Below are 134,514 nucleotides of genomic sequence, written 5' to 3' on the forward strand. Positions count from 1 at the left end.
CTTTTGGAAAGTGCCTTCAAAAATTCCAACATCTGAATCACTTAGGCTGATCTGAGAGATTTGGCAAATCTTGAAAGGGTGAAGTTCTGTGGAATCCACAAATAGTTTCTAGAGATAGCTCTATGTTTCTTGAAGTCTGGGCTTTCATCCCTCATTGTTTATTCAATTGAGCTGATTCTTCCTGTTCTTAATTGGTATTTTAAAAAATAGCTGTGGATTTTGTCATCCTTTTGCTAAGCGATGTAGACATTAAATTCTATTCTGCGATGATTACGATCAATGACATGTAGAGGCTGCCATATTTCTTTGGATGTATCTCCAAAATTAATCTGGCTTCTCACGTCAAGTCTCTTGTTTTCTCATCTGGGAGTTCAATGAAAGCAGTATCGATGTAATAATATGAATGTATGTAATCAATGAAATCATAGATCTAGTCCCTATCCTTCCTAATGAGTCATTTCAATAAATACCTTTACTGCAAACAAATTGCATCCTCTGGCTCACTATCAAAAAGTAAACACATTAGTGGGGACTCATGAGCTATAGTTTTAGGAGAATGGACCCACAGAGTACTCTGAATGTGGGGTAATAGTCTCTTTGGAGGCACAGTAAGTTTGAGTAGAAGTTGGAATATCCATTTGTGCCTCCAAGGGGACAATTATCCCCACATTAAGGATACTCTGTGGGCACCTACAGATCATAGATTTAGAAATAAAGTGGACCTTACAGGTCATCCAGTTCAATACCTCCATTTTACAGTTGAGGGAACTGAGGCCCCATAGGGGTTAAGTGACTAGCCCAAGGCTATCCAGGCAGAACCAGGATTTGAACTCAGGTTTTCTGACTCCTCTTTTCACTGCATCATGTTGCCTGTCAAAAGTGAGGCAGAAAACATGACAGCAATGGCTGGTCCCCCAAATCTTTAAACCTTCATGCCAGGATATGCTAGCTACTTAAGACCAAGGTTTTAGGGCACAGTGGGGGTTCTCACCTTACCCCTAAGCAATGAACTCTACTGGGGACTCAGCACCCCTGCCAAAATTCTCTACCTATGGGTGGACGGGAAGCCTAGGACTGGGGCACAGTGGCCTAGAACTGAAGGGGCCCCCAGAATAGTAGCATTCTGGAGGCTGACCATGGGTGAGCCTCTGTTGTCTGTTTCCACCGGGGAAATGTAGATTCTCGCCCTGCTCACATCAGGGCTGGGAAGAGGGCACGAGATCAACAACGGGTAGACCATCGATACTCATCCTCTCTCTTCTGGCACAAGACTTGCCCAACAACTGGAGAAGTCTAAGGAAGGTTGGGGATCCATGATCCGTCCCCTGCTGCATGTATCCAGTATCCAGTCATGGCAGACTCTCCTTCTGCTACCCTAACCGATTGGAGTGAATCCATTGTGCTGGTCTTGCCCTTTGTTGCCTCTGAGTTGAACTTTGCTTTCTTCTGAATAAAGGATGTATTTTGTGGCAGTTATATCTCCCAAATACACAGTAATTTTAAACATTGCTTCAGGACCCCCACGGAGAACTTTGTGTACCAACCTGTTCTTAACAATCCCCACCCAGGTCTGGGCCACAGTTCAGAAAACTAGTCTAACCCCTTCAGTTTTACCAATGAAGAACCAATATTACAATATATCCAGATGATGAGATTATGTACATAAAGCACTTCAAAAACCTATAAAAAGCTATTGTTAGCCTTTTGGGCTTTGGGATATTAATAACAAAAAAATCACTAAATTTGGATTGACTTGAACAAGGCAGAAACAACTCTCCTGCTTTTTTCATAAACTCTAGTGTTGGTCATGCTAAATGCTTGTGGAAATTGAATTCCACTGGCTGAGCTTCATCTCCCCTACACTCACCTCTTGGGTTTGTCCTGGATGGCAGCACAGTGAGTCCGGCCAATCCCCACCCCCCACCTCCAAACCCATTTTAAAAGAAAAGCACAGGAGAAAAGTCAGGCCAAACACACAGGACCCAAGGCGAGCCTTCCCTGTAGCAGAAGTGAATCATGTTTAAATAAAAAGATGAACACCAGATTAACCAAAAAGGAGTTTCTGAAGCATAATTAATCCAGCCAATCAGTTTTAAAACCACATATAAAAAGCTCCTGCAATCTGTTTTATGTAAAATAATAATTACTTTTCTAGATGTCCAATACTAAAAATAACCATAATGTACGATTTTTTTTGAGGGTGGGGAGACTTGGAGTTTGGGAAGAAGATTTTATTATTTAACTTCAAAAAATTCTGAATACTTTCTATATATCAAAAACACAAAAAGATGAGTTTATGTGAAACTCTGAATTTCCATTTCATGATGCTTCCTTATAGTAAATCACATGTTACTTTCAAAACTGTCCGACTTGGTTCAAGACTCTACAAGGATCCCAGAAGATCCCCACCACGCCTCAGGAAGATTTTAGGAGTACTCCACAAAGGGGAGAAAATGATTCTAGCAACCAGGAGCTGTGAATTATCTCCCTTGCTACATGGGGTTGAAATTTGAGCCCACTTGTATGTATTCGTGAGTGTGCCATCCGTTGTGGAGGACATTTGTATTAAAAATTCCTGTTGCTTAGTCAATTAGTTGTGTCTGACTCTTTGTGACCCCATTCGGGGTTTGCTTGGCAAAGATGCTGGAGTGGTTGGCCATTTCCTTCTCCAGCTTATTTTACAGACGAGGAAACTGAGGTAAACAGGGTTAAGTGGCTTGCCCAGGGTGACACAGCTGGTAAGTGTCCGAGTCTGAATTTGAAGTTGGGTCCTCCTGACTACAGGGCCAGCAATTCTATCCACTGCCCTTCTAAATATTCTTACTATGGTACTTAAGTAAATACTTCCTTCCAAAAGCTAAAAACAAAAAACCCAACTGTCTTGCTTGTCTGTGCTTGTTTTCCTCTGTGCGTTTAAAAAAATGCTCTGAAGGCCTTCTTTTTTTGCATCACTACTGCCAGCATCACTACTACTTCTCTCCTCCTCCCCGCCAACAATAAATCATACAAAGTAAGGTAGTAAGATTGTCATAACCACTGCGGAGTAATGGAGAGAGGGTTGGATTCGGAGTCTGGAACCCTTGGATTTGAATGCTGCCTAAGAGACCTGCTAGCTGCATGATGCTGGGCAATTTGCTTTAACCCCTCTGAGCTTCCCTTTCCTCATCTGTAAAATGGGATAGGATCTACCTCATGATCATTGTGAAGATCCAATAAGATAACATATGCAGAAGTGTTTTATAAACCTTAATGTGAGTTAATACTATCCTGTGACAAAATAGGCCTGAGTCTCAGCCAGGCTATTTAGAAAGCTGAGGACTTGGGTCCTTCCAAAAGGAATGAATCCTCATAAGAGGCAATCAACTAATATTTATTGTGTGACTAATATCCATCAAACTATGGTAGGCTGTGCTCAGCTAGAGTGGTACACAGGATAGTTCAATTTTCAAAGTCACGTTCAGTCGTTTTCAGTCATTTCCTATTTTTTGTGATCCCATTTGGGGTTTTCCTTGAAAAGATACTGGACTGGTTTGCCATTTCCTTCTCCCGCTCATTTTACAGATGAGGAAACTGAGGCAAACACAGTTAAGTGACTTGCCCAGGGTCACAAAGCCAGTAAGCATCTGAGGCTGGATTTGAATTCAGGTCTTCCTGACTCCAGGCCTGGTGCTCTATTCACTATGATCATAACTATGAAGTGAGTTAAATAGATGAGTTTCTGAATGAATTGAGTTTTGACAGTTAAGGGCAAACTTTCACATAAGCATATTTTAATTTTTTTTTTCAATCACTCCACCAACTTGGCCAAATGTAACCTCCTGAAACTTGGATGCCCATAAGTTTGCAGCAGGATCATAATCACTTCCCCCATTTTTAAGATAAATAGCAGAACTCACTAGTGTTAGTGTCTCTGAGGGCTTTCTTAAAACCAAAAAAAAACTAGCTCCAACATGGAAGAGTGCTCAGGGCTCATCTATAAAGTGGAGATTATCTTTGGAGAAATTGCTGTAGCCTAGATGAATATCTCATGCACTAGAGGAACCTTATGTTTAAATGAAATTACATCCCTTATAAATGTTAAATTTGCTTCTTCTCCCATCCTTTTGAAAGAACCTACATCAATTTAAGTTTCTTAATCGTGAGGTGGGGGTGAGGGAGGGCTAGTGGGGACATTAGCAGATGGCTTTTACTAGAAATACAAGGGAGATATTAATATAGCGTGGCTGGTAATGGTAGACTCTGCTGTGTACTTAGGCAGAGGCCCAGGGTAAAGTGCCTGCCAGTTTACACAGATATGAATCATGAATCTGCAGAAGCAACCTAAGAGGCTTCAATGTCCTGAACAGAGGGAATGAAAAAGCAGCTAGAGAATCAGACTTTCAAAGTGACCCTTGCTGACCAAAGAACGAACAGTGACGTGGTAATTCACAAGAGAAATAAAAGGCAGGAGCAAGTGTTAAGGGGTGTGCTGGAAGTGAACACAACTCGGGGCCCAAGGGAAAACCACTGCTGCCTTCTTTTAGCTGTACGAACTGGGATGGAGGAACGGGGCCCAGGCTAGACTGCTTCTGTAGTGGAAACAGGCATGACACAAGGAAAGACAAGGAAGAATGCCTTCCTCAAAGCAGATCCACACATTTTAACATTAAAGAGAGCTCAAACTGAGGGCAAATCATATGAAAATTCACATTTGCAGGGACACAAAATAGCCAGAGAATCACAAAATCCCGGGATCAAATGAAGAATGAAGCTCTTCTCTTTAACCTTCTTAAAACCAGAAAGCTAGCTCAGATATGAAAGAGTGCTCAGGGCTCATCTATTAAGTGGAGATTACCTTTGGAGAAAAGAAGAGTATCTCACCCAGTAAAGCAGAGACAAAACAAAGACAAAACATACGGGAATTACAAGAGGGGGAGGGAGGAGGAATCCAAACGCCAGTGAGCCACACAATACAGTGATCCAGAATGTAACCGAAAGTTCTAACAACTAAACATCCTAAAAGCAGGAAGAAACACTAAATCTGATGTAGACTAGGTGGGAGGGAAGATAACACAAAACCATATTGTAATCCACAGAAATGGCTCCAGTTGGAAGCCTGGAATTAACAAGAGATTACTAGTTTAACGTGGAGCTTAACACTATGCACATTTTACCTCGAAGGAAGAAACAATCCTCAAAGCACGGACTGTATTTTTCTTTGCATTACTGCATGCAATAGCGTGAGGCCTGAATTCCTTCTAGGTCATAAGATTGTCGACTGAGCACCAGCAAGGACCTGAGAGGTCACCAAGTCAAACCTCCTCATTTTGCAGATGAGCAAATGAGCTCAGAGTCCTTAGGTAATTTGCTCAGGGCTGGTTGGTGTGCAGACTAATCGTTTCAGCAAGGTTACTAGATTTGCAGATCAAGGCAATGCAGTAACTAGTTTACCTACATGTCACCTTTTTGTTGTTTTACTGAAGTCAACTAGCACCAGACTATATCAAGGCACATGACATTTGGCATCTTAGGTCCCCTTCCTTTCTCTCTCCACAAGGGGTGGGGAATAGATTTAGATTTTAGCAAACTACTTGAAAAAGTTTCTCATGATACCCTTAGGGATTCTAAATAAAAAGATGTCAGCTAGATAATCCTCCAGTTAGGTGGATCTGGAATTGTTTGAATGGTCACACTCAAAGAACAGTGATTTATGGTTTTGTGTCAACCTGAATACTTCTGGTAGTTCCCCAGGCATCTGTGTTTGGCCCTCTGTCATTTAACTTTTTCATCAAAGATGTAAAGGCATAGGTGTCTTGCTTATCAGATTTGCAGATGAGAGAAAGTTAGGAGGCATAGCTAATACATAGGATTATCCTGTTAAAAACCAAATAGATTTCAACTGGCAAAAATATGTTGGGGCAAATCAAGAGGAAGTTTATTAATAGGGATAAAAATTAACTGGGGTTCAAAAAACCCAAATTCATTGGCATCAGATGGAGAAATGGCTAAATAGGAGGTTATCTGAAAAAAAGTTGCGGGATTTTGGTGGGCAGTGAGTTCTCTGATTTCAAGAAGGGGCTTAGGAGTGAACCATACTAAGAAGTCATCACTTCTTTCCCAATTTCATCCCTTTACTCACTGCTTTCCTCCCACAAACCTGCCTACCTCCAAAGGGGCAACTTTGAAAAAAAGAAAGCTCCATTGGCTGTTTTCCAGCCAGTTTTTGCCCCCCAGATTCTCCAGTCTCAACCTTCCTATTGTAGCACCTACCTCCTCAGATCACCTATGCCCACATCAACCTCCACATCTGAGATCTGTTGGTTGTGAAAATATAGTCAGGAATGCCTTCTACTTGGGGTTCTTCAATGACTTAAGATAACCGTTGCTCTCTTTGACCTCTTAACTAAACACTATGCAGGCAGAGACAAACATTTCTTGGGTTCTCTGGGTTGTTTCCCAAATGGATTCATCTCACCCATTTTCTTCTCCCCAATCTTCTTCAAATCCACATTGACGTATATTAAGAACAGGCCATTAATCAGCACTGAAATACATATACCTGAGATTCCCAACAAGTAGCTATAAATCTGCCAGGACCTTTGGAAACTATACTGAAAAACAAAATATCCACCCAAAACCCAAGCTACCTACAGAATACCCTACCTCTTTTATCGATGATTCAATGCTTTTTCAGTAGTGGAAATAACCCTGAATTTGGAAAACCAGGGTTCAAATCCCAATTCTGCAGTTTGCTACCTTTGTGGTCCAAGGCAAATACCTACCTTTCTGGAGCTCAATTTCCTCATCTCTAAAATGGTAGGGGTTGGGGAGGGAGATTTCCACAGTCACTTCATCTATTTTTAGATCTGTGAATTTAAAGTATCAATTTCCTCCACACATGAAGATGCAGCCCATTACCTACTTAACTTGGGACTAGGTTCACAAATCTCTCAGAAGAGTAGAAAATCTGCACGATCATGAAAGCGGACTTGGAAAAATGGATGACACCAAGCTTTTAATCAAAGGAAGCAATGACAGGTTTATTTAAAATTTCCAGTAGAGAAGACCCACTAGTTTTGGAATAAAAGTACTCAAAGTACTACAGCTTAAGTGAATATAAAAGATTAGCAGAAAAAAAATAAAACCAAACATAGTACAAAAAAACCTTGAAAATAAAAATAATTTTAAAGTTTGAAAGGAATTCAAAAAAGGGGTGTTCTTTTAAATCCTCCAAACATTTAAACAGTGACTAGGTTTGGCAAAATAATGCACTTACAGATTAAAGCCAACTTGTTAACGTAAAGTATGTAAAAATGCTCCGTCAATCCAAGTTCATCGTACAATATTTTGAAGGAGAGTCCATCTCCTGACTCTGGTAATTGATTTTTTTTTCAAAGATACATGGATTACTCAGTTGCGTAACTGCTTATTTAGGGGGTGATGCAAAAAAAAGGTTTAAAAGTAGGATAAAGTTACTATAAAAATTAAATGAAATGCACAGTAAAAGTTCAGATATCAGTCTGTTTCTTTAAACTAAGAAACTGGGTTTACAGTATGGTCTACATTTTCAGTTGCCACATTCCCCTCCCCCCCACCTCCCCCCACCCCAAATACTCCTAAAATCCTCTAGTCTAATCAGTTCTAAACTTCCAAATACACTGTACATACACATTTAGCAGAGAGCATTTGCTAACATTATTGTGACAGCAGTGTGGTCAGCCCACAAATTTTAGAAAGACTATTACACATTATATCATCAAGATTAACCTTTACTTTAAAAAAAACAAACAAACAAAAAAAAGAACAACCCAGGAACTCTTACTAAACAAATAGTTTTTAAAAATATTGTGAAAAGCCCATAAAAAAGGAAGACTCTCATCATGGGCTCCCAACCGGATAAAAAACACACTTCAGAGAGACTAACAGCTTAATGCTAAACACCTGCCAAACGATGCCCTTGAAAGTGCCAAATACAAAAGGATCTCTTAGGAACACTTGTCCCTTGGACGAATTGTCCCTCATTTGGCCGTTTCTTCTTGAGCGATACACAAAACCCCGCTGAAAGATCTGCATCCAGTCGACTTTACAAGAGAATGTTGCAATGTAAACGAAATGAGTTCTTGATACCGACAGCATGTTACGACGGTTTTAGTTTTTGAATCCAACAGTTGGTCACAGAGGTCAAGTATTACCAAGGCTCCTTCTCAGCCTGTTGTCAGTTTGTAAATGTGTCTGACTCATACATCCTTCAAGTACATGCAAGGCTCAAGAGTTCCAAAAGAGGCAGAATCCTGGGGATGAGGGGTAGGGTGGTGGGAGGGAGGGAGGGGGCATTTATGACACAGATGAAATGGGATTATGAGGTGAGCCCATCTGAGTAAGAACTTTATCCAACCACTGTAGAGGGCCATGCAGATGGATCTCGATCCAGCAGGGAGTGCTGGTTACATCCTGCCGGTGGTATTCTGCTCCCCAACCCTGGAAACAAAACACAGCACACATCAATGACTACTCAGTTACGCGGACACCATCAGATCTGCTGAAGAGAAAACAGGACACACAATCAGGTGTCGAATACTGTGAATATAAGTAGAAAGCATGTTATTTTAGTGCTTGACTTTATTACAAAAAGCAGAGAAAGGACACACTAATTACTTTTGATCAGAATAGAACAGATTTAGAATGACGAGGGTCTTTGAGGTTAAGCCAGTTCAACCCACTCGTTTTAAAGAAGGGGAAACTGAGGCCCAGAGATCTTTAAGTGACTTGCCCAGGGTCATGTAGGCACAAATAAGCAGAGGTGGTAATATGAACACAGGTCCTTGGAGTCCAAAGGCACTGCTCTTCCCATTACACTGAGATGCCTCTACTTAAGAGCTGACTTCAGATCTTGCTTCTAACACTTGTACATTTGTGGACAGAGAAGCCTCTCTGCCCCTCCCCGCCCCCATTTCCTTGAGTGTAAAATGGGGATACTTGCACTGTCTCATAGGAAGTAGTGAGAGAAGTGTTACAGAAGAGTGAGTCATTTTAGATCATAAGCTCTCCTTATGAAGCATCCTTTATGCAAAGGCTGCTACTCACCTCCAGAGGGTCAACGGACTTAAAATGAGACTCAAGTTCCTGAACTCGGTCAATGTGGGAATTTGTTTTGCTTGACAATGCATATTTGTTATGAGGGTTTTTTTTGAGGGGGAGGTGTTTATTTTTTTGGCGGGAGGAATAAATGCTTAATAATTAGAAAAATAAGAAAACTTAAATTTAAAAAGAATACAAATTCCTCTAGCAAAATGTAAACTCCTTGAGGATAGAAACTTTAAAAAAATTCTATCTTTGAATCCCCAATACCTAGCAAGAGTGCCTGAAACATACGAGTGGCACACAATTATTGAACTGATTTACACAACAGAAAGCAAAACAAAATATCATCTTAAAAGCTATTTACATGTTATTAACTTCTCTGCAAAAGTTCTATTTGGTCCAGAAGGCTAGGAGAGGACAGGACCCTTGGAATCCCAAAGATTTATTCTAGTAGGTGTCATCTACACTGGAGATGCTCTAAGAACAATCCTAGTGATGAGCTCTAGGCCCATCTCTGGAAGAGCAATCTATCTCAACACAAGAGGCTTACTTCCAAAAAACTAGTGCCCAAGGAATTTAATTTCTTTGGGTACAGTACCTTATGAAAACAGTCTAGTAAGGCCTACAATCTGCATTAGTAGGGACCTTCAAGTGATGGTTTCATGGATATTCTGAAATATTAAGATTAATGAGGAAAGGAAAAGAAATGAAATGCTGAGATGGGTGGGCACTATAAAAGAGAGGCTTTGGGAAAGACCAATCCCTCAATTGGGAAAGATGAACCATTCTAATTTAGAAAGACAAAGTATCTTTATAAAGAAAAGTACATTTCCCACCCACATCCAGAAAAAGAAATATGGAGTCTGAATGCAGAGCAAAGCCAACTATTTTCATTTTTTGTTCTGTTTTGTTTTATGTTTTTCTTTCTCATGGTTTTTCCCATTCATTCTGGTTCTTCTGTATGACATGACTAATGTGAAAATATTTAATAGGAATGTGTATGTAGAGCCTATATCAGATTGCATGCCATCTTGGGGAAGCGGAAGAGAAGAGGGGAGAAAAAATTTAAAACTTATGGAAGTGAATGTTGAAAACTAAATACAAATTAACTTACTTAAAAAAAAAGAAAAAAGCGCATTTCTAGTGAAGCAAAATAAAGCAAGCCACCAAGTTCTGGTCTTGTACTAAATATGTTGATTATGCAGGTGTTCTAGCAGAATGCTTTTATATAAAAGCAGCATCAGCACCAGCACTGGGGCCTTCTCTAATACTGCATCTTGGTTCCTAGAGAAGTGACACAGTTCTTAAAGTCAGCTTAACGGTGGAGCACAAACTTGCTTGGGTCCTGCCCAATCTGGAAAGCCCTAGCTATTCTGCAATTGCTCATCATCGGGTTGGTCAGTTTGAGAAATTTTTTAGCCCCAGCAACCCTCGCCATGGGAGAGTGGGCTGTATGGAAGAATACTTGACCTTAAGACACAATAAAGTAAAACATTACTTCAAATTACAATTTAAATAATTTATATAAATGTTTTTATGTATTTTATATAGTATATTTATATAATGTACACAAATTTAAATTATTACAATAAAGTAAGTTACGACTTTAATACCTAATACCTACACTCTTTTTTTAATGACAATAATGAATAGAGATATTTTATCTCTCCCAATACTATCCATGAAGACTCCTAAAGAATAGCAACTCTGGAGTTAAAAAGTGTCCAAATTCATGCTCCCTTGTTCCCTCTAATAACAGTGTGAAATAGTACAAGGATTATCTCATTTTACATATGAAGACAGCCTAGTATCTGTGAGCTAATCAAATTAAATGCTCTGGCTACAGGTGAGGTGGTTGGTCAGGACACCTTAATCAACTAATTCCACCACCACCCTTAGCCCCATTGATAAAACCGATACTGGGTTATGGGGTCACTGAATTTAGGTTTGGGTCAAAAGCCACTCCACTGGCAAGCACCTCTAAGTCCATGCGATGAAGACCGAGGGTACCAAGGGATAGAAACTCTTAAGGCTAGCTACCATGGTGTTGCTCCTCCAAAAGGCTAGGGGAAACTGAAAAACCAAGCATCTCTTCTTCTCTTAGGGCTGTGACACTCCATACACTTTGGGCAACTCCCACTGAGGCTGAAGCCAGGAGGCAGGCTGGGGGTGGGAAGGGATGGTAATAGTGACTGGGTGTCCTGAACCATTTGAGCTTCCAAAAGGCCGATGCTGAGCACTTGGGCACAGGAGTGAAAGGAAGCAAGGGGACACCCCAGGAACCACCTGGAATAGGTAATTAAAACAGTAAGTCAGTCAACAAGCACTGAGCATGCTTACTAAGTACCATGGAACTATGCTGAGCAAAGGAGATAAAAAGAAAGACCAAAAAAATACTGTTCTTACCCTCAAGGAACAAGTCTACACGTAAATAATTATGTGCATATAGAGGTATACACAGAATAAAACAAAGGTAATATCTCAGTGGGAAAAGGAATGGAGGAGAGAAAGGGAAAGGTCTCCTGCAAAAGGCAGGATCTGAACTGAGGTTCAAAGGAAGCCAGGCAAACTACGAGGAGGTCAAGGGGCAGAGCATTTCAGGCATGGAGACAGCCAGTGTGAAGGCCCGGAGAGGGGAGGCAGAGAGTTGTCTTGGAGCAACTACAAGTAGGCTGCTGGGGCTCCAGACTGTGGTAAGTGTGTGTGTGGACATGTGTGAGAGGGAGAGCTGAGATAGAGAGGGCTGTATCAGTCCCTTGCACCATTGCTGGGGGCCTCCAGACCCACCATTAAAGGTCTAACAAGCATGTGTTCAACATGATTAGCTAAACTGGGGAGCTACCAGATAGTCTGCCTGTCACTCCCTGCTCCACTTGGGCAGCTGAGCTCATGGCCTCATGCCAGTCCCATGTCTCTTCTCCCCAGAAACTAAAGGCACCTTTCCTACCTCTTGCCTCAGGTACAGAAATGCCTAGTCAGAGACCTGTCTGGAAGAATGGTGTCAAGCCCATAAGCACTACATGCTCTCTCTCTGTATATGTAAGCACCGTGCACTATATACTCTGAGAAACATGCCCTACATACTATGAGCGCTATGTGCAATGATTTAGTTTTTTAAGGTAAAAAAGTCCTAGTATTCATCAGTACTTCTTAAAGCACACAGCAGGAAGATTTTCAGACAATAAAATGTAGGAAAAGAAGTGTTTTTCTGAGTTTGGGGCAGGAAGGCAGAAAATTGAAAAATAGAATCTGGGGACTACAAGAGAGCAATCACTTTAAACTAATGGTATAAGCCAGTCAGTTAGATCCATTCCAATTCACAGACTAAATGGTGTATAATACTATCAAAAAACTCTATTTTGTGTAATATACCCATAATTAACACTGCAAACTAATTTTCTGAATAATCTCTGTATTTTTACTATATTATTCCACCTATTAAGCAATTCCAAAAATTACATCTGACTGGAAAAATCAACATTCATAAGGAAAGCTAAAATAAGGAACATGTTTTCTCAAAACTACTATAGGTTCCACATGGTTTACCATCCACCAGGGTTACCAGGCAACTCAAATCCTTTACCTCCACTGTATCTTCTTGGGGCCTTGCTGGAGCATATATACAAAAGGGAATCTGTCCTTCTAGACAGAAATGAAAGAAGGGAGCTTTGGCTAGTGGGGATGGGGAACTGCTGGTGACTTCTCACTTGCTTTTGGTTTAAAAAAAAAACCACAACCATCAAAAAACCTTCAATAATTCTTCCCTGTTATTCAGTCATATTTGAATCTTCATGACCCCATATGGGGTTTTCTTGGCAATGATACTGGAGTAGTTTGTCATTTCCTACCCCAGTGAATTAAGGCAAACAGAGGTTAAGTGACTTGCCCAGGGTCTCACAGCTAGTATCTAAGGCAGCATTTGAACTCGAGTCTTCCTGACTCCAGGCACTCCAGCACTCTACTGAGCCACCTAGCTGCCTTTCAAGTTTTCCCTAGGCATATTCAAAATGAAGCACAATTTTATTTTTTCACCAATAAACAGTCAAGGGTCCCGTAACAACTGACATAGGAATGTCCCACAGAATGAAAGGCTCAGGTTTTGCCAAAAGACCTATTTGTCACCAACCTCATGAGTTCCTGACTTTTAACTCCCTCACGTTAAGTATACCCTCTAATCTTATTCTCTACCAACAGCCTTGTTCTTCCATCCACCCCTCAATTGCCGTTCCTTATCACAGACAGTGAGACTGTCATATGGTTCTATAGGATCCAATCAAAGGCTAGAATAGAGATGAAAGATCCCTAAATTAATATTCTCAAGGTTTTTCCCCCTCATCTTGGAGGCAGTGGGGTACAGGGGAAGAGGAAAAGATTTGGAGTCTGAGAACCTGGGTTCACATCTAATCCCTATCAATTACTACCTGTCTGATAATAGGCAAGTCACTCAATCCTTCTCTCTGGGCCTTAGCTAAGTCATCTCTTAAATGGGAGTGGGGGTAAGCATATCTTGCTTCTTCTAAAAGACACCCTCCAGCTCTAAATGTATGACCTTATGACCTACATACCCACACATAGCTCTTTGTCCCAACAGTTCCAGTTCACTAGCTCCTTTCACCCTGGCTGGCTATTTCAGCAGCAACGACTTAATGATCAGCTCCTGTAGAACAATGCTTCTCAAGCAGGCTTGCAAAGAGGCTGCCAAAATCTCCAGGAGAAGCCCTGCTCGATTATCTACTAGAGATGCCAGAGAAACTGATTGCACTACCTCATGACCATGCCTTGAAATCACAGCTTTCTAGGATTCTCACAGCCTTAGAAAGAAAAGTAGCCCAGCCTCCCCATGAAGGAGATTACCACCACCACCCTGTTACTAAATTGGCAAAAATTAATGTCAGGGTGATGGTCTTTGAAGGGGTTCTTCAAGTGGATTTCAGGTAGTCTCAAAAGGTACAACACATCAATCTATATGGTTTAGATTTCTCAAAGTTCCTGTTCCACGGCAGATAAGCAAGCATCAGGTGATATGTTAGGTTAAGTTCTGCTGAGGCGTTTCCTCTTACTTCCCTCTTTTTTGTTTTTAGCTACAAGTGATAGTTCCCTGTGTAGTGGGAGATGGAGAGGGCAAGCATGTTTTTGGAAATAAAAGTTATATTAAAAAAAAGTATCAACAAAAAAATCTGAAATGCAAAACAAGTTTATACGTTGCTGCTATCTTGAATCTGTTAAAGCACCAAAATAAACATTTTTTAAAAGTGCCATCTACAAAAAGCCTACTTCAGTCAAGTTCTTTCCTGATTGATGAAGAGATTATGGTATCAACATGGCCAGAGAGGAACTGGACAATGAACTTGGAGTCACAAGAGCCGGATTTCCAGCCCTGTGTGAGACACCCCCCCTTAGGCGAGTCACTTAAACTCTATGAGCCTCAGTTACTTCATCTGTAAAATGGGGATTATCATGACAAGCACGGGGTTCTAGTGAGAAAGGACTGTGTCAGCTTTGAAGAGATGGAAATAAATGTGAGTAATTATTATTATTATTACGACCAAAATATCTGTTTCCAAAAGAAGGGAGGAAAACTGCCCTGTTAATTTTTTTAACATGTGGTGATTAGCTACTCTTCACTATATCAATATTCAATAGGGCCTCCTTGGTCGGTCATCCCATTAGATGTTTAGCACATGGGGAATGGCTGAACAAGTTGTGGTATATGAATGTAATAGAATACTATTGCACTCTATGAAATGGGGAAGATACGGACTTCATAACAACCTGGAAAGACCTACATGATATGATGCTGCATGAGCACAGCAGAACCAGGAGAATGTCATACACAACCACAGACATTCCGTGATGACTAACTTTGATAGACTTGGCTGTCCTCAGCAATACAAGGCTCAAAGGTAACTCCAAAGGACTCATGATGGAAAAAGCGAGCTACACCCAGAGAAAGAACTGTGGAGTCTGAATGCAGACTGAGGCAAACTATTTGCTCTCTCTTTTTTTCTCTCCTTTTTTGGTTTTGTTTCTTCTCTCTCACGATTCATTCCATCGGTCATAATTCTTCTTTGCAACTTGACTACTGTGTAAATAAATTTATGCGAAGGTTTATATAGAATCTATATCAGACTGCATGCCGTCTTGGGTGGGGGGAGGTGGGAGGGGAAGAAAATGTGAAACTCAAGAACATGTAGAACTAAGTGCTGTAAACTAAAAATAAAAAATCTTATTAAAAAATAAAAATAAAAAGATGTTTAACACAGAAGAAAGTTGTCACCAAAGTCCTTGGCCCTGTCAAATGGTTCAACATCAGAAACTGGTGTGATTTTATCAGCAGAAATGACATTAAAGAAAAGCCATTATCCATCTGCTTTACCCCTCCACCCGAAGGACCATGAGACCCCTTCCAGGTAATCTGCAGCTGAAACCTTCCACATGTCTTGGCCTCCAGTAGAGCAAGTTCCTTGGGAGCAGAGGCTGTCTTACTTTTCTAGTTATATTGCCCAGCATTTAGAATGATACTTTGCATAGAACACAGCACTTAATAAATGCTTTCCCCCCATTCATTTCATTCATTCATAAAAAAAAAATACTTAAATTTATGCTAGAAAATCCAGTGTTGCTTGGTTAAATATTCAATGTCAAAAACAAAAACAAAATGACATGGTTTTTGGTTTGCAATTCTTTTTTTTTTTGCATACCCAAAAGTACCAATTCAGGGTAATAAAGTTATATCTTTCCAAACTGAGTATTCAGAACAATATCCTTGGAGAAATCACAGGATTTTAGAGCTGAAATGGGAGGTCATGTAAAAACTCATCTACGGCAAGAACACTGGATTTCAAGATTCTGCTCCTCATTCCTTGCAGCCACCCTGCCATTCCCTGCCCCGTCCCCACCCCCAATTGCTAAGCTTCTGTTTCCATATCTGCATAATTAAAGGGTAGTGGCTAGGGGATCTGTACAGACACTTCTAGATCTAAATCTTACCCAAAAGCCTATGAGAAAAAAATCACCTCTTTTCCAAGGCCAGAGATGTAAAGTGATTTGCCCAAGATAACAGGAGCAGCTGATTTGCATCCGGAGGGATTTTCCAAGTGGGGATCTACCCACACTGATAAAAATAACTGGTTGGGATAAAAATGTCTTAAAAGCATTGAATTTTTGTATAAAATTTTACATGAACTGCTGAGCCAAAACAGTACTCAACACTCATCAGAAACAAATCCGTAGGGTCTACATTGCCACATTGGTCACCCCTGAAAACAAGAGTGCACTCCTACAATGAGATCTCTTGGAAAGGAAAATTATGCCCATGTGCATGCAGAAACTGAAAAATAACATAGTGAAGTTTGACGTGAATCAGTCCGAGAAAGACTGGCACAAGTAGAAACCTACTAAATCAATCAGCTTCTTTAAATTCTCGAGAAGGGAACCACAAATGTATAACATATTAACAAACTGCTCAAGTAGCCAGAGAACAAGAAAAAAACAAAAATAAAAAATATACCCTCTGCTTCACTTGAGAAAAGGCTTCCTTACTGGCAGGGTAATTAACAAATAGTTCTTCAAATCATCCTCAGAAATAAATACCATTCAGAACAGGTTTAACAACAAGTGGGGTAAAGCTTCTGAAGACAGGACATAAAAGGCTATGGGCTGGGCCCCACCCAGGTGTATAATTAGGCAGGGAGGTTTCCCAAAGTAACCGAGGGCAGGCCACCTTCTTCAATTTTCTTGATGCATCTGCCTCCCAGGGAATTAATTCAGGGATAAGAAGTCATTTTGCCTCCAATCTGCCACCAAATCCTGTAGAAACCTCAACTAGTATTTAAATACCCATTTAAAAAACTGCCCTTGGAATCAAGAAAATGTGGGTTGAAGTTCCTGTCTCTGACATACACTAACCTATGACCAAGGCAAGTCACAACTGTTCAGTGCCCCCAGGCAACTCTTTAAAAGTGCATCTTACAGACTGGCCTGCAACAGGAGTTCCCACATGGGCAGTGCCCCACACCAATAAAATCCCAGGTTCAGACACCAAAGAAAATTCAATGGCTTCTTCTAACTTTTCCTGATGTCACAAATAGAAACAACAGAAATAAATTACTGCATAAGCCTTTTCCACCTCAACTTCATGGCAGAGGGCATAAAACATATTACAATTTTAAAGATAAGGGGACTGTGGGCCATGCTAATAGTTATTAAAAGTCACTGAGCTAAAAAAAGAAGCCTGGATGTAAGAGGAAGAGAAGAAGATGAAGGAGAAGGAGAACGAGACAGAGAAGAAACAAAAACCAAAAACAAATCAGTCATTTACTTATTCCTGAAAAACAACATGCAAGTATTACCTTTAAATAAGTACTAGAAAACAAATATGGAAGAAACAAGAAAACAAGGAAGGAGGTCCTAAAGAATGAATGCCATGATTACACATTCTGACCCAAACATAGGCTCAGCAAGGTGCATCAGCCACTCCATCCCAGCAGAGGATGGAGTTTATTATGCCTCCCTGTTCTCAATACTTTTCATATGATAGGAATGCTTTAAGATGGAAGAGATTTCCATCATTTACATCTCTGAAAACTACCTCCATAAAGTCAAACTTGTTTGAGAAACTGTTATAGATTTTGACCTTAAAAATAAACCTTTTCAATTACGAAGAGGGACAACTCAAAAGTTGTTTTGTTTATTTTTAAGTGTCCTACACCATGGGAAGAATTAGATTTCTATGAAATAGCTGGAAATTGCTGGGGGCTGAAGACTATCTCTGGATATGGAGACAGATTGATAAATAGATAGATGGGCATATATATTTGAATATTATGTGTGTATTTATAAATGCTTATATATAAATTCATACTTACATGTAACATTTATTTTTGTTTATGTGTATATTTACATGCATATCCAGAGATAATCTTAGGTTCCCAGCAGAGAGAGAGTGAGTGAGTGAGTGTGAGTGTGAGTGTGAGTGTGTGTGTGTGTGTGTGTGTGTGTGTTTTGGGGGAGGAAAACAACATGTGATTTAACTGGGGTAGGAGAACTTCTATGTAAATATGCTGTCTCTACACATCTGAAACATCTCTATTTTTTTTTAATAAAATGCTGCCCAGGATAGCAGAGAGCATGTGCTAGGGCCAGGAATAGAATCCAGGTCTTCCTGACTCCTAAGGCCAAGAAGAAGAAAGGCTAGGAAAGAAGAGTCATAGAAAACTCATGATACTTTTAAAGGAAAATTCTTCCTGGAGCTCCAAGGCCCCCCTTCCTCTCCCAACCAGCCCATTTCTAAAGGGACTTTCACCGGGGAAGCTGCCAGGAGGGGGCTGCCCACCTTCACGAAGCTCATCCGGATCGTGCACATCTTTGTGAGCTCGTAGACTGTCTCGAAGCCGTGGTTGACTGACTGGGCCAACAGTTGGGCAAACTCCTGGTTATTGAAAATCTTGAGGCTGCAGCCACTGGGGATCTTGCACACGGTGGTGGGGTGAAAACCGTGGTGGTAGTTGCAGTTGCGGCTCTGAACAAAGATGCTACTGTCACTCAGGCACTCTGCGTACACTTCCCCTCCGACGTAATACAGGTGAACACCTGAGAGAGAAGCGAGAATCAGTAGAGAAAGAACTGGGGGAATGGAGAGCAAATACGCTGTGCAGACGAGGTTTGGGGCAGGGGGAAATCACCTAAAAGGGAAACAAAAAGGTGAGTGCATGCCAGAGAAAAGATAATGAAAATGCACTTGTCCTCTCTTCACATACATCAGCAGGAGGTCAGGGGTTCTATGGAAGCAGAATTGCACAGACTCTGCTGTGGAAAATCTCTTTTCCTTCTTATTATCTTTAACAGGAAGAAGGGAAAGGAATAAGCATTGATATAGCCCCCACTATGTGCCAGGCACTGTGCCAGGCATTTTTCACAACTCCTTTCTCATTGGATTCTCACAACAATCCCAGGAGGTGGGTGCTATTATTATCTGCATTTTATGGTTGAGGAAACTGAGGAAAACAGAAGCTATGACTTGCCCAGAGCCAAACAACTAGTGTCAGAGGCCAGATGTGAACTCAGATCTTCCTAGTCCAGGACCAAAACTAACCACTGCACCACCAGCTGCCTCCTTAGACAAGAGAGGACTCAACTTCTGCAAGGGAGTGGAGTTTGGGGGAGAAACAGAGAAAGGAGCAGTATCCAGAAAGAACTGGGACCAAAAAGTAGAAAGCATCAACAGAAACTTTTTTCTCAAGGAAGCAGTGAAGCAGTTAAGAGACTTTTAATTCTTTTTTGGCTGAAAAACAGCAGCTCACACTTTCTTCCAAACTTGATATAATAATAAAATAATAATAGTAATGCTATTTATATAGCACTTTAATGTTTGCAAGGTCCTCACAAAAGACACATGCTGCTATTAACCTCACTTTACAGAAAGGAAACTGAGGCAGGCTGAGGTTAAATGACTTGCCCAGGGTCACACAGCTAGTAAAGGTTTGAGGTCTTGCTGATTTCACTGCTCTATCTATTGTGCCATCTAGCTGACCTTGCAGTTATTGTCCAGTCATTTTAGTTGTGTTCAACTCTTGGTGACCCCATTTGGGGTTTTCTTGGTAAAGATATTGGAGTGATTTGCCATTTTCTTCTCCAGCTCATTTTACAGATGAGTAAACTGAGGCAAACAGGGTTAAGTGACTTGTCCAGGGTCACACAGCTGGTAAGTGTCCGAGCCCAGGTTTGAATTCAGGAAGATAAGTCTTTCTGACTTTAGGCCTGGCACCACCTAGCTGCCCCCCAAAAAGGATAATTTTTCCAAAATAGGCATCATTGATGTCAAACTAAAGGTCTTTAGGGGTATCATTAAAGTAACAAATATATGTGTGTGTGTATACATATATATATATACACACACACATACACACATATATGTACATATGTGTGTATGTGTGTGTGTATTATATATATATATATCTATATCTATGATGCCTGCAAGCACACTATCTGGTGTTGGAAAAGTTGATGCAAAGCTTATTAGCTATGGAAACAAACTCCAATCCCAGCATGGCTGCAACACCCTGTTAGAAAATGTTACATGGCCATGTTCTTCTTCGTATTTAATGCAAACACAAGAGCATTCCTAGTCAACAAGTGCTCATTTTTAAGGGACATCTCATATATTCTGTCCCTCCACTGACCACAATGACTGAGGTGACATTCGGTAGCCCTTGGCTGGCGGCTCTTCTGTGTGAGTGCTGGAAATCGAGGTATTATTTGGGAGAGAGAGAGAAAAGTTGAGAAACCAGAGAGGCACAGGTGAAGGAAGTGCTGATGAATGAAAGCCACACAGATGCTGGGTCAGGAAAAGCTTTTCTGACCTAGGGGGAAAAATGATTCACGCTGGATGAAAACCGATCTCCCCGAGCCCACCACCTGCTTCACACACCTTCCTGTGAGAGCTCTGGTCCCAGCAGCGTTAGGAAATTGATCTAACTCTGCTTTGAAAGTAAGCAATTCAATTGTTTTTAGAAGGAGAAAAGAAAAAAAAAAGGCAGGGAAACACTTAGCGAGATCTGACCCCACACCTGTGTCATGATGAATTAAAGGAGATTAATTTAAATAGGCTGCCCTGTGAATAGTCCTCAAGCCAGGGTATGTGTAAATAGGTCATACCTTGTAGTTAACCAGAATATGGCTGAGTACAAGCAAAGATCCTTATCCCATGGAAGTATCACTGAGTGTATAATGTATAAGGTCAGGTGGACCTATAGAAATATTCACATGCCCATTTTCTGCAAACTGCTAGAGAGTTGTAAAGGTAGGAGACCACTTCTGGGCCTAAGAAAAGACTAGAAAATGGATCGCACTTTTAAAGGTTATTACTGTTGACCCGTCTTTCCAAGGGGACTTAATTGAGGTCCTTTCACTAAGCCTCCAAAGTTACCTAGTTCTCGACCCCATATGGGAACTCGACCCACAGTTTAAGAATCACTGGAAGGGGCATGGGCATAAAAAGTTTAAGATGCCCTAATCCTAATCCAACCCCTTCAGTTGCACAGATGAGAATCCCACTGAGCAAACACCAGACCCATCACTGAATGACACCCAGGGGCTTCCGTGGGGCACACTATTGGTATGGTGCAAATGGAGGTTACACAGCATCCCTGGTCTGAGCTCCAAAATCCCTTACAATATGGATGAAACCAAAACCTCATCTGGAATGTGGGGAAACATCTGCAGCTCACACCTAATGTGCCAAAACTGAACACTTTGGGATGTGTTGTAAGCAACGGATTTGATGACCACAAGGTGTGCTACCTCACTCCAAACTCTGGAATATGACAGAACAGAAACAGATCTATTTCAGTGAAGGGTAGGAACTGGGGAGGGAACAGGTTGCTGTTGTAAGTCTAAAGAGGTTTCATCAATTTAAAAAATTGAGACTTAAAATAAAAAGGACAAAAAGGAGATTCACTTTGAAAGAGTCTTAAGGATTCTAGCAAACATTTTGTTTAAGTAACAGACATTATTTTTAAAATCTGTTGAAACCCTCTCCTTAGATTGCTGCCACAAGGAACATGGTTATGATAAGCTCACCATGTTATCTATCTACTCTGTTCCAATTTTTTGGAAGCTGATATATACGGCTACTACAACATGAATTCAAATGACATTCTGGAAAAACTAAGTAGTTGTGAATGAGCCAATTGCCACCCACCCTTCCCCTCACACGTAGGGGCTCACTGGTTTGTATTAGGAGGGAGTGACTACAACTATGAGGGTCCTCAATCCACTCAATTCTCTCTACTTATAAAGACTGGCAGTCCCCTTGCTTGACAGATAAGGAACTGAGGTTCAATGAGGTCAAGTAATTTCCCCAGGGGACAGCTATTAAGTACCAGAGCTGGGGTTTGAACTCCTGCTTGCCAGACTCTACAAGTCAGCAGTTTTCCAATGCACCATGCAATTCTACTTGGTCATAATCTTGGAGAGTTACCAGGGGTCTAAGAGGTTTAATAGGTCTTAGAGAAGCATCTAAACCCCAGGTGTGCATCACTTCAAGGCCTGCTCTTTATCCACAAGGCCACATGATATTTCCATTTGGAATCAGACCTGGGTTCAAATCCCATCCAACTCGTTTATTATCTTTCTGAGTTTGAGCAAATCACCAGACCCCTTACAGTCTCAATTTCCTCAACCATAAAACGAGGAGACTCTAAATGGCTTCTAAATTGCATGTAACCAAGCTCCCATGGGGCAACTAGGTGATGCAGTGAATACAGTGCTGGGCCTGGAGTCAAGACTCACCTTCCTGAGTTCAAATCTGGCCTTAGACTCTTACTAACTGTGTGATCTTGGGCAAGTCGCTTAACCCTGCTTGCCTCAGTTTCCTCATCTGGAAAATGAGCTGGAGGAATAAAAAAAGCAAACCACTCTGGTATCTCTGCTGAGAAAACCCCAAATGGGGTCACAAAGAGTGAGAAATGCCTGAAACACAACTCAACAACAAAACCTCCAACTGGAGGTTAGAAAAACTCCTGGGATGAGATCCAAGATCCCTTAAAAGGTGAATGAAATGAAAGCATTAAGAAACAAGGGATTTGGTCCATACCTGTGATTTCATGAGTGTGGGAAAGGCTCACCAGGGAGTCTTCTGGTGCTGAAAATCCCCCCACTGATACAGAATAATAAATCATCTGTAATTCCGAGGCAGTGCGGTGAAGTGGATAGAAGGTAGCTTTGGAGTTGGAGAGACCGGTTCAAGCCTCTGACAAATACTGACTGGGTCACTATGGGCGAATCACAAATTCTTGGTGCCTTGGATAACCTCTCTATTTCGCTAGTTACTTTTCAATAAATGTGAGCCATGTAAATTGGTCCAGAGGAGCTTGGCTAGCCAGATGTGTGTGAATTGTAACCACATTCGGCCACAGGCACAAGCTACAATGAGCTCCAGACTCATTCTCTCTATGATTAGGAGAAAGAGGTAGGAATAGGTCAGTGGAGAAGCTGTATTCCTAGGTGGGGAATGTGAGAGGCTGATAAGGAAAGAGAAGAGCCATGGAAAAACATTTTTTTAAGAATGGATTATTTTGTCCCAATTTATAAAAGAGCTAAACTTCTGCATACAGCCAACACAGGGAAGCCATTATTGAAGTTAATTAAAATTAATGTTGTTATGACAGTTAGCAGACCATAAAAATAAATGATTTAGAAAGCAAAGGACTTCCTGGTAACACACACATTCCTTAAAAAAAATTACAAACCACTATAAACCAGGTGAACCTGTGTTGATATTCGCTGAAACCTCTCACCACAAGAATGGCAGGAGTGACCAAGTCAGCTCTGGAATAGAGGAGGCAAGGGAGAAAGACATTCAAGAAAGAAGATGGCGCGCGCGCACACACACACACGCACACACACACACACTCGAGCATACACACCTTTGCCAATGTGCCGTCTAGTGTTTTCAATGGTGGAATTCCGGTTAACGTTGGAGAGCAGCCCAAGGCAGAACCGGTTCTTGTTGTTGGAAGGATCAGTGAAACCATCCACCAACACACTTGTGGAGGAGGCATGGAATGCTTCGCCCACGCGGTTGTTGAGCTCGTAGTAGACAATAGAGCACCAGTGTTTGGGCTCCTCGTAAGCAACTGCCTGCACATCTGCGAAGACAAAAAGGTTACGGTCAACCCCAGCTGGAATGAATGAGTGTCTGCTGCTTCCAACCTTGAGTCATGATCCTGCAGTGACATTCTAGATAAGCGACTGGTAACGAGTTTTATGACATCCAAAGTCAGTCATTCTCATTCCAAGGATCACAGAAGCCTACAGGTACAGCTGGAAGGGGCCTCAAAGACAGTATCTAGTCTAAACCCTTCTTTTTACAGATAAGGAAACAGAGGCTGAAAAGGTGAAGTGACTTGCCCAAGGTGATACAGGTAGTTAAGCAGATGAGCTGGGATACAAACCCAAGTCCCAGATCTAAATCTAGAGGTTCCCTCCTCCCACAATTTCCAGTCAATATCTAACAGTTGCAGATTAAAACTCCCTAATATAATTTAAGAAAAAAAATTAGCAAACCAAAACAGTGGCCAGGCATCCAAGTCACCATATTTACAGTACACCATCTGGATACTATATAATATATAGAATCCAAGATGGCCCCTGTTTAGAACCTGGCTTTACTATCTACATGAATTCAACAAGTGTCAAAAGAAGAAAAAAACCTCAAAAAACAAAAAAACCAAGTAAGCAGGAAAAGAACTTTGATGGACACTCAGGCCAGGAAACATGCCAGGAAATGCCAGTGTAAAAAGGATTAGGTTCCATAGAGCCTTAGTATTCCTAGGCTTCCACAAAGCCATTTAAAACAACTTTTTAATTATTGGTAAGCAGTTACTCTACTTCTAAAGTTGCCAACGAAGTCTCAAGGCCACGGCTTTGCCCCAATTCTCAAACTCAGGAAGAAATCTTGCCAGCTGGCCATTCTTCCAGAATGAATCATATCTGTCTCCCACAGATGTCACGCGGACTTCCTTACATTTGCTTTAAGTCATGCAGAGCAGGTGCGTTTTGTCTCTCCATTCCCAGAATGGGCCAACAATGGAAATTACCCAACTTCACTGACAGGATGCAGCTTGTTAAGTCAAGTCTCTTAAGACCAACAAATCTCTGTACTGAACAGGCTCCTGAACATTTGCAACTAAAAGGTTTTTTAAGAAAAGTCTCTATGTAGTAAGATTTCTTTTACCACTAACTACAGAGATTCCAGGAGTACAAAACCCTCTATCCAATATGCCAACATACAGTGACCTGGGGTTTATAAAGCCTTATCTATGTAATAGAAAGAAAGAGAAAGAGAGAAAGAAAGGAAGGAAGGAAGAAAGAAAAGACAGACCTTAGGATGGAGTTGAAGGGTGGGGGTAGTAAGCTTGTTGACTTCGTGTCAACAGAGAAACCACAAATCATAAAATGCTTTCAATGACAGTATTTGGGAAAAACAGAAAACAAAATGACAATATAAGAAGAAAATAGAAAATAATATTCAATGTGTTTTTGGTGGCTCACAAAGATATTTGAAAACAAAAAAGGAAACTTTTTTTCTCTCCTAATGTCCACTCAAGACAAAGAACCAAGAGGACAAGTGGGAAGAGAAGCAGACGTGGAGTCAGAAGACTCCAGTTCAAATTTTGGCTCTGTTACACCCTACCCATGTGAGCTTAGGTGAGGTTCATCACCTCTCTTGGCCTCGGTCTTCTCATCTGTAAAATGAGCAGAGGTGCTGAGACAAGCTCTCAGGTTACTTCCAGCTTTAAATCCAGAATTTATGTGGAATGATTACTAAAAGGAAACTGAACTCTGAGAAAAAGAAAAGGCAGTTCTTAAATTTAAGATAAATACTTCCCTGCTCCCAACACAGAGGTACAGAACTATCAGGCCAGACTGTTGTAGACATTATCAGACATTTGTTTTTCTTTTACAGTGGAGGCTTTAATCTAGGTGGGAGCTATTAGGAAATGTAAGAATTTCCAGAAATAATTGATTTTTAAGGCTATCAATAGGACATATATGTAATATGTATACATAATCATTTAAATAATATACATAATCATTTAAAATATACACATACGTATGTATATGTCCTATAATAGGTACATATGTGTATGTTCTATGTATGTATGTACATATGTGTATGTTCTATTGCTAGCCTGAAAATCAATTATATAGAATACATAATTTTTCTATAGTTATATATTAAAATATAATTTATCCATATATTTGGAAATGAAGTTAATATAAAAACAAAATACATGAATTTAAAAAAAATCCTAGGTTTTACTAAAATTTGCATTTATATAGCATGTCAAGGTTTTCAAAACATTTCAAGTATATTATTTTATTTGATTCTCACAACCCTTTGAAGTAAATGCTTTTATGGTGCCCACTTTATAGATATTTGCAGTTTTTAAAACTAAGAGCTACAATAAGACATAGATACTGATGAATGTGGGAAGGAAAACTCCTGAGTTACAAGGATCAACCCACAACTGAGAAACGCTACTTACAGGACAAATTCACTTCCTGAATTCAGTCTTCTTAGGCTTATCCAGGACGTAAGCAGGGCACTAAACAAGAGTAAAGCCCGCCAAGGTCACTTGGATCCATGCTTATTTATGCCCCGTCTATCTGTCCCCTCTCCTCTTGCTGCTTTTCCACTATTTCAATGCACCTCAAGGGTGTGTGTTAGGAAGAAGCTAATTTCTTCTTTTCTTTTTTCTTTTTTTTCCTAAGTGACTTTTTATTTTTTTTTTATTTTTAGTTTACAACACTCGGTTCTACATAATTTTGAGTTTCAGATTTTCTTCCTTCCCTAACCCCCTCCCTCCCCAAGATGGCATGGAATCCCATATATCTTCCATGTATAACTTTGCATTGAATTAGTTTACACACTACTCAAGTTGTGAAAAAGAATTATGACCAAAGGAATGAATTATGAGAAAGAAGAAATAGAACCAAAAAAAACCAACCCAAAAACAAAAACAAAAGAGAAAAAAAATGGAAAAAAAGAGGCAAGCATAAAGCGTGCCTCAATCTGCATTCAGACTCCACAGTTCTTTCTGTGGATGTAGATAGCACTCTCCATTGTGAGTCCTTTGGAGTTGTCTTTGCACCTTGTGTTGCTGAGAAGATCAAAGTCTGTCAGGGTTAGTCCTCACAGAATCCATATATCTGTGGTTGTGTATAATGCTAGAGGTTAATTTTTTCACTTCTTTATTCTGTGGTTTGTGGCCTTTTCATGTTTGAGAAATCTATGCTGGAGATGATACACAAGCCACAGGATGGGTGCCCAGAGGAAGACGCACAAAATCTCCCTCGGACTGCAAAACCCTGTGTGGTAAACGCTTGTGTCAGAAAGGAGACCGAGCCAGTCCTTTGAGAGCTGGAGAAGCATCTGGAAATACAACATCTAGATTCCACAGCGACATCAGCAGGGGTCTGGAAACAACTCCCACAAGAAGAAAGGTGCAAAGCCCAATTTTTATTGCTTTTTGCATTTCTAAAAGAGGGCCAAAGTATAAGCCCTTTGAGTCTGTCAACACTTTTACAGATTTGAAGATATCAACAACTGTGTGATAACCAAGCTTCCTATCAATAAGAAAGTGACTAGGGAATTCTGGCCAAGTCCAAAAGGTCCACTTTCTTAATGAGAATAGTTAACATTTAATACAACACATCCTCAAATGCGAATAAAACAGCACCTACCTCCTGAGGTTGTTGTAAGGATCAAATGAGCCAACAAAGGCACACAGAGGTTAAGTGACTTATCCAGGGTCACATGGCTAGTAAGGGTCTCTTAATTTTAATTAAAAACAAAACTAGCAATGTAAATGTTGTACAATGCATGCCTAGGAATCAAATGGCATTTTACTTCAATTTGCAACCACTACATTCAAATTGAATTAGCTATGCTTTGTGCCAATTGCACCAGAAAAATCTCTTCAATGAGATGCTATTTTGGGACGAGAGCGTATCCAACATGGCTACCATGGTTACTGATAATCACCTGCCAATCAGATACCCTTGGAATCTTCCAAGGTCATTTGTCCCAATCTTGCACCCTCTCAGGCCTTTGCAACTTGGCATCTCAGACTGGCAAGAACACAGTTCTTGCATCAGATGGCTCCAAACACTCCCACTCTCCTACCCCTGAGAACTTCCCAGAGCCAGTCCTGAGGCCAGAGTATGGTAACAATGCAGAGATGTGCTGGCAGTGATTTTAATTGGTTCGCCAGCAGCTACTGTCTGCGGCCAGGGATACCATTCAAGTCAGAGGATCACAGATTTAGGGATAGAAAGGTCCTTACAGGTGATCTAGCACACCCTCCTCATTTTACCTACGTGAAAACAACGGAGACCCAGAAAGGAAAAACTGCGTGCCCCAGGTCACACAGATACAATGTGGCCAAGTCAGGATACATACCCAGGTGCGACTAACTAGATTCCCTCTACTGCATTATGCTGCTTCTCTCAGGAAGAACTTGAATGAGCCATAGGAGAAGGACAAAGGAACTTTTCAGAAGGCCCAATCTCATTCAGTTCCAATTTTGTAATTTCTGACCAAGCTACAAGGTCCACATTACTATCTCCATCCCATGCTCTGCATTCCTTCACCCTTATTTCAGGTGATGCATATGCTTTCCCTGTTCTAATTCTAAATTGGTAAGTGTTAAATGGTGGGGCAGAATTAAAATCAATTTTGTGCTAGTTAAAATTAAAATTTATCGTTGTCATTCAGTCATTTTAGAAGTGTCTGATTCTTAGTGACCCCATTTGGGGTTTTCTTGGCAAAGATACCAGAGCGGTTTGCCATTTCTTTCTCCTGCTCATTTTCCAGATAAGGAAACTGAGGCAAACAGGGTTAAGTGACTTGCTCAGGGTCATACAGCTAGAAAGTGTCTGAGGCCAAATTTGAACTCAGGAACATCAGTCTTCCTTACTCCAGGCCTTACATTTATTCACTGCATTACTCAGCTGCCCCATCAGCCACCGTCTCAGCCTTCAAGTTGCCATGAAGGTGCGGATCTGGATTGGGTAAGAATTTCCTCCCTGGGGAGTTTCCCCTATCAATGAATTTAGAAGTCTAGCATATTTGTAAAGGGATCAGCATAGTGCCTGGCACATGGTAGACAGTTAATAAATGTCTCTTCACTTCTCCTCTCCTATCCTTGTCATTTCTGGATCCCTCTCTCTTCTTCCCTACAAAGAAGCCTTCCCTTTCAACAAGGATTTACAAAAGGAAAAAAAGAAAAAGGCAAAAAAAGATTTAGCAAAACTAAAACCAACCAAAACACTGTTCACATCAGGCAATAGAAGCAATATTCCACACCTTTGGTATGATTTCCATTGGTCTGATTTTTACCAATGTTCAACATTGCTTATAACAGCATTAAAAAGCAAAAAAAAAAAAAAAAAGTAAAAAGGAACATTAACATTTATACTTGATAAACTCAGGCCCAAGGAAACCAATTAGTGACCATTCATTTTACCTCCTCTGTTTATTTCTGGAGGCATAGGAGGAGCCATCATGTTTGTATCCATCGGCTGCGAGCCATCCTGGGTCATGGGGTCTTCAGGAGGAAGGTAAGCAGGAGGAGGAGTATCCGCTGAAAGGTTGGAAAAAAAAATCACAACTTTATCCCTTCAAGCCAGATTAAATAAACACACACACACACACACACACACACACACACACACACACACACACACACACACACACACCCCTCTTAGCCTTGACATATTTGGTAGATGAAGCAAGTTTCCATATTCACCAAGAGAAGTAATGAGTGCGAGGCAAACAGGGGTTGGTTCCAGGGTATAGGCATTTTGGGTGAGAGGTGTGCTTCCCATCCAGGGATCACTTTCCCCAAGGACCAGTCATTACTGTTGCCCTCCTTCACCTTCTCCTCTAAATGCTTGGCACTCCGACAGACAGGAGAACTTGTCTCCTGATGTAACCTTATTCTCGGTCAGACTACCCTATCTGTCATCCCTCTCTCTCCACGTCCCAAATTTGCCAGAGGCACAAGATTTCCTAGTTACAGCTGTCTCTCCACTCCCCCGACCCCAACAAGACATACATAGAAGTCATGGGTCTTTATACAAAATGACTGTTTATAAGTTAGATACAGTTTCAGAAAGTAATTGCCACAATGCCTTCCTACACTCAGTCAGGATGTACAAAGAGGTAGGCTGCTATTTGCCAAATCCTTCAGTTTCAAAACGACTCATGCAGCACCTATTGCACACACCAATGCATGCCAATTTCAAAAAACTGCCTGCTTTTCCCATTTTAAAAGCATATAGGAAAATGGCTTGAGAGAAGCCCCTTGTGATCTTAGGTTAAGAAGCTTCAGAGCATTTGTTTTATTCAACATGCCCACGCTCAAAGAATTGCTGCATTCACCTCCACTACAATCTAGCAAATGAGTGATTTGTAGCAAAGCAATTGCTGGGTTATCAGTACTTCCTCCTCCCCACCCATTCTGGGAACCCTGAGATTTCAAACTATCAGCACAGCTTAACAGTGGAAGAATTCGTTAGCCCCAGCAATCCTAGCTTGGGTCCTTAAGGGTACTTTCCAAAAAAGCAGCTAGCCAATTTACAGATCAAAAAGCATGATGATATGCTTTTAGCCATGAAAACTGTTAATATTCATTTGCCTTACATAAAAAAGGAACTTCCTCCCATATAAATCTTATCCCACCCTGAAGAGTAGGGGAGAAGGAGGAAAAGACACAAATATTAAGTCCTTACTATGTGTTCAGTGCTTTACAAATATTGTCTCATTTGAGCCACACGACAGCCCCAAGAGGCAGAGGCTACTGTGATCTCTATTTTACAGATGAGGAAACTGAGGCAGACGGCAGTTGAGTGAGTTGCATAGGGTCACACAGCTTCTAAGTGTCTGAGGCTGAATTTGAACTCAGGACTTCTTGACTCCAGTTCCAGTGTGCTCTATCCACTGTGCCACCTAACTGCCTCCAAACAACTTTCGCAGGATATTCTGAGCTACTATAGACCTTGTAAGGCCAACCAGACCAAGCCCTTCACTCTACAGACAGAGTACATGGCAGTGCTGGGATCTCAACCAAGGCCCTTGACTTCAGGTCTGGTGTTCTATCCACTGCACCGTCTTCATCCAGTCACCCCGGCTAAATGTCCTTAGGGATCAAGTATTAACTAGGGCAGCAGCTAGGTAGACAGCACCATAGTGTACTATGTACCATAGTGCATACAGCTTCCTGGAGTCAAGGAGACTCATCTTCCTGAGCTTAAATCTGGCCTCAGACACTTACTAGCTGCGTAACCCTGGGCAAGTCACTTTACCCTGCTTGCCTCAGTTTCCTCATCTGTAAAATGAATTGGAGAAAGAAATGGCAAACCACTCCAGTATGACTGAAAATGCCTGAACAACAACATTAACGAGGCCAGGTGTTGCCCTTGATCGCTTAAGGCATCTGTGAGTTTCAAGCTATCAATACTTTCTTCTCTATGTCTAGGGATTCCCATGACAGAGGAGATAGTCCCATAAAATAGAAAGTTCAATGGCTGGGAGTTAGAAAGACCTGGGTTCTAGTCCTACCTTTTATATACTAAGTAAATAGAGCCTAACGTTTGCCCTGCCTACCTTATTTTGCTGAAATAATGTGCTTCCCAATTCACTTCCCCGTAAGTCCTACAGGGCAGACTATCTCCTCTTTTGCTTTTGTATCTTCGAATCCAGTGTCCAGCATATAATACTTAATGGTTATTGAATGAACGAATAGGAAAACCAGAAGGTGTAGGCCCATTACAAATATAAAGACTCATTCTACTCCAAGTACATCTTGGCTCTGGCCTCTCGTCCCACAGGGGCTAATAGAGGGTGCCTGCCTAGAGAGTTTTCAAGGGAATGACTCAATGGCCCGAGTCAGGGCTGTGGGGCCTCCTCTGGATGCCTTTTTCACCCTCTCTCCAATTCCTTTTAATTCAATTTTTCTACCACAGCTGCATTGCTGACTGCTTCACCTCTGGCCAGGAATGCAGACAAACAACCTCCTCCGAGACCAAATTCGGTGAACTTCTACAAACCAGCTGGTGGGAATGAATGGAGAGGATTCTCTCACAGGGGACAGAAGAGCATACACAGAACCGAGGTGCTGCAATCTGTGGTGATTCATATGGGTGATGGTTTCAAGATCCAGGCCAAAGCTAAGAAGCTTGTAACACTGGTACCGGGTTAATGGTTTGTGTCGATCAGGGTGGCAGAGTGGAGAGGGATCAGCATTCAGAGGACCTGGGTTCAAATCATGTCTCAGCTGGGGTATCTAATTATATTGTACAAGCGATCTGACCTCTCTAGGTCTTAGTTCTCTCATCTGTAAAATGGGACAGCTAGTTTAGATAAATCCTTGAAGTTCCTCCTGATTTTTGAAAATCTCAGCGAAAAAGAATATTAGCTACCTCCTCACAGAGCAGCGATGGACTAAATACGGAAAACGAGAATACATTTTTGGACGTGGTCAATATAAGACTTAGTTTTACTTGAGTATGTTCATTTGTTATAAGGTTTTGTTTTTCTACTTTTGAGGGAATAAACAATGTAGCAGACAGAGCACCAGGCATGGTGTCAGGAAGACCTGAGTTCAAATCTGGACTCAGATACTTTCTAGTTGCATGACTCAGTTTCCTCATCTGTAAAATGGGCTAGAGTAGGAAATGACAAACCACTCCAATATCTCTCCCAAGAAAACCCCAAATGGGATCATGAAACATCAGACACAACTGAACAAACAAAAGCAACAGGTAGTAGGTGAGTGTGTTAATTTTAAAATGTTTTAAGTAGAATCAAGAAAAAAAAAACTATAGTCTTACCAATTCTGAACAGGAACATGCTTTTCCCCCTTGACACTTCATCTCTCTGTTCCTTTCCCTTCTTGATGATCCTATCCCAGGCACTCAGTAACAATGGCTCACCCCAATAGTGGAATACACTCAGCTTCTTCAGATCCCAGGATATTAATTATTCAACACCATCCATTCTTCTTCTTAGAAAACTAGCTCTGCCCCCACTGGGCACCCAACCCTTAAACTGATCATTACGTTACCCACTTTCCCTCCTCTCCATGTGTCTGGGAAGACACAGCCTTGAGACAAAGGCAAAGGAAGAGAACCACCTCAAAAACCTCAATGGACTATTTTTAGGGCACAGTCAACATGGAGCTGAATTTAAGTGGAGAGGGAGATGTGAGAAAGGGAGAGGGGGGAAGGGAAATAGAAAGGGGAAGAAAAAGAGAAAGAAAGGAGGAAAGAGAAAGAGAGGGGGAGGAGAGACAGAGAAAGGAAGAGATGGGGAGGGGAGGGGGGGAGAGAGGGAGGGAAGAAGAGAGAGACAGAGAGAGAGAGAGAGAGAAAGAATCTCTTTCAGTGACTAAAAATACATTCTTGCCCATAGTCCTTCCAAGAAAGGAAAATATTTATTGATGTCAAGTCTATTTGGTATATCTGTTTGTTCAGTTGGCCTTCTTGGGATCTAACAGCTACACATGGAGCCTTGATCCCCACCCTGCGTTAGCTGCCTCTGTAACTTAAGGGGAAAAGGTGAGGATTTAATTCTTCTCTCTGACTTGATAGCACTAAGCAAGACTTGGGCAGGGGAAGAGGGCAATGATAATTCTGTTGTCTCTAGGACTTAAACAAGTGGATGCTTTCCAGGACCTCTGTTGCAATTGTTTCGTAGCTCTAGTATATTTGTTTCTTGTGATTACATCACCATTCAAATAAATTTAATCAAATGGGGGTGGTATGAACTCTAGGGAAATATTTTTCTTTTGTGGAATAGTAACCGGAGGCTGAACTCACAACTGGGTATCTTTCCTGTGTTCAGAAGATGTGGAAGGGGATTATGTTTTTCATAATAGCAAATGTGTATAAAACATTTATGAAACACACACACACACACACACACACACACACACACACACACACCCATACACCCTCTCCCACACAAAGACCAAAGGCTGCAACAACTACACCACTCCCAGAAGGATGCAGCTGTTAGTAAAACCTTTTAAGATTGAAGTAGGGTGGGGGGTTGGGGGTGGAGAGAGGAAATCTCCTTTAAGCATCTGTGCCTGATGTAGAAATTGGACCATGTAACAGACCACTAGTCATCCACTTGCTTGGCTGTGATGCTGCTTTTTGTCAAAATTTGTGTTTCAAGATTACGATTTTGGGGAATAGCACTGGCCACCAGCCAGAGAAATAACAAGGGCTTTACAAGGGTTCAAAATCACAACCCGTCACTAGAGCTAGCTGACTCAGCTCCTGGACACCCGAGAAAAAGAGAAAGCTGACCTGACTTCACCCCCCCCATAAGGAAGGAAGGAAAAAAGGGGAAAGAGAGAGAAGGGGGGGAGGAGAGGGAGAGAGACAGAGAAAAACAGAGAGAGAGAGAGAAGAGGAAGAGAGAAAGGGGGGGGAGGAGATGGCAAGAGGAGAGGGGAGGGGAAGAAAGGAGAAGGGAAAGGGAGAGAGGAAGAGGGAGGGAGAACAAATTGAATTGTATAGCACAGAACCTCCATGGCCCTCAGTCACCCAGAGGCATCACTTACCTGGCATCTGAAAAGGACTTCCTGGATCTGAACTGGTGGGAGAGTGCGGATAGGTGCTGCTGCTGCTTCCCGGAGAGTTTGGATAGCTGCTGCTGGGCGAGTGAGGGAAAGGGTGGCTGTTGGGTTGTTGGAAAGAGTCCGGGAAGGTGGCATTGAGTGGCATGTGAGGCTCATTTTGTCCCAAGTTACGGAACTGAGCTAACAGGCTGTGCTGAGGGTTATATTCACTGTGTCTTGGAACCAACACAGGTGGAAGGACTGGATGGGGAGGAAAAAGAAACAAAAGTGCAATCAGTGATGCTCTGAATTAGATCTTAGCAAGGCCTAAACAAGCTATACATTAATAAAAATACAGAACATGAGCTATAAATAAATAAAATCAGCTTCAATCTACTAATATTTAGTAAACACCTTCTATGGGCAAAAGCACTCTGCTAAGTGTCTGCCCTCTATGAGTTTCTAATCTAGTAGCCCTTTGTAAGACATGTATACAAGGAATAAGCCAGAAAAACAAAGTATTGTTGGAACTGTGGGGAAGGGAGAAGATGGGGATGGCGGATTGGAGGAAAGGCAGAGGAGAGGGAGGGGGAAAGGGAGAGATGGAGACAGGCAGAGAGAATGAGAAAGGGGGAAAGAAACACCTCATTCTCAGCTTAGAATAGGGTATAGGGAAGGTTTAATATCAGATGTCCAAGAAAAAGGTAATACTTAAGATGCAAGCTTTAAAGACTGCATAGTCACCATGGCTAAAATTTACTTGGTGCTTTTAAGTTTTACAAAGTGCTTCATGTAAATCATCTCTTTTTCCCCCCACCAGTCTGGTCACCTAACTATTATTCTAATGACCTAGTCACCTAAGTAGTCTTAATCTAATCCTAATGTAATCTAGTCACCCAAATAGTATTCGCCCCAATTTACAGAGAGGAAAATAGGCTCAAAGAGTTAAATGACTTGCCCAAGATCACAAAGCAAGTAAGGAAGCACAGGTCTTGGAGGACCTGGGTTCAAATCCTGTCTCTGAAGCTTGATCTTGTGGGATCTTGGGCAAATCACTTCACCTCCTTGGCATCAGTTTCCTTATCCATAAAATCAGAAAGTTGGACTAGATGGTCTCTGAATTCCTTTCCGGTGCTAGATCCAGGAAACCTTTTAATTACATGAAAAAGAATATGAATCCAGGTCTCCCGACTCCCAGGTGTGGTGCCCTTCCTACCCTGCTGGGCTAGAGAAAGGGCTGGGGATTGTAGGCGTAGGAAGCATAGCCAGAAGGAAGAAAAGCAGTTAGGGAAAAGTGAATGCAATTTGTCCAAAGTCCATGAAGAAGAGGAAAAGATTAGAAAGGCAGGCTGGATCCTGATTGTAGAAGGCCTTGAACACCAAATTAAGCAGTCTGGCCTTTGTTTTGTGAACAAAAGGGAAACGTGGAAAAGTTGCCTATTTGTTTTCTTTTTACCCAGGTGGGCTGCCAAGAAGAGCTATTTGCTGCAAAGATGGACATAGCAATGGTGAACAGGCTGGAGCAGGGAGGGAAGAGTATCCAGGTGTGGGATGATGGGGGCCTGAATTAGGATTGTGGGAATGCAAAGGAGGGGGAAATGCAAGGTGTGTTCTGGGTAGATAGAGTCAAAGTGACTTTGGTTACTGATGGATGAGAAAGGGAGCGGGGGTGGACTCAGAGATAACTCCACAGCATGGTTCATCATCACCTCCACCTCCTCTTACCCACTCACCCCAGGCCCTCGTCATCTGGCTTCCTTCCTGACCGCTCTCCTTTAATTGTTCTCTCCGAGATCACTAACAACCTTCTAATGACCTCATCTCGGAGCCTCTTCTCAGGCCCTGGCCCACTCAGCCTCTGGGCAGCATGTCGTGCCGGGCCATGTCCTTTCTATCTTGAGACTTGGCTCCCTTTACTCCTTCCGCTCCTCCTCAATCTCCTCTAACTTCCCAACCATCTCTTCCTGGTCTCTTACTGTGGATCCCTTTCCTGCAGCTTGCTCCTTTATGTATACCTTCTATCTTCAGTCCTCTCCTCCTTTCTCTTAGTACTTTCTCCCTTGGTGGCTGCCCCTTCTCCCAAGGCTTAAAACTCTATTGGAATGCATTTAAAAATCTCATTCAGCACCCAACAGTCTACTGAACTCCAGACCTATGTTTCTAAATGCCTAGAGGACATCTCTACTTGAATGCACTGCCAGCACCTAAAACTCATCCTAAGAAAGAGCTCTTTGGGGGAGGGGGCAGGGGCAGAATATGATTTTTTCCTCCCTCTGCCTTCCCTTCTTCCAGTTCTATAATGACACCAAGGGACTCATTTAGGAAACTAAGTTGCCCAGGGGATAGCGTTAGGCAAAGCTAATAGGTCAGATTCTAGTGTGGATAAGGTAGACATGCTTCTTCCCAAGATGGCAGAGGGGTGTGTGTGTGTGTGTGTGTGTGTGTGTGTGTGTGTGTGTGTGGAGGGAGAGGGAGAAACAGGGAAAGAGAGGAGAGAAAGAAGAAAGAAGGGCATGGACTGGGAAGGGGGAGGGAGATCTCCCATGATGAGTTTGAAATACTTCTTAGTAATCATTCCCATCACTTGACTGGGCCAAAGACACAAAGACAAAGCAAGAGTCACAGAGTTGGCTCTAACCCTTTTACCTGTTTGACCTTGGGCTAACAAGCTACTTCATTAAAAATGTGGGCCTCCCTTAGACGACCTCAAAGGTCCCTTCCTTGGGTAAAGGCAAGGCTCAGGCAGAATGAGAAATGACTGATGTATAAATAAAAGGCATAAATAACACTTATTTTAAGGAAGAAAAAACATGAGAAAAGTCCCTTTGCTTATATCACCTCCAATACAAATTTTCTATGTCCATTATTATTTTGAAATACTGATAAATGCTAGCTAATGCAACTTCCCTTTCACTCAGTTTCCTCATCTTTAAAAATACACATTGTTTTCAATCTCGAATTCCCTTAGAGGAAAAAGTAGAGTAAGAATTTCCATAAAATGACTTCTGAAAGGTCCTTTGGAAAGTACCAGTCTTCATCTTCAAACCTTAGTAATATTTCATGTGCCTTCAAAGCACTGTAGCCAGAATCAATCAACAACCATTTGCTCACAAGGAGCTCACATTCAAGAAAATTCCACAGATGAGAAAAAGAAACCTCCTGCAACATTGAAAGGTGGCCTGTCCTCAATACCCATACAATTTTTCTGAAGACTCAATATCACTGCTATCCAACATCTATCACCATGTTATCTGGCAAGAAAGGGTCAAAATGATGACAAGCTTCATTTTGGATAGAAAAAAGTGCCCAAAACACCCCACTCTTTTCCCACCCATATCTTATTTTTACACAATGACCCACATGACATCACAGGAAGTTGGGAAATTTATAGCTTCAAAAATAAGTTGAAAGAGACTACTTTAAATTATCCTTTACGAAACAAAATATTGCTAAAAGATTCCATTCCCCTCCCTTTCTCTACCACCTCCCCTACTCCCTCAGAAGTCATTCAGGTTAGATCTGGGGAGACAGCCTTCCATATATAAAGATTTGTGATTTACTATAGCCACATCCCTTTCCAATCTGTAAAAGAGATTTCTCTAAATGCATTCTTGTGGAAGAAGTTCCTGTTGACAACAGATCTGGAGCCCTAGAACTACAGACCCAAATAGATGGCTCAATCTCTGCTTCTGCTTTTCTGCAATTTCCAAAAACAAAGCATAGGGAAGACGGAAGACAAGTAACAACAGCGAGCATTTCTATGTCATTCTCAAGTTTGCAAAGCACTTTGCTCAAGTGATGGATGAATGAAAAAAGCATTTATTAAGCACTTACTGTGTGTCAAGCACTAGGTTGAATGCTGGGGGAAAAGCAAACAGAAATGCCCCCCAGCTATAATAAGAGGCCCACACATATAGGAGAGTGTTGACTAGGGTAGGGAGTTTGGGTCTGGGAAATCACAGGGATGGTGAATGGAACAAGAGATTAACACACCCTTTCCTACAGCAATGGCAGCGCTGAATTGATTCCAGTTCTCAGACTAACCTCAAAACTGTGCTAAGTTAATGCAGGTATTCTTATCCCTACTTTACCCATAGGAAGCAGAGTACCAAGTCCAGCACTGTACCCACTATAGCAGACTGCCTCTCCAAATTAGAGAGCAGGCAGTCCTTAATTAATGGACAAAACAATAAGTACAAATTCATTCTATGAGGAAAAAATATAAATAGGTAATAGGCTAGGTGATTATACATATATAAATATATAAACATATGTATCTATGAACATGGGTGTATAACATGTATATTACATATAAACATATATGTATATAAACATGTATGTACATTCTATATAAAAAATGTGTTTACGTATATATGCAGAGTGAGTACTGCTAGACTTAGGAAGAGCTGAGTTAAAATTCTTCCTCAGACACCTATTTGGCTCTATAACCCTAGGCAAGTCACTCAACTTCCTTTAGACTTAGTTTCCTCATCTTTAAAATGGGGGTGCAAATAGCACCTAATTTTCATAGAGCTGTTTGAGGATCAAATAAGATATGTAAAGTTCTCTGCAAGAGATCAAAGAAAAGGGGGAAAACCTATCTGTACAAAAATATTTATAACAGCTCTTTTTGTGGTAGCAAAGAATTGGAAGTTCGGGGGATGTCCATCAACTGGGAAATGGCTGAACAAGTTGTTGTATGTGATTGTGATGGAATATTACTGTGCTGTAAGAAATGATGGCAAGATGGTTTCAGAAAAACCAGGGAAGACTTACGTGAACTAATGCAAAGTGAAATGAGCAGAACCAGTTGAATGTTGTACATAGCAACAGCAAATAACATACCATAAGGATGATCAACTGTGAAAGACCTAGTTACTCTAATCAGACAGTAATCCAATACAATTCCAAAGGACCCATGATGAAAAATGCTATCCACTTCCAAAGAACTCTGAGTGCAGATTGAAGTATATTTTTTAACATAATTGGGAAATATCTAACAAAATAAGTAAAAATATTTTTTTAAAAAAATTAAGTGCTTTGCAAACCTCAAAGTGCTACCTAAATGCTAATTATTGCTAGCTATTATTCCTCAACACCATCACAAAGGAGTTTGCTTAGGAATAAATACTCACGTATATAAAATTTTTAGGGAAAACAACATGTTGGATAACCTAATCCAGATTATATCTGTATTGTAAAATACTTGAGTCCTACTCTGATGCTTTATCCTAGCCTGGAGATGCTGCATGCTGCCCTTGGGTGCTTGATGGCCATTCCTATGTGGCCTGCGGATTGAGAACGGCTCTCTGACCTTGGGCTACACTGATGGAGGTCTAGCCTAAGCAAGTTTGGAGTCATCACCAAAAGGTCTTTTGTTTGGGCCCACAGTGGAGTACTCTTCTTTGCCTTCAGGAGTCACAGCACACTACAGGGAATGCATATGTATGAAAACATGTCCTCTTCCCAGTTAGTACAGAGACAAGGACATTCTCTGAGGGCACCACTATATTACAACTGAGTAAAACAAAGCATTAAAAGATTTTAAAACACTGAGATAAAAATATATTTAAAAAACATCAAGTCTAGGTACTTCTGTCATTTTTATCCTTAGTAGAATGAGTGGTTGGGATGAAATGCCAGAGACAGTTAGGTAGAGCAGGTTGGACCTGGAGTCAAGAAGACTCGAGTTCAAATTTGACCTGAACACTTACTAGCTGTGTGACCCTAGGCAAGTCACTCAACCTGTTTGCCTCAGTTTCCTCAATTGTAAAATGGGGAGAATCACAGCACCTACTGGCTAGGTGGGCTGTTGAGGATCAAATGAAGTATTTAGGAAGCACTCAGCACATAGTAGATGCTTAATAAATGCTCTCCCTCATCTCCCCCAAAATGATCTCCAAGGGCTCTTTTAGCTGAAATATTCTATGATTAAGTGTTGCAAAGGGAGGAGAATGATCACTCAAGACAAAAGCTAGGCCTGTAACTAGGTACAACCAAGGCAAAGGGGGTACAAAAAATATTAAGTTCTTCCTGATTAAATCTACTCAGGGGTCCCTCTAAGATAATGAAGCCCAGACCCATCTTAGACACTGTTACTGGTTACTGGAGATTTCTTCCTCTTCCTTTTCAAACCTCTAGCCCCACCTCTCTTATTTCGACCACAGGGTCATTAGGATATGCATTATGGATTTTCAGAGAAAGGGAAAACATAACAAAAAAAAATCTGTTTTACACTAATATCTTTGAAATCCTCCTACTGCTGCCCACCTTAAGAAGAGATTAGCTCTACAGCTTCTTGCACCCCCTTCTTCCTTCCATATTCTTGAGTTGTTCTGTCTTTTAACCCCACCACCTGGTACAAAAAGCAGCTTCATAAATGTTTGCTAAAATTACATTACACTGGACGATGCAATCAAAACAGCTGCCTTTTTAGGCTTGACCAAAAGCTAAGCCTGCGTGACTGAGAAGGAATACGGCTGCTATTTTTCAGGTTTCAGATTGGAGCCATTTTTTATTTCACGGCCAAACCAGAGAACTGGGTGATACAATGTTCCTGGGTCTGTGATCTCTGCCGTCACCACCTTTAGCTGCTTAGGGCTACTCCAAGACTGAATTCCAAAGGATGGTCACTGTTCTCTGTATCTTTTCAGACTCCCCTTCCAGCTGGTTCGAACTGGAAATATTTCCCTTGAAAGCAAAACCCAATAGCCCAGCAACTGAATAATTCATTTCACTCTTTCAAACTTCTTTAACCCCAAATCCTGCCAAGTCTGTGAACCAGAGGCCACTTAAAAATCAGGCCGAGTTTGGAGCTGTCATTTTCTGTGTTCTCTGCTTTCGGGCTGTCTGCTCCAACTTGTCCTAGGAGAAGAGCTTCGGACTGGCCCTTGTCTCTATTTCCTATCTCTCAGAGCTTGCCTCTAACTTTCAGGTTAAAACAAAAACCAACAGCCCTTCCCTTCTCTAGTCAACTGGGAAACCAAACCATGAGCAAGGCAAGAGTCCCAGGGGTTCTAGGAAATACTTGAGTCTGCAATTCTAGTCTGTTTTTACTCTGCTGCCAAAACACAGAGGAGTAAAAAATAACTGGATAGAACTGAAAAAATAGGGGTGAGTTCTGGAAAGAATTTCAGCCTGCATTCTATATGGAGGAGGGAAGGAGTATTTCACACAAACCCCACCCCAGGTTTAGAAAATGCAGCTTGAAGTGTATGCTCAGCACATCGCTACTGCCTGCACAACTGTGCCTGGTAACCAGGTGAGATGCCTAGCCAAATCAATGCCTGGCTTTGCTGGGTCACGTGCCCCTGGGAAGGGAGCTGCTCTGCTCCCTCTCTCCCAAGAGATTCCTCTTCTCCAGCAAGGAAACAGGCAAGGTCATGCCCAGAACCATGCCTTCCACATCCTTACCCAGCTTCTGGGTAGACAGACAATGATTAGAACAAAACCTGGAGATGTAAAGTTTGGTATCATGAAGAAAAGAGGGAGCAGGGACTACCTGAGCTAGGCACGGAGCCAGATGTATAGTACGGCCCTTGTTTACTGACTGACTTCTCAGAACAGTCTATTGGAAAGTAGGGTAGATCTGACAGCAAAAGCGTGGGGGTTCTGACAGCAACAACACAGGATCACAGACTGACGGAGGGAAGCGGCCTTAGATCTCATCTGGTAAAATATGAGGGAGATTTGGAATCAGAGGCAGCTGGGGGCGCAGCATAAAGGACTGGACATGGAGTGAGGAAGACCTGAGCTCAAATATGGCCCCAGATACTTACTAGCTTGTGTGATCTTGCACGAGTCATTTAATTTCTCTGCCTCAGTTTCCTCATCTATAAAATGGGATAATAATAGCCCCTACCTCCCAGGATTGCCTCGAAGAGCAAACGAGATAAAATTGTAAAGCTCTTAGCATACTCTTGCTGTTCAGCCATTTGAGTCATGTCAGATATTTCAGGACCCCATTTGGGGTTTTTTCTTGGCAAAGGTAACTGGAGTGGTTTGCCATTTCCTTCTCCAGTTCATTTTACAGATGAAGAAAATGAGATAAACAGCGTTAAGTGACTTGCCTAGGGTCACACAGCTAGTCAATGTCTGAGGCTGAATTTGAACTCAGGCCTTTCTGATTCCAGTCAAGGTGCTCTATCCACTGCACCGCCTTAGCATAGGTACCTGGACAGACAGTAGGAGCTATGTAAATGCTTGTTCCGCCCCTCACCTGTACAATGGAGATAATTATAGGTAGGTATCTCCCAGGGTTTTTGTATATGTCAAATGAGATAATAATTGCAAAGCACTTTCGCACAGTGCCTGGTATACAATAGGAGCTATATAAATGCTCGTTCCCTCGCTCACCTGCCAAATGAGATAATATTTATAAAATGCTTTATGGACCTTAAAGTGCTATAGAAATGACAGCTACTTTTCATCTCGGTTATGCTGTTTATTATTTCTATGACTCTGAACATGTCACTTAACCTCTCCCAGCCTCAGTTTTTTACTCCGCAAAAATGAGGGATGTGGTCTAGATGACCAGAAGATCCTTTCAGATCTAAATCTATGATGTAACTTGGGCCCAGAAAGGATAAGAGACTTGCTCCAAGGTCACAAAAAGTAGTACCAAGCAAAAGAACATGGATTTGAAATGTAATTTGGACTTTAAATCTAGAGCTGTACCCCACTGGTCCACGCTGCCCATGTGAGCTTGGACAGACCATCTTGCCCCTCTCGGAGCCTTGGTTTCAGGATCTGTAATATGAAGGTGGTGAACCAAATAACCTCTAAGATCCTTTCCAGATTTAAATCTATGCTCCCATGATCCCAGCCTGGCCTCATCTTGCTGTCTTGCATGACTCTGGAACACCCGCAAGGGTGTGTGGAAAAAATATAAACTCAGCACTGAACCCCGATGCTCACACTCTGGCAATGGGGTGGTGCCATGGTGGCTCCCACAACACTGGCAAGAGCAGAAGCAAGAAGCCTTTTAAAACTTACTAGCTCCGTGACCCTGTAAAATGGGATACAAACAGCACCTTTCTCACAGGGCTGTTGTGAGGATGTAATAAGATAAATAAGTAGAGTGGAATTGGAAAGAATCCTACTAACCTGCCCTCCCTCAACAAGATGAATCTACACATGTAAACCGAAAAAGGCAGCATCTTATATAACTCATTTTAAACAGTAATAGGAATGACTGTAACAAAAAAAATCATATCAATAAAAGAAAGAAAAATTATAGTGTTGATCAAATGGTAGAAGGCAAATAGTAAGAAAGCTAAATTCATGCTAACAATCTGAGGGTCAGAAATTAAAAGCAAACAAGTATTAAAAGCTGTAAGGGAGTAGGGTGACACCCACATGTTCCCTAGCTTTCCCAAGGTTAGGGCAACACAAGGAAGACCTTCAGATATTTGGGGGAACCTCCTGGGCCGGGGAGAATTACAGAAGGATGTAGGTAAGTCACACAACATGAGCTGTGATCTGCACTGCTACCAGTAATACACCAATAAGATCGCAGCTCCACTAAACCTCTGAATGGAGCAAGATTGGGAGCAAAGCAGGAAGGACATTTCTCTTTCTTTCTTATTTTGTTCTGCATCTTAAATCCAGAAAAGCAAAAAATAATGCAAACATAGGCTAGAAAGGGACTTCAGGGGCCACCTGGCCCCCAGCCTCATTTTACAGATGAAGAAACAGAACCAAAGAGAGGACAAGTGTAAGGGGACATAGGGAAAAAGTGAAAAGGGGATGATCTGAATCCAGGCCCCCTGATTCCAGAGTCAGAGATTTCCAAGCACATATGGAAATCGATAGTCAGAAAAGAAAAGTAATAATTTTCTGTGAAGAGAAGCTTGGAACTGGTACTTGGGAGTAAATGTACTGGTTATGGGGATGAGGACAAGAAAGCATAATCACAGAGATGAAAAAAAGACCTTATAAAAATTCAGAAATTATATCCTTTTTCAGAGGTAAAGCAGGAAATACTCAGTGATTTTACAAAAATAGTGGAACTGCACACCAAGAAGTTACCTATCAATATACACAGTAACTACAACAATGCGAATGGAAAGAATCACCCAATACATAGACACAGACACACATACACACACCTAAAATGTTCAAAATTACAATGTAACAAGCATGGCTATAAAGAAGAGATACGAGAAGACAGCAGCACCCCCGACTCTGCTCTGCAGATGTTAGCAGTCTAAGAGTGCAGAAGATAACACATATTTTCAGATATTTTTTGATGTATTGATCAGTTTTGCTAATTATTTCTCTTTTTGTCTTTAAAAATATTATCTGTTATATAGGAAGGCAAATTTTCAACGATTAAGACATTAATAAAAAGTTATTTTTTAACTAAGAAATGGTCTTAGAAAGTTTGAATTGACTCATTTCTTACAAGGGAGGGCTTTGATGGGGGGTGGTGATGGGAGAGTGAGAGCTCCAGTAAGAAGAGAGAACTTCAATGAACCACGTAAAACTACAAAGAGTGAAGAAGGAAGATCAGACAGGGGCACAAACAACAGAGGCAGTGTTTGTCCTACCATGTCAACACTGATAAATACTTTTTAAAAAAGCTTAACATGGTAGGTTGATACATGAACAATCAAACAAACCAAAGCAATCCACTGACCACACGAATGCCTCGTTCTCCATGTGATTTCTGCCCCCTCTCTGCTGAGAGGCTAAAAGCACAGAATGCGGTTTTCAATGATTGAACTGAGTTACTATTCCTGGAGTCCTTATCTGATGATTATAAATTCATCAATATGGACTATATGTGATAAAAAAAGATAGAATAATCAAATCGTTTAATAATGCCTACATTTTCACCCAAGATTTTAGTATTTATTCCCAAGATCATGGAAACATCATGATGTTTCCCAACATCAGGGGACTATATGTACTCAAAGTCTCATACTACTCTTTCACCACCTGCTAAGGGGAAGGCAGTCCTCACTGGAAATCCTAAAAAATTAATGGACCCTCCATGTCAGGCGTTCTCAAAATAGGACCCAAAACTTTGCCCCCCCCAATATTTTGATAATTGTATTTTAATGCATTTTGTATTTTGGTTTCTTTTTTAAAAAATAATATTTTATTTCCCCCACAATTACATATTAAAACAATTTTTAGACACTAACAAGTTTTGAGTTTCAAATTCTATCTCTCCCTCCCTCTGTCCTTACTCTCCCCCTTCCCTGAGACAGCAAGCAATCCAATATAGCTTATACATATGCAATCATGTCAAACATTTTCATTTTAGTTTGGCTCCTTTTAAAATTCTATTTTATTTTATGTATTTAAAAACATTATTGAAAGGGATCCATAGAACTCAGGACTGCCAAAGGGGTTCACATGGTTGTTGGTTAGTTGTTTCTCAGTCATGTCTGACCCTTCATGACCCCATTTTGGGGTTTTCTTGGCAGAAATACCAGAGTGGCTTGCCATTTCCTTATCCAGCTCATTTTACAGATGAGGAAACTAAGGCAAGCAGGGTGAAGTGACTTGCACTCAGGAAGATGAATCTTACCTGGCTCCAGGTGGCCCAGCACTCAGTGCCACCTAGCTTCCCAAGGAGGCGAGGGGAGTCTAACTCACACACAAAAAAATTTAAGAGCCCCTGAAGTTAAAAAAAAAAAAGTACCACATATTCCAAACTTGGCCCTCAAAGGTACTGAAGATAAGAAATCTCCGACCACCGCTGGGCCAATTAGTGAAGAAGCACAGGCCCTTCTCCTGAATGAGGTCAGTCTGCATGGGCCCAAAAGGAAGTCAGACTCCTGATGAGAATTTGAGTAAAAACCACAGGTGAGAACATACAAAGCCAACTCTTAACCCACACTCCAAGAACCTTGACTCACTGAGATGAGTCAGGCTGCTTCTGGTAGAACTGCCTTAAGAATTAGGTGTTTCTCTAGGACACACACTGCCCAGTATAAGACAATGACACAGATTTTTCCAAATCTATCTTCATTGTGAGTATCCAGTGAAACTCGGGGGTGGAGGTGGGGCTAGCAGGAAGAGATGAGAAGGTAAAGGAAAAAAACACTGAATTGGGAGTCAAGTGCCACGGGGTTTAGTTCTAATACTGCCAGTGATTAGTTATGTTATCTTGGGCAAGCCCTTCAACCTTCAACCCCCTCTGGTTTCAGTTTCCTTCTCATATAAATATTATCAAATGAGATAATAGTGCAGTGCCTGGCACATAGCAGATGCTTACCAAAGGTTTATTCCCTTCTCTATTAAGTCAGAGGGGCAGAATAGATAAGCAACAGGAGGACCTTATGGCTCTGACATTCAACAATTCTAACAGAATACAATGAGAAGAGCATTTGTTCCAGAGTCAATAGGTTCAAATCCCATTTCTGACACTACTTGTGTGACCTTAGGCAAGTCATTTAACTGCCCTGGGCCTCAGTTTCCCCATCTGTAACATGAAGAAGGTTAGCTCTAAGAGCTCACAATGACTCTATGGATCCCCAAAGGTAGGACCACCAGTGGAGATTACTTTGAGCTGATGCTCACGAGGAATGTTCTCCTTCTCATCCTACTTGGTAGGGTGAATTTAGATTTCAAGAAGCCAGGGGGATGATGAGATAACACGTCCTTATTCTCCACGTGGGGACTTTAACTGTATCACCAAGATTGACAGCACTGAGATTTATTCCTGACAAAACATCTGATGTTTCTAAACAGCTGTTCTTTTCCCCCATTCAAGAGCCAGCTGGCCGAAGGTTACACATTTCAACAGTATTTTACCCACAGCTGCTACTCAACTTTTTACCATTTTATTTAAATAGCACTGTCAGGAACATCCCCTGAGAAAGCTTCTAAGATGAGCAGGGAGGATACTGTCTTCGGTTGAAACCTGCAGGAGCTGCTATTGAGACCCAAGAATAAAACAGAGGAAGCATAATTGGAGGCAAAACAAATTTAAGCAGAAGAGTATAAAGCAATTCTCGTCATTAATCCTGCATAAAAAGCTTCCCAAAGCTACTGGCACCCCAATTTTGAAAGCTGTGACATATTCATCCCTAAGTTTTACTTTGCATACATTGGCCAAACCATCTCCTCCTAGGATCACCCCAAAACACAGTATCCTGGAAGACGGCTCAGGACAAATTGTGGCTCATGACAAAATCATTTCTGGGCTTCCTAATTCTCAAGCAAAGGCTGAATGTACAACTTCTAAAAAATATATTCATATTTGGGAATGACATGGCATCGCCATAAACTTTATCTCCCTTTGTAAGAATGATCAATACTCTAAATTTTTATTTGGTTCATAGCTCTAGGGTGGGAAGCTCAATCCACAGATTTTTACAAGTGAGAAAACTGCAGACACTCCCCTCCTGGATCCAAGCAGCTTTGTACCCATTCAGAATAGGATTCAAATCAGATACCTGACAGTTCAAAGCTTAGGTGGTGACCTAGTCACTGGCTCCCCCGTTATTACAAGGAGGATACTGAGGTCCAGAGAGATTAAGTGATTTGCCCAAAGTCACACAGTCAATGATTAGCAGAGCAGATACTGGAATCCACGGCTCCAAATTCCCAGGCTAGTGGCTTTCCACTACACAAAACACTGACTATGCTTTCAGCGAAATAAGTCACTGAAGGAGCACCCTCAAAATAGTGAGCCTATTCTTTATGGAACAGTCCTAAAGGTCTCAGAAAGCGGGAGATCTTCCAAGAGGGCTACAGGGAAGAGGCAGCTGTTGAACTGAAAGAGCCCGGGCTGACAGAAAAGGGAGTACTGGGGAAAGCTGCAATGGAACCTTGCAAACTCCTCCTCCTTGAGGCTGTATCTTTGTCATCCCAACTCTCACATCCTGCCCACAAAACTACCTAGTACTTTCATGTCATCCCAAGGCTGTCCAAAGTACCTCACCCAGGTACAGGCTTGCCCTTCCAAATCTCCCCTGCTTCCTTCTTCTCAATCCTTTGCAGAAAAGAGACAGAGGATATAGATTTGAACCCTAGCTCGAGATCTTCATGTGGTCACCTAGAGCAGGCCACTTCACTCATCTGGGCCCGGTTCCTTCTCTGAAGAGTGACCTCTGATCTCTTCCAGTTTACATCCCAAGATCCAGGGAGGAAAACAGGTTTAACTAGGTAGAATAAATCACACAAAGATGTAAAAAAGGCTGGCGGGGAAGAGGAGGAATACTGTTTTAAAGAGGGTAAGATGCTATTTGAAATTACCTTCCAAACGATAGAATATGCACAGAAACATTTTGGGGGCAAGAGGACCCTTCAGATACTCTGATTATTTTAGATAATCTCCTCCTCTCTCTCCAGTATTAAAAAGATAGCCACAAACTAACCCATCCCTCCTCTGCATGCCACAGACACATCTCACAATGCTTAGGAAAAACCAGTCTTATGGACAGAGTATGAGATTCCCACATAGGTGTGTGACACTGGCCAAGTCACTGCATCAGGCAGTTCATCTGTAAGATGCCATCTAAAGTCCCCTTCCAGCTCTAAAGAGATATAGTTCTCACACTAAAAAGACCCTGCAATATGCTTTTCCAAGTTTCATTGGTTGTCTTCAAGTCTTCCTGACATTTGAATTGGCCAAGGTGGTTTTACTTTAAAACCAGTCAGGAAATACCAGAAATACCCACTTCCTTTCCTGCCTACTAGTATAATTCTTAACCTGAAGGAAAGAAGTCATGTAAGAAAAAAAAAACAAACCAAGATAAAGCTAAAGAGGCTCCATGCACGCATGCATGCACACACACACACACACACACACACACACACACACAGAGGCACGCACACACACGAAGGATGTTTTGATTCTTCCTTAGGACTGCTACAGTGGAATTACAATGAATGTAGTAAAAGATTAGCTTCCCCATGAACAAAAGCAATTCAGCTTCTGGTATCTGCTACCACTCTGGAAGAGCAGATTAGTATCTGCTTAATCCTGAATCTCATTACATGTTAGCAGTGATCCTGGAGAAGAGACTATTAAGTAAGCTGAACATTCAACTGGATGTTCAACAGAGTGGACGCTATGATATATCACAGTGAGCACAACCTAACCACAGACAGACAAACACTACACCAAAGCAATGCCCATTGGGCTGCAACTGCAAATGCCATTCTTTTATCCAGGGAAAATGAGTAGGATGGCTCCTATTGAACCATTCCAGTAATAAGAGGGGAAAAAACCCCTAACATGTATAAAGGTCCTACCTTCAACTTTTTGATCTCACGACAATATCTTGGAAGAGCAGTGCCATAAGCAAAATATTTAAATAGAAGATGCACATATTCTAAAGTGTTTTGCACTGCATTTACCAAAAAATGGAACTAATGAAAAGGAATATACTTTATCAGGTTAGCTAAGAATACTTCTAATGCTCTTCAGTAACATTCATGTCCCTTAGCCTAAAAGCTACTAGCTAATATTTATCCTCTCTTCTAGGAAATGACTAATTCCACAGCTACAAAGGGGAACTAATGTCTTCCGGAGATATTCATAATCTCAAATTGAATTTCAGGGATACTGATGTGAATCAGATCCTCTCCCACCTTTCCAAGATGGCGAGCTACCAAATGGTCGGACGTTTTGTAAAACCACATTTTCAGTCATCAGTTTCCATACTCAGTTTAGATGAAATTTGATTTCTATTTCAGACTCAATAAATTCCAGTGATTCCCCGGTTACATCCAGGATTAAATGCAAAAACCCATTTCATGTTCAAAGCCTTCATAACCTGCCTCCCCCAACATTTCTAGTCTTCTTACACCTTACACCCCACACCCTGACGTGAGATCCAATGACACTACTCACACAAGACACTCCATCTCCTGACTTAGAGCATTTTCATTGGCTGTTTCCCATACTTGGAATGTTCTCCTTCCTCATCTCTGCCCCTGGGCTTGAGCTTGTTTCAATTCCCAACTAAAAGATCACCTTTTACAGGGATTCCTTCCCTCATCTCCTTAACTCTAGTGCCTTCCTTCTGATGAGTATTTCCAATTTATCCTGTAAAGAGCATGTTGGTGCATTGTTACTTACATGTTTTCTCCCCCACTGGACTGTGAGTTCCTCGAGAGCAGACATTGTCTTTTTCCTTTTTTTTGCATACCTAGTGCTTAGCACGGTGCCTGGTACATAGTAGGCACTTGATGTTTACTACAATTCATAGACCAAAATAATGTCTGTAAGGAAACATGATGTAGCAGAAAAAGAAGTGGATGGTCTTAGAAGATCTGACTTTTGGTCTTGGCTCTAACAGGAACATATGACCTAAAACATATCACTTTGCTTCTCTCAGGGTAAGGCTCCTGACATTTAAAAGGGAGGGTTAGACTAGCTGACTTCTAAGGTACCTTTCCAGCTTCAAATCAATGATGCTACGTTTCTTCCAACTCTGACAAGCATGATTCCGTGCCTCCTTTTTTAAAAAACAATGACCACAATGACTACAATGATGAAGTATAAAGAACAGAACTTAATGATTACAACTAGAGAATGCCATCAAGAAGTGGTTTTGGAATGGATTTCTAAGCTATCCAATGGTTCAAAGCATTAGAGAAATGTGTGAGCAACTATAAATTTAATATATTTAAAGCGAATGCCACCTGCCTTGAAGAGAATTTATAAAAAAGAGTCTGGTGCCCTCAAATTCAGATACAAAACATTCAGCCTACTGTGCTCAAAAGCCTCCAAGAATTTTTGAATGCAGTAAGTGAAGGAAAAAGTCAGGATGACACCAGAGACTTCTTACTGGGTTTGAAGACTTTTCCCAGCACTCCCAAACTGCCATATCCCAAGAAGAGGAAGCTAGAACGCAATACATTTTGATAATCACTGACCAAAACTCTCTTACATCAATCTCATAGTGATAAGATAGTCATTGAAATACATGATCTGGTAAGTCCTTAGCCTTCCACTACCACTTGGCATCACAGAGAGAGAGAGCCCTGGGTTATCAAAGGCTCTGCCAGTACAGCACAAGCCCTGGCAAGTCCTACTAAGGTGGAAAGGTTTCAACTAAGAGCCTAGCGACTCTATGTCTGTCATGGGAAGACAAGCCTAGTGAAATTCAGAAAAGCTGACTCCTCCCCACAGGGCTGGGTCCAATTGGAAGTGATCCCTCTATAAAATGAACCTTGACTAGGTGGCCTCTGAGGCCCCTTGTGGCTCTAGATGAATGGTCTCTCACCAGGCACAGGTGATACAGTGGAAAGAACAGCTATCTCAGGAGTCATGGGTTTAATTCTTTTACTGTGTGACCTCAGCTTAGACAATTAGTATTATTATTGATAATAATAATAATAACTATGCCATTTTTAATCTCCACCTTACAGACAAGGAAACTGAGGTAGAGAGAGGTCAGGTGACTTGTCCAAGGTTACCCATGGAGTAAGGGGAAAAGAGAGAACTCAAGATCACATAGCTAAGTAAATATCTGAGGTTGGATTTGAACTTGGCTCTTTCTGACTGCGGGTGCAGATTGTTGTCACCTAGCTGTTCTGAACATTAGCTACCTGATCTATAAAATGAGGGAGAGGCTGGACTAGGTGACCTCTGACATCCCTATAGCTATAAAATCTATGGTACCGGTTCACTTGCTGAAACTGTGAGTGACACAGATATTTCTGCACAGAACCTTAGATGTCCATGGACACATCAACATAGCCTGGTGTAAGAAGCATGAAACAGATCTGAAGATCTGGCTCTGTCATTAATTCAATACTTTGCTCGTGGTAGGTGCTTAATCTATAGTTGCTGAATGAATGACTCACTTCACCTCTATTGATGTCATTTTCTCCATTAATAAAAAATGTGGGGCTGAGATGTTTCAATGTCTCTTCCTCAAAAGTATTTTCCAAAAATTTATCACTTTAACTTCTCAATTCCACTCCCATCCATCTTCCACACAGTTGTAAAATGGATATTCCTAAAGAATACTTCAGAGGTTCCTGACTGGCTCTAGAAAGAAATGAAAAACTTTGGTATTTCAAGCCCCGCATAACCTAGCTTCCAGACTGCTACCACATGGCTCCCTATCATGCTAGACATTCAAGCCAAACTGGTCCCTGTACATGCCATTCTATCCATTGCCCTGGTGCATGCCTTGGCACAGGCGAGCACCCTGTAGGCCAGAATGCCCTCTCACCTCTGCCTCCTGGGATGCCTGGCTCCATTCAAGGCTCAGCTCATGGGCTCCCCTCCTACATTAATGATCCCCGGCTGCTAGTATTCACTCTCTCCTCACAACGATTTTGCATGCACATTTGTATTTACTTATCTGTGACATGCTATTTCCTCTCGTTAAATATAAACTCCCTGAAGGCAAGGACTAATACCTGTATTCTCTCCCAACTCCTGGCATGGTGGATGACTAACACACCTCAGGCACTTAAAACAATTTTTCTAGAGTATTACCTTTTAAAGATTTTACCAAGATATCAAATCCATTTAATGCACAAATGGTCCTAAGGTAAAATGACACCCAAATGGTTTCAGTTCTTACGTTTGGCTAACAAACAAGTAAATATGTTGATTTGTGTGGATTTTAGTTCAATTAAAAACACTCTATAAGCTAACCGCTGTAATTGAAGAGAAGCATCAAGTGTTCTATAGAAAGAGACCTTAAGAGAGCCCCTGATCCAAGCAACCCATTTTAGAACTGAGGAAACCTAGCCCCAAAGAAAAGTAACTCACTCATGAATGGTGCCTTTTTATTACTGTACCCTACTTTGCACATTGTAGGGACTTACTAGGAACAAAGATTCAAAGCGGGAAGGGACCACAGAAATTATCTCATCCAATCTTCTCAGTCTGGCACACAGATTTTGGGTGACTTATCCAGTGTCATGAGAAGCTAGGTTAGTTAGTGCAGCGAATAGAGAGCCAGGCTTGGAGTCAGGAAGACTCATTTTCCTGAATTCAATCTGGCCTCATACACCTCCTAGCTGTGTGACCCTGGGCAAGTCACTTAACCCTGTTTGTTGCAATTTCCTCACCTGTAAAATGAGCTGGAGAAGGAAATGGCAAACCACTGCAATATCTTTGCCAAGAAAACCCCAAACAGGATCCCAAAGAGTCAGACACGACTGAACGACATCCAAGGTCATAAAGGTAGTAAATGGCAATGAAAGGATTTGAATCCAGATCCTTTTACTATGAATCCAGTATTCCCTTGCCTCATTTTACCACATTTTCTTCTTCTTTCAATAAATAATCATTGAATTCAGTTGAGCTGTAACTAGAATTCAGTGTCTTTTTCTACTCTCCTGGCTCTCAGTCCATTGGCTCCTGACAAGGTATCACCCACATACTAAGTATACAAGCTAACCTGGCTGTAACATCCAAGGCTCACAGAACTACAGAATTTCAAGCTTCAGGGGCTTAACACAGCCTTTCCAGACGATTTAATTTTCAAAGGCCTTGTGAAGAATGCCAAGAATTAAGACCAAATGGCGAGAGATTTCCATCAGACTATTGTTTAAAGCAATAGATAGCAACTGAATTGACTTTTCAAATAGTAAAGGGCTAAACAGGTTGTTTTTCCTTCCCACTACCAAATCCCCTTTACTGAAGGAGGACATAATGGGGGTGAGGGTTTTAGCCATAAAATTCAAGCCCTGCCTGATAAGACATTAGGTTTAACCTTCCTGCACATTCTGTAATACTATCTGTAAGATCACAGATTTAAGGACTTTGGAAGTCACCTATTCTAGCTTCCTCATTTTATAGATAAAGAAATCGAGGGTCAGAGAGGCCCTAAAGTGATTACCTAAGATCACAGATAGCAAGCAGCAAAGATGGCACTGATGACCAGAGCCATGTAGCCAAACTAGCCTGCTTGTTGCTTTTCGTACATTTCAACATTACAGTTTACAAAACACTTTCCTCACAAAAAACCCAGAGAGCTTGAGAATGAAAGTTTTATTATCCTCATTTTACAAATAAGGAAATTAAGGTTCCCAATAGGCTGGTCTTAACCCCAATCCCTACACTTTAACCTTTTTTGGAGCCCCAACCAGCCTTCAGAAGGTTCTACCCAGAAGTGATTACTTTTTTTTTTAGATTACCATAGGATATAGAAGGAGGTTTATTCTAATTTGAGAATCAAACAATATAAATTTGACACTTGTGTGCTACTGTACATTGATGATCAAAGAGTTCAACTTATACAATGATGTATTTTAAAATAAAGTGATGTATAGTAAAATTTAAATCCACTTCCTTTGCTAGATTTGCCAGTGGTATCTTCTGTCCTCCCTAGTAATGAATGTGTCCCAGTGCTAAGAAAACCCACCCACTCTCTGAAAAGCTGGGATTTCTCCTCACTGCAACCTGCGGGTAAATGCCAATTCATCACAGCCTGGTGTCAGAAAGCAGTTCTACAACTTTCAAGAGACGAAAAGAACTGAAATATGAAGAATCTCAGATCTGTATCATAAATCGCCGGTTTGTCTGATGCTTCCTGAATCCCCCACCCCCTCTTTTTATTCTGAGATCCATGCCCCCCCCCAAAAACACACACACACACACACACACACACACACACTCTCTCTCTCTCTCTCTCTCTCTCCCGGAGAAGAGTTGAGAAAATGCCTTCCACCTTTGAAAAGACTGTGGGGCTTCTAAGTACGGAATTTTAAACATAATTTTGGACACATTTCATGTGTTGGTGAGGAAATAGACTGCCAACTAAGTAGGCTGCACAGTTAGTGTCAGAGTTGTGGCTTGGACTCAGATTTTCTAACCCTAAAATTAGTGCGATGGCTACTGTGCCTATAAGCTTGTTATGTTATAGATTTAAGACAGTTGTAGATCTTTCTATATCTTTTTGGCATATTCCATTTTCTATTTTATGTTTATATCTCTTCATTTCTACAACTATCTCATCTCTGTCCCTTTTCCTATCAATCAATACTTTGTAATAAAAATTGTAACAATAAAAGGGAAAAATGGCAGTTCGATAGAACCTACCAATGCACCAACTATCAGAGATGGAATTCAAACCCAATCCTCTGTCCTTAAAGCCCATGCTGCTTTTACAGTGCTACATAAGGACTCCTCTACCTTTCCCAGGTGCTCCCAACTCCTGGATACAGATTTTTGTCCTGGAGTTGGGTTATTCTTTAGGAATTTAGGAGGCAGTACCAGACTAAAGAGGTCCTGCTCCTCCTTTACAGAAACATTGGCAAATATAATGGAGCTGTTCTGTGCAGTAACTTACCTAACATTCATATTAACCGTGATGTAGTTCACAAATGAACAATGTTTAGCAGCAGTCTGGAATTCTATGCTCTTTTCCTGGAAACTTGGCCTAGGAAAAGGCTTAAGTTACACCTCCCTTAATGAAGCCAAGACTGCCCTATAACCTAGTCAGCTACCAGTGGTTGTCAAAGGGAGTGGATGCCCCATGAGTTTGGAAAGTCTCTGCCCCGACTGCAGTTACTGCCTGCTCTTGGCTACAGAGGCCCAGAGGCACTTCTCTGCTACAAGTCCTGGGGAAGAAAACAAAGAGGGTGGGGGAGGGGAAGAGGAAGGGAGAGAATCCCAAGGTCTGAGTAATGGGTTTGAAGGCCATACTGTCTGGGAATCCTTTGTTGTAAAATCAAAAGTTTAGTATGCTATGATTCCTTCCAGCAAATGCCTTCAGTTTAAAAAGTCTGAGAACCTTTATCTAGTCTCACCAATACCTTAACAAGAAGAATCCTGTCTGCAACCTACACCCAAAATGGTAACTCAGCCTTCACTTTGAATACTTACAGCAAAGAGGCCACAGTAGCTCCCATAGTATTCCACTCTTAGATAGTTACAACTGATCATTTTTCTTGACATTAAGCCTAAATCTGATCCTTTGCAACCTATACCCATTTCTTCTACTTCTGTCCTCTGGGACCAAATAATTAGCCTGAAGAACAGAAAAATGGGAAGGTGGCTGGGGGGACCATCTTCAAGCCCAAACTCTTTTTGGCATAACTGCTTTTCAAATGCTTTAAGACAGTCATACTACCTTTTCCCCCACTTCTCTTTCGCAAACCAAATACACACAGTTCTTTCAACTGATTCTTACACTAAAAGGACAAAAAGACCCTTTACCATCCTAATCACCATCCTCTGGATTCTATCTAGTTTTTTAAGATCCTCCCTAAAATGAGGTGCTCAGGAACTGAACACAATATTTGTAGATGTACCCTGACCAGAACATAGCACAGTGAGATTATCATCTCCATGTTCCTTGTCATCTCGGTGTGGTGTAAGATTGCATTCATCTTTTTTGTTGTAGTTGTTACATCACCCATTAGGTCAAACTGAACTTGCAGTACAGTAAAAAAAAGCCCTCGATCTTTCATGAAACTGTTATCTAGCCATGCCTCCCCTTGATAAAACAGTTTTAACTTTGGAAGACAGATGGAGCTGAAATGAGCATTAGGCAGCAAGGATTTTGACAGAAGGTAACAACACAGAAGGAGGGGTCACTTTGTCTCTACGCCATTCCTCCCCACTTCTGCCAAGGAAAAATTACCCTCAGACAGCCACCACAAGGTGCTATCACTATGGCACTACCTTTTCCCCAATCCTATTTAGATGGTGATCTGTGTTCATAAGTAAACAGGCTACCCATTCTCCTAGAATAACTGTATAGCAACTGAATGATCCTGTATGTGTCAACTTCCTTTATCCCCACAAATGAATGCTTGTACCGCTAGAAATCTTACATAGGATTCTGAATATGGGGGTGATTTCCTTGGTCCTTTCTGGCCCACCCCCATCAATGCAAGTGGAACATTAAGTGGGCTATAAGGAAGTAGCCTCTCCTCCTTACTTGTCCTTTGGGTCCTATTCTTTACATAAAATGACTGAAAAACGTGGTTAGCAAAAACTGTTTTGTGAAGTTACTTGACCATAAAAGCTTCCCAAAACATCACACTGTGATCATAGCATGGTGCTTTGCAAATTACAAGGACTTAACAAAGCCAGGATACCTTCACTTTCTTCACTTCTTTTATAAAAGATCTACCTCTCTGAGTGTTATTAATGGTCTGGGGGTAGGCATGGACTCTTGCTTCTTCTTTTCTCCACCCACCTCTTTGGGAAATGCAGAATTCACACCACATGCTGCTGCCTATATATAAATCTCACTAAAAACTATACAAAGTTAAATTTAGAAACCAGAAAAACACTTAAGTTAGAGGTCCTGGTATCACAGTGACAACTGGCATTTTCTCTTCATCCTTCTCCTTCAAGGGTGACAGAGTTATGTAACAGGTGACCCAGTTTTCAGTTTCTAATTGTGTGATATATTGAAGGGAGGCAAGAAGAGTAAGAATTCCAAATATCAAAAAGTTATTTGCTGTTTTTGTGCAATTTTTAAAAAGGAATAACAATAAAAGGGAATGATCATTTCAATATCTTCAGCATCATTAGTCTTCTACGGAATACACTTGGGGGAGTATGCGCCTATACATACAGACCAAATAAGAAGGGTTCACCTACCAGGGCTTTCTACTCGTTTGTAGTGGTATGGATTGATGCAGACCTCCTTCTGCTTGGAGCCAAAGGGAAACTCACAGCATTCCAGCGGTTTCAGTTCATGGTGGCTCTGAAGGTCTGGCCAGCGCCACACGCGACAATAAATGACATGTGGCAGTCCCTTGCGGTGGGAGACCTGCAGCCTGCCATCTAGTGATCGCGGAATGGTGACACAGTTGCTGGGCTGCCCTGGACAGCTCAGAGCCTTTTCTAATTCCTCCATTGCACCCTTCTTTTTCTTCAGTTTTTTGACCAGAGCATCGACAGCCTTCTCTGCCCATTTTTCTTCTTCATCCCCCTGTTTCCAACCCAGAAGCCTTTTCACAGCTGGGCTGGTAAAGGAGAATAAACTTGTTACGTTCATAATGGAGTGCTTTAAGGATCCCAGATATGTTGGGAAATCAAGTCCTGGAATGTCCAGAAAGCAAGTCCTGGGAAGGACCAAAGAAGATGTTGGACTCTATTCAGATGAGGTTTCTGAAGTCCTGAAAGGTGGAAACTAACATTCCCAGTGCCAAAGAAAATCAAGATAGACTTCTACCCAAATCCAGGACCTAGAAGAGAAAAGAGGAAAGGGGGAACAGGTTTTTAAAATGTACTTTGGTGATATTCCCACAGATATCCAAATACAGAAGTCAGGCTGATTAAATGAGGATCACAGAGCAAAGAACCAATTTTTGGAGAATATTCAGGTGCTACTTTTTATTAAATTTTACATTTCAACTATTTAGAATTATGAGAAGGCATTAAAACCTCTGCTGTCACTACCATTTAATCCAAAGAGAACAAAATCTGATAAGTATTATATATGCCAAGCTATTCACAGCAGCAATTTTTGTGGTAACAAACAAAAAACTGGAAACAAAGCAGATGAGCAGTGATTACGGAACGGCTAAGCATTTTAAGGACAACTCTGATTGACTAAGTCATTTAGACAATTATAAGTACCCAAATTAACTACAAAGGACCATTTGCATCCAAAGAAAGAACTGATAAGCAGATGTATGTATAGAATGGCTTTACATACATACATACACACACATATTTATATATACACACATATTTGTGTTTAATAGTAGCCATCTCGAGGGTGGGGGAAGAAAAAGTTACATAATTTTAAGACACATTTAAAAGGAATAGCAACTTGTACATAATAGGTTTACAGTGTCGTGCGCAATCATCTTCTCTGCCCCCCCCATTCTACTATATTATGGAAATGCTTGTTTTACTTCTTAAGTTCAGAATAAAAGTTTTAAAAAAGGAATCCCTAAGGAAATGAATGCTACAGAATACTACTGGGCAAGACAAATGAAGAATTCAGAGAAACATAAGAAGCCATATACAAACTGATGCAGTGAAGTAAACAGAACAAGGCGTACAACATGCTATTTTAATATAAATAAAAAAAACTAGCAAAAGGCAACTGAACTCAATTTAAATACTGTTTCCAGATGACCAATGATCAAACAACTCATTTCTCCCATTAAGGAAGTGGGACACACAGAGGCACTCAATGTTACATACAATGTCAGTTGTGAACAACTGCTTTGCTTACTACAGGAGAAGGTTCAATGGGAGTGGGGGTTAAATGCCTGGGAAATGACTTATTTTTTAAAAATTATTGTTATTCTGAGCTAATGCAAAATAAAATGAATGATGTATATATAGAAAGAAAACAAAAAAATTGTAAATAAAATAGTAGCTCTATATTATGTATAGTCTGTTTTTTATTTAAGTTCAACCTTCATCTTTCAAAGCTGGAAATTATTATAGTGTAAAAATAAAAAAGAATCAACAAAACTAAGGTAAAAAAACAAGTGTCTTTCCCACCAATCTTCTGTCTGTTGTGGGAGTACTAAAGAAATCAGTATGTACAAAGTCTGAAAGGAGACAAGCCTCATTTGTTAACATCACAAAATAACAGCAGTGGTCATCTCTCCAAACTGACGGGCCCTACACTTTTCATTACTGTTATCCTTTTCCCCTGCTCTCCATTTTAATTATTCTCAACACTGCCACCACACCATGTCTACTAGTAGTAATAACACTTCACATTAATAGACTACTTTAAGGTTCACACATTTTGATGCCTTATCTACAGTTAACTCCTTTGCTACCATCTGCCCAATGCATTTGTTATCCACATGCTGCTCCCATCCCAAGATTCTGGTGGTTATAAATCATTTCTACCTGAATAGGATATGACACTCAGTCAAAATAGCCTGGATTCAAATCATGAATTTTCACCGAACCTAGGAACTTCTCATGAACCTGGCTTCAAAGGCTCAAAGGGGCTTTATCCAAGTTTATCATAACCTTTTTGGGATAGATTTTGGCATTGCCATTTTAGAACTGGGGAAGACACCAAAGAAGTTAACTGATTGCCCAACATCATCTATTTTTGTGTTGAGTTATTTCAGTTATGTCCAACTCTTCATGACCCCATTTTGGGTTTTCTTGGCAAAGATAGTGGAGCGGTTTACCATTTCCTTCTCCAGCTCATTTTAAAGATCAGGAATTGAGGCAAACAGGGTAAAGTGACTTGCCCAGGGTCATGCAGCTAGTAAGTGTCTGGGGCCAGATTTGAACTTAGGAAGATGAGGCTTCCTAACTCCAGGCCTGGCATCCTATCCACTGTGATACTAGCTTTCCCAAGGTCACCTTGTTATACTTGGTGATAATTTCTCCAGCCAGTAATAAATTTGACTTTTATCCTTTGCATAGAGAACAACAAGGAAGCCAGATGACACCCAAATGGGTAATTTAGTTACAAATTAGATAGGAAATAATTATTTTCCTGTTCCAAATGTCTCATCTCCTTCTCCATCCTCCCTTCAAAGACACAATACTTTGTTTTACACCTCTCTAATGCAGCATTTATGATGATCAATGTCTTCCCTCATCCTCCACTTGTAGTAGACTAAAAACTCTATTAGTTTAGGGATCTGGTTATATCTAAACAAATATATCTTACAACAAACATGAATATTATTGCAATACAGAATGGGGAGTATGAGGAATTCAAAGATACATGAGAAGACCTGTACGAACTGATGCAAAGTCAAGAAAGCTTAACCAGGAGAAAAATGCGTACAATGAAACAAAACCATACTAAATTAAAATAATACTAAGACGCAGCTCAACAAAAGTTAATAGAATGCAGCAGACAATCTTCATCAGGAGAACAAAGGATGAAAAATCCTCTTCAGAAGTCTTAAATTAGGGTCCGTGGACTTTTTTTGCTTAATATTTTGATAAGTATATTTCAACATAATGGTTTCCTTTGTAGTATTTTATTCCATGTATTTAAAACCATGATTCAGAAAAGGAGTCCATAGCCTCCGCCAGCCTGTCCAAGGGATCCAAGACACAAAAAAGGTGATGAAGCCCTACTGTGGGTAGAGGAGAAAGACCAAGCATGGCACGTGACATATTCTGGCTGCTGGCAACCTAACTGGTTGGGTTTCCTTAGGTGTTTTTTTTTCTGTTACAAGAGAAGGTTCAAGTGAGAGATGGAGGGTATTGGAGATGACCGTGTTGTAGAAAACAAAAGACACCAGTAAGACTTCAAAAAAATTAAAATTAACTTTGTACCAGAAAGAAAGGGGATACTGAATTTAAAGTGGGGACTTATTAAGCGTTTGCTGAACTGAAGACAAGTTTTAGGCCCCTATTTCAACTGTGAAAAATAACAGGAACATTTTGCTAATGCTAAGTCCAATTAAGCAGTTACCTATTACATGACAAATATAATAAATCTTAACAACCACACCACTCATCACTGTACTGCACATTTGGAATACCAACTTTATTGCCACACAACAGCTGGTGTGATCCCAGAATATTCTTACAAGTGCGAAAATAAACTGTCTGAATGTAACCAATAGAAAGAGCCTGAAACTATTCTACTCCTGACCCACCCCCCCCCAATATACCCCAGGGGTTCTTAACCTTTTTTGTGTCATGGACTTCTTTGACAATCTGATGAAATCTACAGACCCCCTTCTCAGAATAATTGGTTTTAAATGTTTAAAAATAAAATACATAGGATTACAAAGACGACCAATTATTTTAAAATACAATTAGCAAAATATTAGTAATAAAAACAAGTTCACAGACCTAAAATTAAGAACCCTTTACCTACACCAAGAAAGCCACATTAAGCAGCAGGAGTTGGAATTAAATTCCAACGCTGAATTAAAAAGCATTAGTCCTCAAGAAAGGAAGCTAGTTAAACAAAAAAACCTAATAATAATAATAATAATGCTTACAATAATGATGATGAGGAAGAGAAGGAATGCTAAGGGAGATGAAGCTTTTTACTTATAAGTTTTATTAATAATGAACATCAATTTCGATCAACTAAACTCACTTAGTAACTTTATATTTTATTCATTTCAATACAAATTAGCATAATTTTTTAGCCGCAATTATATAAGGCAGCGGTAATATAGTGGAAGGAATACTGAATTTGATGCCAGAGGCCCTGGGTTCAAGTCATCTGCCATTTGTTATCTGTGTGGTCTTGAGTCACTTTACTTCTCTAGGTCTCAGTTTTCTCATCTGCAAAATGAGGCGGATGGATTTAAGTGAACTCTAAGGTCTCTGCCAGCTCCAGATCTATGGCTGTATGACCCTATAACCTTTTAAGTCTGTTGGAGGGTTCTTTGTCACTTCATTATATTTTATCTATTTATTAATCTATTACTTTTTCTCCTCCATCTCTCCATTTTTCTGTTTCTACCCCCTTTCTATTCTGCTTTATTTCATAAAGGTTTTTCCTTCTGTATCCCTCATCCTTGTAAGTCTTCATGGCACGATAGTATTTCATTCCATTAACGTACCAAAATTTGTCCCATCCCCCTGCTGCTGAATATTTAAGTTGCTTTCTGTTGGGTTTTAATTACATATACTATGAAAATCTTTTGAGTAGATAACTAGTTCTTTCTTAGTTTTTAACACCTCGGGGTACACTCCCCTAGATGGAAGCATTTATTGGCTAAGAGAAAGCTTTTTAGATGAGGCAGGGCCCAAGCAAACTATTCTATATTCCTCTTCCCTCACCTCCCACTGCTTCAATTACTTCCATGACCAAACAGAAAATCCTCTATTGGCTTTTAAAGCCTTTCCCGATTTGGCCCCCTTGTGCCTTTCCAGTTTTCTTATACTTTGCTACTGGTCCAAGTATTTGACAATCCAGTAACACTGTATTTCCTCAGACAAGACACTCCATATCCTCACTCTGGGTGATTTCACTGGCTGTCCTCCATTCCTGGAATGCCCTCCCTCCTCATCTCCCCCTCTTGGCTTCCTTTGAATCTTAGCTAAAATCCCATCTTTTGCATGAAGGCTTTCACCACCCTACTCCTTTCCCGCCTCCCATTCCAGTGCCTGCCCTCTGAGATTATCTTTTTTGCCACGTATAGGTCTTGTTTGCACATAATCCTTTGCACCTTGTCCTCTCCTTTAGAATGTGGACTCTTTGGGGGTAGAGACTTTTTTTTTAACTTTGTGTTCCTTTCAATCAGTCAGTCAATTACCATTGATTAAGTAGCTATTAGTATTCTGCACAAGACTAAGCACTGAGGATACGAAGAAAGACCAAAAAAAACCCCAAAACAAAACAAAAAGCCAAAGTCCCTGCCCCAAAGGTGTTCACAGACAACACATAAACCATTACATATAAAAAGATGTAGACCAGGAAAAACTGGGGGTAGTCTCAGAGGTAGGTACTAAGATTAAGGAAGACAAGGAAAGGCTCCTTGCAGAAGGCAGGACTTCAGCTGAGATACTAAAGGGGCTCCTCTGTGGTTGAGAACTATGAAATCTTTTAAGAAATTTATCTGGACACATAAGAGGCAGATACATAAAACAAAATACGTGTGGATATGACTCATTATACTACCACAGCTTTAATAACTGGTAAATTTACCCCTTGACCCAGCAATCCCACTACTAGGTCTGTTTCCCAAGATGATCAGGGGAAAGGAAAAAACCTGTATGTTCTAAAATATTTATAACAGCTCTCTTTGTGGTGGCAAAGAACAGGACATTGCAGGGATGCCCATTAACTGGGGAATGACTAAATAAATTGTGGTATATGATTGTGATGGAATACTACTGTGCTGTAAGAAATGATGAACTCAATGATCTTAGAAAAACATGGACAGACTTGCAGGAAATAATGAAGAGCAAAATGAGCAGAACCAAGAGAATGCTGTATACAGTAACAGTAATCGAACAAGTCATTATGACTTATAAATACTCAAATTAACTAAAAAGGTCCTATGAAGGAAGATGGTATCTGCATCCAGGGAAAGAACATGCTCTCTCTCATGCACACATGCGCGCGCGCGCACACACACACACACACACACACTCTTGTATCGAATGGTAGCCATCTCTACGGTGAAGAGGGGAAAAAAATTAAGTTACTATTTCTTTAAAATATACAACAAAGTTATTATGTAAGTTATACATAATAGGTCTGCAGTTTCAAGTGCAATCCTCTTTTTTAAAATTCCACTTAGTTATAGAAATGTTGTTTTATTTTTTAAGTCCAGAACAAATTTTTTTAAAAAACTGATAAATTTCTATTTTCTTACTTTTGTCCCCCAAAAACTGACCATGCCAATTTAGTATCAATTAAAATAAAAGGAAAAAGCAAATGAGTTCTCTTCCCCTGCTGTTTATCAACTTCAAATCATAAAACAAAGTCGATGTTAGGAAAGCAAGTGGTCCCATTAAAAAAAAAAAAGGTGAAGAATTTCTTTACCAACAACAAATATCTTGATTTGTCTCCTTTACTTAATTCAATCAAATCTAAAGCACTTTTGAAAAAAAATTACTTAGTAAAACCTCTAAATTTCTAATCTTTCAACCTGAGTGGAGCTGAAGTTACCTTTGTACTACCTCTAAAAGAGCTTACAAAATAAATGAATACCAGACAAGATTGGAGGAGGCTTAATTAACCAGCTAGAAAACAAACTTTCCAAGGGCTTTCAGCACATTCTTTGTATGTAAAATGATTGCTGCTAATTATAATAACTTATCAGTTCATTATAGCTGACTCTTATCAGTTCATTAAATATCTCCCACTAGGTAGTTCTCTGCTAACATTGGGACAGGCCAATCTGTATACAATCACCCTCCTAAATCAAAGGTCTGATGAGGTCACTTTCCAGCTCAAAAAGCTTCCATGGTCCCTCATACTTTATAAGATAAAATACAAACTCCTCAGACTGATATTTAAGGCCTTCCAAAACATGGCTCCAAACAACCTTTACAGTCTTACTTTATGCTGACACACTTCACAGAACTCATATATTAATCAGCTGACTAGCATTTATTAAGTGCCTACTATACGCCAGAACTGTGCTAAGTGCTAGAGATGTAAAGAAAAAAAAATCAGTTCCTATTCTCAAGGAGTTCAATCTAAGGATGGAGACAACATACAAACAACTATGTACCAACAAAATGTATACAAAGTAAATGAGTGGAAACCTCAAAGGGAAGGCACTCACATTAAAAAAGACTGAGAAAGGTTTCTTGTGGAAAGCAGGATTTAAGCTGAGACTTTAAGAAAGGCTGGGAAGCTAAAAGAAATAAAGAGGGAGAGCATTCCAGGTTATGGGGCACAGTCAGTGAAAAATGCTTAGAGTCGGGAGATGGGAGTATCTCCATACAGAAATAAGGAGGAGGCTGGTGCCACTGGATTCCATAGCAGAGGGGAGGAGGTGTAAGAAGACTGGATTGGAGAGGTAGAGGTAGAAAGAGGCCATGTTTTGAAGGGCCTTGAAAGGTGCAGGATTTTGTTTTTGATCTTAGAGGTAATAGGGAGTCACTGGCGTTTGCTGAATGGGTGTGGGGGGGGGGGGGGGGGGAAGAGAGAAAGTGTGTGTGTGTGTGTGTGTGTGTGTGTGTGCGCGCGCGCGCGCGCGCACGTGCTCGCCTGTGTGAGTGAGAGAGAGAGAGAGAGAGAGAAAGAGAGTGTGTGTATGTATGCGAGCACTCGTGTTACGGTCAGATATGTGTCTTAGGAAGATCAATTTGACGGGAGAGTGGAGAGGACAGATCCATTAAAGTGAGCCATTAGCTGCTTCTAGATACCAGATATACCATTGTGAGGCTCCTTCCATTTCTAAAGGTCCCTGTCCCAAGCTTAGACTGCACAGATGCTCCCATCTTCTCCCCTCTGAATTCTGCCTTCAGGTTCTAGCTCGAGGTGCCAGCTCCTCATGAAGCCATCCTTGACACTCTTCCCCTCCCTTGCCATTCAAATTGCTCCCTAGCCCCCATTTTCCTTGTCACCTATACATTTATATCATATTAACTTTCCATTCCCCAGCTCCACACTCCAAACTTGAGTACAGGAGTTTTATTTTTATATTTGTATCTTTGGTTCCTCATTTAGAACCTGGCACATAGTAGGTGGTTAATATTAACTGAGATTTCTTCCAACTTCTACACTGAAAGCAAAATAAATCATTATCTGAAAATATTCTCTAACTCAGAACGGCTTCACCACAGAGTCTAACTTAGTAAAGTTTCAAATTAGAAAAAGTTTTAATAGACGAACAAAGGGGAAGTGTGTATTTAATTTGGCCATTTTCCTGGGGTTCTTGAATGGGGAAGGAGGAACCAGGGTAAAATACACTAGCCTTCTATTCAAACCAAATTTAATTTGTCAATTCCACAAGGGGGGGGGGGAGGATTTTCTTTATCTGAGGTTCTAGTCTACAGACATAGAATTAGACAAACGTGAATATTCATTTATCCACAAAATGGAGACTCATTTGATGCTAGACATCAAATTCTCATAAAAGAAGTTGAAAGAAAATTATTCTATTGTCAACGAAGGAGTGCCGAAACAATCCAACTCCTACCATTCCTGAGAGAAAATAGCAGTAGGGTAGATAGGACCAACCCAAGTGCCCCTTGGATCAGTTTCATAGTAGAGAAGGCTTTGTGATTGTGACACTAGTCCACTAACGCAGTGGCTACAAAACAAGATTTCACTAAATACTAATGAAATTATCCAACAAAATAAGACACCAAAAAGTGGGGGGGAATCAAATCGAGCTCAAAATGCCCTTTAAAATCAAAATGACGATAAGAGAAATGGTCCAGTTAGGTGGTCAGAAATACAGCAAGCAAAAGGGTATATCGTAGGATTCTTTCTTTGTTCTTTCTTATCTTAGGGTCACTATTCTGCCCTTAGCAGCAAAACGTAAAAATTTGTGGTATAAAGACCAAGAGTGTCAAGGGGATCTGATTGTCTTAACAATTCTCAATGAAGAAAGCCACGTCTTCACTAAAATATTGTTTAAAAAATTCCATTTATGTTTATATTTTCCTCCTGACAATGGACAGAGAGAAGTAACAAAGTACCTACTACACATAATCATCTCAGACTGAAACCTCTAGCTCCCACTTTCTACAAGAAGCTTTTCTGCTTTCCCTTTCAAAATTACTTCATTATTTTGCTTTGATTCATGGTTTCTACCTCCACCCCCATCTCCTAGTAACTCCTTGAAAGGCAGGGACTATATTTCATTTGTGCTTCGGTATGTCCAGCTCCTAGCATGGGGCCCAGTCCATGGGTACTTAATGATAAATGCTTTTGAAACTAAAGTGAAATTTACATGACTCTCACCATAGAAAGACAAACAGGCAGTATGGTCTAGTTAAGCAGGAATTCACATTTCGAAGTCAAAAACAGAATTTCTATTTTAGGAAGCTCCACCAATGGCTTGAAACCATAATCAAAAGACATGACTTCCATGAGTCAGTTTTCTCCATTATAAAACTGGAGCTCACACCTTGACCCTACCACAACCTTGGAATGCTATGATGATGTGAAATGTTGAAGCATTTTAAGCTTCTCTCAAGGATCTTTGTGATAAAAAAACAAACTTGAGCAAACAACAACATTATGGAGAAGTACATGCTTCCTCCCAGAGAATGGGGACTGTGATAAAAATAAGCTGCCCTGTCTCTCTGGCAACTTGGAAGTTTTCTGAGGTCAAAGACTCATACATTCAAATATATAAATTTAACTGAGCAAATTTCAAACACTCTTTTCTTCTAAGGCACTCACTCCATAAGTTTGATTCTACTTTATGTCTTCTTTCAAGCCAATCTTCTTCATTTGGGGTACTACAGATGAAATTTCAGGGGGGCCGTGACTTTAGATGAGGAAAAAAATGATCTTTTTATTTTAAGTATACTTTGATTTCCTTTGTAAGTTATTTTATGCATTTAAAAAATTATTCTGAGAAGGGCTTTACCAGTCTTCCAAAGAAATCCATGAAACAAAATCAGTTCAAAACCCTTGCTCTAAAATGCAGCAAATGACAGCGTTCTCTATGTTCCCAATTTCAGAAGTGTGAGATTTAAGGCTAGAAATAATCTTAGAAAAGCTAGTTTATCACCTTCATTTTATAGATGAAGAAACTGAGGCCCAGAGGAGGAAAGTAACAGGATAACATTTATACAGTTCTTTAAAATTCACAAGGTGCTTTACATATATTATTTTATTTGATCCTTCCATCAAACCTGTGAGATTGGTGCTATTATCATCATCCCCATTTTAAATATGGGAAAACTGAGGCTGAGAGAGGTTAGGGGATTTGTATAGGCCACAAAGCTAATGTAGAAAGTATACTATATTGGGTTGACTCTGAACTGAGCACGGGGGTGTGTGTGTGTGCATACACACATGTGTTTGTATATGTATGTATATATGTATGCATACATGTACGTACCTGTGTGTGTGTACACACACTGGGGTCCATAGGAGTTTGGTATGAATAGGTGGTTGGAGTGGGATATATGAATGTCTGATAGAATTAAGGGTACTATACTCAATTTCTGACTTACACTTTTTTCAATAGAAACAACATCATTTCCTCTAACAGAAAATATGAAGGTCTGAGAATGAAGGCAGTAATTCTATCAGAATCAATGTTTTCAGATATAACTAAGAGAGATTAGAATAAAATTGTTAGTGAAGAAATGGAAGGGAAAAGTTTGTATGACCTGACGCACAGCAAAGAAAGCAAAGCCAGGAGAAAAATATACATAAGGGCTACAATAAAGTAAATGACAATACCAAGAGATTAACTATAATGACCAAGCTTGGCTCCAGAAGCCTGATGATGAAACACCTATGTCTCAACAGAGATGTGAAACCCAGTATAGAATGCGCCAGCAAATGTTGCTGTGCTGATTAGTTTTGCTTAACCGCTTATTCTTCTTTGTTATAAAAGAAAGTCAAAATGGGGCGTGGAGAGGAGGAACCATATAGCCTGATGAGAAAGTGCACAAAGGAGTACAGGAAGAAAAGGAACTGTACAAGAAAAAAGAAGATAGGCTGATCATGTGGAGGGGTTTAATGACAGGTGGATGGCCAAAGTGCTCTTCTTTTTGGATGTCAGGAAAAATCCAGGAAAGTGTGTAACATATTGGGCACAGAATAGTCAGGTGTGGATGAATAACAAATGCTTGTGTAAATAGTGGGCTTGGGGAATGTTTTATTAAATATTAAATTTGCTTATCACCCGTACTCTAGACCAATTATTCTTCTCCCTCACTATTACTTTTTAAATTAATTTTTATATGATGAAAATCCACCTCTCTCTCCCACAATTCCCCCCATTGAAAAAGAAAACAAAACAAAACCCTTGTAACAAATATGTAAAGTTAAGCAAAACAAATTCGTGCTGGCTATGTCCAATAAATATATCCCAGAGTCTTCTGGAACCCAGGCCACAAGTGCATCCCACAACAATGAACAGCTGAAAAACCAGTGGAAACACTTTACAAATACATGACATCACAGATTCCTTTGAGTATTTCAGTATAGGGGAAGGCATTAGGATGGGGTGGAAAGGAAAGGTCTTGGCAAATGCCTATGGTCCAAAGCACAAGCATTTTTCAAGAAAACAATGTTAATGGGATTTTTAAATTGACATCTTTTGTGATGTTTTTCATCATAGTAATTTCTAGATATACATCTTCCTATCACCATTTTTGTGTCTATTAACTATTTTAAACATCGACTCTATGGCTTTTCCCTGGTTGTCTCCCATCTGCACAGGAAGAGAGATCCCTTAGGGGATACAAGATAGCAGAAGACGAGAGGAAAAGGAAGTAGGAGGCTTTAGGAAGGATTGGATTAGGAAGGGGTTAGATAGAGCAAAATGGTCAGTTTTGAGTCTTTTCCTAGTTGCTTCTTGGCAAGATAAAGTTTTGATGAGTAGCTGGGATGTCATCCACACAAAATTAGTTTATGATGGACTGAATGGATTTCCAAAACCTAAGAAGCTTGTATTATCTTACTAAATACTTTGGATGAAATCAACTCCTGCTCATCCCCAAAGGCTTATCTCCATCCAGTTCTTAGTTATCTCCAAAATTCAGTTAATTAAAGATCAACAATGTGCCAATTCCAATCTAGAGGTCCTTTTTCTCACCAAAAATGATACCTTAAGTTTTTTAAAATTTATTTGAATCCCTTAAGATTCCCAAGACACTTGCAGCAAGGCAGTATTGAGTAACAAAAGAGTGCTGGGTTTTGGAATTAAATCAGAAGAACTTGGATTCAGATCCTGGCACTGCTGCTAACTGCCAATGCTACTTGTGTGAGCTTGAACAACTGATTTAACCGATCTCCAGCCTCAATTTTGTAATCTGTAATAAAGAGTTGGGTTAGCATGGCAAGAAGATGTGAGCTCCAACCCTACCTTACACTCATAGCCTGTGTGACCTAGGCAAGGAACTTTACCTCCACTTTCATTCTCCGTGAAATGGTGATAACAGCACCTACCCTCACAGGTTTGTTGAGAGGATCAAATAAAATAATTTATGTGAAGTACCTTGTAAAGCATTAAAATATGAGCCATTAGAGTTAAGATTTCTTCCAGCTTGAAATCTGTGATACTATGATCCTATTAGCTACCACTCCATCTCCACCCTTGGTATCAAGTGACTTCACTCAAATACCTCCAAACATTAAATAAAATGTACCCAACTTACTTATCCAATTTGTACACAAAGATGCCCATTAGTTAGGCAAAGTAAGAAAACTGGTTCACATTTCCTTCTTCCTCTGCTCTTCAGTTCAAAGTATTTCTTCACAGTTTATTCCCAAATGTGAATCCAGGAACTTCAGCACTGAACAGAATACCTTAAGAGTTGACTAGCCCCAACTATACCTGAGAAAGGACCTTCTTTACACCCTTCCCAACAAATGGTCACTCAGTCTTCTTTTAATGACCATCCTTTCCACTCTCCCCCAGGTGCCCTTCCCTGCCACAGGAAACCTACCACATACCAAGGATAGCCAATCCCAGAATGACCATTGATGTCTAGAACAAAAATCAAATCAATAACCATTTACTGAGATCATGTAAGACACTACAGCTTTTTGATGATCCCCATTTCATGTTGTTTTAGACACTTCAGCTTGGAGTAATTTACAGATCTGATCCATGCACCTCTGACACTGATGCTGGAGGCTGCATCCCTCCATTATCCTGGCAGAGCATTAGTTTCGAGCCCATAATAAAAGGACAGCAATTACTCTGCAACTACCCCTCAGTCAATCACAATAGCTTGAATACTAAGAAGGAAAGTCTATTTCTTCTAAGTTCATTTATAAAGAAGATACGATGCCTCTAAGATGCATGCACAGCGAGGTCTCTTAGAACAATTGAGTTAGATGAGGTGGGATGATTCAGGAACCGGAAAAGGAATGATTTTCACATAACACCCAAGTGTGAAAGGCCAACAGAAGTCCAACACATACTGAAACAAGGAATCTTCTCTACAAAAATGGCAACTGACCGTGCACACTTATCTTGAAAATCTCCAATGAGGTACAAGCTACTCCTTCCAGAATCAGCCTATCACACTGGGCAGGAGAGCTCCAACCGTTATAAATCTGCAATGTCCACCGACTGCTCTCAGCTCTGCCCTTGAGGTTAAACAAAAGTCTAATTCCTCTTTCAATTATATAAATTTTTTGTCTGCTAGGACATTTTAAAATAACTTCATTTTGAGTACCCCAGGTATCCCTAATGAAACTGAAGAATTGGAGTGGACTGACGATATATACCTGTGGATATACAATTACATGAGCATTTGTCTTTCTTTGTGTTTAAATATATTATTGTTTGTACTAGGTCCTTCTCTAGATTTTAAACTTCTTGAGGACAAGAACTCTTATTAACTGCTATACACATATAGATCTTGCATTTCAATCTTTGCTATCTCTTCTCATCCATTTTGATGTTTCTATCAGGAAGCTCTCCCCATCTCCCTCTCTGCCCCCTCCAAATTCCAAACAAATGTCTCTCTAGCTGCGCACCCCGTAACATCCTCAGAAGCAGAATGGAAAGACCACCTTCCATCTACAACACAGCCTTCTAAAATCTCCAGCTGCCAATTGCTCTGACACACATACCACTCACTCTCACTCTCTCACTCTCTCTCTCTCTCTCTCTCTCTCTCTCTCTCTCTCTCTCTCTCTCTCTCTCTCTCTCCCCCGCCTCTCTCTCCCTCTCTCTCTCTCTCCCCCACCTCTCTCTCCCCCTAGCTCGAGCACTAATCTCTGTTCACCCTCAGCTCCAGAACTGATTGGTAGTCAGTCTTTTAAGTGTCTATTTCCTCAAAGAGAGGAAAGACTGAAGGCAACCAAAGGGACTTTTAAAAAAAAATCATGTTCCCTAATCATTTGGGATTTTAAGGGAATTGGTGGGTAGGTGCAGAAAGATTACAACTAATCATTAATCACAGAAATGATTTTTAAAATACCCATCCTATTGGATTAAGTCACTCTTCTAGAAATAAAAAAAAGTCAACCTTACAATTTGCAAACAATACTGAGAGAAAAATTTCCACTAGTGGCCAGTTATGAAGCTTCTATTATTATTAAGAAGGCAAACCATTAACCAGTAAAACAAAACAAGCATGTCCAAGTTCCAAGTACATGGGTAAAAACGGGGAGGGGGAGGAAGAGCGTTGCTATCTGTGGGAGAAATCTGATTTTCCTTTTATCATAAAAATCCTGATGTGCCTCATTTTCCTGAGATCTTTCCCCTTTCCTGACGTTTTGAACTCTTCACTAAACAGGTGCTGTTTACAACAGCAGTGCACATCTGTAAGGGTGTACTGAGATACACAAAGGCAGGATAGCCCAAACCTTCTTCCTATATTTAGATCTGTCAGCTCAGCCCTTAATTGCATCATTTAATCGGGGACTCTCTAGAAGGGAAACACATCCATATTCATCACAGGCAGCAAAGGAAACATCTTTACAAGCTATATCCTTTTACAAACCAACATATGGTCTCACTCCTCTCTCAATTGTTGGACTCCTCCTCTGGGAAGGGCATGGAATTTTATTTCTTTTTTATCATTTGAAAAAATCACTTCCCTTCTCATTCAGTAAAGCTGGGTGGGGCTGCTTCCTTCACAGGTGAGGGGAATAAAACTTGTTAACTTGTCACTCAGGAATTTTTCACAAGTTAACTATTTTTTATATAAATGCAGTTTTAAAAGAGGATATGGGGACAGAGATAAACTTACTTAGTGGGGGAAATGAGAAACAACAGATATATTGGACAGATTATGGCCTTTAAAGGAGAAATATTTTAACACGATAGTTAAGCCCTTGAAAACATCCAAGTCATTTTAAGCTCTCTGAAATTAAAAGACCATATTACTACCCCGCCTCAATCTTGCAAGAAAATATCATTCACAGTTAAATGAAGAGACTTTTAAAAACAAAACTAATATTGAGAAAATCTGAACTAACTTTTCACTGAAGTTTTTAAGTTAAATATTGTTTGCCTTAGTATTTATCTTATTAAAACTGGAAGGGGCATGTGTAATATTTAATTTATGTTAGAGAAGGAGGGTGGGGTGGAGAAAGAGATATTGATCACTGTCTTCAAATATCTGAAGGGCTGACATGTTCTGACCGGCCCCAAGAGACAAAAACTAGAAGCACCTGGAAGGTGTAGGGAAAAATTAGCTTTCCTAACAACAAGAGCCATCTATCCCAACAGGTTGCCTTTGAACTTAGTGCTCCCCAGACCCTCCACCTCACTGGATGACCACTTGCTTTAGATTTTGTAGACTAGGTAATTCTTGTCCATGTCATGGCTGGACTAAGTGGCCCCAGAAGTCCTTTTAAATTCTGAAATTCTGTGATGGCAACTTACGATGCTGATCTAGCCCAATCTCCCATTCAATCCAGGAATGTCCTTCACAGCCTAAAGAGTAAATCATTCATTCAGCCTTACCTAGCCTCAATGGAAGCTAGCTTGCCCCACCATTTTCGGACAGCTCTAATTGTCTGGAAGTTTTTCTTCATACTGGGCATAAATATGCCTTCCTTTCATTCTAGATGTCCTTTGGAATCAAGCCAAAAATTTAATTCTACCTCTAGATCACAGCAATTAAAAATTCTAAAGAGGGTTTTCAGGCTCAATCTATTATCATCTCTGAGCGAAAATATCCATCTCTCCAAAAAACTGTCTCAGAAGCAGGGATTCAAAATCACTTCCATTCTGGACACTGTCCCCTAACTTATGTTCCAAATTGGGAACATCTCTCTTAAGATGTGGCACCCCTAAACTAATAACATATTCTAGATAGCTTCAGATAATGGACAGAGGATGATGGTACTATTACCTCTTACCTCCTAGCCATAAATTCTGTCAAGACAACCAAAGCTTTTGTAGGAACTGTAAGGTTGAGATGCATTTTTCATACAAGCTGCTGGTTAAGCCAGGTCTCTCCAGTCTTGTAGGTTGTGTAATTTATGTTGGATTATATAGATATAAAATATATATGTGTGTATGTACGTATGTATACACATAGATACCTCTCTTGACAAAAGCTATGCTGATTCATTTTTTCAGCTGAAATGTTTGTTGAAGCTCTTTTAAAGAACTGCTATCACTTCCCAAGGACCCCTTCCTTCCCCAAATCAAACTCTTTCTTGCACCAAATTAGTACAGAAAAGCAAAAAGGAAAAAGCATAACAGTATGTTAGCCATATCACCCAGGAAGCCACTTGAGACAGAAAATAAACCACCACCACCTAAAAAGTGATCCCTTTTCAAGGGAAGAGTTAACAACAGTAAGTATTTCTCTCCCTTGAGATTGATCAACAGGATGAGAAATAAAGACATCCTGAGAATGGGTCCCATGGTCTTCCCCAGACTGCCTTAGTCCCCATGTCTAGTTCCTACCACTACGTTACTCTTCCTGGCTATTAAGCGGTCTCTAAGTACTGCCCTCTCCCCAAATCTCTTTAGAGCCTGAACAAGACAACAACAAACAAAAATATCTTGGTTCTTACAATCTTTAAGTGCATAAAATAAAATATGTAAGATTACAAAGTAAATCAATTATACTGAAATACAGTTATAAAAAAATTTTAAAGTTCTTGGACCACAACAACTCTTGTCCTAGGGTAACAACATTCCTGTCTGTTCTCCTTTTCCATTTTATAAATCCAGTCACCTGACTATAAAGATTAAGTAGCTTCAGAAACCAAAGTTGGTATGATGACAAGCAAACACTAACATGGGCCAGAACTCGACCTGAAATTCCACTGGAAACTCAACAACTACCTGCTTCTCATCGGCTAAACAAAGCACTAGACTTGAAACTCTACCTCAGGCTGACCTATGTCCAGGGTTGGTAGGCAAGAGAAGGGCTGCTTTCTTTCAGAGTAGTAATTGTCCTAAGAAGAGCAAGAAGACCAAATAATACAGATGTTTAAAATCTTAAAAAAAAACCACTGGTTTTAATTAATTTAAGAACAAGTGGCACCTTACTAAGGGTTCAGTTGTTTCTCTTATCATGTCCCATCCCAATCATTAACCATCTCCACCCTCCCCTACATTATTTTCTTCACTGCGCAGTCAACTCAATAGCTATTTACCAAGTGCATAGCAAGCAGTGATAGGAGTGAAGAAATGAGAGATGAGACCCAGTAAATGCTTACAATCTAGTAGGAATCTCAATCTGAATAATTACCACAAAACAGCAGACAAGGAGATTGTGAGCAGGTACCACTGAAATAACCAAATTGAGATGTCCAAAAAACATTTAGATAATTCTGGAGCTAAGAATAATAATGTTAAGGGTTGGAGATAAAGGTTTGAATGTTGTCCTCATGGGTGGCTGTTGAAGCTATTTGGGAGTAGGCTACATTACCAAGGGGAAAAGTATAGGGAGATCAGAGGGGCTAAGGAAGACAACACTTGGAGGAGGAAGAGCAGTAATGTAAGGAAGAGGGATTACAGAAAAGACAGGAAGCAAACCACAAGTATGGTATATCAAGGAAGCCAAACAAGAAAGAACGCCAGCACCATGGTGCTCTTGAATATTCTAGTTGCTTAGTTTTAGTGATAACACTAGGCAAGGGTCAATCACTGCTCCTGCTGCTTTTTCTTATGAGTTCTGATATACATGACTTTACCCTAACCTTCAATAAGGTCAACTTAATTTTTCAGACATTAATGGAAGAGAGTATAATGGTGTAGATCACAGTTGTGAAACATGCTCCCCATTCCCCTGAGCAGCCTGAACCAGATTAAAATGTAATTGGGAGATATTTAACAAAATAAATAAAAATATAGTAGAACATAAATAATATCAACATGTGCTTTTCTAAGTCAATATTTAGCCTGCAGGGATCCTTATATACAGTTTAGTGCTCCCCATTTCTATTTGCATTTGATACTACTGGTGTAGATGGTAGTCTTAAAGCCAGGAAGTCACGGGTAATGCCTCTGACATACATTAGATGAGGGACCACTGCTCTAGAGTGCAGAGTTGGGACTACTAAACAACTATAGCTTCACATACTGATAAAATCTGGACCAAGAAAAGAGTAGAAGAGATCACTGGTATAAATAAACCCAAATGGTAAATTTTCTTTAAGAATTTTGAAATGTAACAAGATTTGTTTTGATTCCTTTGTTTCCTTGCCAAATTAAAAACTATTTTACATTCCTATAATACGGATTCAATTGCCTAGGTAAATGAGATGGTACCCAAGTATGCCAGGTGATAGGTAGATGCCAACCCAGAATTTACTGTAGATAACTGAAGCTTAATTGTTACAGGAGAATAAACTTTCCCCATTGTAGATTCCTTCTCTCTCAAGACACAGAATATTATTAAACCAGAAGACAATGACTAAAGAGACAGTTTCAAGCAACCAAGGAAGACTTGTATGAGCTGATGCAGAATGAAATGAGCAGAACCAAGAGTATAATTTGTAGCATAATAACAACATTGTAAAGACAAAGAATTCTGAAATATTTAAGAACTCTGATGAATACAATCACCAATCATAATTCCAGAGGACCAATGATGAAACAGGCTACTCATTTTCTGAAAAAGACATGATAGAACTGTCAGGAAAAAATGTATTTTTGGATAGGGCTAATGTGGGAATCTGCTTTACTTGAATATGCACATTTGCTACAAGGGTTTTTTTTTCTTTTTTTCCAATGTGAGGGAAAGAGGTGAGGAGAGGGGCATAGTAACATAAAAAAAGCAGGAGTCATTGAGGCATTTTTAAAAACTTCACAGGGAAAAAGCTTGAAAAGTTAAATGTTGACTTTATCTTATACTTAAAAGGAAAACAAGCTGTATGTTATCTAAATAAATGGTTTCATTAAATTCTCTTCTATTCTATTCTGTATACATAAATACTCATTTTATTTGGTGTTTATTAAGGTCAGAAAAAAAAAAGAAAACCTGTATAAAACCAAAAACTCAAAATGTAACTAGGTTGGGGGACTTCCAGTTAAGATGGCACCATGGATGACTGTAGAGAAGCCCAGCTCTCCCATATAAACTCCAAAAGAAAGTTGAACATAGTCCCAGAAAGGAGGCGGAGGGAACCAGGCAGTCCCACAGGCACGAGATTCCATTGTTCTGTCTGTGGTATTGGAAACACCAAATACAATGTCAGGCCTCAATAAATAAACAAAAATAGGTTTAGGAGGCCAGAGGAATGGTCCAACTTCCTGAAGTTATAAGGCAGGAAAACAACTCTTCAAATCTTTGACCGTACCATTTTCGGCAACAAAACTCAAGCAACATGGAATGTGCTAGGCCCTGATAACCAGCCTTCTTCTTTACCTAGTGAGCAAGAGACACCAAAACCAAAAACCCATCCTTGCCAAGACTTTGTTGTTTTATCTTTACTCAATATCAATGCATCTGAGTGAATTTATTTTGGCGGTTTCCCTCAATAGCAAAGAGCCAATAGTTTTTTATCAGGAGGATGCCAAAGGCACACCTACACCTATTTAGAGCTGTGGGAAGAAGATAGAAGGTCTCTCTCTTATCTACTCCATTATGTAACAGGCACATACCTCAAAAAGGAAACTCCTACAGGATCAAGGGACAAAGGTGTTTTTTCTTTTTCTTTTTTCCTTTTTGCAGGGCAGGTTCTGCTTGTTTGCTGTTAAATAGAAACAAAAGTGTTCCCATTTATTCCAAGACTCTGTCTTGAATCTTCCTATTAATAACAAAGAGTGATAACAGGGTTGGACTTTTTAAAAATATATTCCCTGAGCCTAGCACACAGTAGGTGACCAATAAATAAAATCTATAAATATTTAGAACTGGAAAGAATCATAGGGCCATAGAACTAGAGATGTAGAAGAACCATGGAGGCCATCTCATCTAACCCCTTCATTTCACAGATGAGTAAACAGAGGCCTAAACAAATTAAGTCATTTGCCCCAAGGTCACAGAAAGTAAGCAGATATGCTGGTGATTTGAACTCCAAATCCACCATATTTTCCACTACCCTTGCTAACTCCCACTCACGAAATTCTTCCAAGCAGCAGGAAATTCTATTAGATTTTAAAATAATGAATGGATTGCTAAAAACTCATTGTCACCTACTGAAATCAGAACAGAAGCTTGGTAGTGTGTTAACCACTGGAAAGAAAGGCTCAGGTGAGTAGGGCAAGAATCGACCTATGCGCTATGTAGATAATAACTGGTTGCATTGTACTAGTTCCTTTAGTTTACTGTCCTCATTCCCCATCCTTGTTTTCCATTACTCTGCTGCTCTCTTTCTTTCTTTCTCCTTCCCTACTTGTAACTGCAATCTTGTACCCCATAAGTATGGCTTATCCTGTGGGTTCCATTTTCCAGGAAGGTGCCAACATACTCCTGAAATCTAAGGAACAAACTTTCACTAGGGTCTATTCCACTTCCAAATGCTACCATCTCTCCCTAGGATCCAATCGCTCAATATCAACATTAACTGGGCACCTCCAATAACAAAAACTTACTTCTGGATAGCACTTCACAGTTCAGAAAGTACTTACTTTTCTTTACAACCATTCAGTAAGGGTAGTTAATGTGAATGCTATGATCAGCCCTGCTTTACAGATACTGTAACTGTTTTATAGATACAGTAGCAATATGGCTACAGTAGATTCAACAAATATTTGTCAAATGAATAAGGTGGAACTGGAGGGGATAAGAAGCATGAACTCTACCTACACCACACACAGTAAACAGATCTCACCTCCAACCACCTTTTTGCTTTATAAGGATTCTCCTTATTTTAAAAACATTAGAATCAATTATGAGAATATGGTTAACTCCATTTTACATATGACAACTAAAATACTGAGTCAAGTGTCTGAAGCCAAAACCACATAACCAGCAAATGATAAAGTTGACACTCCAATGCCAGTGATTAGTAATCCAGTGTTCATTCCAACATATTTTATGTTGAGAAGAAAGGGTGCATCTTAGAAATAAGGCTACAGATCAGCATGGAATTACAATACAAAAAGCACTGGGCTAGGAATCAGGAGGGCTGAATTCCAGGTCCAGCTCCTCTGTCATATGACCTTAACTAAATTACTTGAAATTTCTCTGGGTCTCAGTTTCTCCCACAGGTTTAAACTAGATTACCTCTCAGGTCCCCTTCTAGCTCCAGAAGTCAATGAAAATCCACCCAGCCTCCCTTTTCCAACACACAAAACTAGAGACCAATCTTTGTGAGATCCAAGTCTACAGGTTGTCGGACAAGTTAACTTTGGGCTCTTGCTCATTCAACTTTTCAAACAGCAAGTTTTCCCTTTGCTGTCATCTGTATGAAAGGATCAAAGCTGGAAAGGGCCCTTAGAGATAACGTAAGTCCAATTTTTTCATTTTGTAGATTAGAAAATTGAAAGCTAGGAATGACCCACCCAAGATCATACATCTAATGAGAGGCAGAGGCAAACAGGTTCTATGTTGGAAGTGACCCTCAAGATCTAATTCAATCCCAGCTTTAGTGGTCCAGTCCTGGGGCAAGTGTCTTCATTTTGATGACTCAGACAAATCCCTACGGTTTACCTAAGTCATAGTGGGATTATAAGGGGCAACTGCATTGGTGGAAGGAGTTTTCACACCAAGAACACCCTATAAGAATGAAATCCTAGCTCCTTTACATGTATATGGGACACCCCATTTATGCTCCCCTTTCCCAAATGACACATTACATATTATAATATGTAATTTGTAAAATGGGAAAGCGGAATACAAAAGAAATTTATGGGATAAGAATAAAATATGTATCAGGTCAGCAAACTCAATGTGCAACAGTAAATTTCTTAAACTTCAGAACCTAAGTGATCAAAGGAAAGGAACAAACAGTTCTCAAAATTAGAAATGAAAGATTTCACAACTACATGAAAAATGCTCCAAATCACTAATAATTAGAGAAATGTGAATCAAAACAGCCCTGAGGTTTCACCTCACAGCCAGGAAATTGGCAAAGATGATAAAAAATGGCAATAACCCCATGTCGGAGGACTGTGGGATGAGAGGGATACTAATACACTGTGGGAAGAGCTGTGACACAGTGCAACTCTTTTGGATAGTAATTTGGAGTTATGTAAATTAAGTGACCAAAATGTCCATACCCTTTGATCCAGAAACTCCATTACTGGACTTACACCCAAGAAAGCTATCAATAAGAAAAAAATTCTCATATACATCAAAGTACTTATAGTAGTATTTTATATGATAGCAAAGAATTGGAACTAAAATAGCTGCCTGTTGGTCAGGGAATGGCTAAACAAATCATGGTAAATGAATGTAATGGAATATTCCTGTGCTGTAACAAATGATAGATGTGACGAATACAGAGCAGCATGGAAAGACCTATACCAAGAAAATAATATACACAGTGTCTACAATGGAAATGAAAAGAGCAACAAACCCATTTTAAAAAATCAAAAATGATTCTGACAAAATGATAGCTCAAGTAGGGATTCTCTGAAAGAAAAGACACAGTGGACTCCCAGCCCACCCTTTGTGGAAGAAGGAGGTCCATAGGTGGTAAACGCCACACATTTTCAGACTTGTACTGAACGTACTAATCATTGGGGGACACACTAAAAATATTATTTGTTATATGGCTGGCTACTTGGGAGGGGAATGAGGAAGGATTCTGGGGATAACTATGATTATACATTTTTTAAAAAAAACAGAAGATATTCATAAAAACTTGGCTCACACCACAGGCAGAGCCATTTTTAATGGCTTGTTTTTATTCTTAGCATGTATCCTTTCTTTCACCCAAATTTTTTTCTTAATGTTCCACTTCCTCATTTTTACAAATTTGGGCATTTTAAGCTGACAGAATTGCATTTTCCCATAATAATCCTACTTTGAATACAAAAACCTTGTCTCCTCTTCCAAACTAAACTGTTGGTTTCTCCAGGACAAGAAGTGCCATATGACTAGAGACTCAGATGAGGGGAAGCTGCTACTGGAACAAGTGACTAGTCTGATGATTCTGACCCATTGAGTAGAAGAGAACAGGGAGCAGAGGGCTGGCCTTGGAATCATGAGCATAGACCTCACTTGGTGCAAGTCCTGTCTGATCTACACTAGCCCTGAAATCCTGGGCAAATCACAAACCCTTAGGTTCCTAGGCAATTCTTTACAGACTGCCTGATGTGCATGATCATACTCATAGAGGGAGTCCTCACACCGGAAATTCTCAAGGTCTCTTACCCTACAGCAGGGGTTCTTCACCTTGAATTGTTTGTGGACTCCTCTGGCAGTCTGATGAAGCTGAGGGATGCTTCTGGGAAGGGGAAATTGTTGTTGCTGGTTTTTTGGCAGGGCAATTGGGGTTAAGTGACTTGCCCAAGGTCACACAGCTATGGGAAGAGGAAATTGGGTTCTCCTATCTACCCCATGCTGGAAGTACGGCAGTCCCTCATGGCTAGATCCCACTAATAGGCACTGGAGCTTTGATCTACTTCATTCCCAACCCAGGCTGGTTCATGCCTCCTTATTCATGGAAGAAGAGAGAGTACATGAGGTTTATGTGTTTATTAATATAATGATGTCTATTAATATAATAGGTTTAAAATGAAAAACATAATGCAGGATCGCTGCTTACAGTGGGCAAACACTATTTTGCAGGCTGCCATTCACTGATCCAAGTGCTTACCAGGGTAAATAAGAAGAGGAAGAACAGATCAACCATCAGTCCTTCAGTGATTACACACAAATAAAAGCTATCTGTCAACTCAACCAATTTTTTATTGGGGTCACTTTTGCTGACATTTAAGTTAAAGGATAAAGAAAATTAAACCCACCCAACCTTGAGAATTATAGACTTGAAACTGGAAGCAAACTTAAGAGATCACCTACTACAACTGTCTCATTGACTTACAGTAGAAACCATGCCCCAGAGGAACTTCTGCTCTGGAGGTCCCCCTTTTACTGGACTGACTCTTCTGGACTAATTTTTCAGGAAAGACTCAACCCAAGTTCCACTTCACTCCCTACTCTCTTCCACTGCCTAGCCAAACCTAATGTAATCTTCATCTCCACACCACCCCTCTTCCCTTTCCAGTTCTGGAACCAAGTGCAAATCATCTCTGCCACTGTTCGTGGATAGGGTGTGCCAATGTATTTCCCTGTGACTTCACTCAGCATTTCTATAGCTTTTTGGACCAAAATGCCCTTCCTTCTCTGGCTACCATCCCCTATGTGTCGTCTTCCCTATAAGAATGTAAGCCAAGTGAAAATGGGGATTGCCTTTGTTTATGTATTTGTATCCCCAAAACTTAGCTCGGTGTTTGGCACATAAGTTTTAAATTCATCTTCCAGATGAGGATATTGAGACGAAAAAGGGTTAAGTGATTTGCTGGTGTTCACACAACTAGCAAGAGTAAAGCTAGTGCTATAACTCAGATCTTCTGATCACAAATCCATCCTTTCCCCCTCCTTCTGTGGCACCATGCTGCCTCTTTCCTGCCATCTTGTACAATCCAAATGAAAGCCCTCAATATACTACTTGGAACAAAAACAAGAAAGGGGTTGTAATTAATGATGTCAGACTGCAAAGCCAGCATGGGCAAAACAGAAAGCTACAGTAGTTAAGGTGGCAAGCTACAGGCGACTTCACTTTCCAGATATTTTTAACCAGATCCAATGTACATCTGGTAAAGCAAATATATTCACCACATCATAATCCCAAACTCAATTAAGTACGTCACTCCTGAAAACAAAACTGATACACTACTTCTATACCATACCTTCTTTTAGGAGAAAAAATGTTTGTGGGACAGATTTTAGAGAAAACTTTAAAAATGTGCTTAATAGATCAGGGTAAACATTTCTTCTATTGCCATTCCCAAAACTCTTTTCATCCAGGAAGCACTTAAGGATGAATAGAGGGAAAAGAGAATGATGGTCAGTATGAGAGCAGAATTTAGAAGCTCTATCTTCCCCCTCCTCCCCCACCCCACCAAAAAAGTAGGTGGAAATATTCAAATGTCACAGAAACCTAGTGAAGTATGGCCGTGTCCTATTCTTGCCCTGTCCCTGCTACCACAAAGAGTCCCAGACTAGGTTATACCAGGTTATCATCAGGGGATGTTACAGCTGAAAGAGAATGGAGAGAGAATCTAGACCAGTCCCCTTCACCCTCATTTTACAGAGGAAGAAATAGGCAGAGAGGGGTTAAGGTCACACAGGTAGTCAAAAGCGGAGGTGGATTCTGAACTCTGGTATTTTTACTCTTAATATATTCTTTCAGTTACGCCACAACACCGAATGTTCACCTCTGACACTGCCCTTTGCCCTCTTTGATATAATAAATATGTATTATATTCCTATCATGTGCAAAGCACTATGCTAAACCATGGGGATTCAAAGACAAAAAAAGAAGACATCCAAGCCCTCCCAAGAGTTTACATTCCACTGCAAATGTCCCTGGCTAGACTTCCTTCCACCTAGCTAATGATAAGCAGGTAAATCTGTACTCAGGAGATGAACAATAACCATCTTTGCCTGCCAGACTCAGGCCACAGGATGTGAAAGACGCATATCAGAAAGGTTACTGAATGGGGAACTCTTCTCAGTCTAACTTAAACCCCCCCCCAAATCAATGTCCTAATAAACGACATTCAAGAATATTCTTTCCCCTCAGAACAAAATTTTCCTCCAGATCTATAATTTCTTGGGTCTTGAGAGTCCCCAGTGTAGATCAGCCCCTGTTCTGCAAGTTTCTTAGACATTTATATAGCTCACTAACAAGTCAGGTCACACAGCCAACAAATATCAAAGGTGAGACTTGAACCCCTCCCTATTCCCTATCCACTATACCCCATGCTGCCTCCAAAGGCATTAATGACTGTTAGATAGGAATCCAACACGGACACTGAGAGCAAGGAGGCTTTACCAATGCGGCCGAGTCAACTTCCTCTCTAGATCTTGACAAATAAAATGCAGTCCTCACAAGCACACAATTCTCACAGCAGCAACTGTCTTCCAAGTTTTGAGTATATGTAGTTTTTTTTTAACAAAATGAGAGCAATTTCCTTCCAACCCCCCCCCCCACCCCCAATCAAGGAAGGCAAGGCTCGGGGAGATTTTTAGCTACTCCTATGACAGTCAGAATACGGGAATTCCAATTTTTTGGAGATCAATTACTATGAACAAAAACATTTTCTTAGCACATGCATAGATAAACATCGTAATACTACACTATCTAGTTTCTATCCCCAGCAAGCCCCAGCAAGGCTTTCTTAACATAAAAGTTGAGAATATTGGAAGAATTTGCTGGCATTTTTTTAATGAAAAGGATTCTCCCTTGTCTTCTAAAAACTTGAATCTTGAGAGAATAAAAATTTAATTATGGATCATGAAATTAATGAAATGAATCCCATCCCCCTAAAACTAGATTCGGTGAAGAAAAGACTTTGACCCTATCTACCTGCAACAAAGCTCACCCATCTTTATGGCCTGCTACTAAAAAGGACAAACAAATACCAGTATGTTATCCTGATATCACCTCAGATGTCAGCCAAGTCAGGTTTTCAATAACTTAGGCCATGAGTTTCTGGGCCCCTTCCTACAAGTCACCTTTTTGTTGGGTATCTGATCAATCACTTATTAAACACCTACTATGTGCCATGCTGTGCTAGGAGTTTATACCTAAGTAAATACAAAAATAAATGCAAAGCATATGTAAGGTAATTCTTGGAGAAGGAGGGATTGGAGAGGCATTAGCAACAGATGGAGAGAAAAGCCTTACGTAGGAAGTAGAAGTTGGGTTGAACTGGGCTTTAAATACATTTAAATAATGGCAAAGGTGAGAAAAAGTCCTTTATAGCAATGGGGGTAAGGGGGGTAGTGGAGAGGGAAGAAGGAATGTTATATATGAGGTGCAGCAAGAAGGTTCACTTGGCTGTAATATAGAGTTGCCAAAAGGAATAATATGCTAACAAGACTAGTGACATACAAACAAACAGAAGAGAATATAGACATTACAGAAAATCATGGAAAGATATAAAAATTGATGCATGATGACAAACCAGGAAGACAAAGCACACAAATGACAGTAACAACAACGTAAACAGAAACAACAAAATGAGCTACACTGAATGATGCAAAATTATGATGAATAAGCTTGACTCTTTATAATGAGTAAGGTTGGCACTAAAAGATATGAAAAGGCACCTCCTCCTTTTGAACAGAGGTGAGAGATTCTGTGTCCAGAATACAGTGCCATATAGAGTCAGCTGCTTTGTACTATGCCAGCCTGCTTTTGCTAACTTTGTTTTCCTCTCATCTTTATTCTTCATTATAAGGAGTATCTATGTGAGAGAAAGACTGAAGAGGGATATGATAGGAAATGCAGGTGGTATAAGAACAAAAGGTAGCAATAAAATTCATTTTTAAAAAAGACTGATAAGATGGGCTGGGACCAGATTACAAAGGCACTTTCTGGCAAGCAACGCTTTTTTGTTGGGTCTACATCTTCATCCTGTTATTCCGAAGTACTCTTTTCTTCATTAAGCTCTCAAGAATACTAACCAAGACAGAAAGAAGGACATTTCTTTTACAGCAGGGTTTCTTAACCTGTGGTTTATTAACCTGTTTTTCAAAAACATTTTGATAACTGAATTTCAATATAATTGGTGTACTTTATGCATTTAAAAACAGGATTCTGAGCTTGATAAGTTTCATTCCTTCATAGGCTTCATCAAAAGGGTCTATGACACAAAAAAGGTTAAGGATCCCCGTCTTACAGGAAGATGGTGAACAATAGTTTAACAAAAGTAGCCAGAATTTTTTTTAATCTCAAAAACCTAGACATTCCTCTTTCATCATAGCATCACAGTCACCTACACTATACCTCTAAATAAACACCTATACACACACACAAGTACATAAATACCCTTTAAAAATAAGTCCAATTATAGAAAGAAACCATATAAACCAAAATATTCAATAGCAGTCCTTTTTTCACTAGTTAGCAACTAAAAACAAAGTGGTTGCCCATTGTTCAGAAAAGGTTAAGACAAACTGTAGCACATGAATGGAATGAGGAGCTATTGCATTTTAAGAAATGAAAAAGACAAAGAATTCAGAGAAATCTGAAAAGGCTTATATGAATTAACTGATACAGAGAAAACAGAACCAGGAAAATATTACACATGGTTGCTGTAGTAACATAATCAAAAATAACACTAAAAAGCCTTTAAACTCTGGCTAATTGTGAGGAACTCATCTTGGCCCTGTAGGAAAGATAAACACACTTCCCCCTCTCTAGAAGAGGTTGGGGACCCCAAGTACAAAATGTTGCATGCTATCAGACTGAATGTAGCATATGCTACCAGACCCAGATGCTTCATTGGTTTCACTTTTGGATTGCTGTTTATCTTTATCACAAGGCAGGGCTCGATGGGGTGGGGGTGGGAGAACATGATATGGCTAAGTGACTAACGTAAAAACTAATGATATCTTTGAAAGACTTAAGAACTCTAATCAATGCGAAGACTAACCATGATTCCAAAGGACCACCGACCTCCTGACAAGGAAGTGATGGACTTAATATGCTTTTTTTGGACAAGCCTAATGTGGGAATCTGTGCTGCTTCTTTTTCTTTCTTTCTGTTTTTAATTGATGGGGGGCAGGCGAAAGGAAGAGGGAGAGGGAGCTAGCATCCCCCCAAAAAGAGAGAAAAGAAGGAAGGCTAAAAGGAATTACAGATCAGTAGGATACTAAATACTTGTAAGATAAATTTAGCTTTCCCCTGCTTTTACTGATAGGATATGAAATGCAGAATTAATTTTGTATTTCTTGTCTATATCAATGGCAAACCAATGACAAAGTTTTCATTTTTTTTCTTCCACAGAACAACAAAAAAAAAAAGCAGAGCAGGTCAGGATCCAGCGATGCTTTCTGGAGCTGTCTTAGAATTATGAAGAGATCAAGAAGACGAGCAAACAATTTAACAGTTTTAGTTAACGTTGAAATTGTTTTTTGTTTTGGCTAGCTCGGCTTCCTAAGTAAGTTTCCTCCTTTATATTTTATCTATGAAGTAAAGGGGAGTTATAGCTTGTATATATCTAGCCAATCAAGCCTTGAGTTACTAGTCCATGATCAAGTTCAGTGTTAGGAAATATCCAATTTTGTTACTCCAGCAACCCCCTCCCAACACTGCCCATTCCAAAATGCTCAACGACATGAACTATACGGGTTAATATAAAGCTAACTTTAAAACAGGCAAGTTCATTCTGGACCATTCTCTGCTTGCCTTAAGATGGTAACAAGCAGGGCTTCAGGCAACATTTCTGGTCCAGTGCTGCTATGGCAGCCTTGTCAACTTTAGGCCAAGGGTGAACTAGCATTTCAGTCTTGAGCTGCCATCACAACATCGTTGGAAGGAACATTCATGAAATCAAGCAGCCAAAACATCATGAAATCGCAAGTTTTAGAGCTGAAAGGCACAACAGAGGTCAACTTGTCCAACCCTTTCACTTTACAAATGAGGAAACTGAGGCAAAAGAGATGTTGACTTATCCATGACCACATTAGGTAGCAATGGGCAAGAATTGGGATCTGAACAAAGGTCTTTTGACTCCAAAATTCGGTGCTCTTTCCATACTTTCCACACTTCCGTACTTTTGACCAAAAGTTGCTAAATTTGGTCATGTCTATTTGCAACGTACTTTCATGTTCTCCTGGTGTAAGAGTGGTTTCATACTGTACTTTTTTTTTTACTAATAGTTCAAAATTTCTATAAATTTTTTTTTCCATAAGGAAGAGTTATTTGCTCTTAGAAATTTTTCCTGCCAAGTAAAACTGAATTACCAGAATACAATTTTAAGCATGACAGATAAATAAAGATACAGAAAGTGACTAGGAACAAGATTTTTAAAAATCTCAGACAACAATAATTTGATAAGGGAGTTTCAATTTCTCTCCCTGACTATAATATGCACAGGTTACAATGCAGTTCAACTGCTACTGAATGTGTATCTGCGTACACATGCGTGTATACATATATATGAAATCCATTCAATTCTCCTGAAAGCTTGTGCAAAATATAGATATGTAAAGCAACTATATCCACATTTTACCTCCAGTACATAAGGTATCCCCTCTTCGTAGAGATACCATACAGTTAATTATTTTGCCTAAAGTCATGATTTTATGGAGAGGTAGCTAGCTAACTTAGTGGATAGAGTACCAGTTCTGGAGTCAGGGAGACTCTTCTTCCTGAGTTTAAATCTGGCCTCAGCCACTGATGAGCTGTGTGACCCTGGGCAAGTCACTTCATCCTGTTTGCCTCAGTTTCCTCAGCTATAAAATGAGCTGGAGAATGAAATGATGAACCATTCCTATATCTTTATCAAGAAAAAGTCAGACACAACTGTAAAACGGCTGAACGACCACCACAAAAATGATTTTGTGGAACCAATCACAAGAGTAGGAAGTGCCTTTGAAACCCTGTTTTAAGTAGGCCACAGCCAAATGACATTATATCTAGGGTCCCATGCTGTTAGGTAGGATTCAGTTATAATGTATTAGCACTATTATTGCAGGCAGCACTGCAAAACATTGTCTTCCTATGATGCTATTATTACGGGGAGGGTGGTACAGTGGAAAAAAACAGTACTTGGCCTCAGGACAGATGTGAATTCAAATTCTACTTCTGATCTGTACTAACCTGGAATCCCTCCTCTTCTGCAGGTATAAAATGGAGGAGAATGAGACCTCCATTGGCCCGCTCACAGGGTTGTTATTGTTATGAGTATCAGATGGAATAGCATATGTTAGCTCTTAAAGGGCTAGATAAATGCCTCCTATTATTATTTAATAACCTAGACCCCATAGGACAAGTATAACAGGGTAACAAGTATAACTGGAACCGAGAGCATGTCATCGTGTAGCCAAGTGCCACAAAATCATATTATTCTATTATTGGAATTGTCACCAAAACGGGACAGGTGCCCCAATTTTGTCTTCACTATTATACCAGGCTATCATGTAGAACTTTATAGTTTAAAAGCATACCCATTACCTCCCTAGCTCCTAGAAATTGGCCCCAAGAAATGAGAGTGTAGGAATCAAATGAAATAACATTTACAAAGCACTAAACAGTGCCTGGCACATGGTAGGTGCTTAATACGTGCTTGTTCCCTTCCCCCTTTCTCTATTACTGTCCCATTTTATAAATGAAGAGACCAAGACCCAAAGATATAAAGGAATTTGTCAAGGGATCACAGAGGACCGAATAGACAGAGCCCAGATTGAGAATTTTGGATGATAAGGTCTCCAGAAATGGAATGGGCTATGTTTCGAGGATGCCAACTCCCCCTTACACCTCTTGTCTTTAAGTAATGATGGGTGGCCATCTGTCAGGAATCCTGCAGAACATTCTGTGATTCTGACTTGACTGTATTCATGGACAGAATTTTCCTACCGCATCTCAGCATTCATATAGCCTATATTGTAGAGGAGAACCATTGCACGATTAAAGTGCAGAAAATGCAAACTTCCAAGAGGTTTCATGAGTCCTCTAAAGCAGCATCTGGCTGCTGACATCTTGCTCTATCCCAGCCTGCCCTCTGACAGAGAAAAGATATCTACAATTTCAACAGTCAGTCCTACATAACTAGGATGCCTGAACTTACCTTCTGATAAACCAAATGCCACATAACATCAAGAATCAAATAAGATAATATTTGGTATTTTCGGAACAATAGATGTTATAATTAGAAAAATCCCCAGGAATTAGATTTTTTTCACTTTTTTTTAAATGAAAACACTCGGAGAAGTTGTTGCCAAATCAGTTAACAGAAGAAAAAGGGAAGATGACTTAGGAAATTTTAAGTTTAGTGGCTTCTTTAGCTCAAATGTGACCTTTCCCCCCTCATGTTTAGATGAGAATTGGCAGAGCAGCTCACAAGTTCTTGTCCTCAACTCTGCCTGTAACCTCCCAGCACGTTTCCCATTCTTCACAATCTCCAGAATATTCCATCATTTCACTTCTACCAATTTACAAAGACTACTTATCAACCGGGCTTAAGTTCATGGTCACAGCCTTCAATGCTATCCTCATTACCCTAGATTCTCCAGCATCCTTGACCTTCCAATCTTCAACTGAGGATCACAAGACTTGGCAATTGATGGGATGTGGCAAATGAGGAAGAGTGAAGAATTGAGGATGAGTACTCAGTTTCAGTTCTATTATAAGCAACCCTGACTTGGAAGTAAATTCGGCCAATTACTCATTCATAATTTGGTTCCCAGGAAACTGCTATCCTCTGCTTTCCCCTAACCTCCCTCCCCAGATGCCAAGTACGATGGTCTTGTCCTCAGCCCTCATTCTCCCTGACCTCTCTGTAGCACTTTATATCACAAACTGCCATCTGAGTCTTGAAACTCCGCCCTCCCCCCAGTTTCCATGACCTAACTAATCCTCTGATCCTTTATCTACCTGCAGCCAGCCAAGAACTCTCCCTTTTCCTCAATGGACTAACTGGAGGGAAGGACTTAGTCTTCAGGGATACCATGTACAGCGCTTTGTAATTCTTAAAGCACTATATAAATGTCAGCTATTCTTCTTTTTCAGGGACTCAAAGGAGTATAGATTTAGGAGGGAAAGTGACCATCTAAGGTCATCTAATCCAATCTCCTCATTTTACAGTCAAGGAACTGGGGCCTAAAAAGAAGTGAAGAGATTTCCCAAAGATTAGGGGGTAGGAAGTAGCAGGGCTGAGTCAGAACCCAGATCCTCTTACTCCGGACCCAGATTCCTCTCTTTACCTGCAAAGAACTCACCCACTCTTCATCTGCCTCAATCATCTTCATAATCCCCATACATGATTCCCAAATCTCTCTTTATAGCCATAACCTCTTCTCCAAGCTCCAGTTCATCTCCAGTTGGTTTACTCAACAGTCCCATTTGGAAATACTTCCTCAAGGGGTCATTTTCTTTTCATTGTTTTTCAGTCTGACTCTTCGTGACCCTTTTTTGGGGTTTTCTTGACAAAGATACTGGAGCAGTTTGCCATTTCCTTCTCCAGCTCATTTTACAGATGAGGAAACTGAGGCAAGCAAGGCTAACTGACTTACCCAGGATCACACAGCAGTTTGGGGCTGGATTTGAACTTAGTTCTTCCTGACTCAGGCCACCTGGCTTTAACCTCTTCTCCAAGCTCCAGTTCATCTCCAATTGCCCTACTCAACAGGTTCATTTGGAAGTCCTCCTGTTTTCGTACTCCAGGGGTACAAAATGTTAAGTCAACTTTTACTTCACTCCTTGAAATCCATATGCAGCAAGTCCATTAGGATCACAGAATTTAGACCTTTAAGGAAGCTCAGGTCATCTAATTCAATTCCCTCCATTTACAGAGAAGGAAACAGAGGCCCAGAAAGGTCATGTGACTCGCTGTGGATAACACAGCCAATCAATGCAAGAGATTAGAATCTAATCCTGGTCGTGACACCAAATCGCAGATTTTTTTTTTCCTTTTCATGGCTTTTCTTCTCTATGTCTGCCTCCATCACCCTGGTCCAGATCTATTCTTCACCTTGCTAGAATCATTTCAGCAGCCTCCTTCCTACCCAAGCTCCCTGGTTTCATTCACTTCTCCCGCCCCCAAGTAATCTATGCTGTACGTGAAGCCAGTCTCCAAAGATGAAAAACAAACAAATCAGCTCTAAAAGGTAAGTGAATTGTCTAAGGCCGCATAGGCAGGGATAGAGCTCTAATTAGAACTTAGGGTTCCCCTGATAATTCTTGACCCCCACACTCAGCCATACAGTATCCAAGTCTCCCTCATTAAGTCAACAAAGAATTCATTACCTTGTCACATCTACCAAGGAGCTGACAGGAAAGCACCCACACAATTACCATACTGTTAGCCAAACTCTGGATGGACACTATAGCAGTAACATATGGCAGAAGATTAAAAAACCAAATACCTTCCCGGAAAGCCATAGGTCCATGCACAGCTATCAGGTATTTGTTGCTGAGAAGGATCTAAATGAGTATAATGCCTGAAGTGCTAGAAAAGTCAAGTTTCTACTTCCAAGATGGAGTTACTGGTATGGCTTAGGGAGCATAAATCCTACAATTATATTCTTTCAGTTTCCTATTTAAGGAGTTAACCTGATATAGCAGAAAAACACTTACTTGGAGAGAGAGGTCCTAACTTCAAATTCTGACTTTGACACTTGTACCTGTGTGATTTTGGGCAAGTTAGTTAACCCCTGCAAAACCAACAGGTCAGACTAGATGATGTCTAAGGTTTGTTCCAGTTCTAAACCTGAGACTATGTAGTTCTATATCCTCTGAAAATACATAATAAATGTTCTCTCTCTTCTGCCAAAACTAAAAAAAAAAAAGTTGCTATTAGGTAACGAGCATTTGAAAGCAATGTCTGATTTTTATTAAAATTAAAAGCTTGCTTTATTATTACTGTTTCAAAGTGAGAAAGTCATAAAATTCTGAGATTCTTACACTTTACAAAAGAACACCATGAAGAATCCAAAAGAGAAAACTGACAATAGTCTACTGCCTATAAACCAGGAAAATAACATCAGCAGTTGGATTCGAGGAAGGAGGGGGGAAATCGGCAGAGGACAACTGTCTGATGAATGAAATGCTAATAAAAAAGTGTCCTTGGACCAGGGTCAACAAAGTTAACTACTCATGTTTCTAGAACTCTACATTTAAAAAAGCAATTTCCCCACAAGAACTAAGTGAGAGAATGAAATGATTCTCCCCATATTCAGAGAAGGAGGGGGAGAATTTAATGTCTTCTGCCTCTATGCTGAGTCTTTGGCCAGATAATACACAAACATTCAACGTTTGAGGTAAAATAAGAACTAAAATTCAATATATGAGCCACTATGGCATGATGGGAAAATGTGCTGGTTTAAAAATTGGGAGACCTGGGATCTAGACCCAGCTCTGGCTCTCATTAAGTTGTGAGACCTCAAAATCCAGATCATTCTCTAAGTGTCTTTTCACTCATTTGTAAGATGGGTGGGGGTGGCATGTTATAAAACACAGTTTCTAAAGGTCCCATGAAGCTCTACCATCTGATGGCTCCAGAAAAACTAGTTAAGAGGCACTTTTTATCCATTAACTACGTCATAGATCTTTCCTCTGACTCAAAACCAACAGAAACTGCAAAGATGGAAGTTGCTCAAATTCTGCAGAGCTGGGCCTTTTCCTAGGACTCTGTTGTATTTATCCCCTGGAATCAAACTTGTTTATTTTATGAAGGTTGCTCTGGCCTTTCCTGCCTGAGATAGAGCTATCCCTATGCAAATGAAGCTTCTGCAGAACAGGCAGATATCTTCAAGTTAACCAGCAGAAATAGCGGCCCTTTTTGACTACCCTGGTGCTACCGATAGCAGGGGAATATCTCTCCATCGCCAGACACTAATGTCTCAATATATCAGAAATTGGTAGCATTTTATTTGGCATGCCCTCTCTGATGTAAAATGAGGCAGCTGGGTTAAATGACCTCTACAGCCCCTTCCAGCTTTCAATCTACAATAGCATGATCCCTGTACTTGACCTTGTCCCTGCTCATATTTTGGGGGGAGGGAGGGAAGGGGTTGTTGTGTTATTTTGTATCGCAAAGAGATTTGGATATGGGTAATAAAAAACATATCAGACACTCAACCTGGCAAACGGAGAGGGCTGGCAACTTAGGTCAAATTGAACATTTGTATTCAGGCCACTTACAGAAAATGGAAAGGAAGAAAGTAATGAGATTTCAATCTGGCACACATAGGAGAATATCACCCATTTGCTGCTGCAGAAAGGCCAACCTGACAATCTCTGTACTGAAGAGCAAACCACAAATAAAAGCAGCATTACGGAGGCTGATTCGTTAACCCTAAATCTTCTATTCCCTTATTTGATGTCCATTTTCACAGGTTTTAAATTAGATTTGACCACTTTCCCTTCTCCATCATCTCTCTTCTTGTCGAGGCCACCTCTACCACCCCACCCCTCCTCCCCCCAGAAACCACAAAGTCTTCACTTTTCGGCTAAGAATAGAACAGATGTGTTCTGACTCTTTGAAAGACAAAATCCCCAAAAGAAAGTGTTTATAAAGCCTTGCTCTATATCTCAGATCTGGCTGCCTAAAGGGCATGGCCCTGTTATGATTTCATTTCAACATGTACAATCTCAGATCTCCCATCTTCCAGTAACGCTCCACTGATTCAATTAGATGCAGGGTTTTTCTTTTTCACCCGCCCTCTTGGAAAAAAAAATCAATTTTGATTTGCAAAAAACAAATAGATCTATGGTTGTCAGACCTGACTCTCAGACAAGAACACATGAGAGAAAAGAACAGTGTTATGCCAAATGACTTCCTGACCCTGTCTTCCCCCTACCTGCCTCCAACTCCCCCAACTATGTTGGTTTGATGCCGGAAAATCTCAGCAGCTCACAGGACAATGAAAGAGAACTAGACTGAGTCCAGAGAACCGAATTCTGAGACCAGCTATGACACTAACTAGCTACATGACCTCACCTCCAATGGACCGGTGGTTACACCTCTACATCTCAAATACCTTCATCTATAAAATGAGAGAAGTAGTGGTACTATAGAGAAAAAAGGGGTACTGGTTTCTAAGGGCAGAGGACAAAGCTGGCTTCTGCTACTTACTATCTTACTACCAGTGTAACCCACTTTCTTCTCTGGGTGGGACTCAGTTTCCTCATCTGTAAAATGAGGTCACTTCCAGCTCTAAAATTCCATGATCGTATGATGTCTGTAATAAAGAAAGATGACCAGAGACAATCAAACAGGAATTGAAAAGATTCCATAAGGAATTGTCATTGAAACACTTCTTTCTCACAAATTTTAACTATTTCAACACCAACATATTACTACTGACATATGTTACTACTTTAAAGATCAGCACAGTAAATTCTTGGTTATGCAAAATAAAGGGGGAGACACAGTGACATTTCAAATAACAAAATAATCTAAAAATCATTTGAGCTTTTGGATGCTTGGGATTTTTTCCCCTTTTGCTTTAGTTTTGCCGTCCTAGTTATACTTCTCTTAAATTAGCATTAAAATTCATTTGCCTTGAGCATTAACCAACTGAAAAGAAAGGCAAGTAGTATATTCCCCCATATACATTAGTTGTTAAATTGGCAAAAAGGATAGGACTGAAACAACTATTCAGAAAACTAAGTTGTGACAATCATTTTCACCCAAAATCAAATTCTGACAAACTGGGACCAGGAAAACAGTGATTAAAAAAAAAAATCTCCAAACTCACAAATCCCACTGTGCCCAAGAGATTCCTTCCATCTGGACTCCCAACAAATCAAGCATCTAACAAATAATGAAGTTAATTAACATTTGCTATCATTTCCTAAACATCTTCTAGTGGAAGTACTAGCCAAAAAAGAAATTAAGTGAGAGTCCAAGGAGAAGTCAAGGACCTAGATAATCCATAAACTGGATAACTAGCCTGAATAATTAAGAGCTGGCTTAAAACCCAATCAAAGATTGTTTTCTTTTCTCCCGGATTGCCCAAGCAGTCAAGTCAAACATGTCTTTTTCTGCTTAAGACTTTGCCAACCAATTTAAGTCCAGGACAAAGAGCAGTTTCCTATCAAGTTATAGCAGATATAGTTTAACCCCAACACAATAGGAACAACAGAAGGCTGGAGGGCTAAAGGCATGTAGAGAGATGTACACTTTGCTCTCTAATCTTCTCTGATGTATTAGGTAGTAAATATCCTTTGAGATCTGAGGAATTCTTGGATGTGGTACCCAGATCAGTTTGGGGGGGACATGATTCAAGCATCCCTAGCATCATTCATCTTGACTATCAATGAAAAAGTTGCTCAAAAAGTAGCTATCTGACATACCACTTCAACCTCAAATTCTCTGTAAAGCCACAATTGAAAAATTTTTAAATGTTCTGTCAAGCCTTTTTACTCTTTTAGAAGCACAAAGAAGCAGTCCTGAGTTTTATGCCTTCTTCATTAAAAAAGAACCAGTCCTATACCACTTATCTCTGAAGTATAATACCAAATTCCAGCTTAGCTGCCCCTGTAATATGGTTTAATTATGATGACTGAACTAATAGGCTGACATCATAGACTTTTACAGGCTGACCCCATGTCATCCTGATGTATCATTTTGCACCAGTTCAGTGCTGTAAATCAATTTAAGATCTCAAGCAGGTTGAAAAGGCTGGTAATGATGCTTTCTCTGCAGTCTCTAGGGACTCTACATTATACACAACTTACATTATTTATAAAGCTCAATGATGCCTCCATTAGCCTTGTAAGACTACACAAATGAGCCCTTTTATACACACACAATACACAACTTGGACTGTATTATACAGGCTGCTGCAGCTTAAATATGGCTGTCTAATTACACCGAAGTTTATTCCTTCTTTCCAATAATTTAGCTATTAAATTTCATCTTTAACCCAGAAATACTCATAAGTCAAGACAGAAACTAAAATTCAGCACATCACCTATTTTAATGTATAGGAAACAGGATTTCCAGATTTCCTGTTTAAAAAAGATGTATTAGTTGAACTTGAGTGTTTTTAAAATTTTCCTACAATTACCTTTCTTTAATGTAACCCTGTTACAAGTTGACATTTATTTGTTTTTAAAAGACTGAAGTTGCCACTTCTCTTAAATGCAGTGGTCAACATCTTCAAGGGTATAAAAGAAGAGGATACTGAGAGACAAAAAATGTATTTGGTTACATACCTATGGTTAGAGGGGTCAGAACTAAATCAAGGACAAATCCCCACCCTCAGGGGTAATTCAATCCTTCCTTGATCCTCTCTAGAGGTTTCTGCATCACCTAGCCCCAGAAAATCATCTCTGATGCCCCTAGTTTCAGAAGAACGGCACTATTACAAGCTGAGCACCACCTGCAGAAAAATATCAAATAACTACAAATGGGAAAGGGTGGGAGTGGAGTGAGAGAAAACACTTCAAGTCTGTATAATATACTTAAGCCAATACCCACATACAAAAATGGCAGTGATGCAAAGCACACTGGTGCCAACTGAAAACGTTGGTGCAGTGAACCCTGATCCAACCTAGATTCCTTTTTAAAAACACTGGTTCCACTAGAGCTCACCAGCCTTCAATAAAAGGTAAAGTGGTAATTATAAATAAACAAGATGAAGATCACAGCACAGTCTTCTCATTGTGTTAACTGAAGTGTAGGCATGCCATCCCTGAAAACCAATTAGAAAGAGACATGTTCTGATAGTAAGCTGTTCTTTGATCCAGCTACTTAAGAGTTGTTTCAGAGACATCTAGGAAGGCAGGCCCAAATCATGCCACTTTACATGTTTTTTTTTCTATTTTACAAACTTCAGGTCCAAGAAAAAAAATCCAAACGGAATCATGCCAATTTTCATGGCAGATCAGAAAGCGATTGGCTTTACTTAAGAGACCTTTGAGCAGGGCCTCAATTTTCGGGACCAAGCCTCCGAGGAAATCAGGGTTTCAATCATATCATCTTCAAAATTTAATGGGAAAAAGTCCTGCAGTCGTAGTAATCTTAAAGTCGGCCAACATTTGTTCCTCTTTCCCATAATACATCTAAGGGGAAAACCCTGTTCCTATAAATGCTCCCATATATTAGGCATGTAGAAAAACAAGCCCACGTTTCTTTCTCTCAGTCTTCCCTTTCCCTCCCCCCACGCCCCCCCCTTACATAAACTACTAAGCGAAACACCAACAAAGGCTTGGGAGAGAGTAAATGACACAGTTGTTCACGAGCAAACTTTGCAATACACACGGAGGGAGACAATCGGATCCGGTCGAGAAGGATCCACGGGCGTGGGGAAACAAGAAAAGGGGCGGGAGGGGGGCGAGAACAAGGCGACCAAAATCATCCGCCACCAAAGCCTGGAATAAATTAAAGAGACTTTTGGTCCGAACTTTCCTTGACCTCGAACCCAAGGACTGAACGTGGGGGCAAGAAAGGAAAACAGGCGGGGGGGGGGGGTGCCTAGAGAAAAGCTGAGTTTTCTTTCTTCTATACGATCCACACTTCAGAAAAGCTGAGAGAGAGAGAGAGAAAGAGAGAAGAGTGTGTGTGTGTGTGTGTGTGTGTGTGTGTGTACACACACAAGAGACAAACCCAGCCAAGGCAGTTCCTGAAACTCCCACAAGTTTGGCCGCCCCCTCCCCGCTCTGCGGACGCAGGACACAAAGGGGCGCCGGGGCGCGGGCCGCCCCAACAGCAGTGAACCGAAGGAAAGAAGAGGGAAACCGGGAGGAAAGTCAGGGAGACAGGAGCCCGAGAGAAGCCCTCGGCCCGGCCGTGGTGGCCAGCATAGAGGCGGGCAAGTCTTCCCCCCCCCCCACCTCCGACCCAACAAAGACGCCAACGCAAAGTTGGAAGCTCAAAGCGCACCCCTGCAGCCGGCCAGGGGAGACCGGAGAGGGGAAAGGCGGGGGGGGGGGGGGGGGCGTGGGTTTCTAAGAGCCGCCGGGCGACGCCATCATGGGGGGGGGCCTTCCATCGTCTTCTCCTCCCGAAGAAAAAACCCTTTTCCCCAAGCCCACGCACCCAAGTTACCATCCCAGCGCTGCGGCGGGAGTCTGAAATCAGGAAAGGGGAAGAGGGAGGAGAGCGGCCGGGGGTCAGTGGGGAGGGGGGCGGCCGGGGGTCAGCAGGGATAGAGGACTGCAGCAAACCGGGATTCAGCCACCCCCGCCCCCACCCCTTCCCGGACGGCAGTACCCCCCAGAGTCCGCGAGGAAGAGGGACTGGGAGGCGGCTCCAGGGCAGGCCAGCTTGGCTGGGGCTGGGAGGGAAGGGAACGGGATGGAACGTAAGAAAGGGAAAGTTGGGGGTTCAGGGAGCGGGTGGGTTCTTCGGTTTTTACCCCGTGGGTGGCGCGCCCCGCGAAGGCGAGTGCAGAAGAGTCACCACCGGCCGCGCCGCCGTTGTCTGGCTGCTGTGGCTGCCGATCCCGCTGGGGCTCCCGCAGCTCCGGCCGCCTCGCCGCCCCTCCCGCTCGCTCGCGGGGCCGACAGCCCGGTCGCCCGTCCCTCCCCTCGCTCCTGCTCCGGCAGCGGCACCAGCAGCAGCAGCCGCAGCAGCCGCCGCACAGTGGGCAGCCCTGCGCCGCCCGCTAGCTCACTCTCTGCTTTTCCTCCCTCTCTCTCTCTGTCTCTCCCTCTCTTTCTCTCTCTCCCTCCCTCCCTCTCCCGGAGCCTGGATTGATCTGGTCTCGCTGGCGTCAGGGAGTCGGAGCCGCCCAGCCTCCACTACTCCACTGCCAATACACAACACACACACACACTCACACACACACACACATACACACACACACTTACAAACGCTCCACCACCGCCACCCCAGACTAGGGATCCTCTCCAAATTACCGCGCTGAGCACGCTCAGAAGCAACAGCTGCTGCTGCGGCGGAGGCGGAGGCCGCTGCCTTAGGGGCCCCCAACAAACACGGCGGGGGAACTAACTCTGGGGACAATTCTCCCCGCTCCCCCACTTTTTCCGTCACCCACTCCAGCCCCCCCATAAAAGAGGGGGTGTGGAGTTATAACGCCGTGTTCAATCGTTCCGAAAGTCTTGTTGCCTTTAGTCCTAGTCGGAGTGACTTGGTATGTATGGGCTTTGCAAATAAAGTTTAGGGCCGTGTGTTTTATTTTCTAAAATGGTCATTTCCCCCCACCCCCGTACTGGATCATCCTTCTACGTGGGGTTCTTCTTTTTTGTTTTGTTTTAAACTTTCCACCTTTCCAGCTAAACCGTACTTTACCCCCCCCCCCCCATCTGTAATTTCCCCCCTCCCCCGCCAGCATTTTCAGGGCCCATAAACTCCAAGTGCAAATAAAACATCCAGAACTTAGTTGGTCACAGACTTTTCAAACTAGGGCTGCATAGTCTGACCTCGAAGTCAATAGGTGTGCTTTGTGCCAAATCTAGAACCCATTTATTTCGACACGTAATCTTTCTGGCCCCAAGTAATGATGCATGCAGCAAGGAGACGTTCCTTTAGAAAGCGAAAAAGCTACAAATTTGGGGGTATTTTTCCTAACCCACTGGCAAGCCCTTCGCAGATGCCCCAACGGCTTGAGGCTTTACCTAGGCTTCCTAGATGTTCAGAATCGTTTTAACTCATCGGAAGCACTTCTCTTGGTCACGAGTCTGGAAGCCGGCATGAAAGCTCAGGTAACTAAAGCTAGCACTCGAAGGAGACCCGATCCATTCCAAGATTAATTGCCCCCTAGGTGCTAGGCTCAGCCTTCGGAGCTGGAGTGGTAAAGACAAAACAAAAACCAATCCCTGCCCTCAAGAAACGTGCATTCTACCCCCGGGATACAAAGCATAAACAGATAAATTTAGCCTAGATAACGTAGAGAGCGAGAGCTCTATCCCTAGTTAAGCTTAGTTTTTAACAGAAAAAGTGTATTCACAACAAAATAGATGTAAAGAAAACAGAGCAACCGTAATTAAGGACATCCCGTTCCTACTTAAGAATACCTTTTTTAATTTCCCATTATTCACCTAAAATGCAGCTTTCTTATGGCTTCTCTACTTACCTGGACCCCTTAAAATCCCTAGTTTCTTTCAAAACAATTAATGAGGAACGTTCTTTTAAAGTATTTGTTAAAGCTATTTACCTTTAGAAATTACCTTGTATTAACTTTGTATTTATCTACATACATTCTTGGAATGTAAACTGGAAACTCAGAATTGGCACCTTATATTTTTGTATCCTCAGTGCCTGTATCCTGCACACAGTAGGTACTTTATAAAAAGTTTGTTGCTCTTCATGAGATTTAGAGTTGAAAGAGACCCTCCAAATTTGTCATTTGATGCTGCCAAAAATGCACTCTAAATTTGGATTGGAGGGAGATTTGGGTTCCAGTCCTGCCAGGGCTCAACACAGCTTGACTAATCTTAAATCTTCCTCTTTGGGCCTTAATCTACTCATCTGTAAAGTGAAACTGGTCATAGATGACCTCAACGATATTTTTCTGCCCTCCTCTGTGATCCCCCAAAATATTCCATTACCTTTTTTAACAGCTCTTTTCCTTATATTAAGCCCGAAATCAACCTACATAATTTCTATATTTTGGTATAAGTTTTCCCCATGCAAGCCAAGCAGAAATCTTCCATATGACATTCCCACTTGAAGACAACCATCATATCCCACTAAGTCTTTTCCAAAATTCTTTTATTCTTCACCTCCCAGATATGAGCAATATATGCTAGGCTCCCAAGTGCCTGTCTGACTTTGGGCAAGTTACTTCCTCGATCTAGGCCTCAGTTTTCCTAGTTGATAAAATGGGAGTGGTGAAATGGTGGTGAAGTAGAATCTAAGGTCCCTTTCAGGTATAAACCTGTGATCCTCTTATCAGCAGTCCAGCCTCCCTTCTTTTTAAGGGTAGGAGGCAGACCTGGAAAGGGTAAATCACTCGCTCAGGGTTTCACTGATCATAGCTATTGATGAATGCCTGCTGCCTTTACAAAAACAAAGGCAAAGAATGATTTTTTAAAAAAACAGAGAAATTAGGGGATTATGTGCATTACAAAAAGATTCACCAGTGTTCCCTTAAATAGCAGCTCCATTGCTACATTTAAGTGTTTGTTTATATCAGCTTCCCAGGTGCATTTAAGTGTTAGTTTGAACTTAAATGGCCTCCTAGGATAGCTGCTATTAAAAGGAATCCTGCAGTGATAACTACTGGGGAGTTGGGGGGGGGGGGGTTGAAAACACTTTTACTGAGAAAGCCTAGAGGTGGCTACAGTACATACTTACATCTATACATAGAGATGACTAATTGACTATGATGTTGATATGCATGCATAATGACACTTAACTTCTACACATTGACCTTGCTTCAGGGGTGCTGCTCAAAAAGTTCACCAAGCACTCCTGATCTCCAATCCGCCCCCCCCCCATCACTTAATCCATAAATCTGATGCAATCTCAGAACCCGGTTTAGCTGCAGAACCCTGCACCTGTGAGAAGCCTCCTTTCATGGTTCAAAGTGATCACTCCCAAGTTATCTATTCTGGAAATTCAAATTTATGGGATACTTTTTCCTGAAGTAACAACTTTACAATAATTGCCTTCAAGAATCTTCTTTATGGCTGTTAGAATTTCACATTTATTTCTGAATTCTAAAAATGTAAATAATTTCATTGATTTTTTCCTCAGAGTTCCTCAACAAATAGAGCTAAGTAAAAATTCGCAGCAAATTTTCATTAATCATTTCATATTTTCTGAATGGCATGCATTTTGTGATTTCCACTTAACAGTAATATTGGTAGGATCCAAATTTGCCTTCGCTTGGATTGTAGTTTGAGCTGCTCCTTTCCTGTTCTTTCCCTCCTTCCATGTGTCTCCCTTCCTTCCTTTCTTCTTTCTTTCCTCCCTCTCTCCCCCCTTTCCTTTCTTTCTTCCTTTTCCATTTCTTCCTCCTTCCCCTTTTTCTTCCTCCTCTTTTTTCTTTTTCTCCTCCCTCACCTCTTTCTTCTTCCTTCTCCTGTTGCCCCTTCCTTTCCCCCTCCTCTTCTTCCTCCTCACTATTGCTTTCTCTCCGGTCATTTTTTTCTGCTGAACTGTCCATTGACCTCTCCTTTTGGGTGAGCCAGCATTTATTAAGCACCTACTATATGCTAATCTTTGTGTTAGACTTTGGGGGCTACTAAGATAAAAATAGCAAACAGTTGTTGCCTTCAAGGAGATTACATTTGGTGAATACTAGATATAAACAAATAAGTATAACATGATAATTTGTAGAGCGATCACCAGCAACTAGGGGGATCAGGAAGAGCTTTTCACAGGAGCTAGAAAATAGTATGATAACAATGTTAACATTTGTATAATACTTGAAATTTTGCGAACTTCACCTCATTTTATCCTCACAGCAACAGTGAGAGATAGGCAGTATTATATCTGTATCATAGATGAGAAAACTGAGGCAGACAGGGTCACACAGCTAATAGATGTCTGAGGCCAGATTTGAAATTGAGTTTTTCTGACTCCATCACTCTCTCCAATGTATTACCTAGCTACCTTGGAAGAATGAGAACTAAGCCTTGCAGGAAGCTCAGGATTCTGAGAGTTCATTACAGGCATAAGGAACAGACCTCCTTTGCAAAAAAGCACATGGGGAGGAGATAGAATGCTGAGGTTCCCCTTCTACTTTCCACCTTCTTATCTTTTCTCAGTCACACAGAGCTTCAGCATTCTCATCTTTAAAAGTTAAGTGTGTGTCTTGGGGTTCACATCAATCCACTTAGGTATGATGTCCACTGCCATTGCATTCTTTTGGTGCACCAACCTGTGGCATCAGTTCTTCTTGAGATTATCTGGCATAGGCTTTTCTTTATCAATCTGGACCATATTATAATGTCAAAGAGCCTAAGAGCTGGCTGTAACCTTAGAGACCAACTAGTCTACCATCTTTGTTTTCCAGAAGAGGAAGCAGAGTCTTTGAGAGATCAAGTGAAGCCAAATTATCAAGTCCAGTGCCCACTTCACTTGGGCCTATCGAAGCCTTGGTTTCCAGGTTTCTACAAAGAGAGAGTACTTTCAATTCAAATAATCATCCTGCTAACAAGTTTTCTGGGAAACCCACTAAGCATTCATCCCTTAGTTAGCAGCAAAATTATTGACCTCTCATTTGCATGATTTCACTTGACTTCCATAGGGAAGCATTTGCATGGGTCTTTTCCCCATAAGGAGAATGATATTTTCTTACCCCGGGGCCTTTTGCACAGTTCTCCTTTCCCCTTCCTTTCCATTTCCACTGATGTTTCATGTCTAAACTCTTGGAAGAGCCTCCTAGCTATCTCAGTCTCTCCCTGATCTGACCCATCCATCCTTCACAGGTATATAACCAGATTAATCTTCTAAAAGTGCTACTTTGATCATATCACTTGGTCCTAAAAAGAAATCTTCCAAGGCTCTCTATAGTCTTTCAAATAATGTTCAAACGCCCACAGCAGAAGTGTCAAACTCAGATGCCATCTCCAGAGTACTGTCTGAACCAGATTAGCATGTGATTGGGAAATGTTTAAAAAAATAAAAATACTGTAAAGCATAAATAATGTTAATTTGTGGTTTTTTAAGTCAATATGCTACCCACAGGCATCCATTTCTATTTGTGCTCAACACCACTGGCCTACAGTGCGAACTTCATCCTGTATGCCCTTTTAAGAACCCTCAGCTTTAGCCTATTGGGAACACTCACCATTTCCTGAACCCTGCCTTTCCCACCAATGCTTTAGTTATCTTTTTCTTCTGCCCCACCCCCACCCCCAACCACAACTCCGTCTCTACTTTTAAAATCTTCAAGGTCCAACTCATATAATAATACTATGATACCTTCTTTCCTATTGACATAAACAAACAAGATAGTGAGGCAGGGTGGAGAAACAAAATGCAGATGGACAAGGTATAGAAATAATAAGAAAAGTAGAAGTTTTTCTTAGATTATAGTAGAATTACATGATTGGGAAAGGGTGATAGAACGTAGATGCTGTGTACTTAGAAGATGGATAATAGTATTCTAGGTTTAGCGAGGGAAGTTAGAGATCAGTCACCTGTTCTAACCCCTTCATTATACAGGTGAGGTAACTGAGGCCTCGGTTAAGTACTACTTAAAGAGCACATGTATTAATGCCAAGCAGTGCAGACATATGATTGGGTTTTGCTCACTACAACTCAGAACTCCCTAACTCAAGAAATCCATCAGTCTTAGCCTCTCTGCTAGTAGGGATTACAGGTGTGAGCCACCACACATAGCCTTCTTTGCTCCTATTCAGGAACTGATAAATGGAGCAAGAGAATATCACTGGACCATGTTGCTCCGAATCAATCCAAATTTAAGTTACATATTCTCAACAATGCTCTCACTATAGCAGAACTATCCTTTTTTGTCGTTGTTGTGGTTCAGTCATTCCGGTTGTATCCGATTCTTCTTGACCCCATTTGGGGTTTTCTTGGCAAAGATACTGGAGTGGTTTGTCATTTCTTCTCCAGCTTGTTTTACAGGTAAAGAACTGAGGCAAACAAGGTTGAATGACTTGTCCAGGATCACACGGCTAGTAAGTGTCTGAGGCCAGATTTGAATTCAGGAAGATGAGTCTTCCTGACTCCAGGCCCAGCACTCTATCCACTGTACCACCTGAGCAATTATTTTACATCTCCCTAATTGATATTCTGTCCCTCTCTCTATAGTTGCTTCTCCAAACCTTTTAGTTTCTCATCAAGCTTGCCAATACACTTCCATCTCCATCCTCATAGATGAGAACCTGAATTCCTACTGCACAGGGTAAAAATTGAAGCTAGAGCTGTGACTCCTGTCTTCCTCCTCCTCTCACATCAATTAGATATCTTCTCCCATTATATTCTCTTTCTGAAAAGAGGTGATTTTTCTCCTTGCCAAGGCAAATCCCTTTACCTATACCCTTGATCCCTTCCCTCCCCCCCCCTCTTCTACAGCAGATGGTCTCAATTATCATCCCCATTCTCTCTTATCATCAATATCTTCCTATCTATTGGCTTCCTCCCTGGTGCCATCCTTCAAAAGTCTTGTTTAATTCTGCTACCTTTGCTCATTTTTGACCTATATATCTTTCCTTTCTTGGCTAAACTCCTTGTGAAAGCCATCTACCCTAGTTCTATCCACTTGTCTCCTCTCATTCACTTCTAAACTCTCTGAAATCTGACTTTGGACACCATCACTCAATAGAAACTACGCTCTCCAAAGTTAATACTGATGTCTTAATTACTAAATCTAATGGTCTTTTCTCAATTCTCAGCCTTCTTGACCTCCCTGTAACATCTGAAACTATTGATGACCCTCTCCTATGGTATATGCTCTCCTCTCTTAAGTTTTCGTGATACTCTCCTGTCTTGGTTCTACTCCTACCTCTATGACTGCTCCTTCTCAGCCTCTTTTGCTGAATCTTCATTCAGGTTACACCCACTAATCACGAATGTCCCCCAAAATTTTGTCTGGGATCTTCTTATCTTCTCCTTCATGCTGTCTCATTTGGCAATCTCACCCCTTCCCATGGGTTCATTTATCTCTTTGCAGATTATTGCAAGATATATGCATATATACACATATATATGCATGCACACGTACATATATAGAGAGAGTATAGGGCCACAGTATGCATATTGGAGCCCTAATCTCTTTCTTGAGCTCTAGCCCGGCCTCGCCTCCTGCATTTTGGGCATCTCAAACTGGATTCCCTTCAGCAACTGGATTCCCTTTGGCATCTCAAGCTCAACATGTCCAAAAGATAACTCATAATCTGTTCTCCCCTCTTCCCAACTTTCCTCTTAGTATTTCTTTCTTTACAACATATACATATAGATAGATAGATAGATAGATAGATAGATAGATAGATGGGTAGATAGATATACACACATATATGTCACCTTTTCCCAACTCACACAGCTACTACCCTGGTGCAGGCCCTCATTCCTTCTCCTAACACTATTACAACACCCTTCTAAGTGGTCTCCCTGCCCAAAGTCTCTCTACTCAGCAGTCAAGATGATTTTCTGAAAACATAGGTCTGATCATATCACTACAATTCTCAATACAATCCAGTGGCTTGCTATTTGTTAAGGTGTTTTTAAGTTGTGTCCAAATCTCTGTGACCCCATTTGGGGTTTTCTTGGCAAAGGTACCTGAGTGGTTTGCCATTTTCTTCTCCAGCTCATTTTACATGTAAGGAAACTGAGGCAAATAGGGTAAAGTGACTTGCCAAGGGTCACACAGCTAGGAAGTGTCTGAGGCCACATTTGAACTTGGGAAAATGAGTCTTCCTGATTCCAGGCCCAGAGCTCTATCCACTGCTCCACCTAGCTACCCATGGCTTGCTATTAGCTCTAGGATAAAATATAAAGTCCTCTGGTCCAGTTTCTTAGAATCTCTAGCAGGAAATACCTGGTGTGTAGTAATCAGAGTAGCAGCCAGTAAGGTGGTGCAATGGACCACCCATGGACCTGGAGTTAGGGTGACCTGAGTTCAAACTAGCCTTAGGCAGTTTCAAGCTGTGTGATCCTGGGCAAGTTGCTTAACTGCTGTCTGCCTCAGTTTCTGCATCTGTCAAATGGAGATAATAATAGCACCTACCTCTCAGGGTTATTGTGAGGATAAAATGAGTTAATATTTGTAAAACTCTTTTCAAACCGCAAAGCACTATATAAATGCTAACTATCATTATTAGCTAACGAAAAAGACAACTAGGGAGTTTTTGAATTTGGAATAAAAGTGCCCGGGTTTGTGCCATTGCATCTTAGCAGGGTTGATCACCAGAGAGCATTTCTTCCTGTCCTTTCTAAAGTATAACCCACCCTGACTAAGCTCACTGTCTCTCCCCCACTTCAGCTGCCAGAGCAGGGGGCTGACTTGTCTAAAGAGCAACAGCTGATGGAGACCAGCCACTACTAAGAACTGCCATAAAGCCACCACCCATGATAACCACAAGCTAGACCTGAAGCAGGTGAGTGTGTCCTGGCTGAGAATCAGCACTGGGCAAAGGAGTCAGCCAGCTCTATGCCAGCAAATATGAGCAGTATACAGGCAGAGTGACTGCAGGTGCCTTCAGCTGGGACACAAGCAAAAACAAAAATTAAAAAAAACCTTGAAAGATGATTTCACCAAGTTTGGGGGTGACCTGGATCTCATGATAAAGATCTTACCAAAGGAAGGTCAAGAAATTTTAAAGCGCTGATCATTTTTAAAGAATCTTCTAGTGTTCAGACATTGTAGATTATAAAGAACAGATATTGGGTGGATAGATAATTGACCCTCAGAATGCTATGGCCATGAAAAAAAGACCCTGTGAAGATCTTTATTGGCAGACTTGATCTAGAACTTACAGAAGACAAAATCTGGTAATACTTTAGAGACTTTGGAGAGACTGAATCCATCAAACTTCCGATGGATCCAAAGATAAAAGAAGATTTGTATTTACCTTCTTTTTAAAAAAATTTCTATTGATGTCTTTTTTTCGCCTCACCATAATTTCTCCCAATATCCTTCCCCCACACCCCGAGAGCTATCTCATATAACAAACTGTATTTTTTAAACATGAAAAAAGAGAAAGAAGAAAAAATCAAAATGACATCGATATATTGAAAAGATATAAAAATATATGCAACGTCCAAAACCCATGAATGTCCCACTTCTGCAAAGGGTCAGGAGCTGTCTTCTCATATCTGTTCTTCTGAGCCACACTTGTTTGTTTAATAATTTTGCAATATTCGCTTCTGGTTTTTTTCTTGTAGTTGTCCTTTTTTAATTTACATTGTTGTTGTAGCCCTGTGTATTATTTTCTTAGCCCTGCTTACTTCCCCCTGCATCAGTTTTTGTCGATCTTTCCAAGCTTTTCGGTATTCATCACGGTCATCATTTCTCACGGCACAGTAATAGTCCATTACATTCCTGTGCAGCAGTTGGTTTAGCCATTCCCTCCTTAGAGGAAATGATCCTTCTATCTCAGTTTCTATAGCTGATAGCATGCTGGATAGAGCACTGGACTTGAAGTCAGAAAGACCTGAGTTCAAATGTGGCCTCAGACGCTTACTAGCTGTGTGACCTTGGACAAGTCTACTTGACCTTTGCCTCATTTCACTCAACTGTAAACTGGAGACGACAATGGCGTCTACCTCCCAGAGCTGTTGTGAGGATCAAATGAGATAATATTTGTAAAAAAAAAACCCTGGTTTCCAGTGTCTGAACATAGTAGGTGCTATATAAATGCTTATTCCCTTCCCCTTCCCTGATTGCTATGGTACAAACCAAGCCACCCAGCATCTCAAATAGAGGTTGCTTAGAAATCTCGGGGCGGGGAGGGGCAGGTAGGTGGCAAAGTGGATAGAATACTGGGCCTGGAATCAGAAAGACTCATCTTCCTGAGTTCAAATTTGACCTTAGACACTTACTAACTGTGAGACTCTGGGCAAGTCCCTTAACCCTGTTTGCCTCAGCTCTTCATCTGTAAAATCAGCAGGAGAAGGAAATATCAAACCACTCCACTATCCTTGCCAAGAAAACCCCAAATGGGGTCATGAAGAGTGGGACGAGATTGAAAAACAACTGCAACAAAGAAGTCTCGGGGAAATACAGTTGTTTCCCAGATGTCTTTAGCAACTTTCACATTGTTTCCGTTTCGGGGACACAGTGTAATATAGTGAGAAGAGATCCAGGCAGGCGGATGCTGGAGCCATCTCCCTAGGGTCTATTGTTAACATTTCAGTCTGAATATTTGCCCGTAGGAAATTGGCAAACATTCCAAATCAGGACTTGATTTCTTGTTCTGCTGATTGTCCAGACTTAAGAGAGTGATGGTGAGAACACTAATCGTGCAGATTAAACTTAAAAGTATACATCTAGTATATACTAATCCACTAAGGGCTGCTCGGTGGTGCAGTGATAGAGCACCTTGCCCAAAATCAGAAAGACTCATCATGCTGAGTTCAAATGTGGCATCAGATACTTTCTAGCTGTGAGACCCTGAGCAAGTCACTTCACCCTGTTTGCTTCAGTTTCCTTATCTGGAAAATGAGCTGGAGAAGGAAATGGCAAAACCGCTCCAGTATCTCTGGCAAGAAAACCCCAAATGGGGTCAGGAAGAGTTGGACATAACTGAACAACAACAGCAATCTACTACTATATGTAATGTACTATAAATGTAATGTATACATTTCCCCTGGAGAGCCAATTGTTAAACGTTTATCAATACACCAGTGGATCCAGTTCTCTTTCCCATAAGTTTTTGTGGAACTCAGAACAGAAAGAGACTTGGAGATCTTCTATCCTTCATTTTCCAAATGACTAATCTGAGGTCCAGAGAAATAAAGTGATTTGTCCAAAGTCACACAGCTAATAAGAAACACATCCAGAACTAGTGGTTTCTTTCTCTGTCTTTCTTTCATTCATTCATTCTTCCTTCCTTCCTTTTCTCTTTTTGAAGTTAAGAACATTTTACTTCATAGATCATATGCTCAAGGGACATTAGACTTGGAAAGACCTTAGACGTCATCTCATTTGATTCCTTCACTTTACAGATGGGAAAATTAAGGTTCAGGAACTATGACTTATTCTGACCATTAGATGAGGTTCCCTAACTTAAAGGCATCTTGTGTTTCCCATGTTTCTTGACTAGTTCTAATACTACTATGACCATAGGCAAATCACTTAACTTCCTCTGAGGGTGTTTTTCTCATCTATAAAAGGGGATAAACTGACAAGGCATTCTTCTGGCACAGTAGGAGATGTGGGCAAAGGAGGCCGGTCTGAAGCAACCCCACCCTCCACCAAGGGCTCCAGTCCATGGTAACCAGGGGTGCTGAGCAGCAGCTCAAGGCTGTAGGTGCTGCTACTGCTTATTGTAGTATTTATGTATTTCTTAACCATTATATATATATTAATATATATAAAAATAATTTTATGAGGTTTCTATCTTTTTTTCATGTGCCATTGACAAAGTTTTTCAACATTATATCTATAAACCCATTTCCCTCCCCCCATAACTCTTATGGTTTTTATTGTGCTATTCTGTATAGCATGGTGCTGTGGGGGAACTCACAGAAATGACTATACAATAAAACACAGTTACTGGAATACACACATACACACACACACATCCATCCACCCACCCGTGTGTGTGTATGTATGTGGTTTTTTTTTTTAAACCAAGTTCATGGGCCTTAGGTTAAGAATCCCTGGTCTAGTCAAAGCAGGGAAAATTCGGAGGTGTATGAGCTTTTGTAAAATGTTATATAAAAGGAGCAAGTTATGGAAGAACAATTCAGGCCTTGAAAAAGATTTTTCTTCTACTCTGGGTAGAAGAGGGGAGCTACTTGGCCCAGGAAACGAATGAAGACGACATGAGAAAAAAAAGGATATCTGGGCACTCCAGCACCCCAAGGGGCCTGGGCTATGTGTGTTCCCTACATATGCAAGCCCAGATTTATTGGTGGGGAGGGAGGCTAGAATATCTTGTTACTCTGTACTTATAATGCCAGTTCAATGAATGCCTTTGCATTGAGCTATTTGCTTATTAAAGGTAAACACATTGGTTGGGGCTCATGAGCTATCATTTTAGGTGTTTGAACCCAGAGTATCTGAAACTTAGAGTAAATGTACTTGGGAGAACCCAACCCATGAGCATTAGTTGGGGTTAAGTAAGCCAGAGATGGTGCTACAGATGGTAAAGATAATAAATTCTAAAAATTCATAGAAAAGGGAGACTATGCTGAGCTACAGGAGTAAGAGAAAGCTTCATGGAGAAAGTAGAACTTGAACTGGACCTCAAAAAAAAAACAAACCAGTCTTCAAAAAAAGTAGAGAAAGAAGGAGCTTAAGGGAGAGGGCATCCCAGGCCTAGAAGCAGAAAAATCCAAGTACATTCCTCCTCTCTTTCCACTTTCTTCTCTCTCTCTCTCTCTCTCTCTTTAGCCTCCTTTCCTTTCCCTATACCTGCCAATGGTACCTGAAGCCATTATTCAACCCTTGGGGTGATAATCAAAGCTAAATAAGTTACTGTAGACTATTTGGAGGCATTATTATTAGGTAGGGCATTTGGCAACTGGAGAAAACCTGGTTCCTTCCAAAGATAAAATTCATAAAACTGAATACCAGCAATAAAAATGGCATTTTAATCACCCACAGAATACCTAGAGAAAATTATTTCTGTGCTGTGTTCAGAAAGTACCCAAACTGGCATTCATTTGTATGACTTTAAGGCCAAAAATGCTATTCCTCCACAGAAAATGACCTGGTTCCCTGAAGGGTTCTTCCATTTAACATAAGCAGAATTACGATGACTGATCTCATCTTCCCACAGAAAGGATGTCTAAGGTTGCACCTTTGCTGCTGACATAAGGTGTTTGAGTCTTTGTGGGTTTTTCCCCCTCTAGCTAACCATTATGTACTGTAATTTGCATAATGTTTATAAAATTTTCTATTTTGGATTTTTGAATCTGCCACAGTTGCATTTTAACTCAATATCCCTGGCTTACCATAACAGAAGTATATAACAGTTGGTTAACCCTTAGGAGTAGAGGTAACAAGGAATAGTAAAAAGACAGCTTAAGTCGGAGGACCCTGATTAATATAATCATGAACTGTGAGTTTTGAGGACTAAAAATAAATCCTGCTACCCACCTCCTGCCAGAGAGGGGAGGGACTTACAATCTAGAAGGAGATAGGCATTTTTGGATATGCCCTATGTGGGAATTTGTTTTGCTAGATTATGAAAGTTTGTTCTGAGGATTTTTAAAAAATTATTCAATTGAGGGGCAGGGAGTGGAATAAAGAGATAAAAAATGCTTATAACAATGAATGAAATGGATAAATAAAAGAAAGCCAAAGATCACAAGTATCCTTAGACAAGTGACTGTATCTCTAGGCCTATCTTCTCTTATAAAATGAAGGATTTGGACAGGACAACCTCTAAGGGTATCTTCTAGCTCTAAGTTCTATGAGGGTAAATAATGAGCTAGAGAAAGCTGGAATGGAATTTTCTTCCTTCATATTCCTAAATACCTTCCTGGCTCCAAAGGCCAACAATATCCGGACCCTAATCTGATTGGAGTAACTTGTCTGAGGTCAAAAGACTGTCTGCTGAGTAGCTATGAAGAAGTATTTTTTTTTTACCTTCTTGCTGACTATCCAAATTCTTCAAGATCTCGTGGCCCCAATTTTTGGACTCAGAAGCTTTCCAAAAAGCCAGCCAATACAAAGGCACTTCCAGCTGCCTTTCAGACATCTCGACCTGGATATCTAGTACACATCTTAAACTCAGCATGTCCAAAATGGAACTCATCTTTCTCCCTAAATTCTACCCCCTCCAAAATTCCCTGTTACTGTCAAGGATACCACTATCTTTCCAGTCCCCCATACACACAATCTTCTCCTCTCTTCTCCTCTTTACTACCTCTCACCTCATATCCAATCTATTGTCAAGACCTGTTGATTTCACCTTTGCAACATCTCTGCAGTACATCTACTTCTGTCCCTCGATACTGCCACCACTCTGGTGCAGGCCCTCATCACCTCAAGCTTAGACTATCTTGTAATAGCTTGCTGGTGGGTCTGCCTGCCCCAAGTTTCTTCTCACTTTAATCCATACTCTATTCAGCCTCCAAAGTGATTTTTTCTAAAGCTCAGGTCCTACTACATCATCCCCTTAATCAATAAATTCCAATGACTCTCTTTAATTTCCAGAGTCAAATACAAAATGTCTGTTTGGTATTCAAAGCCCTTTATAATACCTACCACCACACCTTTCTAGTTTTCTAACACCCTATTCTCTTCCATGTACTCTTTGATCCAGTGACACTAGCTTCCTTGATGTTCAATGAACAAGAACAGTAAGACACTCTATCTTTCGACTTCAAACATCCTCCCTAGCTGTCCCTCATGCCTGGAATGCTCTTCCTCCTCATCTCTGCCTACTGGCTTTCCTGGCTTCCTTCAAGTCCTGTCTAAAAATCCCATCTTCTACAGGAAGCCTTTCCCATGCCCTCTTAATTCTAATGCCTTTCCTCTGTTAGTTGTTTCCTATTTTTTCCGTTATATATCATGTATGTTTATTTTTATATTTTTGTTTGCTTTATATTTTGGCTCTTCCCTATTAGATTGTGAGCTCCTTGAAGGCAGGGACTGTCTTTCCACCTCCCTGATGCTTAGTGCAATGTGTGATGCAAAGGAGGATCTTAATAAATGCTTATCGACTGGCCAACTGAATATATCACCCAAGGAGTTTAAAGACCAAAAGTTTCCATATATACCAAAATGTTCATAGCAGCACTTCTGTGACAACAAAAAACTGGGGGATGGGGGTGGGGGAAGTGGATGTCCTTGGATTAGAAAATGGCTAGAAAAATTGTATATCATGAATTATTTCTCAGCATCCATCATAGTACCTCAAATACAGTAGGTACTTAATAAATGTGTGTTGAAGTGAATTTTGTTGTTGTCGTTCAATTGTTCCAGTCACATCCAATTATTTGTGACCCAATTTGAGGTTTTCTTGGCAAAGATACTGAAGTGGTTTGCCATTTCCTTCTCTAGCTCATTTCACAGAAGAAGAAACTGAGGCAAGCAGGATTGAGTGACTTGCCCAGGGTCACACAGTTAGTATCTGAGGTCAGATTTGAACTCAGGAAGATGACTCTTCCTGACTTCAGGCCCAGTACTCTATCATTGTGCCATCTAGCTGCCGTTGAAGTGAATTATTACATCATAAAAATGACAAATGAGTTCAGAGAAACCTGTGAAGATCTGTATGAAGTGATAAAGAGTGAGGAAAGCAGAAACATCAGAATATACACAACAGTAACAGAAATCCAAAGAACAATAAGAGAAATTGAAGTCTGAGTAACTATAATGACCAATATTGGTCCCTCTGAACAAATCATGGAATGAACTTCTCAAGGGTAAGTCTGGGCACTACAGATGTGAAATGCTGATCAGACATAGTTACTTTGGGGGTTGGTTTTCTTTTTAAAAGAATTTTCTTCTCTTGTTGTTGTGTATTCAACAATCACAGTTTTCTTTGACTTTTTTTTTAACAAGGGATGAATCAAGGCAGGGGCTATATCTGGAAGTGACAAACATATAAATAAAGGATATGAAGAAACCACTTTTTTTGTAAAGCCACCTTCTGTTGACTTTTGACTAAAACAAGGACTGATTTAAATTGTTCACTACCTTGCTCTTCAGTGCCCCACCCCTATAATTAATTGGGTGACACACAGAGAACAGATATTATCAGGATATAATGAATCATTCAAAATGCCAGTGGCTCAGTGACCTCAGTACCACTGGTACTGCCCTCCCTGGCACTGGCTGTGACTGACCCTTTGGTATCCTCCCGTCCTATGTTATTCTTCTTGTCTTTCTAGGTCTTTCCACAGAGAATCTCCCCAATTCTTCAGAGACCTTCCTGTGGTTCCTTTCATATTGAATAGCACTGCCCACTTCCTTTGACATTGATATACTTAATAATGCTTTTTATTCCACTTCCCAGATGATAACAATAACAGCTAGCATTTATATTGCACTTTAAGGTTTGCAAAGCACTTTACAAATATTATTTCATTTGATCGTCACCACAACCCTGTGGGGTAAGTACTATGATTACCCGCATTTCACAGATGAGGAAGTTGAGGCAAATAGAGGTTAAGTGACTTATACTCAGGGTCACAGTGACTGCTAGTAAGTGTCTGGAGCAGGTTTCAAGTTCATGTCTTCCTGATTCCAAGTCTAGGCCTCTCTTTACTTCACCAATCAATCCCTGGTGACATTTAGCTGCCTGGTAATAATAACTGATATTAACATATCACTTTAAAGTTTGCAGAGCTCTTTATATATATATTATCTCATTTGGGCCTCACAACAACCCTATGAAGGAGGTGCTGCAGGTATTATTATCCCCATTTTACAAATGAAGAAACTGAGGCTTTGAAAGGCTGAGGGACTAGGCCATAGTGATACAGGTAGTAAGTATCAGAGGTGAGATTTGAACGTAGGTCTTCCTGATTCCATTTTATGCATCATGCCATGCAGTTTTGGGAGACACTAGGTTTATCCTTACTGAGAGTCTTAAGAGAAAAGTTGGATGACCACCTGATATGGGTACCATAGAGAGGCTACTCTTGTCAGATCCAGCTTGGACATGGTGGCCTCTGAGCTACCATCCAACTCTAAGACTTGGTGATTTGGCTAACTGGCAATCACATGTCTAACCAACAATTCAAGAGATAACAGAGATAGTTATACTTATGGAAAAGTGTTGTCATTTCAGTAAATTCAATAGACATTTATTAAGCACTCACTGTGTGCCAGGCACCATTCTTTGTCAATCTACCCTTAGATTTGTGGGACCAAGACAGGGCTAGATTAAACTGTCATTTTTTTAATGTATGAAATAGACCATGAAGGTAATTCCCTGGTGGGGCTGAAGCATCCTCATTAAATTAGGATTCTGAGCAGGTAACTCTTACACCTTCTACTTCCTAAAGTTCTTTGGATATTCCTTGCCTATGGAGCTAGGAAGTTATTTAGGAAATGGAAGGAGGCTTTCTCCAGCTCATTATTTCTTTTCGTGGAGTGTTTCCCCCCACTTCATCTTCCTTCAATGTTTATACATGTCATAAGTCAAAATGACTATCTGGCATGCTCTTGAAGGATTAGAAATTTTAGCTGAGGGATGGTGTGAAAGAAGGAAGATCAGCAGTACCTTTGCGCTTTGGAGAACATCTGCATATTGGTGTTAGGATGTGAGGGATGAAGGAACTCAAGATATTTAGTCTGAAGAAGTGAAGATGGTGGAGTATGATGGCTGCCCTTAAATGAGAGCCTTTGAAGGACTGTCATAGGAAAAAAAGCTTAGAGATGGAGATCAGAATTTGGGTCAATTGATAGAAATTATCTTAGGAAGACTTGGGGTTCAATCTAAAGGAACGTTTTCAAATGATTAGAGTTGTCCATGAATGTCATGGGCTTCCTTAGGAGGACACAGGATCATAGAAAGTGGAAAAACCATTGAGAGATCATCTAGTCTTATTTCCACCCCATTTTTTTCTATGTAAATGAGGAAATAGGAGCCCAGAAAGAGAACACCCAAAGTCAAGCATCAGAGTAGCAGAACTGGAACCCTAAGCTGCATCTGCTGGTTCCCTGTCCAAGGCACCCCTTCTTTCTCCTCTGACATGTTGCCTATAGGCTCTCCCCCACCCCCACCCCCTCCTCCCAGTGCCAGTAATGTCAAGTGTGAAAAACCAGGGCCCAGTCAGTCTGCCTCCTTGGAAAGGTTACTTCTCACACATTTTTAATGGCTCTTTCACAAACAACCCAATGTATACAAGCTGTAAAACTTTACCATCCACAATGTTTTACTTCTGTTTTCACTGTGGTGGGAACCTAGCCTACAGGGTTAACTTTTCGAAATGCCTTTTAAACAGAGATGGTTTCTGGAGCCTACATTAGCCTTCCTTCTCCTCATCTTCCAAACTACCCTCTTTCAAAATCTAGACTTCTACACAAATCTCTCCTGTCTTGGAAGAATTAGATTATCAGGGATTGTGCCTTTAAATTTTTTTCTTTATTTCATGGCCTAATTCAGTAGAGAACTAGCTTATAAATGATAGTTTTGTTTTGGATAGTCTCCATGATTTCATTGGTACAAGGGAGGCTCAATGAAGAAACTTCCTCTTCCAAAGCAGGTTGGTACCTGCTCTGAAATTTGGAGTCTAAAGATTGTCTGGAGGCTCTGAGAAGTTAAATACCCATGGTCACACAATCATTAGGTGTCAGAGGTAAGAAATGAACCTAAGTCTTCTTTATTCTCCAAATGATAAGATTTGAGTTTTGTTTTCTATGGGTATATTTATTCCCTTAAATGATAATATTTATTCCCTTAACTAATAAAATTTGAGTTTTGTTTTCTGTAGGTATAGGGAGTTGCCGTAGAGGGCAGCTAGATGGCTCTGTGGACAGTGCCAGGCCAGGAGTCAAGAAGACTCATCTTCCTGAGTTCAAATCTAGCCTTAGACACTTAACTAGCTGTGTGACCTTGGGCAAGTCACTTCAACCTGTTTGCCTCAATTTCCTCATCTGGAAAATGATCTGGAGAAGGAAATGGCAAACTACTCTGGTATCTTTTGCCAAGAAGACCCCAAATGGGGTCACAAAGAATCAGACACAACTGAACAACAAAAATATTTAAAAGAGTTTTAAATATCAGAGTTAGAAAAGGAGGGAAGAAATTTCAGAAAGTGAACATCCGCAGAGTTATTTTGAGAATGCGTACAATATGCATTCCCTAGCTTTTTACATTTTGTACACAATTTTTTGAAGACCAAAGCATTTGATGTGATCTATGCAAGGAAATAATGGTATGCAATCATTTCTTTAATGATCTAGCTCCCACAGCTAGACTTCCTGTATTCAGAGTTCTTGCTTTTCTTTTCTGTCTCCACAATGACCATATTTTAGGGAGTTTCTCACTCTCCCTGTGTCATATAGAACAGATAATCTCATAAGAACATATCACCAAACTAATAATGGAACTCAATGAGAGAAGTGATTTGTTTTCCTGAAATTCATGTTACTCTTAGCTTTGTATAAAGTTAGGTTAAACCGTTTCTATGAAACCTGTGGATTCATACTTCATGAACCTACAGTTAATAACCCTATCATGATTGTTAAGGACCTGTTTGACCATTTTGTGGGTTAACTAGGCTTTTTACTTTTCCTATCTCATATTGCCAATTATCTGGCTGTTTCACTAAATATAGCTACCTTCACAGAGAAGAAAAGTGGGAAGTGGAATATGTTTGATCCATCCAGTTAGCTACTTTTTTTTTTACAGTGTTTATATCTGTGCCTTTTATTTCATGAGAATAAAAATTAGAGCTTTGAAAAACTAATTAAATACACTTTTATCTTCCATTTAAATAAAATAAAATTGCATTTGTCACTGTAGTTCAGTACTAGTTCGAAAGGATATCAAAAGCGTATGTCACAGGTCATACTTTGAATTTGGCATTAGGTTTCAGTCCCAATTCTGACATTTTCTTGCTGTGACACTGGGCAGACACAAAGGTTCAGTGTCCCCATCTGTAAAATGGGAGTAATCAAACTCATGTGTATTGTGAGTGAGATAAAGCATGGTATAGTGAGCCCAGGAACAACTGGGCTCAAGGTCCTTTCTCTAACTAACACATGTTTGCTGAGAGACCTTGGGCAATTTACTTTATCTCTCAATGGCCTAGGCAGCTCTTCTTGAATATAAATTGCAGATAAGATGACATGACCTAGAATAAAGAGAGATTTTACAATTAGCTACTTTTAATGGCTCTGGGTCCAAGACTCAAAGGCAGTTTGGAGTTGAAAATAATGGGCAAAACTAAGTTTGAAGGATCTTTATGCTGAAGAATGTAGCCTAAGTTCTCTGGCCTTTTCTCTTTTCTTTCCACACATCACCTACAGAATCAAGTCTAAATTCTTTAGTCTGGCATGGAAATTCCTCTGCCATGACCCTTAATTTTTTTCCTCTGACTTTATCCCCTACTGGTACCCTATACTCCAGTCAAGTTGGCCTTCTTAATGGTCCCCAAACTTATCGTGTGCATTCCTAATTTTTTGCCTTTTCTCAACCTGCTCCACCTACCACTATTGCCCTTCCCTCTCCTGTCTATTTAAATCAACCTTTTTTCAAGGCCTAATACAAATTCTTCTTCCTCTGGGCAACCTTTCTGAGCCCCCTCCCTAGCACCCTCAGCTTTCAATGATGACCCCTTTCTCTGAACTCTTAACTCATTTATTGCTTCTTTGTTGTTCAGTCGTTTCAGTTGTGTCAAACTTCATGACCCCAGTTAAGGTTTTCTTGACAAAGAGACAAGAGTGGTTTGCCATTTCCTTTTCCAGCTCATTTTGCAGATGAGGAAACTGAGGCCAAGAGGGTGAAGTGACTTGCCCAGGGTCACACAGTTAGTGGTTTTCCATTTCCTTCTCCAGCTCATTTTACAGATGAGGAAACTGAGGCAAACAGGGTGAAGTGACTTGCCTAGGGTCAGCAGCTAATGAATATCTGAGGCCGGATTTGAACTCAGCAAGATGAGTCTTCTTGACTCCAGCCATGGCATCCTATCCACTGAGCCACCTAGCTACCCCTTACTGTTCCTACCACTCTCTTAACATTTAGAATTAGCTATCTTGAATTGCTTTTGATTTTACATCTGTGTTCTGTCTCTTCATCTTGATTGTAAACCCTTGAAGCAAAGGAGGACGGCTCATACCACTTTGTATCTGCGACAGCTAACACAGTATATGGAAGAAGAAGTCAATCACCGCATTTTTGTTGATGATTTGACTAATCTCTTCAGCATATCAGAGGAAGACTTTGTGGAGGTCCTACTCTGATGCCTTGTTGTTCGTCTTATGTTTTATGGATCTACAAGTTGTGCTTGTCCTTCGTTCTTGAAGAGAACCATGACATCAAGGAATTGAGGACATGATTTGCAGTTGACTTTGATTTGAGTGAGGGAGGGCTGTGCAAGGTCACAAGCCTTACTTTCTCCTCCAGAGCCATCTGGGTCCAGTGGCCTGATATTCACCAGATCGACTGGAGATGGCCCAGGATAGAGACCGCTCCAGAGTATACAACTATGCTAGAAAGGCGTAGGCAAAGACAGAGTGGTTTGCCATTTCCTTTTCCAGTGGATAAGACCTGCACAACTGGCAGTAAGTAGGGGCCAGAGTTAAAATATGCTAAACTTCTTTGGGCCACAGATAGGTTTTTAGTGGCTCACTTTCCAAGTTAAGGTATAACTAATGATTAAACTATTTTGCAAATAAACCATATTAAAAGAAGGGAAATTTCAATTAATATCAATTTTTACACTTAATACTTAAGATTTTATTTATCATAAAATCACATTAATGTTAAAAAATCAGTTTGCTAAGCAGTACAAGTTTTAATACATTTTTCAGGTTTTCTTACTGTTGACATTTAGTAAGGACTGAAAACAGGGAAAAGATATGACTCTTGCTCCTCTCAGACTAGAGACACACTGATGACGGTTGGTTACCACATGATAAACAGGAGAGAGTGCACAGTGGCAACCTACCTGCCAAGTTACATGACAAGCACAATAATGACTAGTGGAAGGCGGTTACCCCGCTGGGTAGACACAAAGCACTGGTTACTTCTTTACTTTCTTTTGTATCCTCTACATTTTTCACGGGCCACCCAAAATTCTTTGGTGGGCTGCAAGAAGTACACAGAGCATATGTTGTGCAGGCCTGCAGTGGATTAAGGCAAACAGAGGTAGAGTGACTTAGCCAGGGTCTCACAGCGAGTATTTGGGGCCATATTTGAACTCAAGTCTTCCTGACTCCAGGCTCAGAGCTCTACCCACTGAGCCATCTAGCTCCCTCTTCATCTCTTCACTGAGGTTAGGCAGGAATGGCTTGAAGATGGTAAAACATGAAATGAAGAAAAAATACAGGACTTCCGGGGGGCGGAGCCAAGATGGCGACTGGAAAGCAGGGACTAGCGTGAGCTCCCCACTGAGTCCCTCCAAAAACCTATAAAAAATGGCTCTGAACCAATTCTAGAATGGCAGAACCCACAAAACAGCAGAGGGAAGCAGGGCTCCAGCCCAGGACAGCCTGGATGGTCTCTGGGTGAGGTCTATCCCACATGGAGCTGGGAGCTGGGAGCTGGGAGCTGGGAGCAGGGAGCAGGGAGCAGAGCAGAGCCCAGCGTGAGCTGCTCGGGCCAACCAGACCAGGAGCCTGGCGGAGCGGGCCCTAGCGCCCTGAATCAGTGAGCTGTGGCAGTTACCAGACTTCTCAACCCACAAACACCAAAGACAACAGAGAAGGTTAGTGGGAAAAGCTGTGGGAGTGGAAGGAGTTCAAGGTTCGGCCACCGCCCCCGGGGCAGCAGAGGTTGGGCAGCTACAGCTGCAGTTGCTTCTGGCCCCCGGCCCACCTGGTGGGAGGAATTAAGTGGCGGATCCGAGCAGGAGTGCACAGCCTGCTGAAGATCTAAGCCCAGTCTGGGTTGGGGGTTCTTGGGGAAGGAGGAGTGCTGGTGTGGCAGAGCTGGCACATCCCCCCAAGCTTGGAACGTAGTTCTCATTACTCTACAAGCAGTCATACCCCACTGAAAAACTCAAGGGTCAAGTTAGTTGGTTGGGAGTATGGCCAGGCAGCGAAAACACACCCAGATTCAGTCTCAGACTTTGGATTCTTTCTTTGGTGACAAAGAAGACCAAAACATACAGCCTAAAGAAGTCAACAAAGTGCAAGAGCCTACACCAAAAGCCTCCAAGAAAAACATGAACTGGTCCCAGGCCATGGAAGAGCTCAAAAAGGATTTGGAAAAGCAAGTTAGAGAAGTAGAGGAAAAATTGGGAGGAGAAATGAGAAGGATGCGAGAAAACCATGAAAAACAAGTCAATGACTTGCTAAAGGAGACCCAAAAAAATACTGAAAAATACACTGAAGAAAACAACACCTTAAAAAATAAACTAACTCAAATGGCAAAAGCGTTCCAAAAAGCCAATGAGAAGAAGAATGCCTTGAAAGGCAGAATTAGCCAAATGGAAAAGGAGGTCCAATGGACCAGTGAAGAAAATACTACCTTAAAAATGAGACTGGAGCAAGTGGAAGCTAGTGACTTTATGAGAAATCAAGATATTATAAAACAGAACCAAAGGAATGAAAAAATGGAAGACAATGTGAAATATCTCATTGGAAAAACCACTGACCTGGAAAATTGATCCAGGAGAGAGAATTTAAAAATTATTGGACTACCTGAAAGCCATGATCAAAAAAAGAGCCTAGATATCATCTTCCAAGAAATTATCAAGGAGAACTGCCCTGATATTCTAGAGCCACAGGGCAAAATAGAAATTGAAAGAATCCACTGATCGCCTCCTCAAATAGATCCCAAAAAGAAATCTCCTAGGAATATTGTTGCCAAATTCCAGAGCTCCCAGATCAAGGAGAAAATACTTCAAGCAGCCAGAAAGAAACAATTTGAGTATTGTGGAAAAATAATCAGAATAACCCAAGATCTGGCAGCTTCTACATTAAGCGATCGAAGGACTTGGCATACAATATTGCAGAGTTCAATGGAGCTAGGATTAAAACCTAGAATCACCTACCCAGCAAAACTGAGTATCATGCTCCAAAGCAAAATATGGATTTTCAATAAAACAGAGGACTTTCAAGCTTTCTCAGTGAAAAGACTAGAGCTGAATAGAAAATTTGACTTTCAAACACAAGAATCAAGAGAAGCATGAAAAGATAAACAAGAAAGAGAAATCATAAGGGACTTACTAAAGTTGAACTGTTTTGTTTACATTCCTACATAGAAAGATGATGTGTATGATTCATGAGACCTCAGTATTAGGGTAGCTGAAGGGAATATGTGTGTATATATATATATATATGTATATATAAGTGAATGTGCATGTATGTATATATGTGTGTGTGTGTGTGTGTGTGTGTGTGTGTGTATGGAGAGAGAGAGAGTGGACACAGGGTGAGTTGAAGATGAAGGGAAGATATCTAAAAGAAATAAAATCAAATTAAGGGATGAGAGAGGAATATATTGAGAGAGGGAGATAGGGAGAGATAGAATGGGGTGGATTATCTCACGTAAAGGTGGCAAGAGGAAGCAGTTCTGTGGGAGGAGGGGAGAGGGCAGGTTAGGGGGGAATGAGTGAATCTTGCTCTCATCAAATGTGGCCTGAGGAGGGAATACCATACATACTCAATTGGGTATCTTACCCCACAGGAAAGAAGAGGGAAGAAGAAAAAAAAGGGGGGGGATGATGGAGGGGAGGGCAGATGGGGGTGGAGGTAATCAAAAACAAACACTTTTGAAAGGGGACAGGGTCAAGGGAGAAAATTCAATAAAGGGGGATGGGTTGGGAAGGAGCAAAATATAGTTAGTCTTTCACAACATGAGTATTGTGGAAGGGTTATACATAATGATACACATGTGGCCTATGTTGAATTGCTTGACTTCTTAGGGAGGGTGGGTGGGAAGGGAAGAGGGGAGAGAATTTGGAACTCAAAGTTTTAAAAACAGATGTTCAAAAACAACAAAAAATAGTTTTTGTATGCAACTAGAAAATAAGATACACAGGCAATGGGGCGTAGATAAATTAAAGGGGATGGGAGGGGAGTGGGGTGACAGAAGGGAGGGCTGACTGGGGAACAGGGCAACCAGAATATACGTCATCTTGGAGTGGGGGGGAAGGTAGAAATGGGGAGAAAATTTGTAATTCAAACTCTTATGAAAATCAATGCTGAAAACTAAATATGTTAAATAAATAAATTTAAAAAAATACAAAATAATTCTCAGTCTTCTGTGGCCTCCTTCCACTTCAGCAGTGATGGTGGCAGAAAAGCAAAAAACTGGGAAGACACAATTAATTATCTTCTACCATGGCATTTGTTAACAAACGTCAATTGCATTAAATTCAGTTATCTTTTTATTGGTTCTCTCTTTGTACATATGTCCCATTTTTGGGGGGCTAAACTAAGTGCCTTAAAGATAGGACCCATGGGTTTTTTTTTTAATTCTTTGTATCCCTAGTCTTCAGTATAGCACCTTGCACATAATAAGCATTCCCTTGTTGATTGGTTTGGTCAATTAACTTGGCATCCCTGGATCTCTCTGTATCATCTAATACAGTTAGCACCCTCTTCCCTTCATGAAATTTCTTTCTTGGCTTCTATGACAATACATTGTCCTGGTTCTCCTCTTATCCTAACCAATCAATCTTTCTCTACCCCTTTTGCTGACTCCTTTTCCCTTGATCCCCAACTGGGGTCATTCCTTGGACCTCTGTTCTCTTTCTTCCTTCTTTCCCATTCTCACGACTCACTGTTATATCTATTTGGAGCACTCGCAAACCTCCATTTACAATCCTATCACTGAATCTGAGTAACTTCAGTCCTATAGTTTGAGCCTTTGAAGATTTCTTCTTGAGTATTTCAATGGCACCTGAAGCTCAGTTTATCTGACACTGAACTCTTTATTTCCTCTCCCACCTGGTTCCCCTTTCCAACTTCTCCTTTGTCAATAGTATCATCATCTCCCGGTCACACAGGCTGAAAATCTTAGAGTCTTCTGTGCCTTCTTCATCCTTTTCATGTCCAGCTAATCTCCAATGTCCTATCAGATTTTTTTGTTTTAAATTTCTCATATCCATCCCCTCTTCATTTGCTCATACCCAATCGATTATCACCTCACTCTTGTGATATTGTTGTTCCTACCAACATTGCCCTTCCCTTTCCTGTCTCTTTGTTTAAGTTAACCTTTTTTCCAGGCCTGATACCAATTCTTCCTCTGGGCAAACTCTTTGAGCACCTCCCTGGAGCCCTCCGTTTCTGATGATGACCCTTTTCTGTGAACTCTTACATTATCTACTGCTTCTTGGTTGTTGCTCAGTTATTTAGAATTTTATTCTAACAAGAATAATAAGAATTTTATCCTAATCTTAATATACTATCAACAGGAGTACTCAAATAAATACAAAAATAATCATACTTAAAGTCATAAAACCCCATTTATTTAAAAAGTAATGTGTCTTCTAATAACTTTTACAAAATAATAGCAAACCATGATGTGTTTCCATGCCCTCTTTCATCTTTTTTGTATATTTGTATGTTTTGCTTGTTTCTATGATCATTTTATATAATTGTAACAAAATGATAAAATTTACACAATTGTTGTCATTATATGTGTACATATATGTATAGGCATATGTGTATATGTTATAGTTATGTAATTGTTCTCCTTATGCTCCCCTTATTCTCCATCATTCTATAAAAATTTTACCATTTTTACTTTCATTCTGCATGTTTGCTTTCTCTTATGATACAAAAATAGTCCATTGTGTTCTTATACCACAATTTTTTCAATGGACTTATGATTTTAAAAAAAAATTTATTTTCTTTTTTTGGGAGGCAATTGGGATTAAGTGACATTCCTAGGGTCACACATCTAATAAGCGTCTGAGGTCAGATTTGAACTCAGGCTCTCCTGAATGCTGGGCCAGTACTCTATCTATTATGCCACCATGGGATTTTTTTTTTTGCTATTATAGATAAATAACAAATAAAACTACTATAAATATCTTTGAACAAAATAGGCTTTCCTCCCCCCCCCATGATATCCAGAAGGTATAATTTTATATATAGCTAGCTATTCCAGGCTTTGTTATATCATAAACACTGATGTCTGCCTATTCCTACTAAACCACTGCTTAACAACACTTTCTTTTTTTATTAATTTATCTATTTTCGATTTTTTAACATTCCCTTCCATAAGTTTTAAATTTTCTCCCCCTTCCTCCTCAAGACAGCATGCAATCTGATATGGGCTCTATACAAACATTCCTATTAAACACATTTTCACATTAGTCATGTTGCATACTTTCTAGAGAGCACTTTCATGATTGACAATCACATGAGAAAGGCTGGACATGTATAATTATGCTCATTTTATAGATGACAAAACTGAGTCTGAGACATGTGAAGTCACATAACTGTCATAGCTATTGACTGTCAGGGCCAGAATTCAGATCTAGTCTTCTGATTACCAGTCATGTGTTTTTCCCACTCTGTCACATAAACTGATTTCCAGTACCTCTACTAAATAAAACCTCTTCTCTAGCCTAACCAGTCCCATAAACATGCCATATCTATTCCCACTTCTATTTAAGAATAACTCTCATTCCCATTCTTTGAAATGCTCTAGGCTCTCACTTCTGCCTACCAAAATCCTGTGTATTCTTAAGGCCAAACTTAAGTCTCATCTCATATACAAAATCAGTTACAAAGAACTTTAGAGCTACAAGAGACAAAGAGATGTAACAAGTCCATTTTATAAATCCTCAGTCAATTGACATTTAATAAGTGCTTACTGTGTGCCAGGTACTGTGCTGTGCTTTGGAAATACAAACACAAGCAGAAAGACAGTCCCTGGCCTCAAGGAACTTATGATCTAATGAGAGAAGGACAGCACATAAAAGGGATCTGAAAAGAGGGAGGGGAAATTGATGGAGGAATATGGTAGCCAGGTCATAAACTTGGTGGGCCTAATGTTATGTAGGAACTGAGCTAAGCTTTGAATCTACACCCCTCTCACACAAACACAAGCGGCATAGGGAGAACATGTACCTCCACCCACCCGGGTGTTGAGGGGAGGGGAATGCTTGTCTATTTGTTCTTGCTCTGCTTTTGAAGTAATTATTCCTTTGTCAAAGCTACTGCATTTTAAGAGGTTAAGTCAACTGTGGGCTAGTCATTGGCTCCTAACAATGGAGAGTTGAGCAGAGGAATATAGACAGGGGAGGCTTGAGCTGATGGCAAAAGAGAAAAAGCCACTCCAAACTACTTAGGGTACCCTGGAAACTTGAGGGGGTAGATACAGCCAACTTGAATGTAGGATAATCTGCCTAAAGCATGCGGGCTGCAGTAGAACACCCAAGTAGGAAAAGATTTCAGAGGCCATCTAATTCAACTTGTCTTAGTTTGGGGTCCAGTGATAGAACCCCAAGATAAACCCTATTCCAGTTTTGTACAGCTCAAATTGTGAGGAAGCTTTTTCCTCGTATTAAACCTAAATCTATCTCTCTGCAATTCCTACCCCATGCCCCTACTTCTTAGTTTTATAGTAGTGAATATTTTCTATTATTTTCCATGTTTTAGTTTTATCTCATCAAGATTATAAGCTTCTTGAGGGCATGTATGACTCTTCCTTCAGTGTTTCACACACCCACCCCTTCCATCATGTTGAGCAAAATGTTAAACAGTATAAGAGACTCTTAATAAATAGTTGTTTCCCTTGCTTGAGAAAGAACAAGGCAAGAACAGAAGAGCAAATAGTTCCATTTGGCTAGAATGCAGAGTATATTGGCTAGAGTGCATGCAATAAAACTGGAAGCATAGGTTAGAACCAGCTGCCTTGACTTTTAAAGATGTTTATGATTTATTTGGTAGAGTTTTTTTTTTTGTTTTATTTTGCTTTGTTTAATATAGGTGTGACTTGATCACAGCTGTTTGTTAGGAGGACTATTTTGGCAACAATTAGAAAGATGGTTCAGAGAAATGAAAGACTGAAGGAAAACTGTTAGAAGGCTATTACGGTAGGACATGGGAGAGGTGATAAGGACCTGAACCATAGTGGATGTATTGGTAATGGAAATGAGGGTATAGATACAAAAGATACTGCAGAAACAAATGACTAGACTGGATGGGAATTGATTGGATGTGAGGGATGGGGAAGATCTCTAAGACTCAGTTACAGAGGTGATGCTGATCTCCATCAGTGGAAGGAGTTTGCTCACCAGAGTTCTCAATTCTGAGGGGTGTGAGGATGGCTCCCTCCCTTTCCCAATCAAATACTATTTTATAGAAGCTATTGGAATACTAGGAAAGTCAAGCGTTTGTCAGTGGGGGCGGGGAAGGGTTTGGAAGCAAGACTGAGACCTTACTCATCCCACCCCATCCCCTTCCCAATCTCTCCAAGAATGTAAATAGACACTGTTTTCAAGACAATTGAAAGAATAAGAATATCAATAGCAGAGCAGAAAGAGTGAACAATGGGCCATGGAGATTAGGTATAGAATTGGAGATGGGGCTATTGAGGGAGTTGGAAACTATAGATAGTAGTGTCTGTATCTGGGAACACCTGTAGCTAAGAAGACTGGGAGAGGCGGGCTAAGGAGAAAAATACTGACAGTGGCTTTAAGTTGGCCACTAGATTTAGAGTTACCAGGGATCCCAGAGGTTATCTAGTCAAATCCTCCCCCAACTCTCTCTGGCATGAATCTTATCATAGTCTGATATTAGGATTTAGAATTAGAAGAGATCTTAGTAGTCACTAAGTTTACAGATGAGGAAAGAGAGGTAGGCACAGATTGTTGCTGTTGTTCAGTAGTGTTTGACTCTTCCGTGACCCCGTTTGGGGTTTTCTTGGCAAAGAAACTGGAGTGTTCTGCCACTCCTTCTTTCTCTAGCTTTCCTTCTCCAGCTCATTTAACAGATGAGGAAACTGAGGCAAATAGGGTTAAGTGACTTGCCCAAGGTCATACAGCTAGGAAATGTCTGAGGAACAGATTTTCAGATTCCAAACTCAGTGCGCTCAAGTACATACTGGTGAAGTGATTTGCCCAAGGTCACAAGTAGTGCATGGACAAGTAGGATTGGAACCTAAGTCTTCTTACAATTTCTAGCATTCTTTCCAATGATTCATTCTTTCTTCTGGTCAATTTCTGAATAGAATCCAGGTTACTGGTCTTTTCTATGGGACATAGAAAGATTCATTTCAGTCTCATCATTCGAATGATGCAGTTTGACTATTAAAAATGTTACATTCTAATTAAGCAACTGTAGATTGACTAATCTGAGACTAACATGCCATACTTGCCCAGAGCCCAGTGAGCTTTTAAATAGAAAGGAAAGAACAGAGGGGCCAAAATAACAGCAGGCAGAGCTCTGTCAGGGTGGACAAAGCTGAGAGGTGCATAGAAATATACAAAGCAAGTGTCAGTTATCCCAAGCAATCACGCTGTGATGTAGGATTGAAGGATGGAGCTTAAGCTTATGTTCCTGACTCTGGCGCAAATTCAGCTCAAATCAATTCAATGTTTTGGGCATATTATTGCAATGTACTTAGCTCAACTTGCACTCAAGGGTCCTGAGTTCAAATTCCAGCTCCTGCCACTTACCACCAGTATGACCTTAGGCCAGTCATTTCCTCTCTCTGTGCCTCAGTCCCAGTCTGTCAAATGAAGGGGGATTGGACTTGAAGACTTCTAAGGTCCCTTCCAGCTCTAGATCTAAGGTCTAGAGGTGATCTGGAAAGGACACTGGCTCTTTGTAACAACTCTGGACTCTTGACTCCAAGTTTATCACTTTTGAATAACCTAAGCCAACAATCTGTGATTTCTGAAGAGTGGGAACTCCTACCATCATGGTATCTCTTATGTAATTTAGTAGATGAATCTTGAAGTTGGTGTCAGAAGCAAGATTTGAATCCAGGTCTCTACTGAATCTAAATCTGGAGCTCTTTACAGTGAACCCACTAAACCACACTGCCTCTCAAACATCAGCTGGATTCATAGGTTAAAAAAGGTGCAGTGCACAGGTAAAGAATATAGTTTGAGACCTGGGGTATGAGCATGGTGGTATAGAAAATAGTTCTATCTTGTGTGAAGTTATTAGGCTCATAGAATCACAGCATCAGGGCAGGGAAAGACCCAGAGTCCATCTTTTCCAGCTTCTTTATTTTAAGTATGAGAATGAGGCTCAAGGAGAATAAGGGACTTATCCATGGGTAATTACATGGGTAATCAGTGGCAGAGGGGGGATTCAAATGCAAGCCTTGTGACTCTAAAGTCTGTGTTCTTTCCATGGCCCCATGATGGCTTGGTTTGGTTTGTTCTCCTAGAGAGTCTCTATGCTTTCACACCTTCAGGTTTTGGGAAGGAAAGCAGACTCAGGAAAGGGATCTGGCCCCATGGTTTTGGGACCTTGGTTGTGGTTGCATGCTCCAACTCAAGAAGGCTGAGAAGAGTGGTATGGAGAGGAAGTATGATCATCTCTCTCTCTATCATCACCATGTTGGCACTCTGGACAAGGCTCCACTCACCCCTTGCTAGTTACAGTTTTGCATCTAGGGCAATGGTTTTCTATTTTAACTATATATCTGTACGACACTTTTTTCTTTAAACCTTGGGTGGGGAGAGAGGCCACCAAGGTAAGCCAGGCTAGGAAGATGATTATGAAGTAGATGATACCCTAGCAAATTGTCCAGCATGCCAAATATCTTTGATTATTAAAAGGGGAATATAGGGGAGCAGAGGTAAACACATCAGAATAAGACTAATTTGCTAACATTTCCTGCCACCGTTGACATATAGTTGATGTCCTATCTCAAAATTCCCCTCACTCTCAAAAATTTCCTATGTGCTCCCTAACCCCAGGCAGGGTATTGGATGTAACCCTCACTTTAATAATGGTGGCTTGTATTTCTTACAAAGCATTGCCACCAATGTTATCCCATGCAGTCTCAAAGCTAGGAGAGATCTAAGACGCCAAGCCCAACCAGTGTCTAAACAAGAGTTTCCCTTACAACACAACCAACAAGAGACAGCTAGGTGATATATTGATTGGATAGAGCATTGGATTTGGAATCAGGAAGACCTGAGTTCAAGTCCTGCTTCAGACACTTACTAGCTGTGTGGCCCTGGGCAAGTTGCTTTACCTCTATTTGGCTCAGTTTCTCATCTGTAAAAATAGAGATAATAATAGCCCCTACCTCCCAGGGTTGTTGTGAGGATCATATGAGATAATGTCTGTAAAGTATACTGCAAACCTTAGAGGGCTGCATAAAAACTAGCTCTTGTTATGGTCACTCAGTCACAACTTGAAGACTTCTATAAGAAGTGACCCGCTACCTGCCAAAGAAGCCCCTCCCACTTCTGGATACCCTCATTAATAGAAGGTTTTTTCCTTATTTTGAATCTAAATCTACCTCACAGCAACTTCCACCCATTGCTCCAATTTAACAAAGCCTTTATCAAGTCCCTACTGTGTGCCAGGAACTGTGCAAGGCACCTTGAATACCAAAGAAGAAACAAAACAGTCCCCATCTTCAAGGAGAACGTTGGGGAGAACAGTGCATCTATATATACACTATATAAGTGTATATAAAGCATATGTAGAGTAGTCCAGGGTAATTTCGAGAGGGAAGAGAATGCCAACAACTTAGAGATTAGGAAAAGCCTCGTATAGTCAGTCTGCCAGTCAACTTGCATTTATTAAGCTCCTACTGTGTTCCAAGCACTGTGCTGAATGTTGAGGCTGCAAAGAAAGGCGAAAGGCAGTCCCTGCCCTCAAGAAGGTCAGGTCATGATCTAATGGGGGAGAACAGGGAGTATAGTGAGGTGCACCTCTGTCCTCTGGGTACAGTAGAACAAATCAAAGCTCTTTTCCACAGGACATTTCAAATACTTCAAGATTTAAGTCTTCTCTTCTTCAGTCAAAGCATTCCCAAGTTCTTCAACCAATTCTCATTACCTTCTTGGTGTGTGGGATGTAAGACCCTCACCAATTAAATTTATAATTTATAAGGAGCCATCTCAGGGTGGAAACAGAAATAAATTTTATTCAATTCTTGAAAATTGGGCATCCTCTGCTAGAACAGATCTAGCAAGGGAGGTGCTTTACAAGGGGCAAAGCACCCATAATTATACCTAACACAAGAGAATTCCCGCCCACCTCTGACCCTTCTCACCATTGGCTGGGAGGTGGGCTTACAATCTGAGCATGAAAGCTAGACAAAGAACCAGGAAATTGAGGCACAGAAATTCCAATTCCCATTCCCTTAGTTAATGATTACAACTGAGGTGACATCTATAAATCTAAAGAAGGAGAATAGGATAAGGGGAGGGGGAGACCCTCTCCATTCTTCTACAGTAGAGAAAAACAGGTCATTATGACCCTGTTCTTACTGAGCAAATCTTTAAACCAGAACCAGAAGAAAGAACAAAAAGTTGCAGGATAAACTTTCCCAGAGGCTGAGCCATCAGACCCTCATGGCCTCAGAATTTTTTTTTCACTTCCCTATTTCTTGATTTTTAAACATTTCTTAGTATAAATATATGTATATATGTACACATATGTGTATATATGTACACATATATCTTCCCTGTGAAGTCTTCACATTTTATTTACCTCACACATTGGGATTTCCCTTCTGGAATTATTTATTATGCTGTAGTGCCTAGAACTAACCATGGTATTCCAGATGTAACTTAACCCAGACAAAAGACTGAAGGAATGCTTATTTTTGTTATTCTAGACACTCACTTTTTCAGTGAAGCCTTCTTACCTGTCTTTCCATTCTGTTGACTCATATTGAGCTTGGGGTCCATTAACTCCTCCAAATCTTTTTCACAGGAGTGATAGTCCAGCTATGACTCCCCCGACCTATATTGGTGAAGTTGATTTTTGAAACCCAAGTATAGAACCTTATTATCCTATTAATTTTAATCTTATTCAATTCTAGGGTGATCTTTCTGGATTTGGACTCTGAATGCAATATGTCTGCCATCTCTCCAAGCTTGATGTCAATCGTCAATTTCCTAAGCATCCTATCTGCATCGTTATCCAAATCTTTAATACAAATGTTAAATAGTACAACAGGAAGGGTAAATTCTCAGGACAGTCTACTAGAGATCTCCATCCAAGTTGACATCGAGAATGGCTCCTCTTTGGATCTGGTCATTCAGTTAGTTCTGAATACACCAAACTATACTATTGCCTAGCCCACATCTCGCCATCCCATCAAGAAAACTACATGATAGATTTTGTCCAATGCTATGCTGAAATCTAAGTAGTCAGTATCAGTTAACATTATATGCCTACTATGTGCCAGGCACAGTCTAAGTGCCGAGTATACAAAAAGAGGCCAAAGGCAGTCGCTGCCCTTAAGACTGCTTCCCCTTAAGGTGCTCAGAATCTAATGATGCAATGTGTTAACAATTTACTTTGACCTACCAGTTGAGCTAGCTTGTTGTCTGTTCCCATTAGCCCATCACCACAGAGCTGTCCTTTCTTTGATCCTTTACTTGTCTCCACCTTAGCTTAAAAATAACCCTTATTAGAGTTTCAGAACACTCTGAGGTAGGCAGCACAGTTTTATTTCCATTTTATAGATGAGGAAACAGGTTTAGGGAAATCTAATGACTTCACCCAAGGTCACACAGTTAACAAGTTACAGCCTTAAACTCACATCTTCTGGCTTCAAGTCCAATTCTCTTTCTGATCTAATTTAGTGTGTCCCAAAAATCCTGGTGCAGTTGTAAGCTACGAAAGCTTACATGATTACAGTTAGAAGAATTTCTAAGCAATTAAAACTTATTCTAATTCTAATGTATTAAAGCTTACAACTGCACCAAGATTTTGGGGACACCCTTCATAAGACCATTGAACCATGATATACCCAGCAAATCATTATTTTTTAAAAGCAAAATTTCCTTTATAAGGAACAATTTAGAAAGTGACAATTTCCTCTTAATTCATGAGTGCTCATTTAATAGATCTGTTTGTTTATATTTACTGACCTCATCTCACCCAGCTTTTCTCTCAGATTTCTAGAAATTCCAAATAGATTCTTAGAAATGGATCTTTTCCATGACATCATAACTTAAAACTTCCAAAGTAATAAATTAAATGAATACAATATATAAATAATATATTATATACACATAATATAATATAAACTATAAATAATATAAAACATCCTTTTAGTTTTGATACACTCAAACTATGACTGTATGGAAAGTAGCCTTCTAGAATTCCTGGTTT

The 134,514-nt window shown here is 40.6% G+C and overlaps 1 protein-coding gene across 2 annotated transcripts; it reads right to left on the bottom strand.

Annotated features, from left to right (window-relative positions):
• Positions 1-6,992: 6,992 nt before the first annotated feature.
• SMAD1 (SMAD family member 1) lies at positions 6,993-99,854 on the bottom strand. Of its 2 annotated transcripts, XM_036764740.1 has the most exons (8): positions 99,472-99,683; positions 78,141-78,229; positions 57,691-58,280; positions 34,200-34,457; positions 29,094-29,210; positions 23,487-23,708; positions 18,395-18,651; positions 6,993-8,457 (listed from the first exon to the last, which is right to left on the bottom strand). In XM_036764740.1, exons 3-8 carry the CDS (start codon positions 58,088-58,090, stop codon positions 8,314-8,316), a joined length of 1,398 nt encoding a protein of 465 aa, XP_036620635.1. In that variant the 5' UTR covers positions 58,091-58,280; positions 78,141-78,229; positions 99,472-99,683; the 3' UTR covers positions 6,993-8,313. The 2 variants fall into 2 exon arrangements, with proteins under 2 accessions (XP_036620635.1, XP_036620634.1); XM_036764739.1 differs by lacking the exon at positions 78,141-78,229 and having other exon boundaries at positions 99,472-99,854.
• Between the last annotated feature and the right edge of the window lie 34,660 nt (positions 99,855-134,514).

The sequence above is a fragment of the Trichosurus vulpecula genome, chromosome 6, assembly GCF_011100635.1.
Source record: "Trichosurus vulpecula isolate mTriVul1 chromosome 6, mTriVul1.pri, whole genome shotgun sequence".
Classification (NCBI taxonomy): domain Eukaryota; kingdom Metazoa; phylum Chordata; class Mammalia; order Diprotodontia; family Phalangeridae; genus Trichosurus; species Trichosurus vulpecula.

What these genes read in the sequence shown, in the direction of transcription:
- SMAD1 (XM_036764739.1), bottom strand. Translation starts at nt 58,090, where the DNA reads ATGAACGTAACAAGTTTATTCTCCTTTACCAGCCCAGCTGTGAAAAGG. An exon ending in CAAACGAGTAGAAAGCCCTG is followed by an intron (nt 34,458 to 57,690) that starts GTAGGTGAACCC and finishes CTCCCCATCCAG; the next exon opens with TCCTTCCACCTGTGTTGGTT. An exon ending in AAGTCCTTTTCAGATGCCAG is followed by an intron (nt 29,211 to 34,199) that starts GTAAGTGATGCC and finishes CCAACCTTTCAG; the next exon opens with CGGATACTCCTCCTCCTGCT.